Genomic DNA, 127296 nt, shown 5'->3' with positions numbered 1-127296 from the left:
ACAGTGTCAAAAAGCAAGTAATAGCCAAGTTATTTATTAACACACTTTAGTTTATCATTGTTTTAAGGGAATACCGTAAGCTGAGATTTATAAAAGCCTGCAGGCCAAAATCTGATCTGCATTACTTCCATGCTAATCCTCAGTAACTCTGCTGACTTCAGTGGAATTAACTCATATGTCTGTAATTGGATCTGTGTTGAGGAAAGCAGTCGGGGTGTTTTTTCAGCAGTTCTTTGTGCTCTCTCATGCCCTTTTAATGTAATCTTAAAATGCTGAATGTTCTTTTCTTAGTCAATAACCACATGCTCCTCTTTCTCAGCAGACTCAGTCTTGGAATCTCTTGCAATTTCTCACAATTGCATAGAAACAGTCTCCTTTCTTTTCCCCCCAGGGCTAATTTTTGCCTCCTTGTACATGTTGGAGGCACTTCGGATGCAACATCACAAGGTGGCACCATAACATCATATCAGGTTATTCATTTAACTTCGTTTAACTGTTTAAATTTCCCTGAAATATAGGATACTATATGGAGTCTATGATGCCACAAACAAAAGACGAAAACTGGAGTTAATTACTGATTTTAAAACTGAAGATAATTACACATAAATTTTCATATTTGATCAAATTCATAAAGTTAAATCTTACAAGGGGCAAAACTAAATACTTTTGAAACAGGTACATGAAAAATTAATGACTTTATAGAATAATTTGTGCACATAAGAATTTTTTTCGTGATACACACACTAGTTGGATTTTGACCCAGTATAATGACAATACTTCTTTACAGTATTTTCAACTGTCTCAAATGCTGATGCTGTAATTTTCCATACAATTATTAATTTCCTTTTTGTGATGTTGGTCTCTGATATCTGATACTGATCAGAATAATGGGTTAATTTTTTTCCCTTTCATAAGTTAATGTGCTTTTAATTCCATCTGTTCAGTTTTGCTGTCTTCCAGTATCATTGGATACTCTTTTCGTTTTTTTTTTTTTTTTCGTTTTCATTATGAAACAGGAGCACCTCATGGTTTTTTGTTTGTAAAAATCATTATTTCATATCATCTGTTGTGTTCTCTGGAAATAGGGTGGCCACAGCTGTTGCAGGTAATAGCAAACCATTGATTTAGAGAAAGTTTTCTATATTTTCTGTCTTATCCTTTGTAAATTAATCTAGCTTGTTCGCCTTAGAACAGTGATGAACACTAAGCTGAAGTCTTGATCAGTGGTCTGTGGTATTTGTGGCCTTTTCCTGGTAAGAGAAAACACAAGAATGGATTAATTCAACTTTTATTATTTTAGGTGTGCATTATCTGATGAATTGAAGTTTATCTCCCACGATGCTTTCTGTTAACAAGTTTTCTATTTGATTTCTGTGAAACATCTCTGTCTCGGATGACCCATGTAGTTTATTTTCAGTGGGGCTCAGGCATACCCCTAATGGTCAACACGTGGCAAATGTACTGTTCTGAGTAGAAGGGTTTTTCTGAATTAAGGTCAAACTGAGGTAAGGCACCATATATGATGTTATCTCTCATCTTACAGAGATGGAATCTGTTCCAGTGTTTGTTGTTTTTTCTGAAAACAGCATATTAATAAAAATGTTTTTTATTAAAATCCTTGAAAATTGAAATGTACATTAAAAATCAAACAAATAGGGATTTTGTTGCAGAAACTATAAAAATTCATGTTCTAAAGACCCGAATAGATTCAGATTATATTCTGAAATAACAGAATATAAAGTAAGCTAGAGACAGAGTTTTTGGTAACGAGTTTTTGATAATAATACATTTGTGGAATGGGAAATATTACACTCGTCTGCTCAGGATTCATAATAAATCAATTTGGGCTGAAATAACAGCAGGATTAAAAAGAGTTTATAATGTTACTGCCCAATGCACCTCAGCTGGGACAGACAGTGGAATGAAATTTGATGAGGAAGACATTAAAGATAATAAAATTATAATTGTTCATGTCCTTAGATGTGTGTCTGAGACAGAAGTGAAGGACAGCGTGAACAGATGTTCTGCTTTTTTCTCTGTATCATTTTGCAGTTACAGGTGTCTTTTAGAGATGGAAATGACACCAAGTGACTATCAAATTCTCTTTGGTGGGGAAAAGGAAGAGACTGTTCTCGGCAGAATTAAATAGAGCATCGGCATTACAGATGAAAGTGCCTTTATTTAACTGGAAGTTCTGCCATTCTTGTCCGTAAAAGCCCTTTTACAATCTGAACTCCAAATGAAATTCCCTACTGCCCTTTTCTTTCGACTGTCTCTTATTTGCAAGACCCATAACAAGCCAAGTGCGTCAGCCTTGTGTGCTTGCTGTTGCAATGCAGATTACTTGTTCCCTCCATTCTCTTTCTCAGTTAAGATTTGCTCAGATCCAAATACTTTTGTACATAAACCCATGGCTCTTGTTATATCTATTTTGCACACGCACGATTATTCTGGCGTGCATTGCGTGCTCACAAGCCCTGCGGTGCAAACCCCGATTTGTACGCTCTTCCCCAGCTCTGTGCACATATAGGTTGAGGCTGTAAGTGCCTGAAAATGTAGGCAAAAGTGGTTTAACTCTGCCAAAGAGGGTTATGGGCACCGGTCCAGCCTCATTTTTTACTGTAACTTTTCTCAAGTGAAACCAGTGGATGTGGCAGCCGGCCAGGAGCAAGGCTGTGGGCTCAATCACAGCTCGGGCAGTTCCACACTGCCAAAGCTTGCTCTCTGCCCTGTGTGCTGACCCACCGTATGCAGTGGTCCCTCATTGATGGCAGGGTGAGAACTGAGAACATTGGTCTGGTCCCTCCTGTAAAAGCTCTGTGAGAAAGCAGGTACAAGGTGTCTCTGTTTACTTGATGGAAATGCTTCCCAGTTGACTCTCAGAAAGTATTCCTCTGTCCACTTCCTGCAGTGGAAGTCAGAGCCCACTTTTTAATAGCTTTTTTTAGCAATCTAATATTCAGAGTTACTTCAATGGCACTTTGAAATAAATTGATATTCACCAGATTTCCCCACCCCCTGTTAAGAGGAAATGATCTTCTGTTTAGGAAGTCATTATGGCCTAGTAGACCCTGAGAGGAAAAAGAATATTGGGATTTTAACCAAAACTGTCTTTTTGGTTTCAGAAAATGGTCATGCAACTGTTTTTTTTGTGCAGATACAATATTCCACATATGAAAAACATTGTAGATTCAGGGGGAATTCCCTCTAGGAGTAATTTAAAAGTGCCTTTGCTCTGCCTAAACAAATACATTAAGGTGTTTATTTGCAGAAATAAATTAAATGTTAGGAAATTCAGTGAGGCTTTTAATACGTTTAAAAGTTTTCATCTCTTTTATGGTGATTTTAGTGACTATTGTTCTTGTATTGATATAACCAAATATGACAAGGAAATATAGATAAATTCCCTTTTGCAATTTCACACATCCTAATAATGACAGTAGCACTACAATTTACAGTTTCACAAGTCACTCTTACTACACATCTTTAAACTTTGGCTTTCTGCAGAATTTGCTGCCGAACGTTCCTAATGGAATGACTTAATCCCGCATGACTCGTTCTCATATTTTTCCATTTCCAGTTATTTCCCGTGGCTGAAATGCAGAAGGGATAATTGGCACCCAGAGAAGTTTGTGTATTTTGAGGTCTTTTCCTTCCAGGAAATTCACAAAATTAAATACGGGCTGATTAATGCAGTAAGTCCAGCCTGATTTGCTTAGAGGAGTTTCTTTTTCTCAGTGTGATAATTCTGTAGCAGCCAGATATCCTTGAGGGCCTGATCTCAACAACAGGAAGACTCCTACTCACTTCAGTAGGCAGGCTTCAGGTCAGATCCTTAAATAATATTTTACTTTGTTCAAGTGTGGAATGTGTAAACAACAAATCAACGACCACAGATAATAAATTATTCTAGTTCTGAAGAAATACTAATAAGCAGACACTGTCAGAGATAGAAAACAGATTTACTGCAAGTGTTTTTAGTCTCTCATTCCTTATGAGACAATATGTAAAATGAAAGAAAATATTCTAGCTTCTTATGATAGATAAGTTAAGGGGAATGTTTGCTAATAGTGGCCAGGAGACCTAGGGTAAACCTATGTAACAAACTGTATAATCAGCAAACATTCTCCAAGTTGGTGAAGTTTTTAATGGTTTTGAAAAATCTGTTAAAGTTCACAAGTCAGGCCATGTCTGGGTAATGCTGAAGCTGAATCTTCTGGGACTCAGATCCCACCCCTGCAGACAGGGATTTTCAGGTTCAGCTGAAATGGTACTCGGGAATTTCTAATCAAGTTCCCTTTGACACAAGGTACCTTGGCGGGGAAGAAAAAAGTCAAAGCAAATCTTGTGAGCAGCAAGCCTTTAGATGTAAAATTAGAAGTGGGAAGGGAAGAATTTCTGAGCAGCTTATAAAACTAAGCTTCACTCTTGCTGTGTTCTGCAGGACTACTATACTCAGTATTTAAAATTTAAGGTATCTTATTTTTGACCAGTTCAGCCTTAATTGTGTTCCCTTCTGGAGAAGAAATTTATCTTTTGCTATGAAATTCTCCTCTGATTCTTTGTATAACTATGAATTCAAGCATATAATTTTTAATAGGTTGCGAAGTGAGTTTTTGAATCATCATCTTTCTCAAAACCTCTGGACAGCAGGCCACAGTTCTTCCTTCTGACCAGCATTCATATACACAGCCCACAGGGAGGCAGAAATCGTGGAGCACAGAGGGAGGAACCTTTTCCATCCCACAGTGAAGCGAGACCAGGAGTGTGCCTGTCCGAGGCAAGTGAGCAGAGGGACACTTTGGGTATCTTTATGCATCTTTAGTGAACAGCTTTATCCACTCTAGCTTTACTGATCTAAACAAAAAATATTTGAGGTCTTATAAAGAACGCCGGCATCTGAGTTTGCACTGTGGTGTTATTTCCTGTAAAACTGCTCAGGAACTCAGCTGACATTCCCTCTCATTTGCTTGTTTGAAATGAGTACATTTTGTACCCAAAGAGGCTGCAGGGCTTACCCCTAAGTACCACTGACCTCGACATTATGAGTAAGCATTTCGTAAAACAAATTCTGGTAAAGCTGGAGTAAATATTTTCAACAGTATCTTCATATGTTGACCAAAATCCTCCTGGGAAGAAACTTGAGATTTGTTATATCCTTTGAAATGTCAGTGTATCATTTGAAGGTTCACCTGGGAGTCTCTCTGGTGCATTATGTACTGGTCAGGGGACTAATGCGGTACAGTAGGTTTGGGTTCAGGTCTCTCAGGTTTGCCAAGAAGTTTGGGGCTTATTCCGATGATAAAGGTGTAGAAATAAAGTCCACTGCATTCACTGTATCGAAAACTACAGCTTTGTCAAAGAAGCATACCAACTAGTGACCTATTTATGGTATATTCTAATTTCTTAATTTTTTTTGCTTATTTTCAGCAGAGAACTGCGAGAACAGGTAGTATTTCCACAGTTCATCTGTTGTATTAACTTTGAGAATAGCAGTGCAGAGAAAAGGTAAGGTGAGCAGGGAAAATTAAGCCTATTATGAGAAGAACCTAAAAATATCTTATCTTAGTAAAATGAAACTGAGGGGGTTATGAATCCTGTGATGAAACCCAGGAAGATTCAGTGACCTGGGTTTGAAACCTACAAAACCTCCTACCTTTCCCTATCCTATTTATCTTAAGATATAAAGCAGGTGGAATTTTTGAACGGATAGCTAATCTACTGCTATTGAATCTAATAATTTACAAACAAATGTGATTCTTCGCGGCCTTTGATTCTAATTAATCTCCTTTTTATGTCCCACTAAAAAAGGGAAAAATGAAGAAGTGTATGCGGAAGGAAAGAGAGTCAAGGACACTTCCCTGGTCATCTACTGATTTATTCTGCCCCCAAGTAGGACCTTCAATCACCTCTATGACTGCTGAGGCAGCCAATTTCTAAGCTCTTTTTTAGCTTAGAAATCCATTATAGGGACAGGAGGAAAAGACAATTGTGGCGATACTTTTTAATCAAGATTCATAGGTTATTTCTTTTTTCTGAATGGGATTTGCTTTCTATCTAATATCATCCTTCTTTTTAATATGTCTGCCAATTGTGACACTGTGCTAGTGTCGCTGGCTGCACATTTCTTCTTTTTATTCTTGAATTCACGAAATCACTTAGTTCCCTTTTTCACTTTAGTTTGATTTTTGTTGGCTCACAATAGAAGTTGGGGTTTTGTTGTTGTCTGATTTCTAATCGTCTGTGATGTATGGCAGGGATTTATGATTTGACTGTTTTGTATCTATCATCTATAAGCATAACGAGCTGATAGAAGGAATTTGTTTAAAAACAGCAAAAGTTGTAGTCAAATGTTAATAACCACTGAGAATGGAATTTTGGCCTGATGCTTCTCTGAATGCACATGGTTGGTGAAAGCGAACTGAACAGAATGGAAATAGCTGGAAGCACTTTTGGAATACTCCCACTACTTTGGGATCTGGAGAATAGAAATGCCTCTTCATTGTATTTCTGTCTTCAATCCAGTCCAATTTCAGAATTGCAGAGCACTATTTTTTAAATAGAGCTTTTGCAGAGTTCACAAGAAGATAGAACATATTTTGGTCAAAATTTTCGATAGATTCTTATGGAAGATAAGCCCAAACTGATATGTCACCAACTTTTTTTTAGCGTACACGAGATTGCAGAAGTCTATATTATGAAGGGAAGTATTTTGTTCATTAATGAACAAGGAGCAAGATTTATAGTTTGTATTCAGTCTTCCAAAAAGCACAGGACAGTGTCTAGACACCATGAGAAAGTCTTTTCTTGATTAAAAAAGTAATTCCACTTTAAGTACTGGTATTTTGTCTACTGTAAGATTAGTGTAATTAAGAGGAGAACGAACCAGAGGGTTTGAGTTTGTCCCCAAAATTGGTCTTTTTTTGCTTTTATTTATTTTCTGCTTTTACTTGAACTTGTTAATTCACCTGTGACTGCAAATGTCTTTAATAATACCTTGAGGATGTCTGAACAGAGAATTAATAGCTAACAAATCATACCTTGGAGTAAAATACTACCAAAAACACTCAGTGAATTTCTCAGTTCTGCTTTCTCTTCTAAGAATTTCTATCCTCTTTTATACCAAGGACAATCAGGGAACCCTAGAGGATATGTGCTAGTGGTTTTACATTCCCATTGTGTACAAGGGGAATTTATATCACCTCTGTGCAATGCCCGGTTCTCACATACAGAAAGGAAGAATCAGCTGAGCTGAGTTCTGTCACCGCACTCAGGAGAAGCAGATTGTTTCATCCCTCCATCCATCTCTGCAATCCAGGTACGCCTTTCTCATTCGTGGCTCTCTTTTTGAAAGGCCAGAGGCTGAGGAGCATCAGCAGGACGGCTCCTCCTTACCAGTTACTTACTCCAAGGTTAGTAATATCCAGTGCGTGCTTCCAACAGAGTTGTTTATCCTCTGCACTTCTCTGTGAACATTTCTTTCCAGCAGGTATTTGCTCTCCGTCTGTATTTGCGTCTCCAGGAAACAGCATCCATGTAAAGATTAAATTTTAGAATAATGTTCTTGGAAGACCAAGCAATCTGCTTGCTGAACCTGGTGTAGATGGTAAATAAGTCTGGTAAACAGACTTAATGAGACTGTTCACATTTCTTATAAACTAAATATATCAGCTAAGTTCTCAGCCTGTTTTCATGTGCAAAATTTCACATTTGCCATCAAACAGATGCATGAACGTATGCTGGGGGTACAGCTGGAAGGCCAGTTGAAGTGTTAAATGAGATGCACAACTTGCTGTTTTGAATTGAAATCCTACCACCAAAACTCAAAACACAGGAAATACTGGAGCAGAAAATGCTGAGGATAAATCCTTATTGCTCTGGATTTATTTTGCAAGTTGACAATACTTGTATAGTGTGCATTACTATTTCCATATAATGTAAGTGGAAGAGAGGCTGGAATATGTGACATGATACTTTTAGCTGTCTTTGTAATATATTATAGCTTTGTGAAGTTAGGTCAGCTGGTCTTCTGGCAAAAATTAGCAGCCTCATAGAATTACTAGCCTGTACTTCTAGTATCTGTATTTTACCTCTGAAGACCAGTGAGACTTACTAACCTATACTTTTTTTCTACAGATCATGCCTGGTAGTGGCTGCAGGGAGTTGCTGAGTACCAGTGCTTGCTGTGGCATTCTTCCATTTGACATCTCTAACTGGGAAAAATCACCTGTTCTGGTTTCTGTAACACTGATTGAGCAGGTATAGGTTGCTCTTTGTTTTCAACAAATAGTTCTGCAAGTGATCTTGATAAAACTTTTCTTGACGTAGTCCTTGACACTAAGCTTAGAGCAAGAATGAATGTCACGTTAAACAGGAAAGTTTAAAATCTCAGTGAATTTCTGAGTCAGAATTTATGCTGCAGTACATGCAGCTGTAAAAACTCTGAAAGGCTGAGTATATTAAAATCAAAAAACATTGTTGGCAAAAATTCCTGCTGCTTTGATTCAAGGCAAATTACACCTTCTCAGAATTCTAACATTATTACACTTTTCCCAGTAATACCAGCTGGGAGGGCTTGGAGGTTATGAATTCTAACCAATATAATAAATAAAAGCTAAACAACATTTAAAAAAACTAATTGTGATTAGCATATATGTGAAATAAAAAAAGGAACATGATCAGTTTTAATACCTAAAAACAAATTCCATAGGAACAGTCATTCCATATCCTGGATATCACTGTTTAAACAATCTGTGGATCTATATAAGAAAGAGAATACATTAAATAATTAAAAATAGAATTAAAATTTATTTCTCATATAAAAGATACATGTTACTAAGCTGATAAAAACTATGAACAGTTGTTCTCCAGACATTCAAAGGAAGATTTAAATAAATATCTAAATAAAACTGAAGTTCAAAGAGCTTGATTCTTCTTTGATTCTCACAAGGTTATTTCAGAATTAGAATCAAACTACATTTTTTGCTTAGAGTGAAAAATATGGTATTTGATATCTTGATGGTAATCAGCTAGCAGCATTGCACACTGCATATAAATACTACTTTACCTGTGTATAAATATGACTAATTAATGTAAATAAGCACCTAAGTATACAAGTTATTACATAAATGCTGATGGTATTTTAAGCCACCCATCAGGATTTCATTTTGTTAGGTCCTGTATGAAGACAGAACAAGATCCCAATTCCTGCCTCAGAGAAGTTTACATCCTAAGAATATGAAGAACAACACAAGGTCAGTCAGACTTTTGGAGGAACACAAATTCATGTATTCCATTAGCTGAACTTTTTCATTAGCATAGGATCTGTTGTATCATCCATACGTCTTGTAGTATGGAAGTATTAACAACTTTATAAATCTCACAACAACATCCTCTCTCAGTTTAAATGCACACTAAGTCTCGGGGGGTGATGGTTTGGTTGATAAGGGGGCACCTGAGATTATCAAAACAATTCAGCATAGGTAGTTCATTCGTATAGACAATATGGATGGGAAAGCTGTTGGCTCTATTTTTAAACTGCCTGTAACAAGGCCGAGGCAAGGAGTCAGTTCTCCACATCTGAAATGGAACAAACGCTCGGAAACAGGTTGCTTTGTGCTGAGCTTTTCAGCAGATTTGTAATGGATTTTGAATATAACCAGTAAAAACAGACATTATGTAGGACAATAGAAAAAATATTCTAGCCCTGATTAGGAATCATCAGATCCTGTGGAAAGCCTAAATCTAAGCAGCACAAGATTTCAAAAGACAGTTTTTCAGTGACAAACCATGTTGCAAACTATTTGGCATTGTGTTCACAATCATTGCTAGGCCTTTTTAGTCCCTGAAGTTTTAATTTCTTCCTCAGCAGAGTATTAGAATAAAGGCCATGTACCTCAAATAAAGGAGTTTCTCATTGTGATCAGAATTGCTGTAGAAATCACCCGCTGGTGCTGTGGCTGTTCCCTACCAGACATTGCCTTTGCTAACAAGGATCCTATTGCCTTATTATTTGGCTTATTCTGGTGACCCAAAATTATCTGATCATACACACTTTTGTCAGCTGCCTATGGAAAAGTTCTCTATGAAACATCTTTCCTGAATAGCTGCTATCAGAACAGATGTTTAATGCATTTCTACCCAAAATGTTGAGTCCATTTGTCTTTTAAACATGATATAAACAAAGTTAGAAATCTGTGGTGTGAATTCTGTGAAAGCTAGCACTTCCATAGAGGATTCCTTAATAATACTTCAGAAATAGTGTAGGAGGACATAATACTTCAGAAGGGACATAAAAAGTTACAGTTTCAATTCACATTCCTGGTGTCTTGTCTGTTTTTTAGAGATGCTTATTTTATGCTTAAAGGAAACTTTTTCTTGTCATTGTACAGTCAAATTTGAAACTACTTAACCTTGGAAAGCTTGGTTCACAAATCTAATGTTTTCTGCATACAGTTGTTGGTTATTCTTTCTGGTTTTCTTTTGTACATTTAGAAAATTTTTAGAGATAGGATTAGCATCATGTGAAACCATCTTGAATTTTAACTTTCATATCAGCTGAATTTGAAGTTTTACATCTCACAATGTGGATCTCCGTTATTTGAGCAAAACCAATGAAATAGCAATAGTAAGCAGTTAGCATCAGTGTGGAATGGTTACAGGAGAAGAGTGAGACATACATACATATTTTTATATATATATATTTTTATTTTTTTTTAATTAGCATTTTCTCTAACTGGAAACATAGATTAATTTTAGGATATCATGGTTATAGACTTACTCACTCTCTCACATTTTCAGTTTTCCATCCTGGCTCCCCTCTTTCTCTTCTCATTGGCCTTCTAAATCCAGGCTCTGTTCAGATTCCAGGCCCACACAAGACAAATACTTGACAAATACCTGCCTTGCCTGGGTTAGCTGTTTGCTCCACAGCATGATGCTGTATTGTATGTTTACAACATAATGGCTGCAAGATTTTTTAGTGTGAGCAAAACCAACACTATTTCTGTATACCTTCCCAAACTGTTTTTCATAAGCACATGCATGTTAAAATAAAACAAAAGTCCCATCTTCAAGTGAAGGTGATATAGATAATATCAACTATGATGATATTATATTTTCACAAAGTTAAATTTCAACTGAGATAGCACTTGGCGAGAGGAAATTATGTTATGCTCTCTCATTCTGCCTTTTCTAACTTTCCATTATGGCCCACTGGCCACTATTTTACATTCTGTAGTCTCTGTGAACCACTGCCTACCACAGACTTTTCACCACTTCTCCATATTGCCAGACGTGAAAACCAAGTCTGCATCATCTTCTTTATGCTGAGATGACAAACTATGCCACTTTTGATACAACTTTTATGTAAAGAGACTGCAGCTTCTTTCTATCTTACTCATCCTACAGCCTCCCTATAGGGAAGTTACACATCAGTATTATTTTACAGGCCTACAGTCAGTGTTTCAACCATTGCAGAAGTTGAACTATGCCCCAGGAGCACAGCCTTAATGAATCCATGTATCTGAGAGACATAAAGAAAACTGTGTCTGTCTGGAATTTTTCATGCTTCCATATTTGCATTTGAAAACACCATAGCTTTTCAATACTCATATAAAAAACAGAGATCCTGAAATGAAACTTGTTTGTCAGTGGTGCACACCTTATTCTGTGTCTCTCAGCCCACACTGTAATTCAGTTGCTTCACATTACCACTACCTTGACTGCTTCCTCTGAATGTGACCTCACCAACCCGAGTGGAAGTGCATTGTGTGTGCAAGAAACCCACCTCTCAAGAACCTGCCCCCCAGCCAGCTGTTATCACCATATGCTGCCAGGCAAGTGATGGTGTAAGGCTTATCATTGACCTATAAGATGAAAAGCTGTGCGAATTCATGGTGAGCCTAAGAAGTAGATGACATATTCATCATCTGAATTCACAGGTATGACACTGGAGCATGAAAAAGGGAGTGGAATTTCTCCTCCTTAAAAAGCTGGAGGAAGCATAAAGCACCTTTTGCACTTAACCACATAAAGCCGTTTTGATCCCGCTCTTCATAAAATATTGAATACCTTCAAAAGGCAGAGAGGGGGGTTAAAGTGTCTGTGTCTCTCTGCTGTAGTCAAAGTTCTTGTGGTCTTATAAAAACTGAACATTCTAGTCCTGCAGCCTTCCATTCTCATGTGAAAGTAATGGGAGTAATCAAAGTGATGTGAAAGTTTGGTGCATGCTGCTTTAAAACAAATCTGTTATTTATAGATGAATAGAAATATTTCTATTTAGCTAGAGTAATTTCATGCATTTCATAAGAGGACAAATGCTTTTGTTCTTTCATTTGCAAATGATTTAAAATAAATAGGAATGACAAATATGTGGTGGCGTCCATTTCACAAAAAACGTAAATGATTCAGGTTCCTCTTTGAAAGCTACTTTTATGAGATATTTTATCACTGAATGATTTATTGGAGTTTAAAAAAAAAAAAAAAAGCCTGCCCAAAGTAATCAGAAGTGGTCACTGAATTCCTAAATGCCCATTCTACCTCTTGGTTATTCAAAGATTTTAAGCACCCACAACTAGCCTAGTAGTTTGAGGTTCACGTTGTTCTATAAAAGCAGGACCCACACTGGCTATCTTAGGTCAGAGGCTTCCCCTGCCTGCTCAGCCCAAAATCTGTGTCCTTTGCAAAGCCATGCAGTGTTTATACACTCTTTTTGTCAACAAAAAGAAATAACATTTTCCTTGAGAGCGCCAGGGATAGACAGCTTGTTTGCTTCTGCCCACTTGAATCCTGGCCCGCCTGCGGGAACAGGGAGGCGGCTGCGGAATCCGGATCTTTCCTGTGCTTGATCCAGGGCTGCTGGAAATGAGAGGGTTTTACAAAGATGTGTGCATGAGCCCTCCAGCAAGTCTGGAGGAACTTGCTGTACAAATGCTCTCATGATGTTGAACTCTGTTGTTACACATCCTGTTTTCTCATTATAAACTATCAAACCAGGTGTGAAAAACACCATTCTGAGTGAGGAGCATTTTGCACTTACTTTGTGCAGCTACTGAGCACTGCAATCATGGTCATGGACCAGGACTCTTAATTGCCAGTCAGTCTAGCAAAAGATTAATGCAGTGCATTCTTGCTGCTACTGAAGCCAAGGAGGACATGAATCAAGCAAAGCTACCTGTCACTAGAAGAAAGTTATCTCTAATTCTGCCTGAGCTGTGGCTGAGAGAATTTCACATATGAGAAGATAGAAAAGTGATTAGTTTAATCCATTCATACTGTGATCATTCATACAGACCTGCCTGATCTCTGCATTGTGTCATGAATCAAAGTTCTAGCTCCTGTCCTGCAAAGTATTTCTAGAGGAAAAAACTAATCCTCGGTGGTTATACGCTTAGAAGGGCCCGGCCTTGGCAGTTTGTCTATGAATTGAGAGCTTCTATAACATCTCAGGTTCTCAGGTGTCAAGCTCTGGAATTGCACATGAACTCTAGAGTAAGGCTAACACTGAGATTGTGACCTAAAACTTTTCATGTTCTTTATGACAGTCGAAATCAAACTGCTTTTTTCTCATGTTCTGCATTCTGAAACCACAAACCCAGGAGTCTAAACTGAAACATATGAATCTTGTTTGTTTTGTTTCTTATGAAACGTTTTAGTGTATGTATTTCAATGGCACAGGGTTGTTCTCTTCCACCTTCCACTAAGATACTGTGGCAATCCTGTTATTTACTGATAATCTGCGGTCTGCTTTTTGTTGTCACTGAAATTAATAATGAAAAAACCCCACAAGCCAACCCTTTTCATAGCCACAGGTTCATAAAGGTAGTCAGCAATTAATTGCTTTGAGTAAGGTGTATATTCCATAATCTTTGTGAGGGGTTCATAAGTACCAATAAGAATGCGTTATTATTAGCAGAAGCTGGCAGTCCCTAGACTAACCACAGATGCAATTTACAGTATTTTCCACGAAGCTCAAGCACTTACTGTTTTACATCTCCTAGTGTTGGTATTCATAAAAAGTGATGCTGCAAGAGGCAGGATTTGAGGCAAGGAGAATGGAAAACATTTGCCTTCAATAAACGGAAGTGGTTTTGGAGCAATTCTGAACACATGCCATGAAAAAATAGCTTTGTCCTCAAGGAATTGCATTTCCCTCTGCTCAATCATTTACACTTTGTATCTTTTTCTAGGACACAGACTTACACGAGATTTCCATTCTTCAGTGGTTCCCAGTGATAGGACGAGGGGCAACGGGCACAAGCTGGAACATAGGAAATTCCATTCAAATATGAGGAAGAACTTCTTTCCGGTGAGGGTGCCAGAGCCCTGGAACAGGCTGCCCAGGGAGGGAGTGGAGTCCCCTTCTCGAGATTTTCAAGACCTGCCTGGATGCAGTCCTGAGTAATGTGCTCTAGGAAATCCTGCTTTAGCAGGGGAGTTGGACTAGATGATCTCTAGAGGTCCCTTCCAACTCTGACAATTCCATGATTCCGTGATTCCGTAATGTCAGAACAAATGCTTATTACTGCCGGGTAAGCTAGTGGTTTAACATAATTGCAAATTTGGCGTATATTGCTAGCAAAATTACAGGAGAGCAGCTGTCTGGATATGATGGGATAATTTCCCCCTCACATTTTCCTAGATAATACTATTATTTGATATCTGTCTTAGTTAGAAAGGACTTGGGGTTAGTTTGGCTCCAGATTTGAATGCTGTGACATACTCTTGAATCTGTATTTCCTCAGTTTTCCATGTGCTTCCTGTCTTTGTCCAAAGCCAGAAGTTCCAAAACAGAGAAACACAGGAAAAGATGCTCGGGTAATGTTTGTCTTGAGCAGAAACAAACAGCAAGAGAGATTTCCTGCAAAATCATCTGCTTGTGATGAATGTAGCCTGGATGCTAGACCAAATAGTCTGGCTAAATCTGCCTATTTTTAGGTGAGATTATATCAGCTATAGATTCTTTTTTGAAACACATATAAGTGTCTTTCAGTTGGCCATCTGTAGCTTTTTCAATCTGATTCAGCTGTGACAAATACATTTACCCTTTACTAGAACATTTGATTTATTTATTGAAAAGGGGTGAATGGACCTGTGATAAAGTTAAGAATTAAAAGGAGCTGAAGAAGGCTTATTTGCAAAGAGCTGGTGTGACTGTTTATTGTAACTTTTAACTAATACTTGTAAGTATGTTAAGCACTTTATAGTCTACCTCAAAAGAAAAGTTCCTGTCCAAAGCAGTTAGGCTGGAATTCATCCCACTGAAGTCTAAACACTGAAATTATTCACTCTTCATCAATATCTGCTGTTTTGCCATTGCTGCCGGACGGAAGCTGGAGCGAACAGGCTTTTCACTTGCAACATACATTCCATGTGTGGAATATATTGAACTTGACTGCAGCTTTAAGCCTCAGTTAAATATCTAAGGACTGGGGAGATGAACCTGAGCTTTCTACAAGATAGAAAATCAAAGATAAAACGGTAAGAAACAAGAAAAGCTCATCTGGATAAGAATTACAATGGTGGGTGTTGTTGGTGCACGGGTTTGTGTGTAAGTTGTAGCTATAAGGGATGAAGGGCCCAGGAAAGTCCACTGGAACGAGACAGTGAGGGTTTCTCACTGCAGCCGTGGCTGCTGTTAACCTCACATCAGCATTAAACCTCGACTGTGAACTGGTCTGTCTTCGGAGAGGTTTTTGTTAGGATTTAAATGGAGAGAGGGAAGTGATCCAGAGCTTCTAGACATGGGATGAAAGAAGTTCAGGCACTACTGAAGAAATGCAGTCTCGTGGTTGCAGTTAATACAATGAAAAGGTGTCAGACAGGATATGGTGTACTAAGAAATGAGTTAGAAAGTCAGGAAAAGGGCCACAGTGTGATTGACAGTGAGAAAAGTGGCTGGGCCTCTGAAATGTTGTGCAGAAAGCAAGACCAGCTTCCAGGCACAGCTCGGATTAGAGAATAGTTAAAAGCTTTGTGGTCACAGCTCCTGACAGTGTTACCATGAGTTAGAATAGTTCTGTGCTGTCTCCGCTAGTGCAGGCAGGTCACGCAAGTGTTCATACCAGCCACTGCACCTGGGAAAATGGGCTTGGACACTCTTAACAGGAAAAAATGCAAATCTCTAACTTAAATGAGATGTGATGCCCCAAAACACTGATGGACTGTAGAACTGTTATGTAAATAATACCATACATTTTTAGATTTTTCAGAAAAGCCTTATTATTCAGAAGGTGAGACTGACAGACAAATATATAACTGGTAGATCTGTAGTATGTTTCTGCACCTTAAAATTGGCCTTCTAAACTAAATAAGAGCAAGTAATGGTAAAAACACTACATTAAAATTATCTCCACTAAATGCTGCAGATAAATTCCAGCACAAACATCCGTGTATTTGTACAGCAGTGATACACTTTTTCCTGTCTCCTCCTTTCTTCTTTTTAGTTTTATGTGAGATGGCTGGTTTTGTGTACCACAGACTTTGCTAATCTGAAGACCCAAGTACGTAGTCTGAGGACTTCCCTTATGCACTTTGCCATGCTGTTATGAACTAGTACCCTGGGGAGAATATTGCAATTTACTTAAAGCAAGGCAAGGAATCCCTGCAGCTCAAGGATAGCTTCTTTTCCTGTTTACTAGCCCAGCTCTCTGATGTGGCCTTCTAATCCCAAAGAAATCCCCTTCCTCCATTCTGATAGTGCAATGGTAGACTTCTGACCACAGGAACATCTATGAATTATCGACTCTAAAATTAATTGTACTGAACTCTTTAGCTTCCTCTCTTGGCTCCTGTTTTGCAGGACGACTCTTGAAATCTCCATCTTTCCTGTTCTGAGAAAATCTGACTGATGAGCGAAAGTGATTTTGAGCATCCCTCCAGTGAATGTTCTGGGTTCATCTTTAAGCTCTTCATCACAGCATCGCTTAAGCTGCTATGCAGGCAATAAAGGTAACCCTAAGCAGCCCTTCACTGAGTTATTTTGTGAGATAGTGGATATAAAACTTTTATGATCCATTCTATCCCACTGGATCTTTCCTGATTCTTATTATATGTAATGCTTCCATATAATATAAAAAAATTACACAAAAAAAGGATTACGTGAAGACCTTCCTTAAAGTCTTTTCTATTATCTCCTCTGATCTTTCTTTTTACAGGATATTTCTGTAAGTCCACATTATATGTGCTTATTCTTAGGTTCTCCACTGGGAATCAAGTATACACATGGAAATAAGTTCCACTGTAAGCAGCTGAAATAATTGTGTTTTATTAATTGTGTCATTATCTGTGTTTGTATCTCTTGCCTGTTAATCTTTTTGTCTCTACAACAGTACTCTAAATTCTTCTGCATATCTCCTTCAGCATTCCTAGCAAGCTCTGTAGCGTTCTCTAGCCAGTCTGGATCTACATGAATGCTGACAAGCCAGCAATTACGTGCATACAGATTGCTCAGTTCGTTGCTAGAGTTAAGTAGTTCCTGCTTTTCTATTCATAAGGGGTCTAATTTGACTCTTTCTCCTCTACATGGCTACCAACTTGCCTGGATATCTTTACAAGTCAGATCACAGATGTGTAACTAGAAATCAATGCTGCCATTCACTGAGTTGTATAATTGTTGCTTTTTCATAGTGAAGAGTTCTTGATAAGATGCAGTGCAAAAAAAATAAAAACAATGCATTTAATGTTGTCCTACATTCAGCTGGTTTTATACGAGGCAGTTAACTGAGGTTAAATCAGGTCTTTCCTACTGCATCAGAAACTGCACATAAGCTTCCCCGCTCATTCACGGTTTGTATTTTTTATTCCATTTTGAGAGGGGAACACAAATGGTGAATGTGAAACAGGAAAGGAGCACCATCTAGTGTTTAACAAATAATACTGGAGAATGAAAAGTACATGAAGCTTGCCCAGCAGTTAAAACATATAGACCATGTGATTCTCTGGCTGACTTGTTTGCATATAAGGAGAGCATTTATTCTGGAAATGTGATAATATGGTGTTCTTCATGGACACCATGGTGACTGAGGGGCAGGGGAGTGTAGAATGACATGTCAGACTGCATCAGAAACAGTAATTTGGAGAAAATTTTTGCCTGTTTGTCTCTGTTGGGGAAAAAAAAAAAAGCATAGGAAAGTTTTTGGTTCCTGACCTCCAAAGAATTTAAATAACAGTACACCAAAACCATTCACTCTTCAAAATAGTGTAGTGCAATACTGTATGCAAGTACAATACATAATCAGGCTCCAGCAGAGTGACAATATTTATCTTGGCAGTGACAGTCATGGATAACATTCTGGAAAAACTTGCAAAATATTTGTTAAAATGGAATAAAAGTAACTGTTTAGCCTATATCTCAGCACGCGGGTTTGGACTGACACTGTGTGGGAGAGTTTGAGGGGGACAGTTGTCTGTAGTTCCGTTGCTCTGGAAAACAAAAAGCAGTAGATGTTTAGTGTGAGCTCTGAAGGATTCTGGGTTTCATCTCTAACTGAATCCCTGTATCTCCAAAGATATCAGACAAGAGACAGAGTCATTTTTGCTTTCTGCGTTGTGAAAGGAAGCAGTGTACATGTCCAGCCATTCTAATTTTGGAGCTCTGATCTCACTTTAACCAAAAGCAGGGTACAGATGTGCTGCTTCTAATTTATTGGTGTTTCCTGCACTTCTGTAAACATGGCAGCCTGAGCCTGGCGTATACACCAACTGTGCTCTTCTGCCTCCGTATCTGATGACAGACTCTCTCTTTTTCTTGCATATTTACTTTTTTTTTTTTTAGCATAAAGCATGAACTTGTTCGAGAACTGTGAATGCTTATATTTGTTACAAGATAAAACCATTACAATTGTAATGAGTTAGACCAGTCTCTCATTTGTCAGAGTAAATACAGCTTAGTATTCAGTTTAGTGCTATTACTAAAATATTTCTTAATTTTTAGGAGAGAAAGACACACCGGAAAAAAAAAAAAAAAGGGAATTTCAAATATTTTCCTGTTTGACAAACTTTGTGGTTCTTTTGGGAGTATAACCACTGTTTTGCTCTATGTAAAATTTACTTGACTGTGGCACTATGGTTAGGAGTTACACACACCCCAAAAGCTTCACTGGCCCTCGCCTCTGGGCAGGAGGGAAATCTCATCTTCTGAGGGGCTATTTGTATTTGTTTTCTAGACATTTGTTAGCAACAGAATGTCACCTATAGCATCTGTGCATTCTGGACATGAAAACATGAAAGGGAGAAGCAGGTAAAGGGAAGAGCGTTGTTTTAATCTGTATTCACCACAGCAACTTAGAAATAATAAGTTGCTGTTATTTACCAGTCCACATCTGGATCCGTTTGTGAAAAAAGGGGCATACATGAAATAAGGAACTTATTTCCCAAGAAGGGGAACTTTCTGTTTACATGAATTAGCTGTGAAATTAGGGGATTCTCCTGCTTTGAGTGCTGTAAGGAAGCTGAACAGAAAATTAAAAAAGAGAAGTACTGACAGCAAAAGTTTTGAGGATTTAGGAATTGAATCTGTGATTTGCTGGGAGATGTAATTATTGATAGCCAGTAGGAGTCACGGGGGCTCGGCACGCAAAGAACAAGGCCGTGCTTCACTAAACTGATGAGATAACGTGACAGATAAGCGCTGGGGCACTTAAACTTGTCTACATGACTGAGATAAGGAACCAGCAGCTTCTAAAGAGCATCGATGTTTTCCCCGTGTAACTCGTGTTCTGGTAAATGGCACTTGCCAAGAATGAGCGTGACCAAGAATGCTTTTATTGGGGAAAGAAGATACTGAGCAGTATATATGGAAGAAACATTACTGGCCTGTTGTTTAAGCAGAATTAACCCTTCTTTCTTTCCACATTTACTAACAAAGCCTCAACTTCTGACAGAGCAGAATCACTCATTCTGGTCTGGAGGAAAAAAAAAAAAAAGAAGAAAAAGAAAAAGAGAAAAAAAAGGCTAGCTTTGGTTTGCAACATTTAATTTTTCAGTGGCACACAGTTGATGTCATGTGAGTTGAGTGGGGAGATAACTTCCACGTGGGCCTCAGTTTCAATAACAAATTACTCAAGTTTCCCTGCTAACAGAACACTGGCTATTTCCTCACCCGACACATTTCTTATCAGTAGGTGACATCCGGAGGGGAGGACTCAAAGGATTCTGCAATCCTTTATGTCAACACCAAAGTGGAACCCATGGACAACCCCACTGAAAACTCAGGTGCTTTATACCCTTTACATCCTTTAGCACAAAATGGAAATACTGTCTGGCAGATGGGACAGGTACTTTTTACTGAGAAATTAAGCAAGGCCTTTAAAAACAAGGACAGAGTAAGAAGCTCTGGGGAACTGAGGATTTCTGGATAACTTGGACTTCAGTGAAATTCTAAACTGGCAGAATTCAGTCAGATGAACCTAGTTCATAAATAGCATAATCCTATTGAAAAGATATGTGTGAACGTATGTAATGAAAACATAACGTGCCACACCAGGCTGTTTTCTCTGTTTGTACCCAGAGCACGAGGCACGTTTGATGGAAATGGGCACACGCTGTGTTCCAAACAGGAGGAGAAATTACGTGGCAGCTCCACCTCTTCACAGCCGAGTTTTCTGTTACAGAATTTCTCTGTTTTAACACTACAAGTTCAAAATGTGCCAGGCGTTTCAGTGAAACATAAAAACATTAATAGTTTGGCCTGTGAGCTTCAGCTTTTTACCCATTGCTGCCTGCACGTTCTGTAGTTTTTCCCATAAACGACAGGACTTGGGAGTGACTTCTAAATGCCTGCTAGCCGGGGTTCGGTGAAGGGGAACGCTGGGACGGCGCCGTGGGCACCGCGGCCTCTGCCGGTCTCTGCCCGCTAGCAGCGAGGCGAGGGACGGTACGCTGGGGGTGCGCTGTTCTCCAGCTCAGCAGCGGCCGCTGCCCTCCCGCTTCCCCGCAGCGGGGCCCTGCGGAGGCCAGGGCAGCCCCCTCAGGGCCCTCTCCCCGGCGGGGCCGGGCCCCGCAGTCGGGGCGGGGCGGCCGCGGGCCTCCGCCTGCGGGGAGCGGAGGGCCGGGCCGGGCCGGGCCGGGCCGCGGCAGCCGCACTACAAGTCCCGTGAGGCGGCGCGGCGCGGGCCGGGCCCGCTCCCTGCGCGGCGGGGCGAGGAGAGGCGGCGTCCGCGGCGGGGCGAGGCGCGGCGATGCCGGCGGCGGGCTCGGAGGGGGAGGAGGGCCCGGTGGCGGCGGGCGGCGGGGAGGGCGCGGGGCCCGGCGGCGCCCCGGCGGGGGAGCAGGCCGGCCCCGGCACCCCCAAGCTCTGCGGGTACCTGCAGAAGTTGTCGGGCAAGGGGCCCCTGCGCGGCTTCCGCAGCCGCTGGTTCGTCTTCGACCCCCGCCGCTGCTACCTCTACTATTTCAAGGGGCCGCAGGAGGCGCTGCCCCTCGGGCACCTCGACATCGCCTCCGCCTGCTTCAGCTACCACCAGCCCGAGGCCACCGCCGCCGCCGCGGGGGACGAGGCCGCCGCCTTCGAGGTGCACAGCCCCAACGGCGCCGTCACCGTCCTGAAGGTAGGCCCGGGGGCGGCGGGCGCCCGGCCACCGTCCCGTCCCGTCCCCTCAGCGCCGGGAGGGCCGGGGGGGCGGCGGCCGCCCTCCCGGTGCGGGAGCTGGGCTGGCCGCACAGGCAGAGTAGGTCACGGTTGCAGGCTATCCCTAGCGTTATTTTCTTTTTTTTTTTTTTCCCCTTCCTTTATGATTTTGTTTTTAAAGTGCTTTTCTGAAGGGGAAGAAAACGCCTCCGGTGGTCTCGGTGCTGTCGGGGCAGGCGGGCTGGCTGGCTCGGTCCGAGGGGGTTCTGAGGAAACGTCTGGGTGGAAAAAAAAAAAATAAAAGGGTTTCGGAGGAAATCTGTTGTTGGGTTGTGGGTTTGGGAGCTGAGAGGGAGCGGTTGGTTTTCACTTGGGGGGTGTTTATTTTGAAAAGATGATGCACAGCAGAAGTCTTCGTCTAGGCTGCTTTGGGAGGAAGGAAGAGGAGGAGGGAGAATAGTTTCCTGATAGTAGGAGAGGCAGCTTATCGCATTGTCTTTGCACGGACCCAGGCTTTCCTAGGAGGAGAGGTAAATATTAGGGTTGTCTTACGTGTCTTTCCTTTATTGCCATGTCTAGGGGAAAAAAAAAAAAAAACAAGGAAACCACTTCCACTCAATAAAGAAGAAGTAGTACATTTTCCTGAATATCCATTATTTTTAATTGCTATTAGGGCATATATTTCCCACAAGGAATGTTCTTGTGCACTAAGTGTGAGTTTTCATATGAACACTGTTCTTGTGCAGCAAGATCCCTGATATTAGAGTATAAATAATCCATAAAGTTATTGAAGTAAAATAGCAGAACTTCCTGTTGAATACTGGAAAAGATCTTTCTTATACACTTATTTAACAGTGGAGATTTGAGCAATGGTAATAAATGCTGAGATTGTAGAACATCATTGTACAAAGCTCTTCAATATTGTTTTGATGAATACAAATGTTTGTCAAAATAATGAATCACTAACATACTTTGCTAAAGAATAAGCAAGTTGTTTAACTGGAAAACAAATATGGTAATGATTTTCACTGTATTTGGCTAAGGTAAAGCAGTGTAATCAGCAGTTTTGCATGAAGTCATGTGTAAAAACTACCTTTTTCTTTGCATAGCCAAAACCAAAGTTTTTACCGCTTTCCAGGAACCTGCCTCTATAGCCTGGGTGGTGTTGTTACAGAAGTTAAGACTGCAGACTTAGTGTAAGCTTGGAGTTTTTTATAGTTTGAGGGGATTGGTTTGTTTGTTTTTAATTACTATCTAGTGATTTTTATGTGGAAGTCTCCAGGAAAATACATAATGCACGTTTCGTTTTGATGATTTCTTTTTGAATAGGAGGCCCTTTGTTGAGAAACATGTAATTTATGCTTAGGATTATAGTGGGAAATAGATGTCACCTGTGTAATAGGTAACTAGTCTGTCAAATGGTGCTCTAGCGGCAGCCTCGCGTGTCTTCTGCAGTCAGGAAGATACAAATCATACTCAACACCAATGCACAAGCTTAAGGAACAGGGTTTTCTTTTTCATGGTTTTTTTTGGTATCTTTTAGTCTGTGGTGTTACTGCTCTGCTTGTACATTTGTGTTCATTTTTTCCCCTCTACTCTCCAGGAAAGAACCTCCATGGACTGGAGCTCTCATCATGTTTCCCTTATGGGGATTGAGAAAAGGTGCCAGTTAAGGAGGTCAAGGTCATTTCTGTAATTAGCAGGAAAAAAAAAATTTGTATCTTCTACCTCTTGTATTGTAACGATGCTCACCTTAAAGTGCCCAAGTGATTGTCCATAAAAATGCTATTACACTGTAGGTGTTGATATAATAAATAAGGAATTAATGAAAATTTTGAGGGATATTGCAGGACCAGCTGGCCTTTTGTGGTCGTGTGATTCACCAAGGAATAAGGCTTTTGCAGCTGGAATTAATGTACTTCTACCCAACATGATAAGTCTTCAAGACCTTTGAAAACATCTCTCAGCTAAATTAGGTAGAAATACAAATAAGAATGAATTCAAGATTTTAAATTAAGAAAACAAACCGAAAAACTCATAAAAAAACCCTGCACTGACTGATCCAGCCCCTGTTGAAAAAAAAAAAGTGATTTAATCTATCAAGAAAACATTACACACAGAGCACGAGGAAGAAAGTCAAGTCAAATGTAGTCTTCACCGTCTCACTCACATGCCTTGTTTTCCGCAATTTGCTGCTTGTTCAAAATTTCCAGATCTCGTGATCTGGTCTTTCCCAGTCCGTGTTCTAAGCTGAGAACAGTAGTAAGAAATAAGCAACTGGGATTCCAGATTGAAATGATGGCGCTGCTGAGGAATGCATTATTTCTTCATAATGCCTCAGTTTTTTGTTAATGTAATGATTTCATCATCTGGCTTGCTCTGTCTTTGTCATTTAATGGGAGCTGAGGACTGTGTGGTACATTTGAGGTTTGGTTCTCAGTTTGTTAACAATTTCGGGGGAAAAATATATTGTAGCCATTCCAGCATATAAAGCAAGTTGTTCGTAATTTAGAGATGTAGATGACCAACCTGACGCTTGCATGATTGTAGATTTTCCATGTATTTTCAACAGTTAAAGTACATTAGAAGAAGCTAAGCGTGTGTAAAAGCTTTTTGATTTAAAATACACATTACAGCTACCATCACTTTAGATAAAGAAGCAGAGAAAATTGTGTACTTTATGAATTATGGATAGATTATGTTTGAGAATGTTTTAATGGAACGGACCTGATCCTGCAAATACTCGCTGCAACACACAATGCTGGTAATACCATCAAGTGAGTATTTGCCTGTGTTTGCACAGTGAGGTCTGCCAGTAAGGGAGAAAAGAATTAACATTATGAATACATATATAGATGAACAAAGGGATCATTTCTCATTTATTTGTAAGGCAGTGTCTTGTAGTGACACAGTTCCCTTGCTTTTGGAACTAAGAAACACTGGCCAGTGATGATAGACTGTGTCTCTAGTCATTATGTGTGGAGAACTTTTGTGAATGGTGAGGAATTGAGGGGAGGGGAGCAGAAATCGTGCAGCCTTCTCAAAGAAAAAAAACCCAACACTTTTCTGGGTTATTGGCCAAGTAGTAAGCATTCCAGGCACTGCAGATTTTGAAGGCCAGATCCTTGAAAGTATTGGATACCAAACTTGGTGAAATCAGAATTATTTAGAAGCTTTTACTTTAATTTGTCAGTAATCTTTAAGGATGTGGCAGTGATTAATAATGGGGTGCTCAACCTTAAATAGTGTTGTTTAGGACCTAACACCAATAGAGCCTAACTCAGCTTAGAAGGTAGCTCAGCAGTGGAGGTGATTTGTTTTCTGAGATGATCCCTTTTTTTTTTTTTTCTTCTTTTTTTTTTAACCTTGCTGGTTAGTGGTTACAATGCTTTAATTAAAAATTGGGCTGCCCTCCAGAAAAAGCCATCTGACTCCAAATTTGCTGTTTGAGCATCGCAGGATTAGTATATCTTAAGAAATGCAAACTTTCTGGTGATGTTCCCTCTTACAAACACGCTTGAGGGAGAAAAGGAATTGTGGCAAGATTTGTCCACAAGGATTGTGGCAAGAATTTTCATGAGTTTCCTCAAAATGGCAGGTTTGCTCGTTGCAATTCTTTGGACTCTTCCTGAAGGGGTTTAACATTGGTCTATCTGCTGGGTCCAGGTAGAGGATACCACTGGGTGATTGTTGCCCAGAATTCTTCTGTTTTTGTCATGTGTGTGTCCGAAGAAGGCAATTCCTTCAGCATCCTTAGTGGGAGAATGTGGGGGAATGGTTTTATGCAAATGATAATTTTCCATCATTTCTGTTGAAAAATACATGGGACTGTATGTTTCTTCACTAACAGTGTCTTCTGTGACTAGCTAAGGTTCTTTCTTACTATTGCAGTGCCACGCAATAGTTTTATACAAATAAGGAATTTTTGTGAGTTCTGATTGATGCTGTGCATTGCTTGATGTTCTGTCTCGCATGGTGGGCAGTAGCTGAATATGCAGGGAAGTCATGAGAACTGGGGCGAGCATGGAAGTGTTCCTTTCTCTGACAGGTAAAGTGAGTTAAAAAAATGTTTGCAAATTTGGCCATTGTTTAGGAGTAGGGGAAGACTTAAAATATTCTGGGTTTTTTTTGTTTTGTTTTGTTTTTTTAAAGAAAGTCCATATCAAACAACAAGCTTCAAAAATTAATTTTGTTTAAACAAAACTCATCTTAACAGAGGTTCTCAGGATACTCTTTTACTTGTAAAGTAGATAATGAAGATGCCTATATAAACTCGGGAAAAGCTGTTCAAAGGGAGTGGAAAACTGTGTATGGGAAGGAAAGAAGGCAAAGGAAGAGGCAGGGTGCAGCAGCAGGATACTGAGTGATTCTTGGGAATCGCTTGTAGACTGAGGATGTGGATGTGCTGCTCAGCAGAGAACACGGGCAATTGGGAATTTAAAAGCATCAGCAAGGAGCAACTCCAATAAAATCAATTCATGGTTTTCTAAAGACTGTTGGGGAGAGGATAAGGGGACAAATTGTGAAAAAGGCTCATTAAGTTGAACTTGTAGTGGGCAGAAGTTAATTGTAGGTATAACTTAAATTGACTCCAGGTGAATTGCCTCATTAGCTGTGTTGTGGTAGCAAAGAGAACCATTCCAGTTCTGCATCCTGTGGTGGTGGAAGCTCCGTGAATTCTTGGTGGTTTTCTGCTGGAGCATAGTAAACCGTGGCTTTACGAGGCCTGTGTGCAAGTCTGTCTAAAGGGAATATGGGCTCTCAAATTTACCAGAAATGAAGACTTGCCACTGGATAAAACTCCAAAGGAAATACTTTTGTGCTAGAAATGGGAGGGGAGACGTTTACTGTTTGCAAAAAGTGACTGGAGTCTGTAGGCTTAAAGCCCGCTGCTGTGGTCATTCCAAGACTGGCAGCGATGGCTGTGTGGATTGATGTTTCCCAGTGTCTAGTTCTTTGACACTTTCTGGGAAACCTCACAGATGCTTCTGAACTATTATTTTCCCATGTCTTTTTTTTTTTAATGAGGGAAATATTTTCCTCCAGGTTCCTGTGAGCAAGCAAGAATAAATATATGAAACTGATTTCCATTTCAGATTAGAAATATCTTGCTTGGATATCTTTCTTACCAACTGAGAAGAGTGAACCTGCAGTGTCTTCTTGTATCACTGTTTGGTTTATTTCACTACTTGATTTGATTGATGAATGTTTACTTACGTATCTTATGTCTTCTCGTGTATGATGTACTGAGAGGAACGGGAGTGGCAGCTCCAGGAATAACTGTGCCTGTTTTCTGATGAATTTCCTTGCACAGGGCTTTGGGGCTGTTTGCCGTAGGGTGTTGTGGATGTTAAAGCTCATATAGGTACAAAAAGCCAAATTGTACGATAAAAATCTATCTCTATGATTGGTAAACGCTAAGGTGGGCGATTGCTGAGCCAGAGAGAGCACTCTGGGGCAGCACCAGTTCTTGCTTGCCGGATTGCTTGTGCTCTGTCTTGTAATTAGCTGCTCTCGGGGTCAAACTATGATGGTCAATGGATCTTCAGTTTGACTAGTGCAGAAGTGTTCTCATATCAAAAAATGAAGACAAATCTGTGCCATTTATGTGCTTTATGCAGCACGTAGTGTATTTCCTTTGTAAGGGAATCTGTGGTGTTTGTTGTCCTTCATTCTTTCGCAGCTATGGCCTGCACAGTTGTGATAATTTCAAACAGCTTCCTGTTCTGTTTAAGTTATTAAAGAGTAAACACAGTAATTTGCCCCAGTAATGAGGGTTTTTTCATTGATAATGTCACGAAGCACTTTGGGAGAAGGTAGGAGAAAGACTGGCTAAAAGGTAAGCACTCTGTGTGCTTACAAGCTGAAGGACTTGGGTGGGTGTCTCTTCACAAGCCATCACTTTGTTCCTGAACATACACTAGTTCCAGGCTGGTGGTGGAAGATGGATGTTGGAATAAAAATGAGTTTTCCAAGTGAGCACCTGCAGTGTCAGTTACCATCACTTAGTCTCCTGTTAATATTTGTAGGTTGTCATTTGACACACTTCGAAATGACTCTAATAGCTGTAATTCTTACTGGAGCTTAAAGATGGGTTTGAATTCTTGCTCACTTATCTATTCACAATAATGGCTGCGAGCTTGTAGATTAAATATTCATGTTGGGGTTGTTTTTTTGTTTTAAATATGACCTTTCTGTAGAAGTTAGCTCAAGGGATCATCAAGTAATACAGTATGTAGATTTAATCATTAAAGTAAGGAGGCATTACAGTGTGTTATTAATTTGTTGGTTTGTGCTGGTAATAAAGCAACTTAAAAATGAAAACGTGAATCTTCCTCATTGTGGGAACATTTCTTTCATAATACAAATTTGTAGTTAGATATTTAAACAGCACTTTGTGTGTAAAATATAAGATGATGCTGCTGCATATTCTAATGTTTGAGTGTAAAACTGGAGGGGGAAAAAAAAATGCATGTGACTACTTCTAATGGAAGATGGTTTTGGCACGAAAGTCAGGGATGTGTATGTGTGCACAACCTAGTACATTGGTGGTTATTTCTTTTAAACTGTATTGGTTTGGGGTGATGATACCTTGCTGGTCTGTTAATTATCTGGGTTAGTTTTTTAATTGCACTTGGAATTGCTGTATTGATACACCAAAGTCATGCAGTGATCTCATCAGCGCTATGTGGTTCTGTGTTGTAGGCTGCAACTCGTCAGGATATGACATACTGGCTTCAGGAGCTGCAACAGAAGAGGTGGGAATATTGTAACAACCTGGACGCAGCAAAAAGGGACAGCCGAACCTCCCCTACACCAAGTGACTTTTCCAAAGGTCTTGTTGCCAAAGACAACCCTGGTAGGTTGAATATTTGAGTGAAAATAGAATGCATGTTTCTGTTCAGTGTCGGTTAATCAGTACAAAGCATAGCACTGGGGTAGAGAACAGTCTTAGGAAGCTTTTTGACACATCTTGTTATTGAGTAACTCTATGTAAACTTTGCATATAGTGATGATGCTAAAATTATTTAACATGTAAGTAATTTTCTGTTGAGGTTTCATATTGCTTATGAAATCTGTTGATTTCTTTAAAAGCAGATTTTTAGAAATGAAGTAAAATGGAGTAGTCCTATGACTAGGTTTCATGAAGTGGCAAAGTACAGTTTAGGATAGATAAGTTGTCTTTTAGTGGTTGCAATATCTTAAAAGCCTGGTGTGTTAAGTATCCTGAGATGTAAACCCCAGTTTTCAGTGGGAACAGGTATATTTCGCATTCTGGATGTCCATACTTTGTTCTTGAAAAAGTATGGTGTGGTGGAACTGTCTGATTGTGATAAAAATTTCCTGCCTTTTAAAACTACAAGACAGTTTGCACTCATACTGCATAAGTGAAATTCAGTCTCTGTAATACCTTTAGCCAAGCAAAATGTAATTTTAGATTAGTGTCAGTTTTAAAAATGTATCAGTGTATTATACATAGTTATTCTGCATTTTTTCTGCATTCCTGAATTGTTACAGAAATGGATTCCTTGCTGATTTCTGTTATCCATAAATAAGATGGAGTAAAATCCTGTTCTATGCCTAGTTAGACATGTTAGTAAAGCTCTCTTGGGTTTATACAGAGTCTTGAGGTCAGACGTATTTCATCAACAGATTTTGTATTTTGTTGATTCCAATTTGCTCTTACTTAGACTCAGAAATGTTAAGCTGTCATCTTCCCCGCCCTCATCTCCCTTCCCCCAGTTCAGATCCCATGCTGCAGTATTGTCCTCTAACCCAGTTTACTGGTTTCATTTGAGAGCAGTCCGCTTGTGGCTGCTTGCTCAACCACAGCTGGCTTGAGAGCATGTGCTTTTGCAGGGGCTCCGCTTGATGTTCCAGCTACACCCATCTTAACAGCTCGTCACCGCTTAGCTTAACGGAGTGTCCAGCTCTCTGCCTTCACGCAGCGCTGGGGCCGGTCTCACCCGTCCTTACACTCGTGCAGGGAGTGCAACTGGCAGGAAACATCTTTTTCTGCAGGCTAGTTTTTGGCCCAGTGTAGCTTCCTGAAGTGGTTAGCTGTAGGGACAGATGGGTGCCAGGATGAGCCCAAGGGAATTGTTGGGAGTGCAAAGGTGGGATGGTTTGAGACCACCTTTCTGGCAGCAGGCAGTCTGGTTAGTGGCTTGCCAAACCGTGTCCTGCAAGGACACGTGTATGGGTGTGCAGAGATCTGATGGCTTGTAGGTGTTGGAAAGGGTAATGGGCGTTTGCTCTTTCAAACCTTTGCCTTTCTACCGTCAGCCTCTCGTTCGCTGCTCTGTGGTCTCCCTTTTTGCCTTTTGTGGTGTTTGTCTGACCCTGTGCTGAGTTGGTTGAGTTCAAAAGTTAGCCAAAAAGGAAGATTTTTTTTTTTAATTTTTTTTTTTCCTGCTAGATTAATGAGTGGGCTGTATTTACTGTGCAGTGACTTCCAGAGCTGATGGAAGGGAGGGGACAAAAGATTAAATAGGGGAAGGCAGAGTAAAGCATAGGCAGGACTGCCCTCTTTTGGCAGAAAACTGTCAAATCTGATCAACCGTAATATGTAACTTGGCCCCAAATCTTTGTTCTTGTTTGTGCTCCTTCCCTCAGAGCTTAGGTACAATGTGACATAACCTGCTGTCACTGCAGCCTGTGTAGGTGCTGTTCCCTCACTCCTGTTTTGCATCAGATCTAGCCATCATCATCCAGTCGCTTTAGATCACTGATCACCTTTCTTGTAAATTGTTGGGGGTTTTCTGGATCAGCAGGCTGAACCAATTTGTGTGATTATTGTTATTTTATTTTAATTATTGTTATTAAATCCAGTGCAAGGAAGGTCAAGATGAAATGTGTAGGCTGAGTAGACCCGTCCCTTTCAGGGACAGCCTGCAGTTAAACTGTGTTATGTATAATTTGAAAGTGCATCTAGAGTATCGCGTTTTTGAGGACCAATCACAATGATAACTTTATCAACAACTGGAGAGTTTAAGTAGGGATTTATTCTGCAGGAGGGGCAAAGAGCCTGAATGATTGATGATTGTTTCTTCTTTTTAAACAAGTACTCCAAAAGTTTCCTGTAGAATTGGGTGAGTTTTAGGCTCTAATTCCATGTTGATGATTAAGGTATGTGTCTTGTGTTTTTTTTTAAAAAAAAAAAAGTGAATGTTCATGGGATGATGTGGCTTATACTGGGGCATATAAATTGGTTTGTTTTGCTAGTGCTTGAGTACAGATGCTATCAGTAATATTTTAAATGGGGAAGTAGTCTGTCTTCAGTCCAGCAACGAAGTTGCTCACTGTAGAATCTGGCCTGTTTCGTCCTGTTGTCCTTCTCCCCACCAGTTTAGAAATCGGCTCTAACTGGAACGTAGGTAAAGCTAAGGTCCTGCTTTATGGATCAGGCTTGACAAGTTTTTAAGAATTTTCAAGGTAGTGAAAAATACTTTAAAATATTTTTCAAAGTGTGCTGTGGGGAAGCTAATGCTACAAAAATGATTTTGTAGGATTTGTCACAGAGCTGCCTTACTACCATGGAAGTCAAATAAATGATTTATTCTTCAGAGGATATGGGATTTTTTTTCTTCTTGGGATTGATTGAATGTTAATGTGGTTTCTATAATTTCAGTTCTTAGTTATGCTATTCCTCAACTCTTAATTTACATTAATAAAAAATGATATGTCGTGTATTTATAAGACTGTTGTGTTTTAAAGTAAGTTGAAAAACAAGATGATTTTTTTTAATGTTGATTGCATTATTAACCTCATGACGTTGTTGTGCTGTATCTGTTGTGTGGTCTGTATCTGTAACCAGTCAGCTGGCTGGTGTAAGAGGGGGTCGTGTACAATGAGCAGCCTCAGGAAGTCAGGGAAGGTTCAGCCAGACTCATTAGCATCTGTCTTAGAGGAGACGCATTTATTAGAAATTCAGCTCTTGAGCAATTAATTTACCTGGGCCATACTATAAAGAGGTTTTGTAGCCTTGTCAAATCATACAGGTAAAAGATGAAACACCCTGTAAGTATGAAAGAAGAATGTTAGTCATCCAGCCTGGGTTTGGGTACCCATAAGTTTTTGGTATGGTATTTCGTTTCTTTATTTGGGGGGGTGGAGGGGTTGGGTTGGTTTTTGGTTTTGTTGCCTGGTTTGTTTTTTCAGTTGAAACCTGTTGTATTATCTTTCCCCTTTATTAGAATATTAGTGAATATGCTCAAAATTTAGTTTTGTCTAACTTCTTTGCTGAGTTTTGTTCAGCTCAAACTGCCAAGGTCCAAAGGAATTTGGAATTTAGTTTGGCTGTTAAGGCACTGAAGAAGTTTGTCAGCACTGTTTATAAAATAAGTGAAGGCAGTGTAATTTGTACCTGTATCTGAAATGAGACATGATATACTTCTGTTTCAGATGTAATTTTTCAAGGGTTTGAGAAATTTGTAGTGTCGGTGATCTCTTATATTTGATATTCTTCATGACAAAATGTTCTGTCTTTCTACTTCTAGTCTTCAATATGGGCTACATAAAAGTAACCATCTGCTGAGTAAGTGGAGGGTACAGCTTGCTTAAAGATGGTCTTGCTGCCAGTCCCAAGTAATCATCAGAACAAAGAGTGAAAGGCTCACCAGTGATAAAACAGGCTATTGTGATTTCCCAGAGTTTTTCCCTTCCTGCAGAGAATCATTTAAGTCAGAAGCCTGTCCAGTGGGTTACTTTCTAATATAACTGCTGAGTCAGTCTGAGGGTGTTCTCAAAACTTTTTAATCCCCTTCAGTACTTTGCAACTGATACTGAGAAGAGTTTGAGCTTGTTTCTAACTTGGCTGTTCAGAGGGTATGTAGAAGGTCATAAACCACTTTATGCTTCTTTATAGTGCTTTTGCTATGCATAGTATGTTGCATACTCTGCGTCTCCTATTCCCTCTGCCTGCTGGAGGAGGGGTGAGGGGGAAAGGAAGCTCTCCAGGATAATGGAAACACTGAGGTAACATATATACTACTGATTCTACAGTGCATATTGGACAGTGTGGGATGTTGGAGACCTGGCTGGCTCTGTTGGATCAGCTTGGATGCTCTGGACTTGATTAGCTCTGGCTCCGGGCTAGCACCAGTTCTTGGCTGGTTGCTGTGGAGCCGTTCAGAGCCTGCGTGAGTTTGCTGGCGTGTGTGCAGTGCTGGCCCCGAGCTGTGTGTCTGCATGGCCCTGCACCCCATCTGTGCACGTGCTGAAGTGCAAAGAGAGTTTGGCTGGATGAATTTAGGTACAGCTGCATCCAGCTGAACCAGAGCTAATAAATCCTCGCTGGTCCAGTAGGTCTGCGATGTGTCTGCAGTGCCCATGCTCATGTGCTCAGCTCTGGGAGCGCCCAGGCTGGATTTGCACAGAGCTGGCCCAAGTCTGTACAGCTCATTGACTTGCAGCAACAGTGTCACTTCTGGGATTAATAACTTTTAGGATGAAGTACGCCCTGAAAGCTGTCTCTCAGTATTCTCATGGCACTATTCGTGACTTGAGACTTCTGATAGACCTGAGCTTGTTTTACAAGGTGATTTTGTGAATTCATATAATTAATTCACTGTACACTGAATTTTTATGGCTTTATAGCTGCTTAAGCTAGGTGAATCAATATTGATTAATTGAGATTGTAAGTCACTCGTGAAATAAGCTTCATGAGCATCACACAGATCCTGTTATCAGAAGCATGTGGCCTCATTGAGAGCTCACTGAGGAAAACACTTTGCTGTTTTTAAAGTTTATTTGAACAAAGCGTTTTATGAAGTCATATTGCAATTTAAAACAAAACCCTAACTACATTACTAGCAGGCTTAGTAGTATATGACTTCATATAACCACTGTTATTTTACTTACTGAAAGTTTTGCCTATTTTTCTTTTTCTCTCTTTCTCTCTCTCTCTCTTTTTTTTTTTTTTTTTAACTAGATTTGAGTATCCTAAGTCAAAATGCTTCAGCAGAGAGAGCTAGAAATATTCTAGCTGTGGAGACTTCTCCTACAGACCTGGTGGGGGAACAAGCAGCTTCCCAACCTGCACCAGTCCAACCCAGTGCCATCAATTTCTCACTTAAACAATGGAGTACCGAAATCAAGTAAGTGGGGGACGTGGGAGAAGGAGTTACCAGATCCATGGTTGCTGGCAGAGACTGTTCCCTACTGAAAGATGTGTGTATGAGGTGGGCAGAGCTTTTTAGAGGAACTGGGGGTAACGGGGTGGATCAGTACATTGGACGGTATCTCTTCAAGTAAACTGTTTCTTTATTATCCTTACTTGTTTGAAGGGCATACTGAACATCATTGTGTGGAGTTACTGATAGCTGAAAGGGAGAATCAAGATCAAGGCCTGTAAAGCACTTCCAGTGATGGCTTTGCTCTCTGAACCCAAGCAGGGAGCCGGGAGTTGTATTCTCAGCTAGTGCTGCTTTTTATCCTTCATTGTGTAATGGAGCTGCTAATTGTTAGAATTGTAGTAGTCGTAGTATGTAGTACTTATGAAATGTTTTCTGTGATGAAAACCAAAACAAAATAAATCATTCTTCTTCATTTTTGTCTTAAATAAAAAAATAAAAGCACATGGCACAGATTTGAAATTGATGTAGTTTGAATTCCTGAGCAAAAGTGTTTCAGACCCCTTCTAAACAACAGCAAAACCACATCTTATCCCCCTTATTCTTAATAAGTTTACTGTTTAGCATTAATTACCTTCAGGAAAGCAGTCGTACTGGTTTTCAGCTCTCCTTTTATGGTTTCTTTCTAAATGCTTTTACACTTTGCCTACATAAATGGATCTTCCGCTTCTACTCAAAGGACATTACAGTGCTATTTATTACAGAGCAGCTCACAAATTGGAGCTGTAGCTTTGGTTAACAAGACCACATCCCCCTTGAGCTGCGAGTAAAATGTTGTTGCTCGGTTTCATCAGCAGTGCTGAGTTAAACAGATTCCTTTTAAAGCTTTCCTGTTAAGCACAGAGATCTGAGAGGTTACAAAGGTTTGTTGGTTTGGGGTTATTTTTGGTTGTGTGTTCTTTTTTTTTCTTCCTTTCTTTTTTTAAAGACCTACTGTTTTTAAGACTGCTGTGTAGACCATCATTTAAGTTTCAGGAAAGATGTCTTATGGCTGGATTAAGAAATGAATCCTGTTACTACATGTCCTGTTTAAACTGGTAGTTCTGTATGGTTTCTCAGGCTTGTGTCGCCACTTTGCTTTGGTAGAACTTATATTTGGTCATAATAAAAGGAAAATAACATGAAACAATTTCTCTTTGGTGAATTCCTATATACTTGAAAAGAGTGTTTCTGGCTTTGAAAAAACTCTTTTCTTGATTTTTGGGTTGGTTTTTTTCTGAATTGCAGATGACACACATTGGGGAAGTCTAGCTAGAAGGGCAGCGTCGGCATAAGCGGCTCAGCGTTGCCTGGTTGGTGTGTGTTAATGTTTCTCTGTAACTGAGCACAGAGGCAGCAGTGGAGTTGTGGGTTGGGAAACCCCTTTGGCTGGAGGGAATTGTTTCTGATGGCAGTGGCCCGGCAGATATTGTAGCACAGAATTCACGAGTTGGCCTTTCTCTGTATAGCTGTGGTCCTAATGGCTCGGAGTCCTTGCACATCTCTAAGAAAACTTCACACTGTGAAGCTCTTTCAGGCTGAATGCCACCCTCCCCCTTCCACTCTTTCTGCAGATACTCAGCTGCAGTAGGTTCATCTGTCTGAAAGTGTTCCTGGGAAAATAACATGTATCATATCTACTAACAGATTGATTTTTTTATTTTTTTTTTTTTTTAAAAATTCTGTGTGGGTTTGTGTGGGTTTTTTTTGTTTTTTTTTTATATAGAGTGCTCTAATGCCCCCATGTGCTCCGAATTTTAAAGCAGGCATTTCCCCCCTGCAAGCTGATACCAGTGGGAAATGGTTTCTTTGTCAGGATTGCTTGTTATGCTCAAACATCCTCTTCTGAGCTTTTGAAAAGTCATTTTGCAGAGTATTTACTGAGCCAGCAGCTAAAATCTGAAGCATGTGTGATACGGACAGTTGTGCATTACCTCTGGCCACGTATTCTCTTATTGGGATAAGAGTCTGACAACCCTATCAGAAGCTATTTAGCTGTGACAATATGCTAGAACCTCTGACATATTTATTTACATTAGCATAGGCCTTGCAGTGACATGTCTTAAAAGCTGTGGACTGGCATTACCTCCGCCTGTTTTGAGCTAGCAGGTCATGAGCGCTTAAGTTCCTGTATCTAGTAAGATAAATTTGCTCCGAGGTGTGAGTCTGTAGCAGTTTTCACAAGAAAGGTGAATTTTCTTCAGCATAGATTTGGTTAAGGACAAGTGGATTTTCCTTCTAATGGCTATCCTCAGCTGCTCCAGAGATGGGCAGGGCAATTATAACCTTAATTTGGATTTATTTTGCATAAGTATTAAAGATGATCATTATTATGTGTTTCCAGTCCCCCTATCTTTTGTTCATTCAATCCTGCAATGAATGATGCCCATTTAATAAGCAAAACCATTCAGTAATGGTTCAAGGGTCCTTCAGACGACAGCCTTTCTCATTGCACAGCTTTGGTTATGCTCGCACCATTTTGAGTGGAACTCCTGTGAAAAAGCATTAAGTGGTCATGTAAGTCTGGTATTTTAACATGCGCAATCTCCTTTTTCACTTCTTGACTGACAAGGGATCTCTTACTGGGCTGAATAGCATTCTTTGAGTCTGTATCACAGGAAGGTCTAGTTAGTCGTATTGGACCTCTGTGGAATCAGGACAAGATTGTTATGATTTTTATAACAGTGAAAGCTAATTATTAACCTTGGAAAATTAAAATGACATTAAAATGATTATTAATCAGTTCAGCAGACTATAGGAATTCTGCACTGCGTAATGATTAGCCTGGAGTTCATTTTGATCAGATGTTAAATCCCTAGTGAAGGTGAAAGACTGGGCTGGGTCATCAAATGATATTGAAGGTGTAATATGGGTTACTTTCTGCTTAAGGTCTGAAGAATAAGAAGAGAATGTGGTTGACTGAGTGGAAGCATCTTTGTGGGCCTCCGTCTTACACAGACTGTGTAGAAAATGCTGAGATACTAAATATATTTCCAACTTTATACCTAAAACATTAAACTGATTCATATGGACTGATGTAGAATCGCCTTCTGTAGTTGAACAAAGACTTTACGATGCTGAGCTCCATTAACACTCCTGGACATGTGTGGAGTTAAACATTTCTGATTGTGTGATGCTTGTGGGGGAAGCTGGGTAGGGTAATCTCATCCTATCTGGCTGGAATTTAGGAGTTGCCTCTGAAATGTCCTTGCAGATAATTGGCAACGTTCCACCTTAGGAAAGGAAAACTGCTAAGGAGTCTGTCGTCAGCGATTGAGCTACAGCAGGTCTCTGGGATGATCTCAAGTTTGACATTAATCCAGAATGTGAAACTATAACATACATGCGTTTTGACTGCATGCTGTTCTGCTTAATGCTTGGAGTTATCCTAAAATTCTAAGCTACAATGATTGATCAATAAAGAGATGCTGCTTCGAAATCTTAATTTTGGTTTGGTTTGGTTTTTCCCCACTGCCAAAACAAGGACAAGCAGAGGATGAAACTCACTTTGAAAGTGAAATAATTCTTCTGTTCTTGAAACATAGCACTGTTGGTAACAGGTGCTATTTAGTAGGATGTGCTTTGTTTTCTTTGAGCCTTTTGTTTGGTATTGGTTTTGTCTGTGTTTTAGCTTATTTTTAGTTTTCAGTGTTTCAACTGCAGTGGTTGTCTTGAAAACCCCTTTATAAAAAGAATGCCAAATGGAGAAGTCTTTGTCGCTTTTCCTGCTGTCTTTTTCACAGAAATTCAATGTCCTCTTTGAGAAAAGGAAGTAACGAAAACCGCAAGAGCATATTTTATACCACCGAAGAGTGGGAATTGCTGGATCCAACCCCGAAAGACTTGGAGGACTCAATGGCTCTGGAAGAAAAGAGGAAACACCTGGCAGAAGGAAGTAAAGGTAGAAGTGGGAGGGAGGAAGGGGACCATATGCCTTACCTTCTTTAGTGTAGTGTACTGTGTTATGTCTGTCTTCAGCTAATAATTGGAAGCTTATCTTTTCCTCACAAAGCACATGCAGAGCTCTCTAAATTCTTTTAAAACAATTACTTCCTTGTGATGCATTGGGATTCCCCTGCTGTTTAGATACAATAGAATAAGTATGAACCCTTGTTGTCCGCTGGTTTAGGTCCCTGAGTGTGTTACCACCTGTAGTTTTGTCATTTGAGCTGCAAAGTTACAGGATGAAGAGAAATGTTGAGGCTTTTGATTACTCAGTTGGGTGTCACCCATTGAAGCAGAATTGCCTTTAGACTCTAAAGTATGTATATATATGTTGTATTGGCTTGCTTCTGAAGTGGGGGAAAACGTAGGGATACATTTTCAGTGACGGCTCATCTAGGCCTTGTAACCAGGTCTCACATTTGACCAGCATCTGGAATAACCTTATTTATGTAAACATACTTATTTATGTAAACATTTTTACAGCTCCTTAAGAGCACTTTAGTTGACATCTGAGTGATTTAATCTGTTAAAAAACATCCTTCTCTCTATGTCCTGGTGTTACATGAATGGAGAGGAAACCTTACACTGAATGCCTCTTAAAAGAGTAGTATGCTGGGGTATTGGTGATGGTTTTGCTCTGATGGCTTCTGAGCTGTCCATTATTTGAAGCAAAGTTTACTCTGCCATGGTTAGGGTACCTTTTGTTTTCTGTAATGAATTGTAAAGGTCTCTTCATGTCTTATTTCACAAATATTAATTTATGAGCTAAATCTTTTATCTGGGAGGGGAGAAGACTTTGAGCTATATACTTTTCCCACCAAAGGAAGCCACTTGGAAAATACGGCTTGTTTAACACGATTGTATTGGGCTGTTTAAATGATGCATAGAGTCTAATTTTAATGACCATATTTTAAAAAGGAAATCTGAATGCTTTGAAACGCCTTTTTACTAAGTGAACTGAACTAGAAGAAATTGTTTTATGCAGGACTGACTAGTTCAGCTTTTCCATTTGATTTTGGCCGCGTTCCACACAAAACAAGGCGCCCGTTAAAAGACATGATTGGATCAAGCAAAAACCGGAACAGCAGTGAATCTTCTCCAACTGAGTGGTATTCTGGTAATGGCAACAAACTAGTCTCTGAGCTGCAACTGAAGTACCAAAGCCAGCAAGAAGAGTTGGAAAAGCTAAAGAAAGATCTTTTGAGCCAAAAGGTAATTAAGCCTTCAGGCAAAGTGCACAAAAGCAAACAGATCTGGCAGGTGATTGTGAGTTTACCCTTCATGGCCATCTATCTGCATTAAAAGCTGGTTGTTTGTCATAAAATAATGGTGCTGAACGAACCTTTGTTTACAAAAAGTGTTGAAACAAGAAAGACCAAATTTTACATCTGTTGAAGATTAGATCCCTGAACAACACTTTCATTTGCATGGTGTTCATTAACTCGGTGTGTATATCTTCATTATTATCTGAGGCTACCTTCCCCAGTGTCTCCCGGGATCCTGGCAGATAATCACAGCTTCTGTCACCATTAGTACATGTAATTCCTGAGGAACTTCTTTCAAGTAATTTTTTTATTTAGTAGGGTTTCTGCGTCTTTTGATTCTGGAGGAGAGGGTGGGAGGATAGGGACTGATCTCTCTCTCTTTCTCTTCCCCTGCCCATTCCCTCCCTCTCCTTTATTTTTTCTTTTTTATTAACTTCATCACAAACAGTTTTGCAAATGATAGGCCTAACCGTAAATCTATGTACGTAGTACTGCCTTCATACAGCGTTCTTGCCTGTATAATTCAGATTTACTAAATACCTTGGTTTTATCTAAAAGAATTTCTCAAAATCCATGCCTCATTCTAGGTGTATCTTTATGATTTTCCAAGTCTTTGTAAATGTCCAGATACATTATTGAACGTACTTCACTTGGCTTAGTTCTGTGGCAAGGTTATCTAAACAGCCCTCCAAAGACTTAGATTTCAGCAAAGCAGCATGTATTATTTTTTTTCTCCTTTTATTTTCTCTGCTTATGTTAGGAAAGAGAGCAGTGAGTTATCTTTCCTTTTGCCATTCTGTAATGTTCACCTCTTAATTTTTTTGGCTTAAGCCCTCTTCCTGTCTGTCTGCTGACACCAGGGCTTCTCACAAGTAAGCCTTTTTTAGCTCCCAAGCAACTGCTCTTCTCAAACCTGCTGTAGCCTTTCTAGGCAGGATCCTTTGCTCAGGGAACGATATTTAAGCCATCCATCCAGGCCAGTCCTTGTAAGGTATTAGCCTGCTAGAAATCATGTCACGTGTTTCCTTTTTTCCTTAAAACACCACTATGAAGTCTTTTATAAGCTGCTAATTCAGATACAGATTTCATTCCAAAGCTTTCTTTTGCTTGATGTTAGATTTCTAAGTTATAAGACTTTAAAACTTCATTACAATCTTTTTTGTTGTTTTGTTTGGTTTTATTTAATTCTCAGGAACTCGTGCGACTTCTGCAGCAAACAGTCCGATCTTCCCAATATGATAAATATTTTGCAAGCCGGCTTTGTGAGGGGGTTCCCAAAGACAAATTAGAGCTGTTGCACCAAAAAGATGACCAGATTTTGGGTCTCAACAACCAGCTTGAAAAGTTAAATCTGGAAAAAGACAGTCTCCAGCAGGAAGTAAAGAATCTGAAATGTAAAGTTGGAGAACTCAATGAGCGGCTGGGTATGTTGATGGAAACTATCCAGGCTAAAGATGAAGTGATCATGAAACTCTCTCGTCAACTCAGCGAATGTGAGGGCAATACATCCGCTCAGAGTGGAGCAGTAAATTCTTCCATGGCCACCTGTACAAATAAGGAACTACAGGAACTGGACAGACTAAAAGTAAGAGCAGTGTCTCTCTCTTGGTGGATAAGGGGAATCTCTGCTCCCTGTCAAAACTCCTTTCTAGTCTGATGTACTGTGTGAGAGCAAGGCACTGCAGCAGTTCTCCAAGATACTCATCAACTGAGGCTTTCTCTGCTTGGAATCTACGCTTTGAACTGTTGTATGGCAATCTAAACATGACTTTTCTATACTTTGAGCTGTCTGTACATCTATAGTACAGTGTCGCATGCTTTCAGTAATTTAATCATTGGTGTGGAGGAGTGATGATATGAGAAGTAATCAAAGGGACAGGAAAAAGTAAGGGTAAGAGGAAATATAAGCATGGAGGAAAACAGCAAGAAAGCTTGCTGCCTTATTTTTATTCAAACAAACTTTTAGATATCAAAAGTGAGGAAACAAAGAGCGTGTGGAATGGCAAAGGGGTGGTCTGAGGAGAAAAAAGGAGGAGTACAAGAACCTGTATTACTAATGCTGCTCCAGATCTTATCAATGCGTTACTATTTTTTCCCTCTAAGCTACTTCAGTGAATGTGTCGGAAGTTCCTAATGGAGTTACTGGAGTTACCCACTTTGCTCTAAACATGCTTTCTTCTTGTATTCCAAATCATATAAATTATGTATTCCAAATTGATTAATATTCCAAGGGATTTGGAATACAAGTCAGTCATTTCAAATATGTATAAACGTTCATAATTTTCTTTCCTAAATGTGAGCCTGGGAAGTTTTAGAAAATACAACTGAAACTAGGAAGTGTTGGCAGATAGCAGACCAAAGCTTGTAGATGCCGTGGAGTGTGGGAGTATTGTAATTGTTGGGTGGGTACCAACATTCCCTCATCCAAACCTCAGGTTTCAGAGGTGATATTTGTACCCTGGAGCAGAGTGGATTAGGTGAGGGAGCTTATCGCTAAGGATTTATATTTTTTTGTATGCAGGCAGACATCACACTTTTACTTTAAATAAGGACGAGTGAGGGTAACCAAAACCCAAGGGGCATTTGCCCCCACTTCTTGCATTGCTTCTGGTGACACCATGACCTCTCTGGGGTGTTTCTGTCCTGCTCCCCAGAACGCAGCCTGGCAGGGCTGGGTCTGCCTCGGGACAGCACACAGTAGCCTGCTCCCTGTTACTGGGAGTGCAGCACTGGAAGGGATGCAAGTGAGGCACAGCACCACCCTGTTACACCTCTCTGCTCATACTTGGTGTGTGTGTTTGACTGACTGGAAGACTAAAAATAGTATTTGATTTGATACTGATACTTTTTAATGATAAGTATACTTTCTCTGGCAGGACTTTGCTGTTTGTAAGATATTTTTATTAAAAATCCAGTTTGTTTTTTTCTTTATCAACAGGACAATCTCCAGGGTTATAAGACCCAGAATAAATTTTTAAATAAGGAGATTTTGGAACTTTCTGCTCTACGAAGAAATGCAGAAGCAAGAGAGAGAGAATGGCAGGCAAAGGTCAGAATAATACAGCATGTTCTCATTTTTGCAATGTCTAGAGCGGTTTTCAAAAATTCAGTTGTAAACCTACTCGAGGAACATAACTGTAGAATTGAAATGACTTAAACTGAAATGACTGTAGAATTGAATAGACTTAAATCTATTAGATATGATAGCTTAAAAAAAAGTAAAAATCCCCCCCCCCCCAGCCCAGTCCTTTACAGACAAATCTTTCTGAGTGGATTCTTGAAAGAAGTGATTGACTAAAATCATGTTCACCAGTGGAACTTTTTCATAACTTAGGAACACTGGCATGTATATTTCTGAAAACATTGTTTCCTCAGAACTAAGGCCATAATAATTTTCTTGAAGTATGCAAAAGACAGGACGTGTAAGGATTTGGTATGTCACTGAGCAGAGCTTTCACCTGAGCGCAGAGGATGACTACGGTATGGTGAATGTAACTGTGGAAATGTGTTTCTGTGTAGGTGAATTTGAGTGTAGAGAAGTGCAATAGGACAAGGGGTAACGGTTTTAAACTAAAAAGAGGGTAGATTGAGACTAGATGGAAAGAAGAAACTTTTTACGATGAGGGTGGTGAAACACTGGCCCAGGTTGCCCAGGGAGGTGGTAGATGCCCCATCCCTGGAAACCTCCCAGGTCAGGTTGGATAGGGCTCTGGGCAGCCTGGTCTAGTTGAAGATGTCCCTGCCTGTGGCAGGGAGGTTGGACTAGATGGGCTTTAAAGGTCCCTTCCAACCCAAACCATTCCATGATTTTAAGTTGCGAGTAAGTAACAAAGATCTCCATTGCTTGGGGCTAGGAAAACATGCACCTATCTGTAGGTAAGGCGCAAGATACCTGTAGCTGTGGTTTGGTAGGATTTGCTTCTGGTTTGCACACAGCAGCCAGGTCTAAATGCTGTATTTCTGGCACGGAGGTGCATGTTTACGATTCCTACATGCTGTTACCCAACTCGTATTTTTAAAATTCCATTTAAGTTCTTTTTGTTCAAACATGCATAGACTAAAGCTGTTCCTTTAAAAGCACAAAATGGTTGTGTTGTCCATATGATGTAATGATAATTACAGCTTGCTCGGATTTTTCGCATGTAAAAATACATGTGGTAGAAAGTCTCTGGTCTACTGTTCTGCCTTAAAAGACTTTATGTAAAAAGCCACAAGTATCTGAGGTTTCTTTCTCAAGTATATACAGTATATACTAGAATTTTACAGTAATGTAATAATATGTATATATAATTGTTATTTTTTACACTTAAGTGTTTTATGGTTTTTGGTACTACAAAAATGGGAAAGTAAAGCTGACTGCTCTTGACTTACAGGTTTCTAAGCAAACATAAACTAGTAGAATAATATTGAACAAGATCTTAAAAGAAGTGTAGCACAAAAGTAATTTTCTGAAGACTTACCATATTATCTATTTTTTTCTGCAGTATACGAGCTTGGAAGCCAAACTATGTCAGATAGAAAGTAAATACTTGATCTTGCTTCAAGAAATGAAAACTCCTGTTTGTTCTGAGGAGCAGAGTCCTGCTCGTGAGGTCATCACCCAGTTACTGGAAGATGCCTTGAAAGCAGAAAGTAGTGAACAACCAGAACAAGCGTTTTTCAAACCACATCTGGTCAGGTAATTTGGTCCTATTAAAATAAACGTATTTGTATCTTGGCCAGTGGGCTTGGTTCTAACACTGGAAAACAGACAGCAGGGATATATTTGCTGGATTTGGGGGTTTTAATGTATTTCCCTTCATGAATAACAGTATCATCGTGAAATCCTTTTGCCTGTATAAATACATTTATTGTTTTATTTGAGAGACTGTATAAAACTTAGACTCAACGTTGCCATATAGCTGCTGAAGGTGAGCTGTGGAAAAGATGGGTTCGTTTGAACTTGACCATGTTCTTAGTCTGTGTAGTAATATATACTGGAATACAGGCACAAAGTCTTTTGTCTATGGGATTATAAAAATAATTATTCAATAAAGGATATATTTTAGAAAAATATAATAATTGTTGAAACTTGAAAATGGAGTGGCTTGAGGGATATTTGAAGTGACTTTAGGATGGGAACTTGAGAGTTTCAGGGCTACTGAATGCATTTTTAAAAGCCTTTTTTCTTTTTTCCCTTCCATTTCAGTGAATATGATATATATGGTTTTCAGACAGTCCCAGAGGATGATGATGAGGAGAAACTAGTAGCAAAATCACGAGCTTTGGACCTGAGGTCACTTTCTCTCAGTGAAAATCGAGAGATCTCCACAGGGGTAAAATGGGAAAACTATCTTGCAAGCACAATGAATAGAGAGATGATACGCTGTGTAGAACTGAAGAACCTTATTCGATCTGGAATTCCACATGAACATCGTTCCAAGATGTGGAAATGGTGTGTCAATCTCCATGTTAAAAAATTCAAGGACAGCACTGTTCCTGGGTACTTCCAAACCTTGCTTCAAAATGCTCTGGAAAAACAAAATCCTGCATCTAAACAAATTGAGTTGGATCTCTTGAGAACTTTGCCAAACAACAAACATTATTCCTCTCCAACATCCGAAGGGATCCAGAAGCTGCGAAATGTGCTGCTGGCATTTTCCTGGAGAAATCCTGATATAGGATATTGCCAAGGGCTCAACAGGTAAGGTTTTTCAAATCTTGAGTTATAAATATGCACTGAAAAAACTTAATGAGCCTTTCAAATCACATGTATAGCAATATGCTTTTGGACAGCAATTTGCCTTATGGGTTGTATGTTCGTGATTTATAATGTTTTAATAAACAAATAGATATCACTTATTAATAAAAAACCAGAAGACTTGGATCATGAAACTTGTAAAATCAGCTTGGCAAAAGAAGTGGAATTAACCGACATAAGAAAGGGCTACTTAAAGGTACCTTTACTAGGTCTTCATGTGAGTTGTAGGGAATCTTGCTTTTGTGTGCAATAATTTCTTAGTTTTTCAGGTTTCTTAAACAAGCAGAGATAAACACTCAGAAGCTTTTTGTACTATTAAGGCCATGAATTTCAGCATTTCCTTCACGACGTCTTCAATCAGAATTGCAGTAATCAATTTAAGGATGATTCTCCTGTTAAAAGCTGAAGAAAAATTTGAAATCATTGGAATTGGTGTTTGCCAAAATAGTTTTGGTGCTTTGAGATCTGTAGTAAAGGAAGGTGTTATTTGAAGCAAGTACGTTAGTCTAACTCCCCACCTTGTCCCCATGATACAGTGCTATAGATCTCAATTTGTGCGCTAATTTATGTACTAGAAGAGGGTAAAAGACTTTTGAACTAGAGCGGTTTCGTCATTTGAAACTGCACTGAAGTAGTAGCAGAATAGAGGCAGTGAATAATGTAGAGGTAGTGAGGTGGTGGCAGTGGGAGCAGTAGTAGAGGTAGTGATTAATGTACTAATAAGTATTCTTTTTGAGTATTCAGCACTAGTGGTTACATTCTGTAGGTAAATCATACATTTCTAGTATTGTCACTGATGTGTCACAAGGCACGTCTGAAGAGCACAGCTGTTGGAGCCACATGTCTCTGGTGACTAAAAGGTGTTAGAAATGCTTTAGCTAATCTTGAACTTTGTGTGGCATTATTTTCTCCTGGGACATTTTTGGGTTTATTTTTGGTTTTACTGTAAATAATTCTGCATTTGGGTATACTTGCATATGTTAAGAGCAAATTAAATATTTATTCCTTGCTTCAGCTTTTAAATGGTGATCATCTTATTAAGCTGTGTAACATCAGAAGCGGTTCATGTTCTTACAAACTCCTCTTGCATACAGAAATAAAACAAGTTTACTTGGAGAAATATATTGGAAATAACCTTTCATATTCAAAAAACTATCAGCAACATGAAGTTGTTCTCTGATTATTTTTTTCTTCATAATACTCGTTGGAAACAGGAAAAGCAGGAATGCTGCAGTTTAATCTTTCTTTTTATTTTTTTCTTCTCTATTTTAAGAAAGTTTTAGAACAGGTTTAGTCTTTCAAAAATTTTAGGGCTTTTTCTTTTCCTTAAAAGGCGATAGTAGATAAACACAAAAGTGTTACTTCCATTTATCTTAAGGAATATAAAGTAAACTTGCTAGAAAGGATTTTTCTAAATTTAGAACAGTTCTCTGTGAAATGCAAGAACCATCTGTTCTTTCTCCTTTTCAATAAAGAAAGATCAAAGTCTGGGAATTGGAGCAGTAAATTTAGGACTTGAAAGCTTCTAATTATTTTGCCTTAATTCCTGGAAAAATGGCTTCTAGCAAATCACTGTTTTCTTATTTAACTGCATAAAAATACTTGGTGTGGCTGAGAAGGCATCTCATTGCCCCATCTTAAACTTCACTGGCAGCTTTGCTGTTCAGTTCTCTCCTGTTAGTACATTTATCTCTGCTGAACAGAAACAAAGGCTTTATTGTAATTGTTACTGATATATTTTGTGATACTATAATAATTTTTTTCTCCAAATAAACCCTATTTTCAGATTGGTAGCAATTGCACTTCTGTACTTGGAACAGGAAGATGCTTTTTGGTGTCTAGTAACAATAGTGGAAGTTTTCATGCCTCGTGACTATTATACTAAGACACTGTTAGGATCTCAGGTATGTGCTCTGCCAAAATAAAGCTTGGTCCCGTAAACTGCACCCAGTCAAAAACTTTCCTCTAGAATTGTCTAACAGGGCTTTTTGGGGGATATACTGGGTTGACAGAGGTGAGTTCCAGGCACCGGGGCCCTTGTTTGGACAAGGACTCTAGCACTGAAATAACTGTTCAGTGGCTTGCTTAGAGCTCCAGTCCTTAACCCCTCTTCTGATTATTAGCTTTACAACATTGAACTGATTTATCGTTTCTTGCCTCAAAACTGGGGGGGTGGGGAGTATGTGTGTGGGTTATGGGCTCTCCAGAAGAGTGGGGGTGAGCAGTATACGCTGTAGGACTCCTTGCTTCCAGGTGATGCTCTGGTACGTGCTGCCTCCTCCCTCCAAGTCTTTCCCTACCTGTTCTCTGCTCTAGTGCTGCTGCACCTGTGCAGCACTGGTCACCTGTGGTAGGAACTCAACGTATCCACGTGAGACTGGGGGTGGACTGAGAAGCAAAAGGTTGTGTCAGCAAGGATGGTGTGTATTGGGGTGGCCACGGGTGTTTTGGGTGCGTGTCCTTAGAAGTGTTAACTAGGCTGTCCTGGGTTTCCTGGTTAGCTCTTGAGAAACATGCACTTCAAGATTGGCAACAGCCCTGCTTTGAACTGTTGGAGAACGCAGGAGCAATAATGTCCTGTTTGTCATCTCTTTAGGTTGATCAGCGAGTATTCAAGGATTTAATGAGTGAGAAGCTTCCGCGACTGCATGCTCACTTTGAACAATACAAAGTTGACTACACTCTTATAACTTTCAACTGGTTTCTTGTGGTATTTGTGGACAGTGTGGTTAGCGACATCCTTTTTAAAATCTGGGACGCCTTCCTATATGAGGGACCAAAGGTGAACTGAATGAGCTAAGTTTTTTCAGTTGTTACATGGTAACAAAATACTGTGGTGCCACTGAGTGCAGGGTGGAGGAAGGTTGTTTCACAAAAATCCTGTCAGTTAAAATTGCTGGTAAGAAAAAAGGGAGGAAATATGTATAAATAACCAGTCGAAACATTTTCCATTTTATCTGTGTTCTGCAAGTTAAAAACTTGAGTTACATGGGAGGAAATACATTAGGAGGAAATTCTTTACTGTGAGGGTGGTGAGGCACTGGAACAGGTTGCCCAGAGAAGCTGTGGATGCCCCATCCCTGGAAGTGTTCAAGGCCAGGCTGGATGGGGCTTTGAGCAACCTGCTCTAGTGGAGGTGTCCCTGCCCATGGCAGGGGGGTTGGAACGCGATGATCTTTAAGGTCCCTTCCAACTCTAACCATTCTATGATTCTATGGAAGAATTCTAAATACTAAGTATTTTCCTTTCACCAACGACCATTTATTTTTTTTACCTTTGAAAAAGAAAGCTTTAGACAGTGCTGTTTACTCCTAAATGCAGCTGTCAATCAGTTTTAAATCATTATACCAAAATGAGAGCTACTTTTATAAAGAAGAAAGCTTAAGTAAAGGAGGCAGAAGTTAAAAGTGTTGAAAAGATGTAAAAATTTGTTATAACTGAGCGCTAATGTTTAGTTTGTCTCTGCAACAACTATTTGTTTTATTTCTACAGACATTTAAAGTACAAATGACAAAAGTATGACTGTCCGTGCTCCTGTCTCAAATTAAGGGGTGGGAATTTCATGTGTTTCATACTGGTTTTGGCAGCTTTTGGAAATGAGGGATGGGGTAGGGAAGGGAGATCAAGAGGGGTGTGATGAGAGAGCTCAGATGTAGCCTGTAGGAAGAGTAACACTTTTCCTTTGAGTTCGTAATAGATAATGAGAATAGGTGCATTGTGTTCTTATAAAGAACCGAACATTGTGTGGGTTTTTTTTTTTTTTAATCAGGTAATATTCCGATTTGCCTTGGCACTTTTTAAGTACAAAGAAGAGGAGATCTTAAAGCTTCAAGATTCGATGTCCATTTTCAAGTATCTTCGATATTTCACACGCACTATACTCGATGCCAGGTGGGTATCTCAGACTTGTGTGTAATAGAAGGATTTGTAGTGGAGCATGAAAGGCTGTTGTGGTTTGGTTGTTTTCGTTTTCATCTAGATCTTAATTTAGATGCAGAGCAACTGGAGAAGAAACTAGCTACTAAGATTTCTCGTGAGTAGTTTTATCTAGCAGAGACAAAAGCACAAGTGATAAATGCATGATTGTAAATTCTTACATATGTTTGAAATTATTTTGCCAGGTTGGTCTTGTTTAGCAGTTGTATCATGGTAGCAACGCTTGATTTCAACCATAGATGAAGTCTCACCCCGCATTGCGGATACAACTTATGTTGTAAAATATTTAGCAATAAATATAAACATATCCTGGCTCTAATATTAAAAACGTGACCCATGACCCAGTAGGTTTAGATCTCTTATGTATCATTAATGCATAGGCTGATGCCACATAACTCCAGCTGATTTTAACACATACTTTGAAGCAGAGAGTAAATACAAATTAGATACTTGCCTGTTCTCAAGCCTTGCACAGGAATTACAGTCTGTAAATTAGGGTCTAGTGGTTTTCGGTTCCTAGTTTCAAGACTGTAGAGCAGCAGATAGAGAAAAGTCATATTGGGATTGGTTTAGTTTAATGTCTGAAAATGTTTTGCACAGATACTGAAACTCACTGATTTTTGTATTTAGTACAAAGTCATATCATGCAATCTGAGGTGTTGGTTTTTACTGTAACAACTTCCATATGAATTTAGGCTTGTACTTCGGCTTCTACTGCAAGAGCTATTTATTATTTTTACTTCCTGTGTTTCAGTTTTGATTGGAGAGAAGTTAAAACTAAATAATCTTACTCTGTGCTTAAAAAGGATTACTGGGACTGATGCAGGGAGAATGTTCTGCAATTGATTTAAATGGTAAAAGTCTTGATAACAGATGTTGCTTCCTCTGCTGAAATCTCTCCAAAAACTCTTGAGGGGGAGTTACATGGTGCTTTGTATTTTAGCATTCCACCCTTAGATTTGAAAAATGCTGGACAGTAGTTGTACTCAGCTGTTTCTGACCAAAATAAAAGCTGACTCTGATTCCAAATCTGGAAGTGACGAGAACTATGTACTTGATTTTGGGAAGAGGGTGCACGTATTTTGAATGGAAAACAATAAATAAAACAAACTTGTGGATATTTTATAATTGATAAATAGGCTATTTTATAGCTTATAATCAAATGTGTAATGTGTCATACCAGTAGTACCACAGCAGCATTGCCAGAAACTAGAGATTGCAAAAGAGAAGGGGGGAGAGGGAGAAGAGAAAAAAAATATTAAAAATTAAATCTTTTTGATAATTAACGAGAGCTGCAGATTTGGCTTTCTCTTCCTCTTCCAATTTTGTAATGGAAATGGTGTCTTGGCTCTCCTGCCTAAACTTTCTGGTGCTGAAATAACCTATTTTAATGAATTCTTATATTGCTGGAAGAGATCTCATTTTAACGTTAACAAAATCAGCTAATCGGGTATCTTTGGCAAGTGATGAGGTGAGTTTAGAATTCAGTGCATCAAAGATACTTACAATACAAGTATATCCTTTGTTGGTCTGTAAGAGTCTGTTTTCTTAGGATTTTAAGTCAGAGATGAAAGTAGTGGTGTAGTGCCACCTAGGGGATATAAGTTTTGCCAGTGAGAACTGATAGGGCACGATTCAAACCACCTGGTTTCTTATTCTACCATTTTGTACAAGTTTTACAGCATCAAAATTTAAAAAATACAAAAGGATGTAGAATGATGTCTTTCCTGATATGGACGAAGTCATCTTGTTGTAGAGGAAAAACTCAGATGCACCAAGTACTCAATCCAGCCAATAAGGCTCTGATCAGCCAAGTTTACATCTCCTGTTCCCAGTTGGCAAGGCTGTAATCGCTGTAGCATTATTTAGAGTTTGCAGGTGGCTTTGCGAACTGTTCAGCATTTGGTAACACTTTATCACTTGAAAGAACTTTGAAACTGAGCACTTTGTGGAATTTTCTGCAATACTGGTGACATCTGAGACCTGTCAGGTATGTGAAGGAGGCCAGAGATAGCAGCCATATACTAAATATTGATATGGATGAAGTTCAAAACTGATTTTAAAAAACCAACCAAATATGAATGATTGTCTGCTAACGTTGTGTAATCTTACAGGAAACTGACTGGTATTGCTTTTGGGGACCTGAATCCTTTTCCATTACGTCAGATCAGGAACCGCAGGACGTACCACCTGGAGAAAGTTCGTCTTGAACTAACTGAGCTAGAAGCCATTCGTGAGGATTTCCTGCGTGAACGAGACACGTGTGTAGAAAAAAGAGACCTTATTAGTGACGATGAGGAGGATAGTTGAAACTACTCAACGTAAACTTTTCTTTGGGATTGTGACCAAAGTGAGTTAACCTCCAAAACACTTTATTAATCCTGTCAAACAGAATGTAAACGAGTTGCTTTTGGAAATATGCAGGACAGATTTCCAAACCCCAGCACTTTCAGAAATACTGCTTTGTATGGAGACCAAACACTTCTGTTTACATTTATGTTTGTGGAATTGTATGTAGAGCACTTAATATCTTGTCTGAGTTTAGTCAAACAGTTGAATTGCCAGTTGTTTTCCCGCAGTGCGCTGTTAGTGCCTGTGTGTGAAACAGGAGTAAGAAAAGTCCATGCTGTGTTTACTACATTCATTGCCATTCTGCATTTTTTGACGTCATCATGTTTTTTGTAGTGCAGGTTCAGTGTGGGAGGACATCACATTTTTCAGTTTCAGGTTGGTTCGATAAATGGCTTTCATCACGTTGTCCTTGAATAAAGTAGCCATTCTCCAGGTCACAAACTAGAAAAGTATGGAATGAAGCATGGGAAGAACTTTTACATTCCTTTGTCTTTTCCTGAAGTGACATGAAAGGAATCATCAAACAGAACACTTGAATATATGTACTTAAAGTAAAGGTAAAATCAGTACCTATTTGTGATTGAATGTTCAGTGTATGCTGAAACAGTAATGTCAAACATCATTTATGCTTTTCTGGGCAGCTGTGTTGATAGTGAGTCTCATTAATGCAAAGGGGTTTTCTAGATCAACTTCTGTTTAGTCACTTTTATTTCTATTCACTTTTTTTGATTGCAATGTTTCAAAAAAGCCACAACCAAAAACCAGCTATAATGGAAGAAGAATGGAAGCTTGCCACAGGAGTACCGTGTTGTAGTACCTAATTAGTTGTGTATCTGTTGAAGGCTTTTTTAATTATTATTATTTTAATGCTTCTTCCTATTTAGGGCTTAAAATAAGACGAAGTCTTGATCCTTAAGAAGAAACATAGCATTCTTTTTGCATGAATGTATAACTGTTGTACAATAGTGGTAGCGATAGGATTCCCAAACCAAATATTTATCAATCAATCAAAGGAGCCTAAAGGTCACAGCATGCACACAGGAATTGAAGATCCTTTTCCAGCAGAGAAATGCAAGATTCTCTTGATGTGCTCAGCTTTGCTCTGAGTGTTGTGTGCACATCCTATGAGGTGGCTGTAAGGAAACCTGTGGGGTGTTTAGTGTTTCCGAGCGTGGAAGTGTGACTGGAGGCCATTCTTTCTCATTTGGTGACTAGCAATACTCTTAAACGGTTCTGAGGATGAGGAAGGTTTTTTTCCTTGCTGCCTGTTCTCTGGACTTCTGCAATGTTCTTTCCTGAGCTGTTGAATCTTTAGAATGTTGGATTGACTTAAATGTTGTGTTTGGATGCATCATGATAAAACTAGCCTTCAAATACCAGGCAGCAAATTGCTCAGCTCTGGGGAAGTGGTTAATTGGCAAAAACCAAAACTGGTGGTCGGGAGCGGTCAAGTGCATCAAGCTTCTACTCCATGTGTTTTCTTTTGGTTTTTCTGAGAACAAGTAGGACTTCTTTATCAGGTCTACTTCTGTAATTGTTTTAGGTAACTTAAGTGTGTACGGGGAGAAACCCTGCTTCTATTTCACAGCACTTTTTTTTTTTTTTTTTTGAGAAAGTATTTGTAGCCTTCTCTGAATAAGCGTATTATCAGTCAGTTTACCTGGAAGGGAAATATTTAATCAGTGGTGAACGTTGTAACTTACAGAAAATGTATGCTTCTTCTTCTTATGACATATAATTTTTAATCCTTGCCAATGAGGGGACACATGGTATGATCATCTTGGTTTGTATTGTTCCTGTCTTCTAGAATGTCCCCTACCTTGTCTATTGTAAGCAGTAGTTTGGGTTTTTTTATTCCCTAGTTACTCTTGGTTGCGTACTTGAGTTTATTAGGCAGGTTTTTCATATTATTGCATGTACTGTATTCTTTTTTTTTTTACTTACAATCAGTGTTTGGTATAAAAACGGGACCAGGTTTTCTAATTTTCTGGTTATGCTGCCTTGGTTAAGAAAGAGCTGGTCTCTAAATCAATCCATAACGTCTGCTTCTTTTTTTGTTGTAATCTTGTTTTCAAGTGTTAAATGAAATCTTTCTAAGCTGAAGATCTTCCTTCCAGTGGCAACAGCTGAAATATTAAGGTGAAGAATTTAGAAGTTCGTACCTACCCTGTTCCCACAAGTCTGTTATTCCTGGGTTTTGAGTCCTCACTATGAACTAGTCCTATGACTTCAGGAGATGTTTTCAGACTGATTTCATTGAAGCCCTCGGGTTGTGAAGATAAAACTAACTTTAAGGCAAGTGTTCAGGAAGTTCGCTGGCTGCCAAAGCATGACCTGCAATGTTACAGAACCGCTTCTTTTTTGCAGTTGTGCTGATGGTTAAATTCGTGTGTGTGTTGCTGTGTTTCATTATGTAAGTTGTTACCCAATTGTATGGTAAAACTAAGTAGCTGTTTCTTATGCCACTATGTGAATCTAATACACGAATGTTAGGAAGCGTATGGAAATCACGTTGTCTCTGGGTGCTTTGTTAGCTGGCAAATATGAAATGAGTTGATGCTGTTACACTCAAGTTCCCAGCAAGCTGTTGGCTTAATTTGGTTAAGCGTTGTTACTGATGTGTTACTGATGCCTTAGTGAAAAGGTAAAAAAATTGCAGAAACATCTAACCTCTGGCCACTAGAAGTCTACATAGAACAAAACCGAGATGCATACAGCAGGAAGCAAGGTCAGGAGAAGCTTGCCTTGCTGCTGCACGTGTCTTTGGGCGACTGTTAGTTTTCTAGTGGTGCTTAATCTGGTAACTTCGAAGAGTAGTAACTAGTTGGGGACACGCAAGATACACAGGCAGTATTAAACCTGATGAAACCAAGCAAAAATACAGTGCGACTTAGTGGCCTGCAAAAGCTGAACTGCAAGCCAAGTGTTTGTATTTAGGGGTAAACTTACGAAATAGTGCGTGAGGATTTAACATTCCTGCCAGCCACTCAGAAGGAAATTAACCTGTTAATGCACATAAAGACCACTAAGACGATTTTTAAACCTCAAAGTCATGCACATATGTGCAAGGAGTTCCTTATGTATCATTCCCAGTGTATGTGATGTAAAACAAACCACTAAGCTGCATCTTGCAGAATATTCCTGCATCTTCATACACGTATGCGTGGCTTTCCAGTGAAACTTCTGGTTACTTGTTTAAAGCGTTCTATTATCTTCTGTTAAATCGGCAAAAAATTGATGCACTACACCTCTAGCTATTAAAACTGCACAGTATTTCAGCTTTACCTGTACATGTGTACAGGTAGTGTTATCATCCAGTGTTATCAGACTGTTTGGTGGTTGTTTTTGTTTAACCAGCTGTGTAATCAATAAAAAGGTTTTTTGTTGTTGCTCTTTAGAGGTGTCTTCTGGGAGAGAGTCACCCCTTCCCTTCAGTCTTTGTAAACATGGTAAGATATTTCAGCAGAAAGGGAAAGATTTTTTTTTTTTTTCCTTCCTTAAAACATCAGGAATGAATGGTCTTAAATTTGACAGAGTTGTATGTTCAGTCATGCTTAACTGAGAAATGGAAAATTAATCAATTTCATGAAATTGTGTAGGTGTTAAAGTGAATGTTCCCCTAAGTGCCATGAGAGAAATCAGCAATATGCGGTACAAGAAATTTGAATCACAAAACATAAATGATGTTATTTTCATAAAGATGGATGTAAAGAAAAAATAAATTGTTTATTACTTTACAGCTTGCTCTGGTTCTTTTTTTTTTTTCATAACAGATGGAAATAACTGCAGGTGCCATCAGAACAAAACAGTGGTAAAGCTGGTGGGTTTATCTGATAATGTGATTTGAGAGAGTCTCTATAGAGGAACATAGATGCAAATTTGGCTTTGAAGCATGAAGATGTGAGCTATAGATGTGTTGCAGGTGATGCTGACTGGGGAAACTCATGATTGGTGTCTTGAGTTTCTTGGGAGGGAAGGGAAGGGGAGGGGAGATTAAATTTGCATGAGAATTCACAGGGAATGGGCTTCCTAAAAAAACATATGTATTTGTATGGTATATCCTAGCACCAAAAGCCTCTTTTGTGCATAATTTCACCTGCTTTGAAAATTTAACAAAGTACTGAATTAATTTGGAAATCTCAATGTCTGTCTTTCAGGTATTATTTTTGCATTTTGGAGTTACTTGATAGCCTCTTTAAGGGAATCAAGGTATTTCACTGAATTTCACTGAGTTTTTAGAGTTGGAAGGGACCATAAAGATCATCTAGTCCAACTCCCCTGCTGAAGCAGGATTGCCCAGAGCATGTCAGAGCATGTTACTCAGGACTGCATCCAGGCGGGTCTTGAAAATCTCCAAAGAAGGGGACTCCACAACCTCCCTGGGTAGCCTGTTCCAAGTACCTCAGCTACTTCTGATGTAAAACTTAGTCTTTGTGACAGAGGGAAAGTAAGAGTTGGGAGATGGCTTTAATTGCATGTCCAAGCAGATCTTTCGTAGTAGGGGCAAATAGTGCAGAGCTCGTGTCCTCTGGCTCTGCTACAGGTTGGCAAGCTGTTAAGAGCAGATATCGGCACAGTTGGAAATATGTTCAAAGGGGTTGCAAAACAGGATAGAGGGCAGCAATTGAGGCAGAACATGACTATGGCCTAAGGACCTCCTGTCCTGTATACTGAAAATTTAAGTCAAAGGGATAAACAGAAAATTCTGGGAAGAGAGTGCCTAGGGAGCAACGTCCTCGCTTGGACACTTGGCATATTTAGCTTGAGTAGGTTGTGTTGCCCAAGCAGCTGCCAGGGCCTGTTACAGAACAGCTGAGGGTTGAAATGGGACCCAGCTTGAGACATCTGTTCTCAGGGGGATTGCAACAAGGATGTGAGTGTGGCTGATGTGTATGGCTGATTTATGGTGTTAAATACCTTACTCTTAATAAATGTATTAACTGAGAAAGGATAAATGCAGCTCACCTAGTCTGAACTGAGACCAAATACCTGCCGAGTCTCACTGTGTTCTGGTGCCTCAGAGATGCCGAGAACACCCTGAAGTCTGCGGGTATTCCGATATATCAGGTGTTCCTTCTGTGGGATTTTCAGAAGTGCTAAACATAGCTTCCTTATCTGCAGCTCCTTGACCTTGCTGGAAGCAGAGTCCATGTAGTGTTGAAGCTTTAACAATTCCCACACATGAAGTACGTTCACTCAGATAATGCAGAGGAAGGGTGTGCTCTGCCTTGGAAGTTTCCTCCTGGAAAAGAAGGTAAAAGGTTCAATCACAAGGAAGTTGGTAGAGCGGTATTTTCATCATGATACTATGCTGTAGAAGCCATACTGCTCTACAGTTATACCCATCTATGATGCTCGCTTTTCAGAGGATTAGACTAGAAAGCAAAACTCAGGACTGGATACTGAATGTGATACTAAAAACCAAACAGTTATTTAATAAGAAAACTATCTGTTCTCTATGCTAAGTTAGTCTGGGGTGTTGTAAAGACAAGTAATGTAATTAAAACATTCAACACTAGAATATACCTGGGAAATTAAGATTATTTTTGGCCTTAATTAAGATGACTTTTGCCTTAATTAATATACTCCTGGCCTTGAGTGACTGCATCCTGCCTATGTGTTTCAAACGAGGTGTACCTTTTCTGTGTACAAAGCAGATAGAGGCAGCTCAGTGCAAAGATATAAGACTTCAGGTTTGAACTGATGAACTGACTCAGTGATGTCTTCAGGCACTGTGTTTGGTGATTAAACTGGGAAATAGCTGTGAAATAAGCTATTCACCTGTTTTTATAAATGCAGCTGGTATTTTTCTGGTATTTAAACCTGGGACTTCTCTTCTTGGAGACCTTGCAGGGCTGGCCAGCAGATATTAAATTCAAATCAGGGTTACTCAGGGCCTAGGGAGAGCTTGTCCTGATTTGGAAAGTGGTTGTGGCCTCTTGGGGCAAACCGTGCTGTTTTGTCCCCTTTGTTGCAGCTAGGAGCAAACAAAAGAGGTGGCCTTCCTTGTGTGCCCTTTCCTCGGGGAGGATTGCTGTGACTTTCACGTGACCATATCACATTGTAGAACTAAAGGTGAGGAATGAAACATCTTTATTTTTCTTTCAAATAATTCTGAGTTCTTCCACTGCCCTTTGAAACCTTTACTATTGCTCCCATTTCCTGTCCTCTGCCCTGTGTAATATCAGATGCAGCCACTTTCCTTTTGGATTTGGGAGATCAGGGTGGAACTCCTGGGTTGTGGACACCGCTCCCAGGGCAGGCGAGTCAGGGCATGGTTCAGTCCTCTTGACTTGGAACAGGGCTGAAGCCAAGTTTCTTTTTAACTGTGATAATAAAAAGCACTGCCTTTAGGCACTTGCCTAGTATAAAATTATTTTTTGAATTCATCTATCTTTGCAGCTTATTGCAATGGAAACAGCCTGCCTGGTTATGTCTGATAATTTGCCATAGCTTTGCGTTATCTTAACCACATACAGAATTGAAAGTGAAGGCAGCCTGGCATTTATATTTGATTTCGAAGGTGTGGACAATACCACATCATTCCTCATTAATAAATGTTGGATATTAACTTGCCCACAAGAAATTTAAGGAGACCAAACAGTATTTATTACAATTATAGTCTGCCAGATAAAGAGGGAGAAAATCTAGTTTTACAGGTTTTGGGAATGTCTTTAAGACAAGAGAGTAAACAGATGAAGGATGTCATTGTTGGTAGCCAACATCTGGTCTGGGGTAACTTGGGAAACAATACTGCAAATGTTTGTTAGGGTAGTGCATGGCAATGCAGTGAGGACTGGAAGGCTGTGCCATTCCTTCTATCGCAGTGGCTTCTTAAACAACAGGGAATTTCACTAGGTAATGTTGAGTTTCAGACCACAGAATAAACAATATCGGTTTGTATTTAGTCTTGCATAGAATATAGAACAAGGCTTATGCAAATGAAGTCCCTTTCTAATAAATTCACCTTCTCAGCCTTATTTCCTTGGTATTGTTTTCACATATCCTGAACCTACTGTAGCAGAAGAAATTGGGTTCTACCTCTGAGATGTTCCCTGATGAGCCTGGGAGAGCTGTGATGGGCTGGAAGGGTTTGGAACATCTCAAATGTGGGAATGTGGGGCTGTTGCTTCTGTTGGGGTCACGAGCCCTGGGGGCTGCCCAAGGTCAATACGTTCCTATCCAAATTTGATGCCATGTCAGCCACTTGTTACCTACCTTTGGCTGGATTAAACTTTCTGTTCCCCTTGCAGAGTAGCTTGGCTTGACCACCCACGAAAGGGAGCACAACTGAATAAACAAGTGGGGACTGTGTGTGTTTTTGAGATGGGGGGGCCTTTTGATGTCTGGAATAAATCAGGAGTTTGTATTGTTGTATAGGATTGCTGCTGAAAACTGGGACAGCCTGAGCTCTTCTGGTAAGCTTTGGACCAGTAGCTACCAGAAGGAGGAGGAGAGGACCTGGGCCAGCCCGGGGGCATTACTCCCCTCCGGATGGAGCAGAGCCCCCGCCGGGGTCACCTTCCCGGGCGCTGCTCGGGGGCAGCCGCCCTTCACCCCTTCCTCCCCAGGCGCCAGGCCGGAGCTGGGGGTGCGGAGCAGGGCGCAAGGCCGCGGTGCAACGCGGTTCTCTGCCTCGCTCCCGCCGTTTCCTTCCCGCCAGGCTGCCGAGGGTCGGGGGACGCACCCCTCCCCTCACGGGAGCCCTTCCCGCCCCGCGGGGCCGCCCCGGGAACTGCGGTCCGCGAGGGGGCGCGGCGGGTCCCCGCTGCCGGGCGTCGAGGCCACCGGCCCCTCCTTCCCTCACGCCCAGGGGCGGGCGGCCCAGCCCCGCCGGCTCCTCCGGTGAGCAGCGCCGGCGGCCGGTGCCGCCCCCACGGTCCCCTCCCGGCTCCCTTGGTGGGGACGGCCCGGCGGGGACCCTGCGCGGAGGGAGCCCGGCGGAGGCGGACGGGCCGTGCCCGGCGGTAAGTGGCATCTGTCCCCCCTCAGCCGGCGGCGCCAGGAGCCTTCCGCGGGGCAGGGGGCTTCCCTCCTCCCTCCGTCTCTGCCCCCGTGCCGGCTTCGGAGCCGCTTTCACCACGTTCCCGCTCTGCCTCCCGCCTCCACCGGAGTCCTGAGGCGGAAACACCGCAGCTGCGAAGCCCATCTGGCCGGGGAGCCCGCGGGGCCGCCCCTCGCCGCCGGTCCTTCCTCAGCGTGGCGGACGAGAGCCGGGGTCTGGAGCTGGGCCGTGGGGTCCCTGCCCGCAGGTCAGTCCGGCGGCTGCGGTGCGGGTCTGTCAGAGGTGCTCGGGTGGTCGCTCACGCTCGGTCACCCCCCTCCTACAGCGTTTTTAATGGTGTTTGCCCCTCGGATTGTGTGTGCCAGCTGTCCCCCTGCTCCAGCCAGGGCAGAAGGCAGCTCCCGGCTCATCCCCTCAGCCAGCAGCTGCCAGATCCCACACAGGCTGGGGAGCGCTGTCGTTTCAGAAGTGTGCCCTTCGGAATTACACGCCGCTATGCCTGGTGGTGTTTCAGTCCAAAGCCATTGGGGACAGTTGGTCCTGGGTTTCACACCTCAGCTTATTGATGTCGTTCAGCAAATGCTGTGTGACTTCGTCATGTTTACCCACAAGTTCCTTCCTGCGTTTTCCCTCGAACAGCTTCACTCGGGACCTGGTTGCCTTAACACCTGCTCTTCTGGGCAGTGAGCTGGGGGTCCCAGGGCGACGCAGCACGGCCTGGCCTGTGTCCTTTTAGGGGACAGTCAAGAATGAAGGTGTGAATGAGAGGGTGGAAATGTGCAGCGATTGCTCTTGCTTCGGCTGGTCAGTCACCAGCTGCAAAACGACCAAAATCGACATGCTCATCTGCTCCATGTATGGGGAAAAAGCTCAACTCTGACCCTCTCTACAGGTGACTGTTCCAAAGTATTAGTGGGTTTCGGACTTTTCTATGTCCTTTATCTGCTTGTGCAAGAAACGTAGATCGTATGGGCTAGATCTCACTTGGCTTTGGGGCAGTGATGTGCCTGATCTGCGGTAATAATCCTTGAAGGCGCCCGAGGGACGGGGAGTGGGGCTCTGCGATGCCACGCCAGCATGCCTGGCATTGTGGGCTTCCCCCTGCACTCCGTCTGTCCGGGTGTTCGCACTAAGCTCATCGTTAAGGCACGCGAGGGCTCCGGGTTCAGTGACAGCGACAGCCCTGGCAGTTAGCTCTCTGCTGGGGAGCCATAATTAGCTGCAGAGCTAACGCGTTTGGTACGTACACTTGAAGTGAGGGCTTGGAAATGCAGTCTTAGGTCATTCCCCATGCGTGTAATTGCTGCAGAGTAAACCTGGGTGGTCAGAAAGGGATCCCTTGGGAGTTAGTGGCAGGAGCAGTGATTCTGTAACAGGACTGAAGTGCTCGGTTGTTGGGTGTGTTTTGTGTCCTTTATAGACATGCAGGTCATGATAGCTGCCTCAATTTTCTGACAGAAAAAAGTTTTAGGCTACTGTTGTTTTCTGACAGGAAAATATTTAAGTGAAAACAAGAGTTAGCTGAGATTAATATAACTTCTAAATGTGTTTTGATTATGTTTATTTGAAAGCAGAGGGTAAAAATTACTTGTTTTTTTGCTGTTGGAATTGTTTAGTCTTTTCTAGGACAAAAAAGAAGAGAAAGGGGATGAGAAAGGTGAAAGAGGAAAACACTAATGCTTATAAAAATCTGTTTAGTTTTAGCATAAGGCACTGAAGCTAGAATGCAATATCATTTTAATTTGTTTGATGGGTTTGGGTGGTTTTTTGTTGGCTTGGCTTGTGTTGTTGTTTTTTTTTTTCAAATTACTAATTTAAAACAGTCCAGTTCTGATTCTAAATTATTTTGGTAATTTTTCAATCTTAAAAAAACATCTTATAAGGGAAATTGTTACTTTGGTCTGTTCTAATGCGTTTTGGATTTTGCTTATGTATAACTATTGTTTTGTAATATAAAAACATGCCACAGGGGATGCTTCTGAGTTTGGCAAAGGACTTAGTGATTCAGCTCGTGTCAGGTGTACTTGAGAAAGTAAGATTATTCAGCTGTTACCTCAGTCACTTGAAACTGGTTTCCTTAGGGTAGAAGATACCCTAAGGAAAAAAAATGCAAGGCTGGTGACAAGCTAACATTTTTGTTCTCACTTCTGTTTTCTATAATCCTGCTCTCGTTCAGCGGTGGGTGGACATTTATCATGGATTTGACATGTGTAGACCAGTCATTGATTGTCAAATAATTTGGTGATGACAGCTTAATAACTTACCCATGCAGGGAAACCTTTTTTAAAAGAGCAAAATAGAACTTACTTTCTTCTGCTCCTCTTAAGGCGGATTCTGTCACCCTCTTCAGAAGAGTTGATTTCTTTAGATTAATTTCCTTTACACACAGCACAAGCTGTACTAAAAAGGCTCTTCTGTATTGCAATAAGAATATCCACATCCAGAGTTTCCACTGATAGTTTCCACATATAAAAAAATATGTCTTTAAATATATGCCTTAGATCACAATGGGAAACAGCGTGATTTCTTAGGGTAAAGAAGATCCAATTTTATGGTATGACAGAATTTAGGGACATGAAGAGATTAGGTGGGACATGTTTCTAGTGCCTGAAACTGGAATCTCGGAGGTCTGAATTCTGTTTCTGGTTTTGCTACATGTCTGTAGGAAAATCATCTGCATAGGACTAACAATACCTTGTGGTGTTTGGGATGCGTAAAGGGGAGTTGGATACAGGAGTAAAAGGTGAAGTGTCATTAGTATACATATAGTATACTATGGAGTATCATTATGTAAACATGGTAAGGAATATGAATATGCTGAGTAGAAGCTGGCCTTTGTGTTAAAACTCTCACTGCTAGGAATCCTAGAGCAAAGAGACCAACATAGAAGAGATGGCCCCAACATGGGATGTTTGAGGAACAGGCATGGCATGTTGTGTGAAGGCCATCTCCTCTACAGAGCTTGCCTTGGAGCTCTTACAGCTCTGGTCTGATCCAAGACTCACTGGAGCAAATCCCCCATCATCCTGGTTTTAATGAATTCTGGTGCCGACCCTAAGTGATTGGAATGGTCCCGACTCATTGTATTGGGATACTGTTTGGGCACATGCCCCAGAAACGTTAGCATAAAGAGTGTATCGGAAAATAAAGTTGATTGTTGCTATTCGCTCAGATCATGAATGGACAACTTCTTTGCCTGAATGCGTCAAAGATGAATGACCATCTCTAATTCAGTCTGCTTTCACTGACCAGCATAAGGAAATTGCCATCTGGCTAGAGAAAAAAATGAAGGCTCTCATCCCTCCTTTGATATACTTGTGCTCTGTGCTTGCAAACGGAGTCCAACAAAAACATCGTAGTTGAAATCTTTGAATGTGAAGTCACCTTAAGTTTCCTAAGATCAGTATGTAATATCAGGGGAAGGTTATGTTTATGCTTGTTAATGGGATTTTTATTTCAGATAAACTTTACGTGCGTGAAGGTTATCTTTTATTATCTTACCCACCTTATGCTGTGTACTTGCTAATGACAATTGTCGTGGGTCATCAAGTGTATGATCTATTTTAGGCATCTGTAACTGTGGCTGCTGGGCAAAAGGCAGCGAGAGAGATCTGCAGAAGTAATGAGAGTGGATGGCAGTATAAGATAACGTGACGTGATAGACATGGGAAACACCAGCACATCAGAGGTATGACTGGAGGGTCTGAACACTTTGGAAGAGCTTTGTGTTCAGTCTTCAAAAACAAGGCTGTAGGTTGACTTGGATGCTTGAACGGTTCCTTGGCATTGAGGGTAAGCTTGCTGCCTTGACCTTTGCAGAACAAGGGTATAAGTTAAAAGATCAGCAAAAGGGATGAGAATTTTCTGGTCGTTTTTGAGATGATACTGCATGGATTCTATGCATCTGCAAAGGTATCTATGTTCTTTGGAGGATGCTGGGAAATGAGTATACTTAGCAATCACATAAAGTGGCTATGTTCCCACAGGCATCTGGGGGGAGTTTCCCGTTCTCAAAGCAATGTTTTTAACTTGCTCTTCTGAATGACAAACCCTCGCTCTCTTAGAACAATGGTTTTCTTTTAGGTGTGTTTGCATTAATGTTATTTTTAGCCACGTACCTTGGATTCTGATGAAGGGAGTAGTCAGCTTGAGGGCTTTACAGTCTTTGGGCAAGTCTCAGCAGTATCTCTTAATATGTGAGCATTTTCCCATACTTGACTTTTGCATGTGCTCAGAGCTTAATCTTGCAATTCAGGATGAGCAAAAGGTTTGGGGTTTTCATCAAGGCTTGGCTTTGTCCTTTGTTTGCATTTTCTGAAATCTGGGTGTTGAACTAGTTTTGCACCAACACTTCAAAAAAACCTGCTCTGAACAATTATGAGCAACATTATATACGTATATGGAGCCAATATGGAGCCAATATGGAGCTCAGTAGCTTAGTATGGAGCCAATAGCTCAGAGATGGCCTCATTCTTGTAAATGCTCCTAAAGCATTTATTGCCTCTAGTTTCAAGCCTTGAGCAATATTGGTCAATAAGCTTTCTCTGAGATTATGAAAGGTTGCTTGAGGAATACAGTAATTTGCTTACAAAGCAGAATTTAGCATTGTTTATTTTCATTGAGAGGAAAAAGAGACATTTTTGTCCCAAGCATGAATGTGGCTTTGGGAAGGGAATTAATGAGCAAAGTAGCAGAATAGTTCATCTGGGTTCATCTTGAAAAACTCTGAAAATATAGGCAAAGTAAGGATCAGCCAGAAAATGTCTGAGAAAGTATAGAAGTGGACAGTGGAAGTGAAAAAAAACCAACCAACCCCACGTTGTAACACGTGTAGTCCAGGCTCACGAATGCAAGTGCTGGTTTCTGCAGGATACTTTAATAGCGCTGTAGTCAGTGTCACAACCTATGTGGTTTCTGTCATTTGCCTTAGGTACTTACTGGATAAGAGAGATCATTGCTAGAGCACAGTTATACAGGAAGGCGTGGGAGGCAAATTGTCTCCCTTGCAGGGTTTTAAAACTGGGTTTTGAACAGATTTGTTAATGAAAATGCGGTAGGCCCTGCAGAGCCTTTAAAAGAGCTATTGCTTCTGCAGTGGAGACCTCCAGCAAGGCTGCTATGAGGGGCATGAAAGCTATTGCCAGGGATACCTTGCCACCTCCCTCTCCTCCACGAGGTGCCTGCAAGTGTCTGTCATGCAGGGGAATGGTAACTTCTGAAATGTGACAGAAATGGATGTGTTCTGGTCTTGTGACAGAGGCCTGTCAGTCATGTCACATCACAATATGCATACTATCCCCTGAGGTGTGCAGATACGCACCCTTCAAAAAAGAGAGGACGCAGTTTTGATGTACAGCTGAAATATTTCCCATCACCCGATGAGTGAAGCAGTGGGTCCCTTGCGGAGAGGGAGTGGGGCTTGCCGGTGTAATGCATGTGCCCTATATCTCCTCCATCTTGGAGGAAAGAGGGTGGAGGAGAGCAGGCTGTCAGCTGGGTGTGGGCCGTTAGGACCTCCCCACCTAATGAATACGTTGAGAAAGGGAAAGGAGTGATAGGAAGTGCATGGTTACAAAGTCCCCCTGGATCTCCTTGTGCTTTGGACTTGGCAATCCAAAAGGATGCACTGCATGGAGATGTTAAGTGTATGATGAGAGCTGTCACAGAATTACACAAAACTGTGTCGCTAGAGGGTGGGAGCAGGTACCGCTTCCCAGCTTGTGTGTTGTGTGACTGGTGCTGAGTACTGATAGAGGGACATCTGATTTTGTTGATATCCTTTTACTTATTGCTACTAATTTTTTGAAAGAGTGAATGTTATTCGCAACTAATTTCTGTGTAAGTGTTGATTCACTAGCCCTCCTGCTTGAAATAAAGCAGTCGAATAATTTTTGTCCTAATGTGTAGGTTTTGCCAATGTCAGCCAAAAAATATACGTAGAAGAACTAAGAGATTATTCCTGTTCCTTTGAAGCAATAGAAGGAGCGTATTTGGAAAGGAATTCAGTTGATACTCAACATGGCCCCATGGGTTTGAAGCCAATGGTTTATAAAAAGGGAGAGAAGCTGGGTGCATATTGACAAGTTGTTAGATTTTTACTGCTTAAGGTATATGCTCTTGTTAGAGAAAAATATTTAAAAATATGTGAATTTCAACTTGGCAGGAACACTACAATTGCCCTTTGGTACTTTGTCCTATTTTATAAAAAGTCTGCTGATTTATCGAAATAGCTGGATCTTCTTGCAACACTGAATTGAGTACGTTTCTAAAGGATCAACACAGAGCTTTGTCTTCTTGTGAAATAAGCTTCGCAGTCAGGTAGGCTGCTATTTAAAAACATGCAGGAGCTGTATAGAAGTATAGAACCTGGAAGTCCCCAGTGCACCTGAAGCAAGCAACATCTGGGATTCATAAGGAAACACACATTACATTGAGAAGTACCAATAAGCCGCTGAAGCCTAGAGATGTGTGAGAGTAACTGCATGGCTCAATGTAGTTAGATTTTATTGTGATGCTGGAGGCCTTACAGCTACTTTACACGTTCTGATCCAAGTAGCGGATGTTGTTTGTGCCAACAATTGTGTTCGGGAAACAAATTGCAGAGTTACGCAGAGTAATGTATGCGACAAATGCTGCTCATGTTTTTTTCATTTGAAATGTCTAGGGTGTGATGAAAGATGCTGTGCTGAAAACTCTGTAGATGGAATCACAATGCCTGTTTGCAGCAGGAGTTCAGATTTCCATTGGCTGTCCTGCCTATGTGCTTCAGAAACGCTGCCCAACATGAGACAAAGGAAGCTCTTGCCTCGTGGTTTCCTTGGTTTGTGGTCTTCCTGCTGACACTTTAATGAAGCAGCCTGTAATGCTGATTCTAATGCTTGCTCTCTTCAGTGTAGTGTGAATGCTTTATTGTCCATGAGTTTGTCAAATTGTTGATTAGTTGCTTTACATCCGACACATTTACGTTTCAAAGTGTGTTCTGTGCTTCTGGTTCAGTATGTGCTCAGCTACTTCAGTGAGGGGCAAGAACTCTCTTCGCTTATAGGTGGTTGCCTCTTTCTATATTTGGACCCTCACTTTTTGGCTGAGACTGCTGAATTAATTCTTTTTATTGATCAATGGTAACTTTGGCCATGAATGAGCGGCAGTGGATTATACCAGAAGTGTTTTACCCATTCTTTCCTATTGGAAGATTGTAATTAATGTATTTTTTCCTTAATATTCCAGTTGCATCGTCTTTGTGCATCAATGAAAAGTCCAAATATGGCTTTGTTCAAGCAACAGAAGGTGGAAGACGTTTACGAAATTGGGGAAGAGCTGGGAAGGTAAGTTTGTACTGATGACGCCACACTATTCTAAAAGCTGGCACATGGAGATATTTGCCACATCCTAAAACAATGACTCTGCAGGATAGCCTGAATCAGTTGCAATATACAACAACAGAAACACATCCCTTTACAAAAACTGCACTTTGGATTTTATTTTTTTTTAAGTTAAGTGTGCTAACTATTTTTCCTGTTTCTTTCTTTGTAACTATGACAACAAAAGGTATGTTTACATCGTCTTTTGTAGATAGGTGTCATCTGTGTCTGTGCTTCAGACTGAGTTCACCTGTCCGTTCTCAGAAGCAGCTGGGGAACAGGAACCCATGGTGCTTGTCGTAGATGCAGCCCTTTAATTTGCCTTGCTGTTTTGAGCAGCACTGCACAGCATTGCTGTTTTCAACTGGAACTGAGAGAACACATTCATATCTGCCTGTAAAACACTGTGTACGTGTTCCTGAAAAGATTTACCTGTCAAAATTTCAGCTGGACTGGTTAATACTTGTATATAGCTTTTAATCTATAAAGGCTTATCTGCAGGTATTAATTATAGGTGGAGTTAATGGGCTATTACCATGCTCAACCATAAGCAGCTGCTTAAACTCTGCTGGGTTTGTGAGCTGGATGACACAGGACTCCCCCAGTGACTTAGCAGCATACAGTGCTCTCGGTGAGGATTGCTGGTTTCCATTCAGTGTCCAACCCTCCAGTGATTTTTCTTTTTAATATGCAAATAGCTAAAGTAGGGCTGTACACGTGTTGGCTTCTTTCCCAATGTCTGGCAGTTGGCTTTGATAAATGACTCTGTGTGTGCAATTACCCTTTTTCAAGGGCCAATAATTTAGTTACGTTAAAACACTTCAGTTGAAGCTGTTTCCCTGCCAAATCTTATTTTTTTCACTCGCAGCTGTTTCACCTTTAGAGTTCTTGAGAAGATTTCTCTTAAGGGGAGATGTTTTTAGGGGTTTGGTTTGGTTGGGTTTTTTTCATTCCCTTCTCTCTCAGGAAGGCCTCAACTATTAAATTTTCTGTAACTGCTTACTTTTGGGTATTGACTGGTCCTGAGAATATCAGCCTGAAAGTGAAAATCTGACAACAGTGAGCAGTAAAGAAATTTAGTATGTGTTCAGGGTGTAAAAGGCATGCTTTTTTTTAACCTAGGAGGCCCTAGTATTTACTGTAACAGTCAAACTTCTAAAATGAGAAACTGGAAACCGAGTAGTGTAATTTTACATTGGTTCCTGAATTGGAATTGGAAATACAGTGTCTTTTGACATGATGAACCCCATTCTCCTCTTCAAGCTGATGATGGTTATTAGGCCTTTTGAATGGAGAAGTGTAGCTGAAACAACCTGGTAAAGGCTGGCCCTTGCTGTTTTATCTGCCTGAGAAACCTCAGGCTGGTAAAGGCTTGCGTGGTCCCAGCAGCACGGGGGGACCTCCTCCTTTCCTGGCTGCATGTCCTAGAAACAGGGCTGGCCCCAGGGCTATGCTGTGGAGCTGGGGCTCACTACATGGCGGGTGATGGGCTGGGTTTAGAGGAGACTGCACTCAGATGTGGAATCTGAAATTGTAGCCTTTTTTAATGGGTGTATTTTCTGCAAGAAAGACCTTTTCTAGATAAGCCAGAAGAAGGAGTAAGTGTATACACGAGGAGGTGCCATCCTCGCATGATAGAGGGGTATTAAACTCTACTACAAAACCATGTTCTAGTTCCCAGTGTTTTACGTGTAATACTTCTAGTAGATGAGAAATACAAGTCTACTTAGTACTGGGGTCTGTAGGCAAAAATGTTCCCTGCAAGATCTGAAGGAAATAGGCAAATTGTAACAAGCAGACCTCTGCTGCCTGTTATGATTTTTCCAGGAAAGCCCTATAATTGTAAATTGTGAGAAAAGGGCAGCAAGATTGGAATTGGCTCCCTTACTCTGAATGTGTCCAAGTTGTATGCTTTACACATGCTCGTGAATATACTGTCACACTGTCTTTGTCAGTGTATTTTCACTTTCAGATTTTGCAAGGAGCTCTGCAAACCTCTTGTTTCAACTGTGTGCTATATGTGGAGTGTCACTGGGTTATCATGCCTCTGTATCTCTGAGCAGTAACTACTGATTAGGGCCAGTAACAAATGATATCTGGCTTTGTTAGAAGAAAAATAACACACTTGACAGGTTGTGGTAACTGAAACACAAGAATCTTTTTCAAAGGTGGCTGATAAAGGTGACTTGGAACCTGCATGTGCGTTTATTAGTTCAGTATGTTTGCAACAAGCTGTTCGTTGCTGACAGGTACAGGCAGGTAAAAGGATTCATTTATTATCATTCTGGCAACAAAAGTCACTTACAAACTGAAGGTTTTCAAAGAGTGTCTGTGACGTGTCTGTCCTGTTCGTGTCCTCCTAGCTGAGTTTGTGATTTCTTGAGAACAAAAGTAGTCGTTAATACAGGCCTATTGCTTGTTCCAGCTTGGATTCAGTCAGAGGTTAAAATCCAGGGTCTCACCGACAGAGCCAGCACCTGTTTATCTGAAAGTCTTTGCACAGCATTTAGGAAAGGAGGCTTCTATTATATATTGCAAATGCTCCTTTGCAAGGCTTAGATATATCTGGTCTGGTGATGAAATTAGACCCTTCCTGTCATTGTGCAGCATTGAAGGTACCTGCAGCAAAGGCTCTTCAGATCCAGCTGTATAAAACCATGCAAACGGCACGTTTGTGGATTCTTCAACCAGATCATTCTCAAAACCGCTGCTCAGCTAGAAGCAACTCAAAGTATGCTGGAAATACAGTTGTCTCCTGTGCCAAGGTAATGGTGTGAGAGAAAAGTCTTTGCAGAAAGGGGGAGCAGGTTTTCCATAGCTGCAGCTGTGTGCTGTAACTAACTGCCTCGCTCCAACATTCCCTCAAATCTTTCAAATATTAATCTTAGGTTTACACCTCTGTTGCTTAACTTCTCCAAAGGGTACATACAGGGAACAAGAAGTCAGGCATGTGGTATTAGAGAAAAGAAGTTGCTGATAGGTGGGTTTGTTCTGGCAGCTTGGGAAGCTTAGCATGGCCTATGCTGAATGAGGGCAATAGTTTATTAACATATATGTATATTTAAAGTTACATAGAATCATAGAATCATTCAGGGTGGAAAAGACCCTTGGGATCATTGAGTCCAACCATCAACCCTACTCTACAAAGTTCTCCCCTATACCATATCCCCCAACACCACATCTAAATGACTCTTAAACACGTTCAGGGATGGTGACTCAACCACCTCCCTGGGCAGCCTGTTCCAGTGTCTGACCAATCTTTCTGTGAAGAATTGTCTAATGTCTAAACCTACCTAGTTGCAGCTTGAAGCCATTCCGTCTTGTTCTGTCATTAATTACCTGTGAGAAGAGACCAGCACCAACATCTCTACAGTGTCCTTTCAAGTCAAGTATGGTTGGACTCGATGATCCCAAGGGTCCTTTCCAACCTCTATGATTCTATGATTCTAAGTCGTGGTAGAGAGTGATGAGGTCTCCCCTCAGTCTCCTCTTTCTCAAACTAAACAGCCCCAGCTCCCTCAATCGCTCTTCATAAGATGTGTTCTCCAGGCCCTTCACCAGCTTCGTTGCCCTCCTCTGCACTCTCTCCAGCACCTCGATATCTCTCTTGTATTGAGGTGCCCAAAACTGGACACAATACTCAAGGTGTGGCCTCACCAGTGCTGAGTGCAAGGGCACAATCACCTCCCTACTTCTGCTGGTCACACTATTTCTAATACAAGCCAGGATGCCGTTGGCTTTCTTGGCCACCTGGGCACACTGCCGGCTCATATTCAGCCGCTTGTCAATTAGAACCCCCAGGTCCTTTTCTGCCAGGCAGCTTTCCAGCCACACTTCCCCAAGCCTGTAGCGCTGCTTGGGGTTGTTGCGACCCAAGTGTAGGACTTGGGCCACTTGGCCTTGTTGAACCTCATACTGTTAACGTTGGCCCATCAATCCAATCTATCTAAGTTTCTCTGTAAAGCCTCCCTATCCTCATGCAGATTAACACTCCCGCTTAACTTAGTGTCATCTGCCAACTTACTGATGATACACTCTACGTCCTTATCAAGATCATCGATAAAGATGTTAAACAGAAATGGCCCCAACACTGAGTCCTGAGGAACACCACTTGTGACCGACCGCCAGCTGGATTTAACTCCATTGACCACCACTCTTTGGCACTGTCCATCCAGCCAGTGCTTGATCCAGCAGATCGTATGCTCATCCAGGCCACGAGCAGCCAGTTTTTCCATGGGAATTTTATGGGGAAACTTCCTGCAAGATAACATCGGTCGGTTTGTAAGTGTGATAAGTGTGAAGTCTGTGGGGACTGAGGTTCTCTAGTGATAGTTGAAAGGGAGCCTAAAAAGAGGAGGAGCCTCTAGAGTGAATTTAGCAAATTTCAACATTTTAAAATTAAAAAAAGAACCCTTTTTGAGATCTACAGTGCAACTTCTGGCTAGAATATTGAAACTAACTTTTTTTTTTGTTTTTCACAATTTATGACAAGAGGAAGGGGAGAATTTAGAAAAACTAACTGAAGGTGAATACATTATAGGGATATTTATTTTAAAAGTCCTCAGTTCCATTAATTTAGTCTGGAAGTCTAGAAGAACTGGAAAGCAATGTGATATAAAGTAACTGGTGCCTACAGAGGTATTGGAAGATCCTTTTCTCTTTCCCCTTAGCCAAGGGCAGTAGATTGTGTGGTTTGGGAGTACTTCATACAGTCTTCCCAGGCATTTAATGCTATCACTCTTTGAAAGGATCAGACTTTCTGGCAGATTCAGTTTCTTTTTGTGTCCGAGATGTTGATCGAAACCAGATACTTCAAAAAACTATTTTCTATAGAACGTTTTCAAAACGTATCCCTGCTCAGATGAGTTTATGTTGCTAAGTGTCACTTTGATTCAAGTAATGGTAAACTGCATCCTTTACCATTGATTTTTAATGAACTTTGTAAGAAACCTATTAACAGTTTTGCCTGTTTCGAGGAGGATCCGGGCATAAGCCATTCGCAGGAATGTTTGTAGCAGATCACTCTAATGGCATGCCAAAGAAATGGAAACGCTTCTTGAAAAGTATGAGGAAGTGGAGGCTAACTTGATTTCTTGGGAATACGCAGCAGGTCAAATAACCACTGGTTCTTGTGGGAAAGGAGCTGGCAGCGAGAGAGAACCGAGAACAGGAACTCTTAAATTGAGGCCAGAACAGGCCAAGAGAAGGAGGAACTGGCCTGCTGAGCTAGTGCTATAGTTCCCAGCAAAATGGCAGCAATGAAGCTGGCTGGAGAGCCTTTTAATAAAATGTTTCAGGAGTTGTGATTTGAGTGGGTACTTCTGTCTGTCTGGACAAAAGGAGTTCTTTTACAAACCTGCAGGAGCCTTTTCTGGTTGTAGTAGCAAACACTGACAGTGGTGTTAGGTGCATAGGGAGTGTTAGCATTTCTGAGATGCGCAGTGTAATTCATAAAAGGTTGTACCATGGAGTCATTAATCTATTCCCTAAATGTGTTTCTAGCCAGGCTGTAGGGAGCTGTTGACATTTGTGCCTCCTGGGCAGTGTCACTGTTACATGTCAAGTCAGGGCCAAGGGTAGGAAGTGTCACGGAGCTTGTCTGGAGGTGTTTCATGGCAGTGCCCATTGAGAAAGCATATTCCTGCAGGAATGGCCTGCAGTGTCCCAAGACTGAGTCCTGCTCACTGCAGCTCAGCTCCCTGCTACGTACAAGGAGGTAGATCGTGCTTAACAGAGACAAACCTTGGAGTGATATTTTTGGGTAAGGAAGTCTGCCCCTTTCCTTCATTATTGTCCTTTCACTGCAGGGAAGGGTCTCCTCCTGGCACTCCAGTTTCTTGCCTGTCTCAGTAGCTGGGAGCTGTGCTCATCTCTAGCCTCTCCTTTCTCCGGCTTTTGTCTGGCTTCGACGTGTTCTCTGGAGAGGTAGGATACAAGGTGCATAGTCTGATGAACTGATCTCCGTAGGAAATCAGATCTATGTCTTTCAGCGTGCATGAGAAACAGGAAAAGCTTTTTGTTCACTTGCTAGTTTGAAATCCTCTCCGTTGGGAAATATAGACGGTTTGTTGCAGCATGGTGGCCTCTGAGGAAGGCAGCTGGGCACGTCTTTAAAACTGTAAGAGCTTTTATTCTGGTAAGAAAAACAAGCGGGGCTTGCTGAAGTTGTACAAACTAGAGTACTGAGATGGCTGTTTTCAGTGGGGTTCTATGCCTGAAGAGTTCCTAGAAGCCCAAGTTAATGTCTGGTTAAGGCAAAAGGTAACATAAAGATGAGTGGATCAGGTTTAGGCTGTGGAAATAAATTTTACAGCAAGGCTGTGACATTTTTCCGCATTAGGATGGCTTGCATTTCGCTTTGAGGAATTTTCTGCTATATATGCTTCAATATCGGTATCTAGTTGTTTCGTCATGTTTCTTGCTTGTTGTTTTGTTTTCTTTTTTATAGTTACGCTGCGTTTATTACCTAGTCTTCTGCATTTTATTCTCTGCAGAAACGTTGAAGACTGATGAGTGTCCAGCTTCCCTATTGCTTTCTTATTTGGAGTCTAAACTCTTAGGGATATGAATTGTCTCTAAATATGTATATTTTTAGCCTTGAGGTTGCTGGGTCAGTGAAATCAATATGTTACTGTAGGAAAAGTTATTCATAATATAGAAAAAAACCCTCTCCTACATTTCTGTGGCCATTCATTTCTCTACTGCTGCTTGAATTTACAAGTATCTGGTGAACAACAGGAGAGAAGCAATGGTGCTTTGTGTCACTGATGTGCTAAATGAAAGATCATTTTGATGAGCAAGTAGTTTTTCCTCCTGATTTCCCCTTCTTGCCCTGAATGATCTAGTTTAGTTTTAAAAGCTTTTAGGATTTGTTGAGCTCCAAGTCTTCACTGTTAAGTTGGGGGGTGGGAGGTGGCAAAACTCGTGTATCACATGTAGTAGCTGATTTTTGTCACATGGATGAGCAAAAAATTAAGTATTTAGTGTGATGGATACTTCTGTTTGGGTTTTTTTGTGTTTTCATGGTGGTAACATTCTTTCAGGCTGCTTGTGAATAATTGTATTTGCTGCTTCTACATGACTTTCACTCACATGTTGATTCACTCTGGACTTCAAAGGGATTGCTGGATTTTTTTCCTCTTTAAATAAGGTATTTCATTTTTTTGTGTGTAATTGTAGTTCAGCAAAGTCATGTTGTACGTGGCTAAAGAACAAAACAGATGCATGCATTAAGTGTTTGCTGTGGTTGAAGTTGTTTCCTTTTGCATTCTGTGTAACCAGGCCAGGAAGAAATTTCAGATGATTCAGTCAATGCCTTCATGCAAAAGGTAATCACTGTAATTTCTGTTGACCAGTTTGGGCATAATCCAGCTTCCAGTTTCTCAGCCCCTGCTGACCTGGGGTGTGGTTTAATGATTAAAGCTAAGCTAGATCTTTCATCAATAGCCTATCATTCCTCCTGTAGTCTCCCTTCTCCAGCTACGCATTCCTGCCTCCTCCCTGCCTTGTGTGTGGAGGGTTGGCTCTGCTCACTGAGACAGGTGAAACCTTTTTTTCTGGGTGAAGCTTAAAAGGAGAGCAAATGCAACATATTACCAGTGGTAATGGGACCTTGGGGCTTGGCACATAATTGCTCTTCTGACAGTGTAACTAGTAAATATTTATTTATGTCATGAAAACAAAAAGCAGAGATAACTGAGGGGAGGAATGTTGAAATCTATGATAAAAAGTCATGCCAGCTGGCTAGGTGGACTCTTCCTGGTAAACAGAGGGGTGTGATTGCAGCTAGGAAATTTACCCTCAACACACGTCACGCAGTATCTTCGTACCAGGATTTTTTTTTTTTCTCTCTATAGAAATTGTTCAGTATTGCACTTCTCGGATGTGAACCTTAACTCTGGTCTTAGATTAATTTGTACTTTGAGTTAGTTCTTTAAGTTTGGAAGAATAACCGTGGATTATTTTTTCCTGCGACACACACAACGCAAGTCTTTGCTTTTGATGCAAAATGTAAGTTTAATTATTGAGCACTGACCATCACCTCTTTTAATATTTCTTGTAACAAAAATCTTATCCGTCATGTGTTTGATGTATATTGAATCTTCTGTTGAAACAGTTTTGGCATCTGGTACTTGGTCGCCATCCCTGTGATTGTAATAGTCTGTCTGATAGTCACTTTTTTGATTTTTTTTTTTTTTAAATTATTATTTTTATTCCTTCTAGCAGAGTGAGTGGTCTTAGCTTTTTCCTTTTTAAACAGATTTCCCTGCTAGTTTTCAGTGTTCTTTGAACTGTTTCCAAAATCTTTGATTTGTTACAGAAAGTGCAGAGAAAATAGTGGGAGGTTTTGTTGTTTGGTTTTTTTCCTAATAATAGAGCTGCTCTATCTACAGTAACTGAAAAGAATTGTCCTTGGTTATTTAGAACTGGCCTTGGCCTTAGTAAAAAAGTCATGCATTTTTTTCAAGTGAATTCCTTATTACCAGCATCCATCTTGATGATGGAAGTGATCTCAGTGTATTTCCTCAGTCTGTATCTAGCTTTGAAAGTGTAATTAGAGCTGAGCGACCCCAGTGCTACTGCTCAGAAAGCTCAAATTCAGCAATGGTTTTAACCACTGAGCATTAAGCCTAATCCCAGTCTCTGCTATTCGATTTCTGTAAAAATAAAACTACTTTTTCCACTATGCATTGTAGTAGAAAGCAGATGGAAATTTGAACAGCTGAGAAAATAGAGTCTGTATGGTATTCATTCCATGCTTTTGGAATGAAAAATGTTACTTAGGAGTAAAAATACACATAAAATAAACATAGTGCAGCTCACCACTGGACTAACAATGATAAACCGTTGGACAAATTATTACTGCCTTATGTAGAATGGGGCTTGCAGGCACTTGTCTGATGGTCAGGCTTAATTTAGCTCAGGTGCTATTTATTAATCATTGTTAAAACTCTACATCAGCGGTTTTGAACTGGAGTGAAAGCCTGTTGCAATAGCTGAGCATGATGTGCAGTGATGCTTTGGTGAGGAGAGATGTATAAAATCACTCCAATAGCCAGACTTGTTCTGTCTAGTGCCAGCGTGGCTGGGTTGGAGTCACTGGCCTGTTTGGTGACTCTGTACCCTGAAGCCAGGACTTGTAATCTTTACTTCCTACAGAATCTACAGCTTTTTTTTGAGAGAGTAGTTAACCTCAATATCCAAGTTTTGTGGATCTATAATCTTCACAAAGAGAGAATTTCTACTGTTCTCTCTGTTTCCTATGTAAGGTGAAGGGAGCAAAGAATGTACCTTCTGTGCTGTCCTGCTGCTGGACGAGATTGTTTATTTCAATATAGTAAAGATTCAATAAAATGAGGAGATAACTTCCACCTCTTATTTTGGCAGACCAGAAGAATCCACAAAGAGCAGTGAAATGGGAGTTTTGGCAACCCTTTGTGGATTTGGCTTTACAGATAATTTCCTAAAATTTTGATTTAAATGCCAGCATGATTTCCATCTGTTTCATACATAGGAGAGGAGAAAAATAATTTAGCCGTAATACTGCTACCCTCTTAACAATTTACCTGCTTCCAGGTATGTTACGTTCAGTCCATATCTAGCTGGATTTGGACCTTTAAACGCAGAGGTACAGCGTGCTAACCTTCTGCATGCATATTACGTATGCACTGGTGTTGCTCCACATAGCAGAAGGAACAGCTTATCAAATCAGCTATTCCTGCTGAGCGTGAGTCAGCTTTGACCTTCCCTAGGTCTCTGGACTCTGTTCATTACCACTCCAAGAGCTGATATTCAATCTAAAAGCTAAGTGTGATAAATAGGGAAAAATTTTTATCGCGTGCATTTTATTCTTGAGCTTCAGATTACGTGAAATGTTTGCCAGGCTATCAGGAACTTGCCAGAATTGCTGGGCTTGTGCTATATCACTGCAGACTCTGCTCCTCCAGCCTCAGGAGCTGATAAGGGCCACATTGCTTGTCGCTGCGTGATTGGGAAGTTTCCAAAAACATTTAACAGCTTCAGGAGCTGCTGGTGATGATTCAGTAGGTGGCACAGTTTCTTGTGACTCAGGGCTGATGTCCCAAAATGGTGTTTAAGGCAGTAATTGACTGTAATGCAGATAACATGTTACTTTACTGATAGCCTGTAATAATTCATAGCATTTTTCAGAAACATTGGATTTATTAAATCTTGCTTTGAATTTCAAATAGTTTATTTGCTCTTTACTTATTCCAGTAAACCAGATCCTTCTGTTTGAGTCCATATCTGCTGTTCTGACTCTCCCCTGGCAGTGGATACGGAGATGGTCTTCGGGCCGGGATGTGTTGGTAACCTTTGCGTCAGCTGTAAAGAGATGCGGATGGAAGGTCCCAGACAGTGACACTGTCAGAGAACAGCATATGTCCAAAGGTGTTCAGTGCTTCCCTGTCATAAATATTGAAACTTACCCTGTAAAGTCACTGTGTTCTACAGTACTATACAATCAGTTAGTAAATCATGAGTTGTGAGTGAAAATGCCAGTGTATTTAAAAGTGGCAGCTGATTTTTTTTTCCCTCTTTCTGTATAAAATAGTACATCTCATTAGTTTTAAAAATTCACCTATTGTTAGAGTAGTGGTATTGTGATACTTCTCTCTTTAACATTAACTGGTTTGGTTAGAAGTCACCCTGACACTGCTTGGGCACTTAGCCTGAAATGAAGTATTGTTAGTTATTTTTCATATCATGAAAACATTCTTCCAGTCTATATCATAGGGCTGTGCTAAGTTAGTGGTATTTGTATGGTAATCTTGTGTGAAAGGTTCCAAAGAGAGCCATAGCAGATTGTGAACTGGATTTACTTCTGTATCTTTCACACACATGAAGAATTTATCTGCTTTTTAGTAGCCAAGCAAAATTCCTGTTAAATGCTCTATTAAAAAGAGTTTTAGATCATTCTGTCGGAACCTGGCATCTCCACAGTTTAGGTTCTGTGTAGGTGCTTTAGGAGAGGTAGCCACTTTGTTTGCATTTTGTTTGAAAGAAACATACAAACAAACAAAAATTCATTTTTTTTATTTGCAGCTTAAACAGGAAGTACAGTGATATTTGTGACATTTTTTTTCTAAAGCTCTTTATGAATTATAAGAGGTGTCAGCAGAGTATTTAACAGATTAAGGTTTTGGGGTTTTTGAGTTTCATTTCATGAAGTCTTATGGAATCAGCGAGATACCTTCCCTTTGGTGACTTTGCCATGACAGGATTTCTATTTTGTTGTTTCAGCTATCGTACTCCAGTTTCTTTGTAAATACCGTGTTGTTGGGCATACTATTTATTCACTGCTTAGATTAAATTTCTGCTGTACCAAATCCTGGTTTAGTCTACAAAAAAAAAAAAGTCTATAAAAGAATAAAACATGCTACAAATTATTGCTATAGCCCAGTTACAGAAAGCTTCCAGTTCTTTATAGCAGTGACCACAGACTTCCTGCCCAGGAAAGTGCTTTTATGCATATATTTTGTGAACCTTATATGGCCTTTGGTTGAGCTGTGTTCCATAAATGAGCTGAGAGCACACAAATAGATGGTAGAAGTTACCAGCAGAGTCCTGTCCTCTCTGCTGGGAAGAGCATGCCAGTGCAATTACAAGTAGCAGAAGTAATCTCTGAAGTATAACGAAAGAGTATGTAGCTTGATACAATTACGTGCAGTAGAGCAATTGCTCTAATCACTTCAATTTGAGAGGAAAACAGCTTTTTCGGGCTTGAGATTTTTTAAGGCCAGGCATTCAGCAAGAATTCTCAAGGGCTTTGCTTTGAAAGTTAACAAAAATGCAGCCACGAAAGGATAAAACTATTAGTGTAGTTTTTCCAAGAAAAAGAAATAGGAGTGAAAAAGATGGAAAAGTAATAAGATGCAGACTTTGTAAGCTCGAGATTGCCAGTTAGAACCGATCTGAATTTAACAGTGGCAAAGAGGCATGATTAGCAAAACTGTTGACATAAAAATAATTGTTGTAACTGAGAATAGATGGCTCTCCTTTGCTGAAACTGAATAAATCAGCCTCTTGAATCTAGAGAAGTCTTGCATTCAGGTTAGCTAGACACTATTATCTGTGATTATGTTTACATATATTAACTTAAGAAAGTGCACATGATGATTTTGTAATATTTTTAGGATTTTTACTCACCTCTGACTGTAGGTTATGCAAAATCAAAGCAACAGATGCTATAGGCTCATTCACTGGAGAAAGGGCAATGTGATGCTAAGAGAAGGGGAGGCTGACTTGGCTTATAATATACACTGTAAAAGTAACCGGTTGCTGTAAACATAAATAAAATTGTTTTCAGGGTTAAAGATATCCTTTTGACTCAGAGCTCAGAGAATAGATGACACTGGATAGAGTGTCTTTTTTTTTTTTTTTTCTTGCTGTCAAGAGACCAAACACAATTTATCATCCAATTAGAGAAAGAGAGCCAATGACTGGCAAACTTTGCAAAGTCTAGTAAACCTAAAATTAGATCTCTAAGTTGTGTTTTGACTTCGTAAGCACAGGCAGCCACATATGTGAATTACGTCCTTTGTTTGGGGTAGGGTTTGTACTAGCAAATAAACCCTTTTAGGCTCGCATTCCCACAACTGAATGTCTTAAATGCAAAGAAAAAAGGACAGATATTAAATTCATGTTTTTATTGAAACTGTTAAAACCTACTTATATTGTGAAAGCTCATCTTCTCAGTTTTCCTGTAAGCTCCTTCCTATAGTGGGCTGTTGTTTTTTATGTTATGGTGCCTTGTGTGTGTTATTGTGCCCCAAATCTTGCTTTTAGATACAGAGAGCATGTTTGGGGGAGTGGGGAAGGGTGCTGTGAGACTGAAACATTTACCCTAGTCTTCTATAGAAGATCGCCTCAAATCAGAATTGCATGTTTGTAGTTCATAGAATCATAGAATCATCCAGGTTGGAAGAGACCCTTGGGATCATCGAGTCCAACCATCTACCCTACACTACAAAGTTCTCCCCTATATCATATCCCCCAACACCACATCTAAATGTCTCTTAAACACATCCAGGGATGGTGACTCAACCACCTCCCTGGGCAGCCTATTCCAATGCCCGACCACTCTTTCTGTGAAAAATTCTTTCCTAATGTTCAGTCTAAACCTACCCTGCTGGAGCTTGAAGCCATTCCGTCTTGTTCTGTCATTAATTACCTGTGTGAAGAGACCAGCACCAACCTCTCTACGGTGTCCTTTCAAGTAGTTGTAGAGAGTGATGAGGTCTCCCCTCAGCCTCCTCTTCCTCATACTAAACAGTCCCAGCTCCTTCAACTGCTCTTCATATGATTTGTTTTCCAGGCCCTTCACCAGCTTCGTTGCCCTCCTCTGCACTCTCTCCAGCACCTCGATATCTCTCTTGTATTGAGGTGCCCAAAACTGGACACAATAGTCCAGGTGTGGCCTCACCAGTGCTGAGTACAGGGGCACAATCACCTCCCTACTTCTGCTGGTCACACTATTTCTAATACAAGTCAGGATGCCGTTGGCTTTCTTGGCCACCTGGGCACACTGCCGGCTCATATTCAGCCGCTTGTCAATTAGAACCCCCAGGTCTCTTTCTGCCAGGCAGCTTTCCAGCCACACTTCCCCAAGCCTGTAGCGCTGCTTGGGGTTGTTGTGGCCCAAGTGCAGAACCTGGCACTTGCCCTTGTTGAAACTCATGCCATTGATTTTGGCCCAATGCTCCAATCTATCTAGGTCTCTCTGTAGAGCTTCCCTATCCTCCTGGGAATCAACACTCCTGCTTAGCTTGGTGTCATCTGCGAACTTGCTGATGATACACCCTATGTCCTTGATACACCCTATGTCCTTGAATTGATGTAAACGTGAGTCAGAACCATCTAGTTCTATCCCACGGGTACAACTGCTGTTCTCAAGGAATTGCTGTGAGGTAGATGGACTAAGTGATGTGCCTGAGGTAGCCTCACTTTCTGACCAGGCTGAGCTCAGCATCTGGGTGTTTCTGTTTTCCTCAGTATGTGGAGGGGAAGCAGTTTAAATGTGAAAGTTCTCCAGTGTGTCTTTTACCTTCCCAGTTACCAATCTAATTCTGAATTGCAATCAGGCTTGAGTTTTGTTGTCTTCCTGCATTGTATGGCTTTGAGACTTCTGGTGTGAGAAGTTTCCTTCAAGGCCCTTACATTGTCCAGAATGTAATGATGCTATGAAAACCAGCTGGCTGGCACACCAGCCATAGTTTCTGTAACTCAGCTTCAGTCTCGAGAGAAGTGCACATCTGAGCGAGAACTGAAGGAGGCTAGAGAGAGCACGGTGTAGCCTTGTTAAAGCATAACAAGCAACAAAACAACATGTGAGGGAGGAGAAGATCAAGGGGGATGGAAGGTCATCTCCACTTCCCTTAAAAGCATTTGCTTGTGTCTACTCTAGTTTCATGAACTTTTCTGTCTGGTGCAGCCATACCCAATGTATTGATGTTGCTATTCCCGTGTTCATAGCGCCATATCTTAAGGGACTTCAGATTGCTGTTTTCTGTTTTTCTCAAATGAAAAGAGGAAACTTTCACCTTTTTTTTTAATTTTCACCTTCTTACGCCTGCTGTATCATCAAGAAAGAATAATAGATATTCATGACACCATTCAAGTGAAAAAAACCCCACACCTGTGTGGAAAAAGTCTTGCTGTGCTTTGCTCTATGCAACAGGCTGTGATTGCACCCTTCCAACAGCCTGGCCATGTACTGCTGGCGTTGCTAAGCCGAGCAGCCTCTCATTGCAAACTCCAGCCTCAGGCAAAAGCCTCCCAAATTGGAAACAAAAGAATCCCAACTAAATGCTCAGATACCCAACTGAGTTTGCAGGTGCTCCGTGAAAAGAAGGGTTAGACTATCTTGCGTTTGTGATTGTGTGTGAATCTAGGGAGTTAAAAGACTGATTGAGATGCTGTTAGGTGTTATTTTAGTTTCCTTTCCAATCATGTATACTTGTGCAGGAACACAGGGTGAATAAAAATATGAATTATTATAATTGCAATTCTAATGATGTCTACAGACGTGAAATGAGGTTATAGGTCCAGCTGTATGCTTACCCCTTATAATTTTATTTCATTTTTCCAGTAGCATTACCTGCATTTTACAGACTTTGGGAAATTAAGTACAGAAAGACTAAGGTGTTATTTTCCATCAAGTGTGTAGGAACCTAATTACTGTTAAAATCAGTGGGAGGTTGCTGCCTAAAATCCCTTGCAAATCTGCTCCAAAGTAAGTTGTCCTGGCTCGTCTAGGGAATTGAGTGTCGCCTCTTGACTGTCAGAATGCCAGAGCACTGTCCTTTGCCAGGTTCACTTACTTTTTAAAGAACTCCTTGAAAACATATTTCAGTGTAAAGTGTATCTATCAACATGTTCTAAGGTATCATCTCTTTTATGGGAATTTCAGGTTTTAACAACTACCAAAAAATAATAGCGACAGTCTTCTTTTTTAGAATTGTTTAATGAATTAAATTAAGATGAATATGGAGAGAACATAAAGAAATAGACTGAACGTGCAGAAAGGGAACATATGTTTGGTATTTGGGGAAGAAATGGTTTGCTCTTCTCAAATGACAGAGAGAATCAGCTTCCTGACTTCTCCCCACTCTGGCCTCAGAGGGCCTGACTGGAGTCAGGTAACCTGCGCTGTCATCTCAGTATTTGTTTACATATTTTCCGCATTTCGTGACAGCTACTCAGCGATGTGGTTTTTCTGGAGCATCGGAGGAAGATTTGTATAAACCCGTACCTACACAAACAGTTGCTTAAAGGCTCTTTTTGTTCTAATGCTCCGTAGCAGCACCACTGCTATGCACTGAGGCACTCAGAACTGGCAGGCTGCACTTCTGTCATTCTCTTGAGTCAAATTCTGCCCTGGTGCATTACCCTCCAGAACCAGTATTAAAAATAAACTTTGAAAAAAGAGGAAGAAGTTATCCTGCTATTCTGGATTGTCCAGTTTCTCTCTTCCCACACATCCTTTCCACATCCTCTCCTGAACTGCACAACAATTAAATAAGCTGAACTTGTGCTCCTCTAAAGCACGCTTCTGAAAGTAGACTCCCAAACCACCCAGTAATATTGTTTCCGTGTTCTTATTCAGTGACAAATCTTGTAGATGATAGTAGCAGTGTGAATAATAGGTTGTCTTCATCGCTAGGATAAATTCCTTTATTAATGATGGACAGATTTGATGTTGTACCTAATTATATTATGACTGACAGGTTGCAGCTGCTATTGTTTATACTCTTGAGCTGTTACCACAATTAAGGACAGTCTATGTTGGATCTGTGACAAAGCTGTTGTACAGCTGTCCAAAATATTTCTGAAAGGGACCAAACTTCATTTCTTTTGTTTTTTTAAAAAAATAGGAAGCATCAGTCTTTGAGCTTATCTAGTGTGTGTTGTAAATACTGCTGTTTATGATCCAAGCCATCTTCATTTCAGCAATATACATGAGTTTTGGCAAAGTCATTCAGCTGAAATTTGGACATCTGAGCTGCGAAGTCTAAGGTCAGCCACAGACTCCCCATGTGAAATTAAGTAAATGTCTTAATTTCTCAGTGCTGTCAGCTCAGGTGTCAGAGCGACATACTTTCCTTTCTTCTACTTTTTTCCCAGCCTTGATCAAAAGTCTGGGGAAGCTGTCACTGTTTGATTCTTACGCGCTCAACACAGATGCATTAGGAGGTGCAGAAATGCTGTTGTCTTGGTCCCTGACTTTACAAGCTCTGTAGTTAACAAGAAATCTGAAGTGTATCAGGCTGTGATTGTAAAATACCAGTGAGAAACCCTCTTTTTTTCATAGGTGTATGGGCATGAACTATTCACGGTGTCTGGTAGAAAAGCGGAGCAATATGCTATATCTTTAACACTTGTTCAAAGACTTTTCTCCCTGCCTGTCCCTTCTCCAGCCCCTAGCTCTTCTCTTAGTGTGCTTCAGGGTATCAGTGCCTGGCAAAGCATTGGGCTACTTGTGTGAGAGACGCACCAGCGGCAGTCTTTATGGTGGCCGGAAAATACTTTAGCATTTCCCTGTGATGCTTTAATAAAGACCCTGGGAATTCAGGAACAAGCATGGGCAAAGCAAATGTGCTCTGCAGCAAGTGGGGAAACAGGTAAGCGTGGGTTATGGACAGTATCGAAATTACAGTGTAACTGTCTTCAATGTCCTAGGCTAAGAAATTGTGCATTTGTGGTTTTCCCAGTGGCCTGTAAGCTCTTCTGCTCAGCCACAAACTGTCTCAGTAAAGACTGTCTGCAAAAGTCTGTTTTTGAGGGATGAAGGAAACGGCATAAAGACTGGGAAAGGAGCAGGTAGAGTGTGTTTGTGGGTACACATGCAGGGGAAAATGGGTGTTGTGATGAACAATTGTCCCAGACTGTAAGTATGTAAAAGGAGAAGATGGAAATTCCTCTGCTGTAACATTATTACTTTTGTAAGCTTTTAAGTAAACAAAAATGTACAAAATCCACAGTATCACTGGACTTTTAAAATGTAAAAATGACTATGTTCGTTCCCATAATCAGCACTCATAAAATAATATTTTCTCCCTGAACTTTGCTGACAAAATTTATGTCCTCAGGGAGAATCCAAGGAAGCAAACACAGCGACATTAGTACCATGTCTCTTTAGAAAATCTGAACCAAACAAGACGCAGGTCTTGCAAAAAATGAACAAACAAACAAAAACTCCAGGATGTTTTACACAAACAGCTCTCAGAACTACAGAATGAACTCTTTTAGCAGAATGTAGGGCAAGTTTGGGGATTTTGCAGCAGGAATTTCATTCTTTTAAATTCTCTAGGCTTTGCATGTAATGATGAAATCAGGAGGCAGAAATATGAATGAATTAATGGACTTGACAAATGGCTGCAGTCTCAGTTCCATTTGTGATTATTCCTGAAGGGATAAGTACACTTGTCCCCTCCGTTCCTGCCTCACTCCTGAGGAGTGTTTAGGATACATATGAAAACAGAAAGAAGTACTTCAGGCAGTCTGGCATTGTTTGAACCCTTTGAAATGACAGGCTGCCTCTGCCATGGAGTGTTAGCTTTTGAGAGCAATCGAGCACCAAGTGACAGCCTTAATTTTTAATTTCTTTGCATTTGTAGGTTTAAGACAGACTCCAACCAGCCGTCTGTGTTAATGAAGCACTAAGTACATTATTTAATTATAAGGTTCTGAATATAATTGCTGTGTATGCTGCATAATTTAAGTTCCAACTGTACTCGCATCTCTCATTTACCAAGCCAGTGAAGGATATAATAATGTTGAAGGATATAATAATGTGGAATAATCTACAATGTAGTCATGGGGGGCTGCACTTAATGAGTGTGTTTGTGATTCTTATAAAGGTATTCTGGCTGATAACCTTAACCTTTAGTTACAGTGATTTTATCTGTAAGATGAGTCTTTTCCTTGCAAGTCTGGATATAATGCCCTGACTAAGGAAATATCTGATACTAAACGTGTATTCTGGGACTGGAGACTTGCCAATTTTTGCAGAATGAGATCTCAGGCGTGCAGTGTATTGTGGCAGGGGAGAACAGGGCTGCTCTGGGGTATAGAAAGAAGCTCACTGTCTTGTTTTGTCTGTTTGTAAAGTAGTTGGACATTGTCAGAGACTCGTGAATGTGACGAGACAAAGGCTTGGGTAAGATGGTTCTTTTGGCAGTAGGATCTTACATCCCTGTTAGGCGTGCCATATGCCAGGCAAGGGTAACTATTTGACTGCCCTGTTCTCAGAGGCTTCCCTGCCTTATTTATTAGTTGACTGTGACTCCCTGGCCATATAGCTTCCTAGAAGTTTAGATTTTTTTACTCCTTCTTGGTGGAAATGTAGTGAAATACTATTGATGTTGGGTTTTGGTTTTTTTTTTTTTTCCCCAAAAGTATGGTTCTATCAAATATTCATTGATAACACTTGTGCCTTTTCTGACTAAGGAATGCTTGGTAGGATATGGAGTACACATGGTAGACTTAAAGTTTCCGTGTTTTTTATTCCAATTACTATGAAAAGGGCAGAGCATGGATTTATGGATTTGAGCTGGGGTTCCTTGCTTCTAAGTGACTGAGATTCTGCAGGTGTTGGCCAACAACTTCTTCCTTCTTACCCCCCTCCTTTTGATATCAAGTTGGCAAAACAAAAGGCAGCTTCCATGAAGCAATAGTTTTAGCCAGACCTTGTTTAACTGAAGTCTATTCCATCTTTACAGCTTGCCAGTTTTTCATCTCGTTGGTCTCACAAGATGCATGGTATACTTAAAGCAGACTGAAGAATGTGACCTTATGCATAGGCTCAATTCTCCAGCTATGCGGTGCGCATCACCACCATGGTAGTGTTTTAACTGTACATACATGGCCTGTTTGCAAGGTGGATTCTGTGGTATTTTCTTTTTCTTTCCCTCTGCCAAAAGAGAGTTTGATAAATCCCTCCAATAAGCTAGCAATGGAAAAATAAATAACAAGAAGTAACCCTCAGCTTATAGAGTTTCTGGCAGAGGAAGCTTAGGGTGGTAATAAACTGTTGTTGCTACTTGAAATTGCAGATGTACTCAGGTGGGCTATGAGGTCCTTTAACTAGTGTCCAAACAAAAGTAATCAACTTTTCCTTCCATTCACATTCTTGTAGATTTTATTGCAGAAATATTGCTCCAAGACTTGTCAGCAGCAGCCTGCCATCAGACTTACCAGACACAATCTCCAAATGCTGCCACTAGAGCACTAATTTTCCTTCACAGTTGTTCTTGCCACTACAACACTTCCTCACTAGCTCCTTGTTTTCCACCAGCTCAAATTCAGCATCTAATTTTATTGTGTACTTTACACATCTTTATATCCAGGTCTGCACTAACAGTTTGTTATGGAAAGGTAAAGTAATAAAAAATTCTAAAGTACCATTAGGCGCAAGAAAGTTCATCAGACTGTACATATGTGTTCAAAAATGAGTATAGTTTATTTTAATATTTTGTATGAAAGCTATTGAAATACTGAATCAGGGAAAATACTGGGCTTCCTATTAAGCGATGAGAGAGCAGTAAGTGAATGAAACTCATCCTGAATGGAATGGACTGACTTAGGCTTATGTCAAGACCAAATGTTCTTACTCCTCATTGTTAGTTGAGCTGGAGGTGGTTAAGGTAGGAGAGCAGTGAGTCTGCATCAGGGTTTTTTGAAAGAATTAACATCAATGCCATTTGTGCTTTAACCTAGGTTTTCTTTTTTTAAACCTGCCAGTTTTTGAATTTCAGTTTTTTAAGATCTAAGAAAACCTTGAGAATTGTGTTTGTCTCCAAACAAGGCAACTTTGCATGAATTCTGTGAAAAATCTTTATTCTGACTTGATTTTAGTAAAGACTAGCTGAAATTTAGAGTTTGTGATGAAACCTCAAGGCATACAAGTTTCACATAACTTCAGACTAACAAGTATTTAAGTATCTTCATTGATTAACCTAAGGTGTTAATATATATTTAAATCTATATGCCCACTACTCTTTGCTTAATTTGAGTATTACACATTTAAATCAAACCTAAAAAGCTACAGGTGTTTAATTAAATCTGCCAAGTGATCCTTGATGCAAAGAAATGTGTTTATGTTTAAGTGTGATTTTTTGTCTTCATTTCGGAGTCACTTTGGACAAGAGCCTGTTACATCGCCTGGCACAGCAGTGCTCGTTCTTAGAATTTCTGTTGCAGTAGCAGCAAACTGAGATAGACACCTTTGTGCTAAGTACCGTGCGAATATGCATAAGCATACTATATGGAAGAAAGTAAGTTTCTTTCCTGTTTTGCTGATAGGGCAAAAGTGAATTGCTAAAGGGTATACAACATATTTCTGGCAGAATTCAGATTGCTTAAATCCTTGCAGTACAGACCATCCTTGCTACAGACCATCCTTTTCCCTTAATTTTTGTAAGGTATAAGTAGCTCTCTTAACATGTCCTGTGTAAGCTATTGCCGTGTGTTTGCATTTAGTTTATGATTTAATTTCCTTGTTTGTATCTCTGTGATGATTTTAGAGTGATTGGGCATTTCTAAAATACAACACGGTGCTCCTTGTCCCTTCCAAATTGGATGAGCAAAAGGGTCCTCTGAATAATCACTGTTCCGTTCCACATTCTTGCCTTATGTAGAATTCATATTACTCAAATCCTGCTTTAGCTGCAGACCACCTTTCTTAATTTTGGTAAGACATCTCTCAGCTTGATTACAGTTATTTTTTCAGAGGAAAAATGAGAAGGAGGGAACATCAACTCTGTGGTGATGGTGCCTTCTCTAAGTTCAAACTGCCTTTCAAGCTTGAAGAAGAAAGAAAAGCTCACACAAAGAAGAACAAAGCAGGGTCCCCTACTTTCCTATTGAAGAGTCACTAACAACTGTCTCGTCTTGACAGGTTCCCACCACTGGCATAAGGCTGCAACCTGCATGGTTACTGTTATTTGTGTTAATCATCTGACCACCAAGTGTTTCCGTCTTAGGAGATAAGGGGGAAATATTACAGTTGGACTGGAACATCTTACTTTAGGAGCCACAGTGAGGAAAATTGAATTGACAAATAGCAGCTGAGTACCTTTGAAACTTTAATGCAGCAATTTTACTATTTGGTACAGTGGGAATTTCTTTATCCTTGAAGTGCAGTGAGAAAGCTGCGCTTACTCCAGTAACATTTACGGCTAAATTACCATGTGAAATGCTGAAATATGAATAAACCATTCTCTTATTTGAAAAATGGTTACTGGAGGCCAGTCCTACAATTCCAAAGGGTTATCAGTCCTTTGAGTTCTTTTCTGAGAGATTATTCTTAAGGGAAATAATTTAATGCATGCATGTCTTTTCAGAACATCCAGTGGTGTGTTGCAGACACGAATGCCTTGAGCATTACCCAGTGAAGGAGTGGTAATTTGAACCTTTTGAGACAGATCTTATTTATTTAAACATGAACTGTTTTTCAGAGATTCTAACAGCTGTCTTCCCTTCTGGTCAGACACTGCTTGGTTTTGCTAAATTTCAAACACAGCAGGAGGCTACCTTGTTATGCTCTAGCGACTTTAACTGCAGAATTCTGCCAGTCCTCACTATTGTACCAAGAACAAGCTTGTATGGTTAGCAGCGTTGCTCAGGGGTTGCAGGATCAAGCTTTGTATATGAATGGCTTGTTTGGGAAGCTGTGATCATATGAAAGCTTCAAGAAAATTTTTGTTACCTTCTTTTCCTTGCAGTGGCCAGTTTGCTATAGTGAAGAAATGTCGAGAAAAAAGCACCGGTGTGGAGTACGCTGCTAAATTCATCAAAAAACGTCAAAGTCGGGCCAGCCGTCGTGGAGTGAGGCGCGAGGAAATCGAACGGGAGGTTACTATTCTGCAGCAGATCCTGCATGCCAATATCATCAAGTTGCACGACATCTATGAGAACAAGACGGATGTGGTCCTCATCCTTGAGCTGTGAGTAAAGGGGAGTTCCTGTCCTCCAGGGTAGGATGAAGTAAATAGGAACCGGAAAGGGCTGTGGAGGCTGCCAGAAGGTAGAAGCACTGTTAAAATGGAGCTGTTGTGTCCTCATGCCTCGCAGATCTTGGCAAGATAACTGAATGAGATTGCTGGTAAACAGGCCCCCCAGTTCATCCATGTGCCCTGGGGATACAGGTGCACCTTAACATCAGCTGAGGCCATTGTTACTGAGCCCGGGAGTGTTGTCAAACCTGAAAACAGTTTACTAACAGAGGCATTACCTCATGTCTGCCTAGTGCTGCCCCGACATGAACCTTGGCTGAAGCACAAATGGCCACTGAATGCTCATTTCATTTTTCTTTCTGCTTTCATCTCTTCCAATGCATGTGATGCCATGAAGTCCTTTGCAAAATTTGTAGCTGTTCTCACTCCTCCCATATTTTCCTCATTTAGAAGAGACTAGGGGCAAAAAAAGGAGGTGGACAAGGCAAGAGGTTTTTTTAATCCTTAGACTTTGACTATCGAGGATGAACAGCAGCAGGGTGGGAGTGAAGGTGCTCACTCTTCTCTTGTTCCCTCATGTGATGGGGGAAAACCCCTGCCATTTAGGTCCAGCTGACAAGTGAACAGCCCCCAGCCAGGGGATCTGTGAGCTGCTGTAGCCTCACCCCTGCATTGTGACCCATTGGATAGTCATCCTAAAGCAGTAGCTGGGCTATCAGACATATTTGGCTATGTAAGGCAAACTGGTTTGTGCAGTTTAAGAAGAGATTTAAAACCAACTAGCAGCATCTTCTCTGTCGAAGCTGAGGGGACAGCGGCTTATTCTGCAGAAGCCGTGGGTGTCCCTGCCTGGAAGAATAAATGCACAGCCCATGGAAGCTGAATGTGTGATCAGGAATCATCTTAACAAAGCCTTGGCTAAGGACCCTTCCCTTTGTTGGAGTTTGAATTTCAGGGAGTCACCTTTGATGCTTTGGTTTGTATTTAATCTTATTGACTGAAAGGAGGTGACAGAACCTGGCTAGTAGGGGTTACTATGGAAAGAAATGCCAGTTTATTAGAATTTGTAAGCGGTATCAAAATTGCCAGTCCCTGAAAGAGCTATTAAATCACCTGTGTGAATTCTGTTTGGCTGTTTGTTTCATCGGCCTAGAAACACTGCATCCCAACGACATCAGCTACTTCTTACCCCCTATTGCCTTTCCTGTATGTTTGATAGAACTGAGGTGAAACGTTTGAGATGGATGGCCTAATAATGTAATATCTTCTAACACAACTTGTTTTGAACATGTTCTGCCTGTTTCTACTGCTTGGCTTGAGATTCTTAAAGTCTACCATTTGGACAGATGAGCCTGACCACATTTTGGAAAGCTCTTGTATAATTTTAAAAGTGTTTCAAAGTCATTATGTTTTGGGGATTGCATGCAGGGGATGGTTATGTGACGTTAATCTGAAATGTGTGTGGAGGGTAACGTTTATACAATCACTTAAATGCTGACACTAATGTATGCGTGATGGAATTTCTTCACTTTTGTAAAATGTAATGTGGTGTAGAAGGACCCTAACAATAAAGAGGAACAGGAGGATGATTTTATAAAGAGATACCTCTTTCCAGCCTGGCCAGGAGAACTTTGCTCTGTGTAAATAGCATTTTTGCCTCCTGGCCTCGCAACCCAATATGAGTCAAAATGACATTGGAAGACTTATTCCTGTTTATGTGACTTCAGCTTATATTGGAGTGGCTAAAGTAGAGGTTTTGTGAGAAGGGAGTAGTGATATCCCAAAAGAACAAAGAGTTGCTCTGGCAGAGCTGGAGTAGGACACATAAACCAGTCGCAGCAGCTTTCAGGACTCCTGGTGTGCAAGGGAAGATTATTAGAGTAAGTAACTGATCTATCAGATAGACTGAATATACTAATGTGTTAGATGCTACAGGAAATTGTCATAACTCTGGGTAGGTCATGTAATTAATTTCACCTTCCCCTGCTCCCACCAGGGGTGCAAATTCTTCACTGTGAAGTCGGGAGGGGAACTCTTGCCTGCTGCTGCTTGGCTTTCTGTTCTCATTTGCCAGCCATTCTGATACATATTAGATTTGACCTGTAGTGGCTGCGGGTCACAGAAAGATCACTTGCTCCTCTGCATTGCACCTACAGCTGAGTCCTGGGGACATTCAGATGTCCCCAGATTTAATAGTGTTTCTGTCAATGTGTGTGTTTGGGAGTCATTTCAAGAAAGCTCTGTAGTTGCCTAATGTGAATTACTGAGTTAAAAAAAAAATCTGCCATGATAAAATTATATCACTTTTTAAGGAAATGAAAAAGGGGAGGCACCAAGTGATTTGGTCTGTTTATACCCAAACTTATACCGGGATAATGAATTTGGATGAAACTTGGCACTTGACTTGTTGCCATTCCAGGTGTTTCATGGCTGAGGATCAGGACTGTAATAGCAGTGAGTGACTCTGTGTGCACAGATGATCATACAGACCTATGTCCAAAGCATTTCTTTCTGTACAGTTCATAGTGTGTGGTGTTGGTCTGCCTTAAGGAGTTGAAAGGGATGTAAATTATCAATGACCTTATCAATGCTTATAAGTATCTAAAGGGTGGGTTGAAGGAGGAGGGAGCCAGACTCTTTTCAGTGGTTGCCAGTGAGAGGACGAGGGGCAACAGGCACAAATTGGAACATAGGAGGTTCCACTCAAATATGAGAAGAAACTTCTTCATGGTGAGGGTGCCAGAGCCCTGGAACAGGCTGCCCAGGGAGGTTGTGGAGTCCCCTTCTCTGGAGATTTTCAAGACCCGCCTGGATGCAATCCTGAGTAACATGCTCTGACATGCTCTGGGCAATCCTGCTTCAGCAGGGGAGTTGGACTAGATGATCTTTATGGTCCCTTCCAACTCTAAAAATTCAGTGAAATTCAGTGAAATTCAGTAAATTATCTTAGTGTGTGTGCACATTTATATCTATGTGTATGTATGCCTTCCTAATCTCCACTGAGAACCAGGGGAAACCTGAACACTGTCACACAAAGCAGAGAGTAGAATTGTGTGCTTGTACGCTCTTCTATTAAATAGAGCTTTGCTGGTCAGAATGTACGGTCTTGGCCTAAGGGATTGCAATTTGTGTTGCAATGATGGCAGACAGACATCAATTTAAGCTTTTTTGGATTGTGTCCTGTTCTCTTGTGGAATCAATATCGCCTAGTTTACACAGCTCTGAGTCTTAGAGGAGCGGTGCAGAAGATGACATATCCTTTACCTGTCAATTCCTGGTACTAAGGTAAAGCTGTAAGCAAGGAGACAGCCTGAGGTCTTTTACTTATTACAATTTTTAGATAATGAATAAATGATGGAATTTTACTGTATGTATGAATCGGGAAATACAGAGACACTGTGGCTGGAGTTATGTAGACCATATGTTCCCTAGGGCACCTGCCTCGACCTTGTGTATGGAATCCAGGCAATGAAGCTTTGATCCCTGAGTGAGATGAAATAACCATTAGCTTTCCAGGGGAGCCAGCATTTAGGCGAGGGAGCATTCCTGGAGATTAGCGTGACTGCTGGCAGATGGCATATGCGTGATGATAAGCATCTGTTAATTTTTAAGTATATGTCTATGGCCAAATGTTGTTCTCTGTAGCCATGCGCTGGGAGACAGGAAAGGAGCTCACTTTTTCTGACTGGCAGCTCCTTTGTGTTAAAACAAGCTGTCATTTCATTACCCTCCACTTTTTCCTTTACTTACATGGCCTGACTTATTTTGTGTGTCTTATTGTCAGGCTGTAGCTTATTGCACTTTTAAAAGGCTGGGTGCAACAGAGTTTTGACCTGATTAAGGCCACTGCATTCAGCTGCTGTATACAAATTGAGGATTATGATAATTGCTAATAAAGATAATTAAATTCTCTTTGTAAACAGATGATCTCTCCTCCTGCCACTCTGATATCAGAGTCTCATACTGTCTGCAGTTTATCAAAATAAGCGTTATAGCACTTGGCCAGGTAATCCTAATGTTAAGCTGCAGTGGACTTCAGCTTCAAAAGAGTGTCCCCAGTATTCATGATTAATTGAAGAAGCTACCCTGGTGTTTAAAGGAGGCTTTGGCTAAAATGTTGACCCTCTCCCAGACTCACTGTGCTGGCTCAGGCAAGACCATCTCCTCTTTACACGGGGGTTGATTCTACAGGTGCTGTTTCTTCATGCTGTTTCTTCTGTTCAAGAGCAGGAAGAACATTGCCAAGTCCGCTGCTGTTAAGTGCAGTTTGGCAGGTACACAGTTTACCCTTCCTTGTGCACATTGATCAGGGATACGCTCCCCGCAGATTTTTGTGACCTTCCTGTTCTCTGTCTCTTGGGCCCTGCCTTGAGGCTGCTTTGCCCAAACGAAAACAGCATAAAGGCAGGTTTGATTGATATGCCACTTGCCTCTACTGGTCAAGGTTGTGTACACAAAAGCTGTTTCCAAGAAGTAAGGCAGCATTGTCATTTGTCTTTTATTGGACTTTGAAGGAAAAGCAAAGGCATCATTTGTTTACTTTGTTTGCCATGGGAAAAAGGTGACGTGGTAAAAGGTAAAGAGCTGAAACCAGAGGAAGGAATTTTTCTGTACCTAAGGTCCTTTGAGAAAGGAGCATTTGCTCTTTTACAGGTGGTGCTGATTTAGAAAACACACCTCCTTGGATGTTCAAATGTAACTTGTAGTGCAGTATATGAGTATTTTACTGCAAAGGAGTTAGTGCTGAACTGCTTTTTTTCTGGGATTCCGTAATGGCTGGCTTTTGGGATTGCTAAATCTCTTCTGCCTGAGGGTTTCTCTGAGGTCAGGTGCATAACTTGGATAAGAATGATCCTGCACTTAACTGCTTACCACTCTTCGTACATTTTGCTCAAATCTGTTTCGAATGCCTGAGTCTTTGTTAACGAGAAATCATCACATCTCTTCTACTTAATTTTCTTTTAGATTACCCGTTTAGGATCTCTGCAGGTTAGGCTAATGTCTTAGGCTGTACCACAAGAGACTGGAGAATGTACTGTTTGTAATGTATGCTGATCACTGACCTTCAGAAAATGAAACGATCATGTGATTGTTGTAAGAGAGAACCTTTTGCTGATAAAGTAACAGAGGGAGTTCAGACTCCCTGCATCTTTTTTCTGTTTCCTTTATTTTTATGTTGTATTCTGTACCTTGGAAGTTCCCCCTGCCTAGCCTGATTCAAGGTTAGTGTGAACTAGAGAGAAGAGGGAAAATACAGCAAGGAGCTAGCAAGTCAATCTACTGTGATCCTCATTCTTGCAGGCTGTACAGTTTTTTTCAGTGGTGCCTTAGGGGTAGCTGGTTGCCCAGGATGATGCTGAGGTTGCTGTTGGTGCAAAATCCCTGGTGTGCCCTGAGCAGCAAACCCAACTGTTTTAAGTGACCACTCTTGGCGAAGCAAGAGAGAAAGGGAATTAAGTACTTCCAGTCTGGGCAGCTAAACAATTCTCTGACATTCCTTTGTGTAGCAAAGGAGATTCCTCAAAAGAAAGTTGCCACCTCCTCCAGGCAGGAGGGTACTCTCGAACATCCTTGGCACAGGCCTCTGTGCCAGGGGAAGGTGAGGGGAATGGCTTTCACAAAGTGGCTCAGCTCCTCTGCTCTCCTTAAGTGGTTCCTTCTTTTGCTGGCATTGGAGAAGCTGGGCTACATGGGCTCTTGGGCTGGCCCGAGAGAGAACTTTTTTTTATTCTCAGTCCTGATTAAAGAGTCCACCTTAAGGAACAATCGCCAAGGAGATTTTACAGGGTAAAAGAGGACACGAGTGGTGTCCCTACATGGTTAAATTCCAGGAAAGTAGAAGAAAGTATCCCGGTACAGCTGGCTTCCTGATGACCATAGTGCCTGCCAGAGGTGATTGCTTAAGTGAGGTTTGAATAGAAATCATTAAGGAAATGGGACTTGCCTGCTCTCTGTACACACATTTCACCAAGAGATTACCAGGTTTTACTCACAGATTTCTTTACTAGCTTGTCACAGCTGTAATAATTTTTAAATTAATGAAAAGAGGCCCCTAAACCTGCTACAATACGGAAAGGAGAGAGCATTCCCTGGCTCCTGAAATGGACAGGGTAAAACAAAACCTGTCCAGCAAGGCTGGCGCTAGTGCTGAGTCCCTTGGTATGTGTCACCTTAAAGGAAAATCAGAGACCAAACAAGAGCCTGACAGGCTGAGTACCTGAGATTAATAGGAAGGAGAAGGCAGCAGCCAGCGGCACTAGTTGCAGCATATTCCTGGGTCATGTAAGTTTATTTTTGTTTGCCAACCATTTAGTTGTAACAAATAAAGCATCAAGTGACTTCTGCCCAGGTGAAGTGTCTGCCTCGTTTTGCTTAGAAAGTTTCTGACTATGTGGGACCTGCAAAAAAATACGCAGTAATCGATGCTCAAGTCAGTAGGCCCTGTGTAGACCTCTGCCTGTGGAACAGCAAGGTATGCCACCACAGCAACAGTAGAAGCTAAGAAATAAGCCCAGTGTCTTTGTGGCTTTTGACATGTTGTTCTCATTTGCAGTTGGCTTGTCCTTGCAGATTTTGTAGCTGTTCACAATAGTTTACTCGGAAGGAGGCAGAGTAGGGAATCACCGTCTTGTCACCACCAGTGTTGTGTAGGAGCCTGGGGTCAGAGGAGTGATTGCACAGAGACCTCTGCAGTGCACAGCGTGATCCAACTTGTCTGTGAGTCACAGCACTTGGTTAACTCACAGCCTTTGAGCCTGCCAGTTCTTTTACAGGCACATCAGACAACAGGGCCAAAAGCTTGTTTTCCAAAATGGCTGTTGGATCTCTCTGGTCTTGTGCTTGCACTCTGAATGGTGACCACAGGTGGGTGGTACACCTGAGCCTGAGAGCAGCAACTGCTTTGTGAGTGCCCCAAACAGAATTTGAATGAGAATAAATCAATAATATCAATGACAGTGTGAACTGGAAAAATATGTTTAAGCATAACTATGAATAACAATTGCAAACAATGCCTAATTCAATATCTAGCTCACCCTGTTTCATAATATGTAGAAAAATATCACTGGAGCTCTCAATACAAAAATGGAAATGGAAGTCTTATGTACTAAATATGTATGGAATGTATTTCAATTTTGGTCTGAAAATTCATAGTAACTAATAGCACTTCCTTGATTTGGGGAAAAAAAATGTAGGTACCTTCCAAGCTGCTACAATCTGCTTTCTTCCTAAAAATTTAGCACAAAATAAATATGTTCCTGTCAGTTATGTCAGGCAAGAATCTGTGTTAGAACAATGTAAAGGCTGTTCTGGAAAGAAAAGAGATTCTGTTGGCAGATCTTATTGCCTCATGTTTCTGATGGCAGCCGATAAGAGAAGTAATTCTTTAACGGTTGTTGACTATTACAACTTGTTCTATTTCCTCTGTCTCATCCAAAATGAACATGTTGAAAAATAGCAGTTTGTGGTTAACATCAAAGTCTACCTATTGAAATATGTACGTCTGTAGATTCATCAAGCAATGTTCCTTTTTTTTGGTCCTTTATAATCGTTGATGAATCAAACTTTGCAGCATCACTGAATTAAGGAAAGTGAGTCCTTAATCTACAGGGGAGAGCGCTGAAGCCAAAGGAAGTTTTGGCACACCTGGGACCAGAACACAAAACTCCAGATTGTCTGCAAGAGTGGCCTCTTCCTGACTGTATGCAGGCTTTTTGCTACTTTAGTTTTTTGCGCTTATGTTTATTTTCAATCTTACAATGCAGTAGATAACAGGACATTTTCTGATGTGTTTTGCAGAGTTTCTGGAGGAGAACTTTTTGACTTCCTGGCACAGAAGGAGTCTTTGAGTGAAGAGGAAGCAACCAGATTCATCAAGCAGATTTTGGATGGTGTGAATTACCTTCACTCTAAGAAAATTGCTCACTTTGATTTAAAGGTAAAGATGCTGATTTAGGCTTATTGTTACTGTTGCTTTTTAATGATGGACTGTGCCTTCTGCAATTTGTTGGATATCTTATGCCTAAAATAATGGGTAAGACCATTTTAAATGCACTTCACAGCTGAGTGCTCCAGGGAAGACAATCTCCTTTATCAGGCCTGTGGAAACTTTTGAATGGGCTAATATATTTACTGAGAAAAAGAAATTGTAAGTCTTCATCCTTCAGCTATTTGCTTTTGTAGTATCATCCAAAGCATGCTGTTTAAAAAAAAAATTAAATGATGTACAGAGGAAATGCATTTTTGGGAAGAGGAGGGCCAGGGCCAGTTACGAATAACTGTTGCTGCTTCTGTTCCCCACTGTGTTTAGAATTACATGAGGAGTATGTGTCATCCAGTACAGTTTGGTTAACAAAAAGACTTGCTTTCTTAGATGCTTAGGGCCTTGAAAGCACATCACAGAGAGCTCTCTTCCTAACGTATCAGATGACGTCTATAGCTTTGGTCCTAGACTTTGATATCAGTACAACTGGCCTAGACAACACAGAAGAGACTGTCTCTCTCGCCTTTTGATTGTGGCCTACTGAGGTAAACATGCTTCTTTGAAACCAGAAGTCTGCTGTCCTTGGGAATGAAGCTCTTGAGATTAGAAGAAAGTGCTTTTTTAGTAGCAGACTCACAGCTACAGAACTGGTTGCCTCAGACCTTGCTGCTTCCAGAAATATATAAAAAATGTAGCTATACCCTAGGAGAAAGTAGCATAAACGAGAGGGAAGTTTTAAAATGAAGAAAAAAGGAAGAAACTCTACTGCTAGATTACATGTTCATTCTCCTAACTTTAAATCCAGGTTAGTTTATTAGTAATTACACGTGTGCTACAGATAGACTCCTCCCAGATTCTCAGGATACATATGCTGATTCCTTGTGCTAAATGTGTGCCCAATTATGTCCCTGTCTTAAATTGCTTGGTCTTGAGTCAGTGTTGATGGCATATATGTAGTCATTGCAAATGTTGCAAATCACATCTAGCCTAAGAAACTGGTTTGCAAATTACCATCCAAATCTTCACGGGGCTTATATGAAAAAGTGTAGTTGATGCATGAACATGAATCCAGAAGCCAAAGACTGAAAGTTTTCACTGTGTATTAGAAAACTGTGTAATGTCCAGTGGCATGAAATTATTGGGAGAACATAAGCACAACTTTTTCTGTACTGATCTCTATTTATTAATTTTGATAATTAATACCAGTAATGTCAGGTGGACCATGAAGATGTTACAAGAAATGCAAGATAGAAATCAGAAAGGATGAATAAAAGAATCATTTCACTGACAGTGAATATCAAATGACTAAAACATATTTACAGAATAAGTCTCCTGGGTTTTATAGGACTGGGTTTGGAGTTTTGCTAGTGTTAAGTTAGACGTGTATATTTAAGCAGTGATCTGATTAGACAGAGGATGATTCATAATTACCTCATCACTTGACAGGGCTACACTGACTGCAGTGGAGCTACAGTAACTTACACCACCTAAGGGATAAAACAGTCCAAGAGGTAGTGAGTGTGACTTTTTGCCATTTCAGTCTGTTCTGTCTGCTCTAAACAAGCTTACATGTATCTGGGGTGAACACATACTCCCTAGATCCATGAAAGAAAACCAGACTTGTTAGCCTGAGGCTAAAATATTCTTGGTCCAATGACTATGACAATAAATTATTCATATTCTCTTTCCCAGTGCAGCTCTGGCTGAGCGTATGTGTTAGCAGGAACTGCTTCCACGTTAGGATCTGCTGTGAAAAGGCCAGGCAGCTGCCAGCAGGGAATCAAACTGTCTCACTGTTGCTCTTGGCCTTATGATTAAGTTATGACAAATTAATGCATTAAAGGTCTTCATGGGAGATAAATTGAACCCATAGTTTACTCTGAAACATGTGAAACAGGGCCATGGTAGGGAGTGACTAAGGCTGAGAAATTTAGTTGAAGAAATAAGTTTATGAAATATCTGTTATATCTGGTAAAGAAAGTCTGAAAAGTCTGATAGTCTGAAAAAGATTGCTTTAATTTCACAGGTCTAGCTTTGGCTTTTCCCTACAATGCTGTGAGAAATGCTACATGAGCTAGGACTTCTGATCCCAATTCTTTCCATTTTCTGGACTGTCCAGGTCTTCCCTGGCCTTGTTATTGCAGCTGTGAATTTGGTTTCATAGAGAAGAGCATTTTCCTTCCCTAAGTAGGTTCAGATGTGACTAGAATCCCTCAAGAAGCATTTAATAAGACATCTTCCAGTGGGTTACGGTACAGTATAGGGACAGCTGGGTAGAAATAGTGAGGTTTCCCAGTGTCAATTCCAAGAACAGATCAGTAAAAGTGCTGTCAGTCAAAATACTCAGTGGTGCAGCTCTCCCTCAGGATCAAGGAATGGCACTGGCTCTGCACCAGCTGTCTGCACTGCTTCAGCTGCCTGCTAACTGCTGTTGTGTGTGCACCAGTTGTAACGGAGGAAAATCCATGGGGTCAGGGTGTCACCTCTTCCCAGGAGGCCCTGTGCGCCAGGGAGATGTTTTCTGTTCCAAAAGGGTACAAGATAAACTGAGCTTCCACTCCGTGTTCTATCACAGTGCTGCTGGGCCAATAATTGAGTGTCGTTTCTTGTCAGGTTAGGGAACTATGCACGGTTGCATGAAAAATTTCTGTCGCACTGTGAAAACAAAGGATATCTTGTTTTCATCCTGGCAATAGCCATTAAGAAAATATGCTTAGGAGTGCTAGCAGGAAGATAGAGAAAGGCAGATTTTGCATGAGATAAGAGTAACGCTTTCATTCTTTTAATTTTATTAGATTTGCTTTGCTTTTATGAAATTCTGGTCCATTCAATGATGTCCGATTTCACAGTTGTCTTCTGTTTCTCAAAAGAATGAATTGTAAATGGTTATCCACAGGTGTATGCGTTTCTTGTTCTGCAGTGCTGTATATATGAAGACAAAAGATGCACTTGTGAACTCTGTTACTTTCCCAATATATTAATATTATAATAACAAAGATCTATGTTTGTTATTTTTAGCCTGAAAACATTATGCTTCTAGACAAGAATATCCCTATTCCACACATCAAACTCATTGATTTCGGCCTGGCTCACAAAATAGAGGAGGGAGTTGAGTTTAAAAACATTTTTGGAACACCAGAATTTGTAGGTGAGTGACTCATTCCTTTGTCTCATATTGGAAGTTCCATGAGGAAGTTGAGACATCTGTTCAAAGTTAAGAAGTGAGGGACAGAGGTAGTTTCAGTATCATTTCTATCGAGGTGACCTAAAGCCTAGAGGTTTACTTTATTTTTCTGGAATAGCTGAAAGGTGCTGTCTATAAACCAGATGTGCTACTCCTGTAAGAGTAGGTTGCTGTCAAATAAATATTTAGAGATGTAAATTCAGGATTGAGATTGTGAAACCTTGCAAACACAAATTATAATTTTTCACTTGTTGCCTGGGGCAAGTAAGCTCTCTGCGTAGTAGACGACGGGTACACGATTACATGGGTATCTCTGTCATTGCTTTCTATGTAAAACTGCCTCACACTGTACACCTGTTGGGTACAAACCCCTCACTTCCCCTTACGTTTTTCCACCTGGTTTTCTTTTTGTTACTCACTCATCATAATTCTAATCTGTCTTGCTTGGATTTTAGGTTAATCTTACCCCTTTCTACTAGTTTCAAGTAGAGGTTTTGGGATTGGGTTTTGGGGGTTGAGGGGCGGAGAGAGAATTGTAATTCATATTTAGTTAAACACAACCGTTACAGACACTTTTTTTCATCTTATTACCTCACCTTGGTCTTTTCTTTTGCATGCAGTCTTATATGGGGATGTTTTCCAACGAGGAAATGTTTCTTACAAAGACAGTAGGGTTCGACATGGACAGCAATGTAGTCTGGCCTGTAATTTCAATCTCTTGCTGTTTCTGACTGGCCATTAGAAGCTAGCTTCAATGGCACCAGTGAAAAACAAAGCAAAAGCTCTGATTCTTAGAGGTAACATTATCCTTGAGAGGTGAAATAATTTGTTATTTGTTAGAATTTGCACTGCAATTAGTATATAATATCTGCTTTACCCTTATTCTTCAGTTGCATTATGGTCCAAGTTCCTCTACATAATCTGTTCTGCACACCTGTGAACTTGAATTTCTGTCAGGGCTCTAAAACTATAAACAGTGCATCCTATAACTACCTTTCCTTCCCCCACTTCCTTTTCTCCCTCTTGCTGATTCTTGACCTGCTACTCAATTCAGGCCAGTAAAAATTTGTTACCTCAGTTGCTGATGTTTGATTAATTTTTTCTTACAGCTCCAGAAATAGTAAACTATGAACCGCTTGGACTAGCTGCAGATATGTGGTAAGTTTTTAGTAATTTTTTTTTCCGGGCTGCTCTATGCTATTACTTTTTCCCAATTTGCTCTGAATCCATTCTACTGCAACAAATTCAAGCCAAAACGAAACAAAAAACTTAAGTGCAATTAATCACTCTTTGTTCTGTCTTGTCATTTTTTATGCATTTTTTTTAATTAAAAGATAAGCATTTAATTTCTGCAAAATTACAATGAAATATGTTAATGATGGCAGTTATAGAGTTAACGGTTTGCCACTGTCCACTGCAGAGGAGAACTCTTAAAAGAAAACATGTTCCTGCAGCGCTTGTGACGGCTTTATTTATAAGCGTGCAGCCTGCAGAGGAGACCTGCGTACTAATCTGATCTGCTGAGATGGCAGGCAAAAGAGGTCACCCAAATAAAACATCCTTGCTTCTATTTCTTTGTATTTCTGATGTGAGCTGTAGTAAATACCTGCTAGAATAGAAAGACATAAAGAGACTTCAAATATCCACATTACTTGAAGTTATAAGTAAAATTCATGTTTTCCCTGGAACACCATTCTTTAAGAGAGAACTCAGCAGTTGTCTAAGCTACAATGGCTCTCCTGCCTGTATAGCAGCTACTATTGACTTTTTCATATTGTGTGCATTAAGAAGAATACAGGTATTGTAGAACCCCTGCAATTAATCTCCTTTGTTTTTTAGGAGCATAGGAGTCATCACCTACATACTGTGAGTACAATGGATTCACTCCTGCAGAAGTGTTCCTAAAGCTCTGTTGCACTAGTACGAACCAGCTCTTACCTCTAGTCATTTAAGAAAGGAGCTGCACACACCGGGTGGGCAGTGGTTTGTCTGATGGGCAAATGTTATCCTGCAGCCTTTTCAAGTTTAAAATGAGGAGAAAAAGAAGAGGGGTGTTCTGAGCAGATGAAGGAAAAATATCTGTAGCATCACTGGGCATTTCTGCTTCTTTTGGGAGCTCTAGAATGACTATGAGTTACCAGTGTGCGGAGAGCATACACACAGAAAGTGTAATAGTACCATTTACGAGGTGAGTTATTTCAGGTGAAAACAGGGAAGCTTTAATTTGCTTGTAAAGGCAGCAGTCTAGTTTACCATGCATAAATATGGTCTCCCGTATTCAAAAAGGTGAATTTAAGCTGGGATAGGAGCACAGAAGTTGAGCCCAGGAACTGAGAATTCATCTTACAGGAGAGAAAAGGGCTTGTTAAAGCTAGTAAAGCAAGGGCTGCTTGGGAATATCATTGCAGTCAGCAAGCATAAAGGAAAAAAAGATACTTTTAAAAAGAAAAGTGTGTCAACTGGTGATGAATAAATAAAAGTAGGAAATTATGACAACCTCAAACTCTCAAAGGAATGAGGTTCTGGGAGCATCGTGGAGACAAGCAGTCAAGAGAGTTTTAAGGTGGAGCTTGATTGTGAAAACTGCTTGCGTGGCAATGGATGTGTGCAATGGATCAGCACTCGTTTCAAGAATTCTTCTTTCCTCTGGTTTGATATTAGATCACCAAATTCCATTGAAATCAAGCTCTTGTGACTGCTGGGGAGCAGTGCGTGGTAGATACCGCGTGCTTGGAAATGCCTCACCCGAACATTCCCACCCTGGGCTCCTGCTGTTCCTAATGGCACTCAGAGGACAAAGTTGGTGCCAAATTTAAAGCAGGTGCACTTTAGTGTTGGGGGGATTTGCACTACACAGCTCAGGGCTCAGTACAGGTGTGGAGGCTTGAGAGGGAGGAAAATAAATGTAGTGGAATTAAATCCACTCTTGGACTATATCCAAGGCCGAGATCCTAAGAGGTGTAAAAGAGCGATGGTCTGAATCTGAGAAACCAGATTCAGTGCAGCAAATTCCCTTCTGTCCTGTGGTGCAGAAAAAGATAGGGATATGTGTTGAGCTCAAGCTCAAGTAAAGGGATTTAAAATACTGTCCAGACCCTTGCTTTTTATCAGAACTCTGGTCTTCAGTGACACTTGACAGGACACTTGACAGGACATTAAACTTTGTCAATCGCTGTTTATGTGTGTGTGTTCATAAATGATGAGAGGACAACTTAATTAAGAGTTGAAGATAAGCAGGTGGGAATACTTACCGTGGTATTGCAGTGATGCACAGACAACCAGGTGCTCTCGAGGTTTTTCTGTTGCATTGAGAGCTCTGTCCTGGGGGCAGAATAACAAAGCGGGTTTCTCTACTGTATCCAGTGTAGCAGATAGGTTTTACCTGGTTGGCTAGTAACGATTGCCATAGAAATCAAGGTTCAAAATTGTCTCCCTACAAATGATCAGGAGAAAAAAAAAAAGCATGCTTTTTATGATGGAAGGGGTCAGCTTGCATGACATGCTATGTACTAGAAATTTATATGCCTTTAACTAGTATTGCCTGTTAATTTTAAAGCCGTTTGTTCTGAAGAGTTCTGAATAAATGGGGTGTATTGAATGATAGTGCCTACTTTAACAAACATGGCAGCAATCAAATGGATGTCATCATCAGGTGTAGATATCAAAATGCCTGTAAGTCCTTCATTCAGTAACCAGTGGAGTGATTCACTGGGTTGTAAGGGCAAAGCCTCTATTACCAAGGTCTGCTGTTAGATGTTTACAGGCACTGAGTCAGGATATGACAAGGCATTTGCATTAGATGTTAGGATTTGAGCATCCTCGCATTTCACAGACCTCAAAACTGAGTCCCAAAGAGAAAAAAAAAAATAATTCCAAGGAGAATAGAGGACTGTTGGCTTTGGCTTCCAGCGAGGGGCCAGAAGGTGGAATTACACAGCTGCTTTATGGCACAGTTTTGGGAGAGGCAAAAGAAACCAAGGCTCTAGGGCAGGTTTCCAAGCCTTAGTTTTGGAACAATGCCCATGGTCTGTGGCGAGGTGCCTGCTTGTAGCCGTCTTTGTGGCTAACAGAAATGGAACAAAAGCTTAAGAGGGAGTATGTAAGAACTGTTAAGAAGTGAGATTGACTGTGGCTTATGGGGTGAAAATTTACTGCATCAAAGACAACTGGAGGACCTTGCTCATGCTGCCTGGCTGTGTCAGCTGCTGTGGTGTCATTGTGTGATCGTAGAGGGAAAGGAAAAACTTTATGCACTCAAATCTTTATTCTGTGGATAAAACCACATGTGGTAGCTGGGGACTGGGCTGAAGGGCCCAGGTGGTCCCATCTAACTTTCTGCGTACCCCCAAATTCCCAGCCAACATGGCAGTGGCAATACAGAGAGGATAAAAGGTCTGTTGAGCAAGATCATGAAAGCAAGCAGTTTAGTATTCAAAATCTCATTTTAGATCCCAGGAGTTTGCTGCAGTCCTGTTTTGAGCCTGCTGCATCCTGAAACTATGCTATCAAAGCTAGACATAATAGATAAGCATAGTAATAGCCCAGAAGATTTTTAAAAAGGAATGAGATCAATTTCCTTGGTATAAATAACTTTTCCCGTAAACCAGACTTTTGCAAGTCAGCATCCCTGTGGATTGGGGGAGGGAGGGAGGGGAGGGAAGAGAAGGCAAGGCAGGAGGAGTCTGCAATGAATCTGTTCTGACATTTGAGTTTTATGGAGCAGAGGTAAATAGTCATCAAATATGAAGGTCGTCAGTCACAGTTGAGCGATAGGCAAAGCAGGATGAAAGCTTTTTCTGTCTAAGTAAAGATTGCTGAATAGCATTTTATTATGATGATGTCTCTATTATATCCTTGCAGGTGGAACAGAGTGCCAACAGAATGAAATTTTGCATTGTTCAGAAACGGTTGGATTTTATTGCAGCCAAAGTCCTTTAGTTTGTGGATTCCTTTTAATGAGCAGTGTGGCCCTGCCTCTCTGGTGGAGTTGGCCCCTAGACAAGGCCACACACCTGACTTCTGATCACACATTGTGTTTTGGTTCCAGCTGAGAAAGGTCTCTTGGCTGAACCCACTGTGCAGGGAACTTGTCAGTGGCTTTGCAGACAGAAAAGCAGTAGGGGCAGAGCTTTTCCTGAGGTATGCTCTGCAAAAATCTATAGAAACACTACTTTATGTGCTTAAAGCTGTTAGAAGCTTCTGCCTGTAGTGTGCTGGGGCTTAACCCCAACCTGCAACTAAGCACCACACAGCCACTCGCTCACTCCCCCCATGGTGGGATGGGTGAGAGAATTAGAAGAGTAAAAATGAGAAAACTCATGGGTTGAGATAAAGACAGTTTAATAAGTAAAGCAAAAGCTGTGGGTTCATGGGGATAGAGACTTTCCTCAGCTGAAGCTTTTTCTACTTTGATTAGCAATGACTTCAGTGATTCACTTAGGAGAATCTGTGCATTTCTATCTGTGCATGCTTTAGTGTTGCACTAGATATTTTCAAGATGAGTCTGACTCATAACCACGGATGTAGGAAGCCAAAGCTGGACCTGTTATTTCCCACCTGGCATGGCTGCTACAACACGAGAGAGTATAATACACCATCACTGTAATTTCATTAGGGGGCTCTGCTGTTTATTTTTCCAATTGATTCTTCTTTCTGGCTTACCTAGGCTGAGCGGTGCATCGCCTTTCCTTGGAGAAACTAAACAAGAAACGCTTGCCAACATCACAGCTGTGAATTATGAATTTGATGAAGAATTTTTCAGCAATACTAGTGACCTGGCAAAAGATTTTATTCAGAAACTCCTCGTGAAAGATACACGGTAAGTAAAAATTCAGAAAGATCCATTTGTCTCTAAGATAAACCTGGTGAAATAGCCTGAGGAGTAATTTGCAAAGCTTTCCCTGTAGTGTGTATTACCATTCAAGAGCTAGACAGGGGGCAAACTTCTGCTGCTGTGCCCCTAGTTAATCACTTGCACCCTAACAAGAGGAACCAAAATCTCCTCAGTTAAAATTGACTTTTAGGACTGAATTCTTACCTGAGTCAAGCCTGGTACAACAGGGTGTAGGTGAAGGGCTGAAGATGGTGTGCAGAATCTCTAGTTCTGGGTAACCACCACTCCAGTATTTCAGTCTATTATGAACTACTTGCAAGGTGGTGGCATGATCACGAAACATGCTCCCAGTGGTGCAAGGGGAGAAAAATCTTCACGTGTGCTCATAGTGGAATGGTTCCTTAAACCTCTCTGCATCTGTTGCAATCACCTAGAATTTGCGTGACAGCTATGCAGATCTTTATTCCCAGTTCATAGGAACCAAAGACTTTTTTTTTTTAGTTTTTCTTGCTTTTAACAAAGTGCACACAGAAGAAGCATCTCCTTCCCCATAATCGTATCTGTCCTGGAGGAACGTCATGCCTTGCAGTTCTTTCTAATGGCTTCACTGGGGGAGAAAATAGATATTAGAGAGAAAGAGGCAAGCTGTTCAGTCAGGATTGCTGCAAATCCTCAGGCCTTAGAATAGGTCAGGGCAGGTGGGGTTTGACAAGAGGTTTGGACAGGTCTAGCAACCTCCTTTTAAGAAAGGACAAGTCGGTGATACTGATATTTGTCCCATGTACAGAGGCAGTCCCTGTGCAATGCTGTGTTCCTGCCTTTGGTTCTCAGTGCTCTTGAAGTGCCATTCACTGAACTGCCACAACGCAGAAGGAGGTTGGGATTGATCAGATTTGATTAGGTTTGAAGTGTTCCTCTCAGAAGTGTTGCTTTTGGGAAATGGTAGCTCCTGCAGTGCTGTAATACTGTGTTCCAAAGCATGGTTTTGATATCATTAATGTATACCTTGATTCTGACACAGTTGTATTAAAGGTGTATAGAAAGGATTTATTTTCTAAGCATGTAGGATGAACAAAACAAAGTAATGTTTTTATCGCTTTTTATGGAAGGATAAACAAAAATACAGGTAGTTTTGATCAAGTAAGAATTAAAATTGTGTGGAGTGAGGGCAGCTCCTTACTGAAACTTAGAACAGTTACTAAACTACACACAAGCAGTTTGCCCTGAAATCTGAGAGTCAGTCCTGGCATTATCTTGATAAATGCTTCCTATGAAGCCTGGGAGAAGTGGGGGTCAATGGACTTGTGTACAAGCTATTTCTTATTCAAGTCTGTGCTGGGTTTTTCTGTTGTTTTTTAGGAAACGGCTTACAATTCAGGAAGCTCTGTCTCATCCGTGGATAACGGTAAGACGGAGTAGAGAGACAGATCTTGCTTTTTTTACCATGAGAAAAGCAGAGATAATATTCTCATTCTTATTCATGTGTTAAATGGAAAACTGTCCTCTAAGTACTTAGAGACCCTGGGTATCTCCAAGAGATGCACTGGAAAGAAATTGGTTGGGTCTCGCTAAATCCTTGGATTTCTGCAAATGAATTCTTTTATTATCATAACTTTCAAAAAGAGGGGGACAAAGCTTTGATGTTTGTTGCACTTACGGTATCCTACATTAGACTGCTTTGCATTTTTCTCTGTTTGCATACACATATGCTACATCTTGGGTTTAGGGTTTTTTTGAGTTGAGAGTTGACAGGAAAATGGGGAAAATATAATTTATTTCAAGATATAACTGCTGTTCCAAGCGTGTTGATTCGTGTGTCTGTATGTATTTTTTCATCATAAGCATTGCTTGCTTTTGTGGATAAGTCTCTTATTGAAAATACATTTAGCTAATCTCAGCATGACTAATGAGGATGTTTGAACTTCAGTTTTTGCTCTGCACTGCACAAAACATTAACTGGAGTGTTTTCAGGATTGTTTTTCTTCTTACAAATATTGATAGCTTTGAGACTTTTAACTGCTAAAAATTAACATGAAAATAAATTGCGGCCCTGTTATTTACACTTACCACATTGGAATGAATGCACATCACTTGTCACATTCATTTTTGGGTTCGAGTGTTTGTCGTTTTTTTCTTTTAATCAAATGCATGAAGAAAAATCTGTGGGAGCAAAGAATCTCCCAGCATTGTGGAAGTTCATGCTGCATCCTTTGTGTAGATTTTTTGAATTGCTGCACTGCCATGTAAACATTCAGTAATACTGGTTCTTCTGTCTGACGACTCACCAGCTGAAAGAAGAAACAAAAGTCCAAGAAAACAAGAAGGTTGAGAACACACAACTGAAGACAAAACGCCTGAGAGAGTACACCATAAAGTGCCATTCAAGTATGCCTCCCAATAATACCTACATCAACTTTGAGCGCTTTGCCCGGGTAGTAGAGGACATTTCACTCACGGAACGGGGTTTCGGCACTTTGGCTGCATCCCACGATTCCTTGCAGGAGGACATTGATGCTCTGGTTTCCATTTATAATGAGAAAGAATCTTGGTATAAAGAGGAGAATGAAAGTGTGAGGCACAAGCTGTCTCAGCTGAAGTATGAATACCGTAAAATTGAATCCCTGAAAAGACATCTACAAGAAGATATCAAGACTGTAGGCTCTAGTCTTACAGGCATAACCGGGAAATATGCTGATCTGCAGAGTCAGTATGAATCTCTCAGGCAAGAACTTTCTGAGGAACTCAAGTGGATACAGGATCTAATGAGCAGTTTTCGACTGGAAAATGAAGCCTGTGTGAATGGAAACTTTGACTCTGTTTTCAACAAAGATGTTAATGAATCGCTAATGGAGCTGTTAAACAGATCTCGCTGTGAAGAGTTTCTTGCAGGATTGAATGTTGGTGTAGCAAAATCAAACCAGTGATGTTGTAGATCAGGTTAGGTGCAGGGTTTGCTGCCTGTTTCAATGTACAGCAGTGTAAAAAGTTTTCAGTGCATAGATTCTACAAAAAACCTTCACCTAGAACTAAAACAGAAATTCTGATGTATTGCACGAGATGCTGACCAAAAGCAAAATCTCCCAGTGGTTTGTAGTGGTAAAGTTTTTTTCCCACGTTTGGCGTCTGAACTTGGATTATCACAGTGGTATGGACACTTCTAATCCTACAGCCTTTTGCATTGCCTGTATCATACTTCATCATGTATTACAGTTCCTGAAGATTACCCAGTAATTAACTTGGAATAAAGAGTAGGTCAGTCTGCGCTTACTAGAAGCTGGGTGCCTGGAAGCTAATAAAAATCTCATGAAAGCATCTTTGGCTGGATGAAGGAAACAGGTTGTGTAGACCTGCTGTGTGCAGGCAGTTCTATTGACCATATGAGAGAAATATTTGCAAAGGTTAAATCTGTCCTACAGATAAAATGAAGTACGTGGCTCAGTAGTTTAACATGCAGCTAGTACGATGGAAATCCTCTGTGAAATGACTGCTGAGGAAGAAAAGTTAAGATTATCTTTTAGGCCAGTTTTGCAGGGTGAAATCTTTTACCATCAAAGGTGTTAGCTGTTGATTGATCCTTTAGTTTCCTGTCCTGTACCAAAGAAATCCTATTCAAAAGACACAATTGGGCATTTGTACTGAACTGATAAGATAATTGTGTATGTAATTTTACAGTACAAGTATTAATTTGTGAGTGATAAGTGATAACATAGACCTCTGGTTTGCTTTCTACATAAAGAAGGTGACAAAGCTACAACTAATTTAATCTATGGTGTGGGACTTGGGACTGGTGTTCTTGCTGTAGAGATTATTTTTTTTTTTTCCTTAAGTTTTAAAAAGTGTAAGAATAGTTGGCCCAAACTTGAATCATGCCCTGCTGTCTTGCATTTCAAAGAAGTAATTTGATTATACTGTATTAATATGCACAGATGTACCCATCTCATTTCTTGAACACAATAAATAGTTATTTATGCAGGATGCAATTAAGCCTAATGGTGTAGTTAGTGACTGAAAAAGAGATGTCGAGCTTCTGTGTACTGAAAAGAGTTGGCAGCCGAGGTTCTGCAGCTGATCTACAGCCCCTTTGCTTAGTTGTATGAATTCGCTGCAAGGTGACTGTTAATGCAGCTATAAGAATCAGTGAGATAGTGGCCAGGCGTCCCTGCATCACTGCTTCGCTCCATCTAGAGTGGATCTTACATATAATATTATATATTATATAATATTATATATTACAGTATGTCTCTCACTGCCCAGCCTCCCTCTTCCTTTTCCAGAGAAGTTAATGACCTAACTAAATTGAACTGTTGCTGTTCATAACATTATTAAGAATAATGTTTCCTAATTTGAGATAAAACAATAAAAGCATGCTCTCATCCAATTTGTGTAGAGTAGAGGACCCATCACCGCCATGTCTGCATAAAGACGTGCAGAGCCTGGTGAAAATTCAGAGTTCTGAAAACAGTTATTCAGTGGGGATGTTGTTACACTTGTCATTGTACTTGGTGGAGGATGGAAACTGGATGTGCTCTCTGTGGCATCTTTCTTTGCACAAGATGTAAAATCTTCAAAAGCTTCAAAGTAGTGTGGAGAGCCAGGAGATGTCCCTGGCCAGCTGGTGTTGATGGTTGGGAAGAACTGGGCTCTGGTGTGACAAATAGTATTGAGAATTTTACTTACATGCTATTTTTATTCTCTCAGAACACTTCAGCCATCACTTCTGCATGTTCCTTTGAGCTGGAAAACCCACGAGATACTATCCAGGGGAACTGTAATACAGGATTTTTTATGAGGGGGAGAGTTATAATTCCTAAAAAGTAACCGAAAGCTTAGTGACAGTTAGTATCTACAGAAAAAACTCTCAAGAAAGAGCCTGCCTTCCCTCAGCCATGATCTCGTATTCTCTGTTCATGTTGATTTTCTTTACGAACAAATGCATTGGTGCAATGAGAAGGAACATTAAATGAGGCCACTCTGTTCCTGAGTGTGTTTGGGTGAGGTTAATATTGTTGTGACTCAGTCCTTGAGGCTAGTGCTCTCTGAGCTGCAGGAGGTCACTGACATACGGCTTTTGAGAAGATATTCTGATTGAAAAAACAACAAGGTCGCTGGTTTGCAGGCTACTTAGAAATTGAGAGGCAGCTTTTAACAGTCTGGAGTACTGTAAAGTGAGGTGTTTTGATTCAGTGATGGTTCTACTGCTGAAAGGGCACTCAGAAATTTTTCATGATGATTGTACAGCTGACATTTAGCCGGTGACATTTTTTCCGCTCCAAATTGGTTTCTACTTAGTGCTTTGTTGCACCATGCTAGCCATTTGCAGCATGAGGGAATGATATTTAATGCTCAAATGTCCCAGTTCTGTTGTATGCAAATGGTGTATACATCTAAATGTGAGAGAGGCCTAGCTGATAGCTTGGCTTCTTGAATTACTGCTGAGATGGCAGCACAAACGCTGTACCTATAGCGTTTGATGAGAAAAGGGAATTTGTTGCCTCATAAATATTATCAATTATTTTGGTGAAAAAAATGTTTAAATCCTCACTGATGTGTTTTCTGTTCCCTTTAGTACTCTCCCTTCTTCAGGTGTCTGGATTGGTTGCATTCCAGTCCAGTTCAGTATAAATATTTCTGGGTTATCCACCTCCTACATACACAGATCAGAACTGCCGGAAAGGCTGTCACTCCATAAACTCTGTAATCTTTGAAGGGTTGATTTCTGGGCTTTCTCTTTTCACTTTCACCAGATCTGGTTTTGAACTTTTCTTCCCTCAATCTGTCAGATACAGTTTTCTGGTCTATGGAAATTTTGATGTGGTTTTGGTGTTGTAAGGTTTTCAGAAGGACTGTATCAGGGTTTGTGGAACATCTGTTCCTTAACGCCAGATTGGTATCCAAAAGTTTTAGGCATGTGTCTGAATTCTGATATATATTTTTTTCTTCCTATTTTTCCATACTGAGGTATTGCAATTCTTTCCTCATATATTTATTGCCAGGGTATAATGTCATGTGCTCTCATAATATGGTATGGTTAAAGGACAAAGTCTTAATTTTTTTCAGATATGCTGTAGCATGTATCCTCATCACTAATACTAAATGACAGATAACTTTTTCCCTATTTTATTATGGTCATGTCAGCAAAACATACTGAAGTGAGTTTGATGGAATGCTGTGAAAATGATTAAGGGATTGGAGTGTCTGTCAAAGGAGGAGAGAGGCCGAGAGAGCTGGAATTCTTTAGTGTCAAAAAGAGAAGGCTTGGGGAAGATCCTCTCAATCTGTATAAATATCTAGTGGAATGGAGTCAAGAAGACAGAGCCCAGCTCACCTCAGTGGTATTCAGTGACAGGACGAGGCAATGGGCACAAATTGAAATAAAGAAATTACATTTAAACACTAAAAAAAGCAAACAAACTTACCTTCTAAAGGGGTACTCAAACACTGGATCGTGTTGCCCAGAGGAGTAGTGAAGTCTCCATCCTTTGAAACCCAAGTAGGACACGGTCCTGGCAAGCTGCAGAAGCTCACCCTGCCCTGAGCAGGGGGTTGGACTAGACGATCTCCAAAGGCCCCTTCCAAACTCAACTATTCTGTGGTTCATGGGGAGTCCAGTGTTGACCAAAGCTGGTCATGGATTTACTTTTCTTGAGCCACCTTCTAATTTTGCTTGGGATCTGTCAAACTCAGACCAATCACAGAAGATTACTCACAGTGGCAGGTTAGCTGAGCCTTCCTGGGATTTTGGTATGCAGACAGGGTTTTATCAACCAGCATTGTGAGACACAGGAAAAGGGCTACTCTCTGGTACCAGTTTAATATTTGGGTTGTAGAATACAGCTAGTGCTGTCTGAAGTTATTCCATATTTCACATTCACATGCACTCACATGTTCTCCATCTTCAGATCTGAAATGACTGCCTCAAACTTAGCTGTGTGCAAAAAAAACCCCAAAGCAACTAAAAGCACAATTCAGAAAAGAAGTGCTAGAACAAAATGAAGTTAGAAAAGGGCCCTAATGTATCCTTGGTTTTAAAATATTCTTGTGAAGGGCAAAATGTGCAAACTTCTATCTGAAAATGTGAAAGGTAGCACAGGACCTAACAGTGTGATGATGCTGGGTTTAGTCCTGTTCTGTCATGATGTCTGGCAAGCAGCTGCATCCCCCTGAGCAGCAGTGTGTTGCAGTGCTGGTGACGTGCTGACAACAGCTCCGTCTCCTTTCTGTCAGGCCTCTGTGGAACCTTTTCATTGCTCTCTCAACACCTTTCAGAAAGAGGGACATCAATAAAGGCCAGCTCCGTCCAGAGAAAATGGTGCAGGTGTGCGCTGAGAAGCACCTCAGCAACTTCACAAAGTGAAAGCATTGCCCTAGCACCCTCTAGCATCCCCTTAGTTACCTCTCACTTAGGTTTAACTGTCCTTCATCCTGTCTTTTGGCTAGAAAAGCTGTTCCCAGACTTTTTGTTTGCTTGTTGTGTGGATCGTTATGAAGCAGGAGGCAGAAGTGGTGGCTGGGGAAAAGTCTGTGCCGTGTGATACACCTTTTGTGCCAGGTTGAGTGGCCAGAAAGGGGCAGCAGGGGAACTTCTCAGAACAATGTTGTGTACGGGGCCAAGTGTGACCACTGACTGTACACTAGTTTTAGGATTTTGTTTGAGATCAAAGGGGTCCTGTTCAGGCACAGGGTGGACTAGATTTAATTATTTTTATTCTTCTTTTACCTGTATGAATCCAAAGCTTCCCCAGAAAACATTCTTTTCAGCCAGCTCCAGAGCACATGAAGAATCTTATGTATTTTATGCACCAAAGGGAGCCAAGCAATAAAATTGCTCTCTTATCTTCCAGCCAGTGGACAACCAACAGGCTTTGGTTCGGAAAGCGTCTGTTGTTAACATGGAAAACTTCAAAAGGCAATACGCTAGAAGGCGATGGAAGGTATGACAGCGAGCCTTTAATCCTTCTCATGTAAGGCTTCCCAAGCCTGGTGGGATCAGAGGGCAAGATAGAAGTTGGATGTAAAATTGTAATATGCAGTAGGTAAATGAAATGTGTTTGGATATGTCTGCACTGCATATGTGTGGTCAAATTCTCATTCTCCCCTCTCTCCATAGCTTTCTTACCGTATTGTCTCATTGTGCAACCACTTATCTCGTTCACTGGTGAAAAAGGTCCTAATACAAGATGAAAGTTTGGTAGGTACATTTCTCAAAGGGGAAGAAGAGAGAGACTGATTTTACTGTGCAGTGATTTTTGCTGTTCTTGTATGGATGCACAGCCCAACAGGATGGCAATGGGTTTGAGTGGGAAGCCAGACGGGGGACTGTGGCATCTCTCGTGTACCTTTAATGCTGCTCTAAGTTGTGTTATGGTGACAGAAGTGTTGGGCAAGGAGAGCCGGTGACTCTATAAACCCCTTAGGTGCTAGCCCCGCTTATTCTGTAAAGGAGCAGCATGGAGGCTGCCGATGATGTTGGAAACCATATCAGTGACCGAGAAATGAGCAGCTGTGGAGAGTCTGCACTGCTGCTCTTGTGCCTGGCCATCTGATGGAGGGAGGGGGGACCCCTGCGGTGCCTGTGGCCTTCTGGAATGAAACTCTGTGAGATTTCTATTAGCTATACTTTTCTCAATAGATGATACACTAATAATATTAGATCATCGTGTTTGGGAGTGTGGTATTTCATTTATGTGACTAAAATGTTGTGGGGTTTCTATTTCAGAGAAACTGTGAAAGTGACAGTGAGGATCTTTCACAGAGAAAAGCCGCACACCAGAGGAGAAGCAGCATATCCTGATGTGATGAGAATTCACGGGCAGGAGACAGAGGAAATGCTCATCCTTGCTGAAAAAAGCAGCTCTGACAGCAGACCTTGACTTCTTGTCTGAATCCTTGGTATGATGCTTCTCAAACTACACCAGGAGCTGGATGATGTTATTAAACGCCTACTGAGCATTTTAGAAACTTGGGGATCCAGATTCCCAGGGAAATGCCACAGCACAAGCACCGGCTGGAGTGCTCTTGCATGTTGAGCGTTTCAGTGATGCTTCAATCTATTTGTGATATCAACTGCACTCAGGATGTAGGGCTTCTACTGATATTCTTTTACTGCAAAATAATTCACATTCCGCACAATGATTAAGACTGTGCATTATTATTTCAGTCAGGGAAATTGTTATTGAGTCTTAAGGAACTTTTTTAATACAATTTTTATATTTGTTAATAGCATAAATATTTGATGGCAGATATCTGACAGGCTTTGTTAGCTGTGTGCAGCACTCTGCTATTGCTGTCACTGAAGCGAAAATCATAGTGCAATTACATATCATAACCTTGATTTCACAAACCTAGCGGTAAACGGCTCTGTACTGCAGTAAGAATTGTGCTGTAGCTGTCATCTTCAGCTGAAGACTGACACAACTGCCATTGGCAATTTGAGTACAACTGATTCTGGCCACTGAGAGGAGGAGATGGGCTATTTTTGGATGAAAAAGAAAAAAATTCTGTAGTGACTTACATGCACCCAAATACAATGTTTTTACAGAATGATAACAGGATGCTTCACCAAAACAGGGCACTTAAAAACTCAAGGTATATGAAGAAATGGTCTTTATTAGACTTTGTTATTGTTTTAATTTATTGTGAGCATATTGGAGGTTCATTAACGCCTCTTTGTATAGGTGCTGTTTACATGTAACCCAAACTTCAAACATCTGTGTTTTTATTCAGGGGGTTGTATCCAAAATTGAGGAAGCACTTTGACAGTGATGTAACTTCTTTGTGCTAGGAAGTTGCATAATTTTAACTATATTAGTCTCTAAGCCGGTATTGTTCAATTAGTACCAAAAATGTGCATAGACGAGGTTATTTTTTCACTGAATATATTAGTTGGTAGATGTTCATATTTATTTTGACACTTATTAAATTAAAATTCAGAAAGCAAGCCTACTAGAAACAACTATAGATTGACAAGGAAACTGGGTTGGTTTGGCTTTATGGTTGTCATTTCTAGGATGAGGCTTTAGAGCTGAAGGTGTGAACTGGGGTTGAAAACTAGTGTCAGGTTTATTTTGCCTGCCTTCCAGTTTCTAAGAACAAAATAAAAATATGCTACTTTTATTTGTAGCTTTGTTATCCTTGCTTAGGCAGAGACTAAAATGCAGTTGAGGAGAAAGTATTTCTATGAAGGGAAGGAAACGTTCGAGAAGCATTGGAGGAGAGAGGCAGAAGGTAGGATTTGAGGGAAGAAACACAAAATGAAGGAGATGGTGGGGGGAAAGCAGCGGAGAGGAATGAGCATGAGGGACATGTAGGGAATGGAGGTGACTAGGAAGGTTGAAGGAAGGGGAAGAGAATGTAGATACAGGAATTGTGGAAGCAGGAGAATGAATGTTTCGGCAAATATGGCACTGCATTGTGATATTATTTATTTAATTTCCTTTAATTTCATGTCTTGTGCTGCCATAGCCTGTGACATGTGCCTGGTTAACGGATAGGGAGCAGGGCTATCCTTCTCTTCACATTCAATTAAAAGGTGTATGTCTGAGCTTTCTGTGTAATTTTTGAGGCAGAATCCTCAAAATATATAGTGTCCTGTAGCAATAAATATATTAAGAGGGAGCAATAATGGGGAAAACTATTGTTTCAGTGTCTGGAGGGAATCTTTCATAAATAGAACACTAAATAGATATATTTGGAAAAAAAAGCTGCCCAGCTTTTCTACCAAATTTGCTTCCTGCTTTCCCTGTCCTATGCTTTACCATTAGTTCATTCCCTGGGCTATGAAAAACCAAATAAACTCAGAGCCAGTAATATTTTTATGAATTCCCAGAGTTTCAAAATACCTTCGGCTTCCAAATTAGATTTCAGGATGCATACATAAATCTCACTTCTGAAAATTAAGCCTTGGTTAAAGTAGCTGTTAGGTTGTTGCATCAGAATTGTGCTCTCCTGGAGACGAGGTGGTTCTTAGGTAAAATCCCAGCAACGGTTGAGCAAGATGGGATGCAGCGGAAAGGCAGCCAGAGGAGCACAAGGCAGTGCGAAGCCGTAAGCTCCAGCTTATTAATTCTACATTAATAAAAAATGTAAGGTGGCATTTTAACGAAGACATAACAGCTCATGGCATTTGGTCTTCAGTCACCTTTTTGCCCAGGTCAGCTGAGGACAGGAGCGCTGCCGTGGTCACGGGAGAGCAGCAGGGCTGGCCCTTCTCTGGGACACTTGGTGGTTCCGTAGCTTCACGTGGCTCCCGGGTGATGTGGCTCTTCTCTCTGCACAGAAACCACAACAACCGGGGCTGCTGCCAGGCCAAACCGCCCCTGACTGTTCCAGACAGGAGCGCGCTGCCGCTGGAGAATCTCTTGTTCTCAGGACTAACGTTTGTGATGTATTAGGAAATTTTACTGTGGGTTTTCTTTTTTTGTTGGTGTGGGTTTTTTTGGTTTTTTTTCCCCCCCAAATGTGGTGTCCTCTGTATTTATCTCCCCTATCTATTCCGGTGAGGTGGAAATTCAGCCCTGCTTCAGGGAGGCATGGTCTAATTAAACTGTGTTTACAGCACTGGAGGACATCTTCTCAGCACAGGGCTGAGTTTTGTTCTTTACGGTTGGTGGTTTTGAGGAACAACCGAGAGGTTCCTTTTATTAAGGACAACAAAACAAGTGTGGGAGGGAAGTTTATTAAAACAACAAAAAAAAGTGTGGGAGGGAAGCAGGGTGGTGAGAAGGGAGATGCGTTACCATCCCTGGAGGGTGTTTAAAAGACAAGTAGACACAGCGCTGAGGGGCATGGTTTAGCGATGGTTTTTGTCAGTGTTAGGTTGATGGTTGGATTCGATGATCTGAAAGGTCCCTTCCAACCTGGACAATTCTGATTCTGTGTAGTACACTTTAATGGAACAATTTATGTTACAGAGTTTACTTTGGTGGGGGAGAAAAAAAAATATCTATTTTATGTGTATTATTTTTAAGCAGTAAGGAACCTGGAGATAAGTGATAGACTGAAAAAAAGGCAAGTATTTTTATTAAAATAAGACTATTTTTATTGTTATTTTAGTGGTGATGTTTCTATGTGCCTCTATTTTTATTAAGAGAAATACTGGTATTTTTTATGTACTTGGAAATAGTACAGACTGTCAAAAATAACAAATATATTTGTTATTCTGATTTGCTAATAAAACTTTGCAAAGCAGGACGAGTGTTTTTCCTTTCTTTCTTTCTTTCTACACAAGCTGGCGCGTTGGTCTGCGCAAGGTAAGTGGGGTCGAGCTGGTTTGTCTCTCCAGAAAGGTCAGTCCCTCTGTGGCCGCTGTGAAACCTGACAGCTCTGTGACGTGGAAACGGCTGTTTGTGCCTCACTCGCATAACGCAACCGAGAGGGGCAGAAGCGAAGCGCCTGGAGCGGGGGTGGGCCCGGGCCCTCCCGCTGCCGGCCCCTCACGGCTACCCCGGCACCGGGTAGAGCCAGGAGCTGCCCCAAGGAAGCCGGTAGGGGGGGTCGGTCCTCCCCGGGGTGGGCGGCTGAGGAGGGAGCCGTGAGGGGCGGCAACCCGGCGGTCGGGAGCGGGGCTTGAAGCCGCAGCTGCGGGTTTCAGCCGTTGAGGACAAAATGGAGGCGCCGCCCTAAGGGCCCGCCCTCGTGCCGGGCGCGTGGCGGCTGCGCGCGCGAAGCCGCGTGAGGGGGGGGGGGAGCGGGAGCGGCGCGAGCAGGCGCCCGTTACTGCCATTCTCCTCAGCTGTGGTGAGGCCCCGCGGGCAGCGGGGGGCAGGGGTGAAGGTGGGCTCCCGGGGAGAGCCGCGGGGGGCAGGGGTGAAGGTGGGCTCCCGGGGAGAGCAGGTCGACATGGCAGCTTCGGGAGGGCCCTTGTGGGACTGCGGAGGAGCCGTTATCTTAGCGGTAACTAGCCTTTTAGCCAGAGAGGGCTAGTTGGTTTGCTGTTAGCCACATGCTGAAGCGAGAGGGAAGGCTTGCTGGGCCATGATGGACGGTGCTGCTTCTTCAGAATTGGGGTCCCCACACCACGCCCTGGTGTCCCACAGCCTTCAGGAGTTAGGTGAGCTTGGCTCTTTCTGGGCACTGTTTCTTTGTTACCTCAGATCTGCGCTGTCTGGCTCCATTTACTGTGCATCTGGTGACTTTTTTAATAAGAGGTATTGCTCCTTTCCACATTTTTATGTAGATCAGGGAAACTATATGTGGCTGGGGAAAAAAAAAAAGGTATATATTTAACTGTGTTCAGTTGAGAATTGAAGAGGACTCAGAAGCATTTCTTTTACATCTCTTCTGTATGGTCACTGTATGAATTGGCTGATGTTCTCTGTATTTTTCTTTTAAATGTCTCATCTGTCTTCACACAAACCTCAAACTTCATGAGCTTCAGTGCTCAAGTGGTTACTTTGATCACATATGTTTCAGTGAGAGGAATTAAAAGCAGTGGTGGGCCAGACACACCATATTGTTGGGCAGGAATGGCAGAGCACCATCACCTGGAGATGATCACGAGCTTGACAAGTGTTATCACAGCAGGCCTCATCCAGCTGGGGCAGGGAGAACCGGAGTGCTTGTAGGGGGTGGCCAGAGCTGTGTCCCAGCTGGGGCGACCAGCTGTGTTGACGAGGCTCAGGGGCAGAAGGTTGGTCTGGCCGCAGAGCTTGTGATGAGCTGAGAACATGAAGGTTACCGGGCGTTGCAGAAGTCATGGCCGTCATCAGAGGGGGTGACTTTGCTGAGAGAGGGGTGGTTTGAGGAAAAGCCTTGGGGAGCCCTGATGGGGTAGAGAATGGGCTTTGGCTCTGTGACAAGATGGGAAGGAATGGCTGACCTGGTTGTGGGTCTGGGGATTGTGTTTGTCCAGCAAGCCTGTGGCCGTGCCCTGTGCACAGCATACCCCATGTCAGAAACATAAGACTGTTAGGTTATTCAGAGGTCTAATAGCATGCGTTTTCGGCTCTACATGCAGCTCTGTGCTGTATGCCAGAGACAGCTTCTCAGGTTTCTCCTGATAGTGTCATTGCTGGTACAGTTTGCTGTTATTTTTGAGGGGTTAGGTGAAAAGACTGTCACTGAGCGTTAGCTTTTTATAGCACTTTCCTACAATGTGTGACCATCAGTCTCAGAGGTGTAACAATTTCCTATCCTACTTGGAACTGTGCTTAGTCACAGTCATTTTCAGGGTGGGAGGTATCTGCTCAACAAAATCATACAGGAAAAATTGTGTCCTAAAATACTTTTTTTTTCCCTGAGGATGAACGCGATGAGCTGTGTTAATGAACCTATGATGCTGTGTTAAAAATTATTGCTTGAGGTATCCTGTAGTAGTGTGTAAATTGTCTTAATATAACAATTATTTGGGGAAAAAAAAGTTTTAAAGTAATTAATTAATACGCTATCTACCTAAAATATATTGTAATGTACTGGTATGAAATTTTAATTTCATTAGATTTATTGTTTTGAAACAGAAAAACCTTAGCTTAAAGCCTCTCGTTCAGTTGACAAACGTCAGGAAATGCTAAATTAAGTTTAGTCCTAGTTATGCAATTCAAGGAAGAGAAAACAATCTAAGGATGGAGTTTTGGTCTCAGTGCTGAGCCTTAGTCTTGTGTCAGCTTCTGCTGGGCATTTAAAAGCTACAGCACACAAAGTTAAGTCCTCAAAAGTCTGCAACAAGCGAAGTCTGTTTTTGAAATGTGAGTGGCTCAAAGCCCATGATCATGAAAAATTAGGAGTATGTAATGTTACTCGGTCATCTGGAGTACTCCCATTTCCCTGCACCTGAATCAAAGCAAGATGAAAGGCTTTTCTCAGTCTGGCACAGAAGCACTCTCTAAGCTAGTGGTGGTAGAAGTCAGTATTTAAGTATGCAGTAAGCCTGTATTTTTACTGTTGCGATGCAAAACAATGAATTTGAGACTCCAGGTCCTTTCTTGGTGTTAAGTTATTCTGGTGGGAAGAAATCCTACAGGATTTCCTACAGGAGTCCATAGAACATCTGGGAAGATAGAAAGCAGGCAGATGTGTAATTGGAGTAGGTCCAAAGCCAATTACTGGGGGCAGATCACTTAATCACTTACCAGCGGTGGTCTGTCATGCCGGGGTACAGAAGTAGACCCTGCTATTTAACAGGCTTGCCACTGGGGCCCAGGAATGTGCCGTTGTGCAAATACTGGCCTAAATTTATTTCCAATTCTTTTTTTATCTTAAAGACTGAATTCATAGAGCTATTCCATTTGACCTGCACAATGTTTGAAGAGAGATACTATACAGGAGAACATAATGATTTTCTGAAGTTATTAATGCAAAATCAGTATAATTACATTGTAAATGGGACCATGGTAAATGGAATGAAGTGATAGATCAGTTAGCCGGTCAAGGTGTATAAAATTTAGTTCTCTAGTTTTGGGCTTTCTAGAGCATGTAAGGCAATTTATGATTTTCTTGTCCAGTGTATCCTGCTGTCACTTATGGATAGATAAGAATGGTTACGCACGCTTAGCTACGAGTACCTTGGCTTTTGCCATAGTTGATAGATACAGCTTTTTTCAGACCGCAGCTGGAGGAATCTGGGTAATGCGGTTTACAGGAGGGGGATCTGTGTTTTCTGCATGCAGAGGTGTCTCACAGTTGTATGTGGTGAGGTTGAACCGGATCTGTCCTTCAGCTTTTGCTCATTTCCTTCCTGTAGTTTCTCTTCCTAGTTAGCCAATACCTACATTGCAGAACAGATTTCCCAGGTCTCAATGCTCAGAACCAATTGATGTAACCTTCTTTTGCTTTGAAAGCTGGGGCCACTTAGCCTGCAATGGTATGTGCTTTCAATGCATTTTGAGCTAAAATACATAAATTGGTTTTGTGGGGTTTGTGGCTACAAGAGCTCTCACAGCTAAGAGCCCTGATCACTGGAGTAGAGAACAACGCTCACTCTCTTTGGTCTGAGCAACCTAAGTCCCTGTATGCAATATAGAAACAGCAGGGCTTCTTGTAGCTGTGTTGGATGAAAGAGGACCTTCTGCAAAGGAGAAGGTTGGTGCCTGTTTCTAGGGGACAGTTTAGGGCTGCCCCCAAACAGAGGTAGACACTTTCCCATGGTCCAATACAGCACCAAAGGAAAGGAGCCTAACAAAGAGTTAGGTTTCAGATATGCTTTTTTTCCCCTCAACTTCCTGTGTCTTTCCGGGTTAATTCCATGTTCATTGCACTATTTCTGGGGAATGCTGAACTTTGTTCAGGTAATATAGAGAGAGTATAGGAATTGCTAGTTCCACCAGCTCCAGGTGGGAGTCTAAGTGCCTACTAGATAATGAGTGAAGGACTTACCCAGCCCTAATGATCCCTCTGTTTTTGTGGCAAAGCAGAGACTTGAGGGTAAAGTGCCACACTACAGCCTGTTGTTTTTAACAGCTGAACTTTGTTGCTAGGAGGGTTTGTCGTTGCCCTTTAGCAGAGAAACCTATCAAAAGGTGCTGAAAAGCAATTGAAAAACTTTTTTTTTTTTTTTTAATGATGCTGAAAAGCATATAGTGTCTTTGAGGAATGACACCTCCAGCTGTTCAGCTTAACCTGGTGTAGCAGCTCACTGCACTTAGTACCTGACACATTATAGTTCAAAAACTACACCTTCACCTTGAACCACACTACAGGGACTGCAAGATTATTCTTAAGTATCTGTTTCATGGGTTTCTAACGCACTTCAGAGGGCAGGCAGTTTGTTGGATATGCTGATTAAGTAATTGTAGAATTGCACCAAGGGGTTTGAACTTTAGCGCATCTCAAAGTTGCTGTTTTGTTTTAGTGGAAGAGTTCTCAAAGCCTCCTAAACATGGGTGGGACGCACCTGGGGTGACACGGACTACACAGCATAGCACAGACAAAGTACTGGAGATATCTTTATCAACAAGATTCATATGTTCATAAGGAAAATCTGCCAGCTTTTTTCATAAAAAAAGTCATGTAGTTTTTATGCAAGTGAAAAGTTTTTTTTTTTTTTACAGTGTAAGTGCCAAGGAGACAGAAAATGTTAAGTTCAATGGATATGTTCTACTTGGGAATATATTACTACAGGATGGTTTGGGGCAAATGGGACAGGGGAGGCAGGGCCTGAATCACTTGAGAAACAGCAGTGACCTTCTCTAAGAATATCTGGAAGGAAAAGACCTCCAAACAAAATCTCTGGGGAACAGAATGAAGATAAACATGCTAGTACACTTCTCTAAATTATAAATCGGGGAACATTTCAAGACCATATGGGTTCCTTTCTTACTGTCTTGCTTTGAAATTCTTGCTTTCTTCTTTCCACAGCAGCTTTCTTGCCTATTTCTCCCAACCCCAAATTGTACTTCCACTCAGATTTTTCATTTCAAGGAGCACTGACTTTGTCTCTTTGAAAAGTCACACTGGGAGAATTTCAAATGTTCATTCTCTTAGTTTTGAAAATCCTTTCAAGAGGCTGCAGACTGTTACAAATGCAACTGAGAATTTTTTCCGATTAATGATGATGAATGTAATGTTTATTCTGTTTAATGACTTTGGCTCCACTGAGTGAAGCAAATCCTAATGCACTGTTCAGATGGGTTCCACTTTTGAGAAGCTGAGGTAACAGAAAGCTACATGGGCCAAAAAAGAGTGGGGTAATACAGGCTGTTTCATCACTGGGTGTCATGCCTAGCCTGTCGTCAGTTTAGAACTGTCTGTGCAAATAACTTATGTTGTGTGTTAAAGGTGGACCAAGCAGGGTGTACTCACCCCACTGAACCTATTTGCTGCTAGAAAACTCTTATTAAAAAAAAAAAAAAAAAGGCAATAAAAGGCTTTTCAACCTGAAATAAAAACAAAACGGTACCTGAATGGCACAAAAATGGCAATGCTGCCTTCAAGTTTGGGATGTGACTTTCAGTGCCTTTTGGACGGCAGTGCATGCACTTCATGGCAAAATCCGCACTGGAAGTCTGTCATATCTCAGCTTCAAGTAATTTCTGTAATTAACATCAATTAAAATACTTAAGACCTGCTGTGATCTGAAGCGTCTGTCTTTCCCTTCAGCAGCTGTCGTTACTGCTTAGGTATGCTTGATCTTTAATAAACTTTGCAGTGTGTGATCTGCAGGAGCTTTGAAAGACCCTGGGCAGAACAGTGTTAACAGATCACCAGTCCAGCCCCAGCAGGTGAATTTTAGAAAGGAAGATGACTGACCTGTCCTTGATAGTGTTTTTGCTTCCTTTGCTTTGGACCCTCTTAGAAAACATGCTGAAATTCACAGGGCTGAGTTCTGGGGGTTGCTGAGGGTTGTGCAGAAGTTGCTCTATGTATCTCAGATAAGTGGTTCATTGTATACAGCTGGAGCTACTTTATGCCTTCAGTTTGAGTGGTGCTTATTAGGGAGGCAGCATTCTTTGCTCCCTGAAAGGATATGTAATTGTCAGAACACATAAGGGCTTCCCCTGACAAGGTATTACATATTTGCAAGGTATTATTTATTGGCAAGTGGCAGATAGGTACTCTTTCTAAAGCTGTGGTGGATGTAATGATTCCTTCTCCTCCTCTCGCCACTTCTGCAAAATGTAGCCCAGCAGTAACACACTGAGTGATAAAACTCTTATCACTCCAAGGGCACAGTTCTCTGGCAGGAGGCCTCCAACAGTGGCAGTTTCAGTTCAACCAGATAACAGGACTAACTGCCTTGGAGGGAATCCTTCAGGCTGCAGAAGGGTGGCTAAAGGCAGATGAACAATCCGCAGCAGGGTTTGGGCTGTGTTTGTGGCTCTGCAAGTGCAGAGAAAGCTGCACCCCCAGGTATCAGGGAACATGTGTGAAAAGCATTAGATTCTCTTCCACTCTCTAGTGGAAGAATCAGTGAAAAATCCTCCTCTGAGGCTGCGACAAGCAAACTTCTTTCAAGAAAAAGTTGTGTTATATTGGACCAAAAGGCACCTGTCAAAACAGGTAGTCTTAATGTCTTTGTTCATGTCTCCTACTTGGGCATAAAATGAGCTTGGCGAGGCTTTCCTGGAAAGCTGATAGAACACGTGACCCCAGATGACTGTAAATCAATCTCATTCCATTTCACTCCACTGCTTATGAGTAATACAGATGGTACCAACTCAAGTAAATATATCTCACATGGCAATGCTTGTCATGCTGCATATTATACCTGTAGTAAGACCTGGTAGTGGATTGTGAGAGGTGCTTTCCCTGTTGAATCTCAGCACATGAATTTAAGACTGATAAAGCAATTAACACATTTTTTAAACGTTCTTATTTTTGTTGGGGAGTTTAACTAAGCCATTGTATATTAAGTATTATTATGAGGTAGCTAAAGTGTTCTTTCTCTTGGCCTTGTGTAGTATCAGTGTCTTTCTCAGTCTACTTTGAATCGTCAGTGGGAAATTAAGTCTGTTACAGATCAGCATATAGAAGAAAGGTAAGTCTGACTCAGACTTACTAAAAGGTTGTTTGTTATCAGAAGCTTCCTATTAGTACAACTCAATGTATTTGGATACAGTAATAGTCTTCACCTGTGAGAAGATGCATATTTTCTTAGTGGTCTACTTGCTTACACTTGTGTACTTGCAATGCATGGACAAAAAAGTGTGGTTCAGTCTTTATATTATGCACAATATTAGAGAAAGTCTTCTTTGTGCGTTGGTGATGCGCATCATAAGTGAGTTCTAGTTCCCTAACTGGGTGTCTGGTTGAGAAGGTTTTTGTTTGGGACACTTGTTTCTGAATTCTTAAAATAATTTGTACTGCAGTGGTTGCTAACATTAGAAGAAACTTTTCTAAACTTTCAAGCCTCTTTTCTGCTTGGGAACCCAAATGTGTGAATTGCTCAATTTGAAGGAAAAAGAAATAGTGAAAACAAGATTAGGAGCAATTAGGAGTCTCGTACTGTGTATGCACACATGCTGCTTTTGTTACAGTGAATGTTAAATTACCTGTTTCTCAAGTGTGACATTGGATTAATGCTTCGGCATGATCTCTGGACAAAACACGTGTTCAACTTGCTCTAATTTTTCAGAATAGAGAGTAAAACTTCTCAGAAGAAATGGAAACTGTTTTGAAATTGAGAAAAACAAACTTCCAGCATTCTTATGGGAAGCTTAGAATCAGATGAAAAGCGAATTTTCCATATTGAATCAACATTAATGTTTATTTAATAGCAGCTTAAGATGTTCTATTTGGTAACAAAGGAAAATTATGAATGTTTAAATGCTCTTTCAGACAGTTTTCCCCCGCTCCTCCCTTCCCCCAGGCCTTTTATGCTTTTTTTTGTTTGTTTGTAGCAGCTTTGCTTATCAACTAGGGAAAAAAAGATTACATAAATGTTTTCTAAAAAAAGTTTATGAAAACCAAATTTGCAAAAATTATGAAAAGTTACAAAATATTATGTACTTTTCAAATAAATTTTTATTATGCAGCTGCTTTTTAATCAAGCTTCCATAATGTTTATGTACAATAGACTTATCCTGTACTTAATAGCTATGTACAATTATTGCCAGCCAAAAGAAAGGTCATGTTAATGTCTTAGTATTACTATAACTGCATTAAGTAAAGATTTTTAACCCCTTACCAATTTTTCTTTCTATGACTGTTTGGAACTTTCATATGCTCTGTTGAAATAGTCTGTTACTTAAACTCTTCTTAGACATTACAGATCATACCGGCTGTGTGGTTTGTACTTGACTGCATGCTGATTCTTAAGTACCTTGGAAATGACACCCCATTTACTTTTGATTTTTGTTCAGTAAAAATGTAAATAGGACTGTGATTTTAAGGGCAGATACTTCAGAAACAGTTATGTGCACAGCTACAAAATTTTAGTCAAGATCTCTTTTGATCCAAATGCTAAAGACCAGTGGAACAGAGACATAACGGAATAAAAATTTGTCTGGTCTTCCAGTGTTTTAGGTAATTAAAACATAAAAGAACTTAGCAAATTTGTTACGGTATTCTGTTTAAAATCTCATACCATGAGTGTAACCATGGTATCTGAGCACCTTCTAGTCATGGACAGCTTTCATAATGGTGTGCAATATCCTCTAAAGGATTAGCAAGAAACTGATCAACTTGACTCTTTTTGTCACGTAGGTTCTTGTTCAGAAAAATCACTGATGTTCATGAAAAATAAGCATTTGTGCTTATTTTTAAATATAGACTTAAAATCTTATTGACTTCTTACTGAACTGTAACTTTAGGAGAAGTTAAGCATCTGATCCCTTTTTAGCCAAGGTAGAGAATTCACTGCTATGGGAAGCTGCTGGTAGTTTGCTAGGTGTTATTTTTTGTTCTCTGATTCAGTACCCAAAAAGATTATGTGACATTGTGTGTTTAGAGGTGCCCCATCTTTGAAATAATACAAAGCTGCGCTCCAGATGCCCTGTAGCTCTTTTGTAAGGATGACTGTTGGCTCTGCTAGGCTGGCCAGTTTCCCATTTCAGTAATTGCTTTCGGCGTGCTTGAGATGTGCCCTACTGCTTCGATGGGATGCAATGTTTTTCTTTTGTTTCCTGCCCTATATTGTCCTGCAGTCGTGCTCCCATGTCATGTTTGT

The 127296-nt window shown here is 40.8% G+C and overlaps 2 protein-coding genes across 2 annotated transcripts; both read left to right on the top strand.

The window, feature by feature from the left end:
* Positions 1 to 21164: 21164 nt before the first annotated feature.
* Positions 21165 to 50877, top strand: TBC1D2B (TBC1 domain family member 2B). The gene is made up of 13 exons (XM_074155775.1): positions 21165 to 21548; positions 28274 to 28427; positions 33501 to 33666; positions 37425 to 37582; positions 38612 to 38838; positions 40084 to 40476; positions 41830 to 41940; positions 43376 to 43569; positions 44080 to 44574; positions 46418 to 46535; positions 47228 to 47413; positions 48401 to 48522; positions 50682 to 50877. The coding sequence occupies exons 1-13, from the start codon at positions 21180 to 21182 to the stop codon at positions 50875 to 50877; spliced, it is 2889 nt and encodes a 962-aa protein (XP_074011876.1). The 5' UTR covers positions 21165 to 21179.
* A 7878-nt stretch (positions 50878 to 58755) lies between these two features.
* Positions 58756 to 109736, top strand: DAPK2 (death associated protein kinase 2). The gene is made up of 10 exons (XM_074155467.1): positions 58756 to 59171; positions 66152 to 66249; positions 88530 to 88751; positions 96558 to 96696; positions 99760 to 99889; positions 101035 to 101083; positions 101765 to 101791; positions 105591 to 105743; positions 107118 to 107163; positions 108047 to 109736. The coding sequence occupies exons 2-10, from the start codon at positions 66173 to 66175 to the stop codon at positions 108680 to 108682; spliced, it is 1479 nt and encodes a 492-aa protein (XP_074011568.1). The 5' UTR covers positions 58756 to 59171; positions 66152 to 66172; the 3' UTR covers positions 108683 to 109736.
* The last annotated feature ends 17560 nt before the right edge of the window (positions 109737 to 127296 follow it).

The sequence above is a fragment of the Numenius arquata genome, chromosome 11 (genome assembly GCF_964106895.1).
Source record: "Numenius arquata chromosome 11, bNumArq3.hap1.1, whole genome shotgun sequence".
NCBI lineage: Eukaryota > Metazoa > Chordata > Aves > Charadriiformes > Scolopacidae > Numenius > Numenius arquata.
This window is presented reverse-complemented; position numbering and strand designations above follow the sequence as displayed.

Coding starts and splice junctions, on each gene's coding strand:
- TBC1D2B (XM_074155775.1), top strand. CDS start 21,180: ATGCCGGCGGCGGGCTCGGAGGGGGAGGAGGGCCCGGTGGCGGCGGGC. Junction 40,477..41,829: donor AGGAACTGGACAGACTAAAA/GTAAGAGCAGTG, acceptor CTTTATCAACAG/GACAATCTCCAGGGTTATAA. Junction 43,570..44,079: donor TTCAAACCACATCTGGTCAG/GTAATTTGGTCC, acceptor CTTCCATTTCAG/TGAATATGATATATATGGTT.
- DAPK2 (XM_074155467.1), top strand. CDS start 66,173: ATGAAAAGTCCAAATATGGCTTTGTTCAAGCAACAGAAGGTGGAAGAC. Junction 105,744..107,117: donor CTCCTCGTGAAAGATACACG/GTAAGTAAAAAT, acceptor GTTGTTTTTTAG/GAAACGGCTTACAATTCAGG. Junction 107,164..108,046: donor TGTCTCATCCGTGGATAACG/GTAAGACGGAGT, acceptor ACGACTCACCAG/CTGAAAGAAGAAACAAAAGT.